General features: G+C 39.1%; 1 protein-coding gene and 1 long non-coding RNA gene across 5 annotated transcripts; both read right to left on the bottom strand.

Annotated features, from left to right (window-relative positions):
* Positions 1-4,435: 4,435 nt before the first annotated feature.
* Positions 4,436-7,378, bottom strand: LOC129349088 (uncharacterized). Of its 2 annotated transcripts, XR_008601940.1 has the most exons (3): positions 4,870-7,332; positions 4,649-4,765; positions 4,436-4,549 (listed from the first exon to the last, which is right to left on the bottom strand). It is a non-coding gene; the product is annotated as an uncharacterized LOC129349088 (long non-coding RNA). The 2 variants fall into 2 exon arrangements; XR_008601939.1 differs by lacking the exon at positions 4,436-4,549 and having other exon boundaries at positions 4,589-4,765; positions 4,870-7,378.
* Positions 7,379-25,134: 17,756 nt separating this feature from the next.
* Positions 25,135-128,761, bottom strand: LOC111581162 (EGF-like repeat and discoidin I-like domain-containing protein 3). Of its 3 annotated transcripts, none has more exons than XM_055011524.1 (10): positions 128,354-128,761; positions 99,970-99,996; positions 90,285-90,413; positions 72,565-72,678; positions 64,448-64,629; positions 56,782-56,937; positions 55,841-55,985; positions 55,425-55,609; positions 36,875-37,030; positions 25,135-28,347 (listed from the first exon to the last, which is right to left on the bottom strand). In XM_055011524.1, the coding sequence occupies exons 1-10, from the start codon at positions 128,415-128,417 to the stop codon at positions 28,198-28,200; spliced, it is 1,308 nt and encodes a 435-aa protein (XP_054867499.1). In that variant the 5' UTR covers positions 128,418-128,761; the 3' UTR covers positions 25,135-28,197. The 3 variants fall into 3 exon arrangements, with proteins under 3 accessions (XP_054867499.1, XP_054867498.1, XP_054867500.1); XM_055011523.1 differs by having other exon boundaries at positions 99,970-99,999; positions 128,354-128,758; XM_055011525.1 differs by lacking the exon at positions 99,970-99,996.
* Positions 128,762-144,179: the final 15,418 nt, after the last annotated feature.

Genomic DNA, 144,179 nt, shown 5'->3' with positions numbered 1-144,179 from the left:
TCCTGAGTAGTTCTCTGTTAGTTTGAACCTTCAGACAGTCTGAGGACTGAAATTTTAAAAGTTTCTCAGTACTTCTCTGTTAGTTTGAACTTTCTGGTTAACAGAAGCCTTAAAACTTGTGACCATGAGCCTTGATTTCACATTTAGACCATCCATCTGAGTTCTTCTCAGACCTTCACCTGTAGGTTCTTTAGAAATCCTGAACAAACTTTGATTCTCTACACTGAACAGTAAAGTTTGTGGAGATCAGAAGGTAACATTAGTTTGATCGATGCATTCAACTACTAGTAAACTTTATCTGGAAAGCAGTTTTCTGAAATGAGTTCTTAGTAAGTCTGTCCACAATCAAACCAAGAACATAGAAAGAGGAAATGTTTGAAGAAACAACGATGTTTTCATTTCAGACTAGAAAACACTTTAAGACCTTGATCTGTTTTTGCTCTTTTTTATTGTTTTATTGTCTCTTCTGTTTAATTTGATCTTCTAAAGTTTAACTGGTGTCTTTTCAAATGTTTTGTCTATAGTTTGATTCTTCTTAAATGTTTAGTTTTGCTCTTTTCTCACCTTTTATTCTTTTCTAATGTCTGATTTGATTTCCAAATGTTTTGTCTTTTTAATGTTTGTTGTTTTTTCAAATGTTTTATCGGCTTGTTTGAAAAATTTCCTTTTCTTTCCCAATGTTTAATTTTTCGATTAAATCTTTGTGAAGGTTTTCCTTTTTAAATGTTTTACCACCTTTTAATGTTTTTCTTTTTAAATGCTTCATTGTATTTTCTGTTCAATTCCTATTTAAAGTTTTATTGTCTAATTAAACATTTAATGTTTTAATTAAATGTTTTGTCTTTTTAAAGGTTTAATAATCTAATTAAATGTTTTGTATTTTTAAAAAAAATGTTTAATATTCGTCTTGTTTAATTGTATTTTTAAATGTTTAATTATCTAAAATATTTCATCTTTAATGTCTAATAGTTTTGTTTAAAATTTTTTGTTTAATTTCATAATTACATGTTTTGTATCTTCTGTTTAATTATCTAATTAAATATTTTGTCTGTTTAATATAATTGTATTTAATGTTTAATTTCCTTTTTAAAAGTTTTATTGTATTATTTTTTTTCCCTTTGATTTAATTGCTTTCTTAAATGTAGTTTATTTCTTTAATCTTTATTTCTGTCAAGATTTAAACCCAACCTTAAGAATAAAACAAACCCTTAAATCACAATGAAAATTCTTCTGTTGTCACAATCATGAGTTAGTCAATTATTCAGTTTATCAATTCAACTTTATTTGTTTAGCACCTTTCACACAGATGACAAAACTAAACAAGCAAAGAGAAAAAACTATGCTAAAACTATGATTAAAACTCAAAAATATTTAAAAAACAAACAAAAAAAAAATTAACATGGTAATAAAGTATGTTGTGTCCAGGGGATGGAGGAAGTTTATTGAAGTCTTCTTGGGCTCACATGGTAAATCATTTAAAATATAAAATTGATACTCAGTCTAAGGAAACTGGAAACTGCAGAGCAACAGAAGAACCAACAATATCTCCCGTTTTCTCCTTTAATGAGTTGACTCTTCTTGTGCTTTCAGACCAAAGAACTACAGACTCTTCACAACCTGCTCAAACTCTTGGTACAGGACCTCACCACACGGGTCAAGAAGGTTTCTGTCTCATTTCTACTCTGAAGCTCACCTTCTCCTGCTCAAACTGCTGACAAATGTTTCTGCTGCTCTAAAGTCTGGTCTCCGGAACTTTCTAAAAACTCTCAGTCTCTTCTGCTGCAGGTTGCTTTGTAGAACTGTTGCAGAAAACCTCACTAAACCACATGGAGGGGCCTCAAGATAGTTGTCCAAATGAAACCGTACAAAAACCAAACTAGCACAACCCAAACGCTAAAGTCTCCTGCAGCCTACCAGAGAACCTCTGAGAACAGAGAATCAGGACAGGAACTCTTACCTTCTGGACAACCAACGTTGGTTCTCAAACAAGAATACAGAATGTGTCTGACCAAAAACCTCTGAAGACTCACTACAGCCAAGATAAAGACACAACTCAGCTGCATCAAATCCACTAATCACTGCACACATTAGCACCATGTGCTAACTGTGGCTAAAGAACCACATTTACCAAGACAACTATCCAGTACAAAGCCCTAAAACACACCAAGAAACACGTTAAAGACGATTTTACTGCTGGAAGCTGCAAGCCAATGCCTAAAGAACAAACTAAAGCAACGAAGCCAAACCCGGTTCAGTGGTGAAGCGAAGCAGAGGAAATGTTTGACTGTAGCTAAATAAAGCAGGAAGATACTGAGCTGCTCAGGTGTTCCTGATAATACCAAGCAGCCACCTGGACAGCCAATAGGAACACAGCTTACTGGAAGTCCAGAGGGCTGGGTTAGTGAAGGAAATTTAGTTTAAAGTTGAGGCAGAAAGTTAACAAAGAAAGTTGAAAACCACCTTCTGCTACCTGAAATCTCTGAGTTTTCACACAAAGAACACCTGAACATGTCAAACTGGTTCCATAGTAGAACCCTCATTGTAAAAACGTCATAGTATGGTGTGTTACTCAAAAAACATTACGACCCGGCTGTCTCGGGTCGCTGAGGAGCAACACAAAAACAGGACAAACGCTGGTTTCCAGGGGGTTAGGAGGATATTTATTTGAAATAGTAAGTTTACAACAACACAACATGTGAGCAGAAAAATCACAAAGTCTGTCTTTAGTTCAGCTGAAAATATTAGTTTTTGTCTTTTTTATTGACCAAACTTTTCAGGAAGTAGATGAATAATTAAAGCTCTCATGTAGAAGTCCAACTTATTTTTGATCCTTGTGGAGAGTTTAATCTTAGAGTTTGTAAAGCTGTTGAGTTTTTAGAGTCACATGGATTGTTTTGACATTTAATAGCCGAGTCCTGAAATAAAATTACTGTTGTGGATTTCTGTCTTTTAGTCTCGACTAAACAAATAACAGCAGCATAAATCTCAAATGTCATTATGAGGAGTCTGGATTGAGGTTTCTCACTTAATAATGATCAAAACATGAAATTTAGGGTGGTTTAAAGGAATATTCCCCCTTAAATCTTTGAATGTTGACCTAAAAGGTTGGTTTCAGGAAGTATTCCACCTTCAAGGTCCTCATGCATCCACCTTAAAGGAACATTCCACCAAAAATCCTTGGACATGCACCTAAAATGTTGCTTTAACCGAGTATTCCATCCAGAATCCTCAAAGAGACCTGAGGGGCTAAAAGGAACACTCCACCTAAAACCTCAAATATAGACCCCAAAGGGTGGTTTAGAAAAAATCCTTCAATGTAAACCAAAAAAGTTAGTATGGAGGAATATTCCACCTGAAATGTAGACCTGAGAAGTTGGTTTGGAAGAGTATACCATCCTAAACATCCTTAAATGTAGACTAAAAGATGGTTTGGAAGAAAATTCCACCTAAAATCCTCCAATGTAGACCTAAAAGGTGAGTTTAATGGTATATTCCACCTAAAATTCACTACTGTAGACCTTGGAGGTTGGTCTGATGATATATTCCACCCAACATCCTGGAACATAAACTTAAAAAGTTCGTTCAAAGGAATATTCCACCTAAAATCCTTCAATGTAGACCAAAAAAATCTTGGTGTAAAGGAGTATTCCACCTTAAATGTAGACCTAAAGGATGGTTTGGAGTAATATTCTACTCTAAAATCTTCCAATGTAGACCTAAAAGGTTGATCTGATGGTATATTCTACCCAACATCCTGGAACATTTACCTAAAAGGTTGGTTTAATGGTATCCAAGGTTGTTTAAATCAATCCAACTGGACTTTAAGAAAGTTCCTTGAAGATGTTTCACCTCTCATCCAAGAGGCTTCTTCAGTTCTGGTGGTGGTTGATGTTGCCTCAGCTGCCTCAGCTAATGGTATATTCCCAGAAGAACCCTTGAACATTGGGCTTATTGGTATATTCCACCCAAAATACTTGTACATATACCAAGAAGTCAGTGTAAAGGAAATGTAGACCTAAAAGGATTGTTTAAAGGAATATTTAAATGATTATTTTCATTATTTAATAATCTGTTATCAGTCAGAACCCTGGCAAACTTATTTTCATCAGTTTTTTTAGTGGAATTAACAAATAAAGGAGCTCTTGGTTTTTCCCAGCATTACTGAGTCCAAAGCTGCTGTTTCAACACAGACATGTTCACATGCATCCACAAACCTCTCAGCACTCAAACACCCACAGACAGGCGGCCGGCTGGATCGAGGCTCGGCGGCATCCTCAGACCCACGAGTCGGGGAGTCGCTGAACTTGTTGGTCTGGCTTGAAGGCCTCCGTGTGGTCCAGTAGAAGTCCACGTAGTCGGTGTTGGCTTTGAACTGCAGCGACTGGCCACCATCAGGTGGACCGGCTCGTCCTCGTAGGGCTCCTCCTGTAGCCTTGAAGGGACCACAGGAACATTCAGTAGCTGTTGGAGTTCTTCCTGTCAGGCTCGTGGTAGAACGGCTCTGAAGAATCTTGTACTTCTCTTATCTGGAACAATCTAACAGCCTAAACTGTTAACAGTGGTGTAAAGAAGCAAACACAGGCATAGATTAGGACTCAAACTAGATTTATTTTAGAAAACAAATCAGCTTAGAGGCATTTGTTCACACATGTGGCTGAATAGGAGGCTGTCCAATCAGATTCAAGGTCTTCACTCTGTAGGTTGTTTGTTTGGTGAGACTCTTGGACCTCCATCAGCTGACGTGGATGTTTGATGGTCTTCTTCTCTAGTGCCAGATGATTCATCCATGAATTTAGCAGCTACAGACTGAAATGAAGCTCATGCTGCCATGATTGAATTCCTGTTCCAGATCAAATGTTCAGAGCTCACCTTGAATGCAGCCGTCTGCTGTCTGATAGTTTTTCTCATTGTAGTCTTCAATAAAGTCTTTTTCCTCATGTCAGGATGTGGTGAGACTCTTTCTCAGTCGCTGCAGACATCCCTCATTGTGTATCTCCAGAGAAGAAACAGAAAAACTGGTCACTGCTTCAGCATCACAAACGCTCTCCAGCATTGAGAGTGTTTTAGGAATTCATTCATTGTGTTGTGAACTTTGAAGGAGCAGAAACTTTACAGCTGCCAAAGATATGAGCTCCAATTCTGGATGTTTTAGGAAATGAAGTTCATCAAATGAACACTTGATTTTTGCTGATAACGCTCATTAAATTACTGAAGAAATCTAACATAAAAACCTGTAAACTCTCAGGCAGCTTTTGTTAAAGTTTGTCTATAATTCTATCATCATGTTCTGGAACCAGGACTCTGCAGAAGTTCCTTCAATCAGATACTTGTGTGTTTCTATTTAAGGCCTCAGGTTTGAACGTACAGCAGAGGATTAGAAAGGAGTGATTTTAATATTTAGATCAGTCCAGTAAATGTTTGGCGTGAAAATTAAAATTTTGATTTAGATAGATTTGTGTTAAATAATATTGTAGAGTCTCACTTAAATATATCCAAATGAGTTCAGTGTATTTACATTTTATAGAATATTTGATTTCTTAATCTCAATACTGTAGGGTCTGACCCTAAATATTATAATGATGTCAATTTAAATAATATTTTAGTGCAGTCATAAACTTTAATCAGCTAAACTTCCATAATAAGTATCACTGTACAATCTTAACCTGAACATTCATATTATTGAGGTAAATTTACATAAATGATGATATTCTAGAGTCTTAACTGGAATATTTCTAACAATCTTTTTGTATTGTTGATTGATTGTTGATTGATAAACAACAATAACCCGACTTTCAGATAATATTTGTTGTCTGTGATTGTGAGACTAAATTCCTCCACATTCTGGAACTGGACTGCATTTCCCAAAATGGAAACATGGACAGAATTTAACACTCATGTATCCATGGCAACGCTAACGTTTCTGCTTCTTACCAAAGTTCACAACACAAGTAAAGATTTTAATGTAAAACTTCAGGGATGACTGCTGACCATAAGTATTCTGATAAATACTTCATGATCAATATCAGGACAGATGTTACAATTCCAGCTGTTGCATTAGACTGCAGTTATTCACAGAGAAATTAAAACATCACATTCCTCATGAAAACTAGATGGGACTTTTATTAAATAAAGTGTTGGTGAATAAACAGTGTAAAAAGTGCAAAGCAGCTCCATTAAATCAGGAGATGTGAGACTTCCACAGCATAGATCACCATCTGCTGTGTTGATTCATAGCTGAATGTCAGAATGAACTGAGCTAGAAAAGCTGCTTTGAGCTGCAACATTACGGTCTGACAATCCAACACCATCACAGTTTTCATCTGGTTGTTTTGCTTCAACATGCTGTGAAGTTCAGTCTTTACCTGAATCAATACAGAGATTCTATTTCCAACTAAGACTGGAATAAAAATTAGAATGTTATGAGGTTATTAATGCAACTAAATCCTTTCAGATGGAAGGATTTACTTCTAAGTTCTAATTCAAGTTTCAGTTGTAGCACATTGCATTCACAAAGAAAAACAGTGATACCTTCATAGCAACATTTAATAAACCTAAAGCTTCCCTGTTGGCACATTGGTGGAGTTTGTTACTGAGCATCTGAACCTTAAATCCAGCGAGACGACCATCTTCAGTCGAGGCCAGTCAGAGAACTTCAAGACCTTCCATCGGCTGGACCAGATGTGGCATCATCTCCCTCTGAACATCTGGATGACAGGAGAAAAGACAGAAATCAAACACAGAAATACAATTTATTCACTTTCATCATTTTATAAAAGTAGCATGAACTTTATTAAAACTTGACAATATCACTAATGAAAGTAAATGTTTTTATCTCGTGTTGAAGCTAAATTTAAAGTCAATTTTAATGACAGTTTCTCCTGAGAGGAGTGAGAATGGAGCTTTTCTTTCCTTTTTAGAATATTCCCTCAAAATATTCTGTTTATTATTGGCTTTAGAAGCATTTTTCTTTACTTATTTATTTTTAGATACCTCAGACCGATGCACTTTGCTGGTTTGCAGATAATTTCATGCACAATCACAATAAAGATCTTCTATTATAACATATTTTGCTAAAACAAGAACTGCAAACCTTCTCAACCATCTCTCAGGCTGCAAAATTCCAACTGCGACCAAGAATTATCTGATGTAGTTATTATTATAATCTTTACTGAACCAGCCCTGGAATTAATAAAAATCTGTATATGGATATGATTTTCTCTGATGGGACCACTATGGAAGCCGTAGTAACAATTAACTATCCTTTGAAGGGAAAGATTAGGTCTTCTTCAGGTGGATTAAAAAAAATGCTCTCCCTTAAAAAAATGTATACAATAAAGTAAATCTCTTCTGCACTGCACACATACTACACTTTTGTATAACTCTGGATGTCAGAGTAAAGGCAGACAGATCCACCGATCACCCACAACATTCTGACCACTGACAGCTGAAGAGAACAACATCCATCATCTTGTTCTAATGCAACGTTCTGCTGGGAAATCTTGACGTTCATGTGGATGTTTGACATCCACAGCTGCTGCAGCAACTAACACAGGTGTTCAGCGGTAAGTTAGCCACCTGTGTTAATTAGCCCGCTAGCTAACTTAGCCGCTTAGCTAGCTAACGCGTCCGGACCAACTGCTCAAACACGACAAAACACAACTCTTCACAAGTCGCTGACTTAACGTACAACAAAACAACGCTACTGGTTAGAAGTATTTATCTTCTTACCGTGTTTTACTCCAAAAACAAGGTCAACAGCAGCCAGAGATGCTACCAGACGTGCCGACCACAGATATACATAGACTAGATACGGTAGCGCGCTGTCTACTATATTATCTATGGTCTGACCAATCACTGCTCTCTGGCTCCGCCCTCTGAGAATCTTGTCGTTTGGCTCAACACTTGCTGATGACCACTTCCGGTCTGAGAAAATGAGAAAACTGACCTTTTTTCGTTTCTGTCTCTTACTGATTTTACTTTCTTGTAATTCTAAATATAAAACGAAAATCAAAGCATTTTTTTAAAAAAAATCGTATATCGCTTTTTGATCATGAAAAGGAAAAAACGCCTTGTATTTCAATTTTAATTTTTGTATTTTAAAACGAAAATCAAATAACCACTCGTTTTTTGTTTTTCAATACCCCTTTCAGAACCTGAAAATCCAATTACCAGATCCGTACACGGACCGACCGTGATCCTTCGCACTATGACATTAAAATTTTTGTTTTGTTTAACTAAATGAATATAAATTCAACTTAATATACATTCATTCACCATACATTCACCCCCTTTAGGATAACACAGTACTTTGGTGATTCTGAGACTTTATCACTAATTGGCAAAAAAAAAAAAAAAAAAAAAATTATTTTTATTTTTATATATATATATATATATATATATATATATATAAATATATATATATATATATATATATATATATATATATATATATATATATATATATATATATAGTATGACTACATATGAGCAAAAGTAATGATCAATCAATCTCTGTGCTCATTCAATGAAAATTAGCAAATGTTGTACAAAAATGGAGGGGATAGTAATTATTGTGCTTTTAAAACACCAACATATTAACAATGTTGGTTTGAGCATGCTGTCATTAGTTTAGCTTTTACTGCATCCTCATGAGCAATTTGTCATTTCCAGGTTTGTCAACTCTGTAACTGGATTGTGTTTTAATGTTTTAATTAATGCAATTTCACTAACCACATGCAATAAAACAGCCATTAGATATATACAAATGTGTAAATGTTTGCTCACTTAAAGTGAGTTAGTGTAATTCATTATATTTAGCACAAAGTCAGATAAAATAATACCAAATCTCAAAGTTCACTCAAATTGACCCAGTGTTTCTTTCATATAAATCAAAGGGCACTCAGCACTCTGAGTGTTAGTGCTAAAACAATCATAAGGGGAAAATGAAAAACCACAAGGAACCACTTTACACCTCATACTCCAGCCAAAGAGTCCATTTTGCACTGGCACAGATATTGCAAATTGCAAAAGGGGAGTTGGAATTGAAAAAGGATATAATAAAGATATCAACAACAAAAAAATATTCTTAACATTATCACATGCAAGGTGGAAATCATCGCATTCGCATTTATTCAAGAGGAAATGACACATCTCAACAAATATTTCCGTTAACATACTGCTGTTCTTATTTGCAATGAGTGACTGTGATATAAAACTAATGAAGAGTGTCAATTTGAACTGTGAACCAGAGAGAATTTTGCTGGAGAACACAGGCAGTGTGATGGTGTGAAGTTGAATGAGGTGTGAAACCAAGTTTTGAAGTTCTGAAGAAGCAGAGATCATAAGAAATGAAAAGAAGATAACGATGGTTTACAAAGAGTTGACAATGAGGTTGTCACATACAAAAAAAAAAGATATCGGATGACAAGTATATCCTGTTGTGATACTTGCGAATGCTTTCCTTTTGATTGATATTAATGTAGTATGTTAACACCGTACCCTGCATTGTTTTCTTTTATATAACAAAGCGGTTGCAGAGATAGGCCAAGCCACAGCAACCATCCTAAAGGTTATTTTACTCTTCTTGTTATAACACAAAGGCAGAGAATCCAAATGGCTCAGTAATTAAAATGTCATTAATTTGTGGTCTCTTATCAGACCTCACAGACAGCTCTTAATGCAGGCCTGCGAGGAAGATAGAGCTCACATACTCCCGGACAGCACCACATGCTGCTACCATTCTAACATCAGCTATCTCAATAATGGGATGTATGTGGCTACAGCAGCCTGCATGACATTTTGACAATTAGCCAATTACATTTCTTGTGTGCAATAGTGGGATTGGTTTGCAGAAATAGTCGCCTCGCATAGATATCTCATTAAAGAAGCAAATTAGGTTTCATGATCACTAGCTTTGATGATTCATAGTCCTTTCATTTAACACCGTAGACACGCATGCTGACACTTCAACCTGCAGCTGGGCTTGTGAAAGCAAACATGTAGCTATTCACATGCACATATATCTCCTATCAGATGTATAGTCAGTGGGACAAACCAGCATGCTAATTTTCAGCGCGTCATTTTCATTTCCACATTGTAAATAAAAATGCAGCCTGATGTGGTAAGTTATTTTCTTTGAGTAATTGTATATGTATAATATAAAATTATATAAATCCACTGCTAATTAAGTTTTGTTAGGTTCTTGTTCTAAAGCACACAGTAAGACAGCTAGCATGCTCATATTTCTTGCCGCTTTTATCCATTTCAGCCCCTAGATGATGACATGTTCTCATTTTGTTCTCTGCCTTGTGTCAAATGAAAATATTTCTTTTGTTTGCAGCGTCGGTTTGCAGCCCATGACACTAGAAAAAAAACCAATAATATTTTTCATATTAACAATAACAGACCACACTCAAAAACTCCTTGTACTGTATTTTTTTTAGTCTATGACATTGGTAAACTCATGTTCCTAGCTACATACCGTATTACCATTAAACTCTGCTTAAACTGACAGATATGAGGTGTATTTTTATAAGCTGGGCTCTAAACATAATGTAGCAAACTGTGGACAGAAAAGTTTTTTTTTTTTTTGGAAAGCACCACTAAATGAAAAAACAACAGAATAGTCATTGTGAGTGTAATTTTAAAACAAATAGATAATATTATATATATCGCAACCCCAATCTGATATGGTGTATTACAAGAACAGGCAGTGAACCCAGGAGAACTCCAACTCTGAGGAAAACTATTAGATAATCAGTCTTGTTAAACAAATCAATTTAATCTAATGAATCTCTATGTTTGTTGCCATCTGTCTGACCCCTATAAAACTGCTGGTGCTTGAAGCAGGGCCTGTTGCTGAGCCGAGCTGGCCGAATGTGTTGTGTTAGACACGGGGCTCATGATGTAGATCAAACAGGTTGAGCGATGACTGGATGCAGTTCGCCTGTCCTGGTAGCTGAACAACTGGCATCATCATTCCTGGTGATGTTTGAGCCCAAAGCCAGCCAAAAGAGGTCACGATAGGTGGCCTGACCTGAGCATATGAGAACACAAGCGAGGCCAGCTGCTCTGGACAGATGCGACCATTTGGAGAGCGATAGCGAGTTTTAGCCATCCGTGTTATTAGGCCTGGGTTGTCAAGGCAGCGCTCTGAATGGATTCACTGCTCAGGCAGCTACCATAAACTGTTTTCAAGCTCAGACGATACAGACCCACTTGTTCTGCACAAACAGGCTGCTTTATTAAAGCAATATCTACTGTAGTTTCTGTGTGGAGGACAGAGACAAGTGTTGTACCGTTTTTGTGAGTATTCTTCCTCTTCTGGCACTTATTCAAGAGATGAGCTCTTTTCTGCAGATATCGATGCAAACAGATGCTGTGATCACACATGAGGGCATGTTATTGTCATCAGAGGTCTAGTTAGCTGTGTGTTCATCTGGCATGTTTCGTAATCAGGGTTGTTATTGGTTTAACAAAACTCCCTTTACATTCAAATTTAGTACCTACATGTTTTATGTGTATTGTGTTAGTAATATGACAAAGGCCAAACAAATTACAAAATTAAACATAATTTACAAGTCCAATATGTTTTTGATCTAAAAACTATCTGATTTGCAACTGAAATATTCGATTTTTTCTGCTTTGGGGGTGGCAGTCTCCTTTTCTGGATTCTTTTAATTAAAATTTAAACTTTGACCTTTTTTGTGAAAATGCAAATTTTACACTTTCTTCTTTCTGTTGGAACTCGCTAATTTTATACATATTAACTTTGGGTAACGAAGATAGTTAAGTTGGAAAAATTGGGAACCTTAAGCTGACTTTTCGTAAAATGAAGTTGCAGCAAAGCAGGTTGTTCATTTCAGAGGAATCAGATGATTTAAGTATATCTAATTTAAATTAACGTTGGCTCTTAAAATATTTGTGATAAACGTAATTCAGTTGTGTTCAGTTAAAGAAATTCATTTAAGGTAGTTAAAGGTCACAATTCTTTTTTCACTGTGCTGCAGTATCACAAAGTAGCAGATAGACTGAGAATATTATAAACTAGGTCTCTCCCATCAGAGAGAGAGAAATATCAGTGATATCGGTATATTATTATCACTTCTCCCGAGCTGTTTGACTTGTGCTTCCCTCTGATTCTGGTGTCACACCTATATGGGTACAATATTGTCTTTTTCTCAAATAACCCTTCAAATCAGAGTGACTGTGCAGCTCGCTGCGTTAGAGAGTCACATAGGCTGATTCCCCAAGTTGATTTAGCTGTCATAGCACATCTGCGTCAGCAGCAGTGCTGCTGAATCCTATTTTGAAACCCCTCATTAGTGTTTCAGTGCGCTCTGATTGCTGATTGACCAGATTGAGATTGCAGGCATCAAAGCTATTTCCTCTTCCCAGTCACATCCTGCCCATATTCCCTTCTTCATCCTCCCCTGTCTCTCAAGATTTAAGGGTTTCTTAGGGTTTGGTTAAGGTCAGTCCTGATTGCCCTTTATTCAGGTCTGCTTTCACGATCTCTCACTTGAAATTTGTTCTTTTTGTGAACTTGTTTCAAACAACAGTTAGAGATAACTGTGAAACTCGCAATAGCCCAACAGCTAAACTCTTCCTCAAACTAACTTAAGATCACATGAAAAGATAACCAAGAGACTTAGTAAATGACATAACAGACTGAAAATAAAAGAGGACTAAAACTGTACAGTAACACAGAATATTGACAATATAATTTTAAAAGATTAAAAATAGTATTTTGTCTTTTTTGTGGTCTGTGGCCTACAATGTTTTAAATGAATGCATTCTTTTTCCGATGTTGTCAGAATCATATTTACTACTATGATTATTATAGTGCATATGCTGTGTACAATCATTAATCCACAATCAGCTTTTTAGTCACAGGATGAGACTAATATTTCCTGCAAACATATTGTGGCTCCTTTTAGCTTCTCTGACTTCAGTTTCACCACTGAATATATTTCTGGCAATGAAACTTGTGTAACGGCAGACATGAGATCGGTGCCTTATTCCTTTTCATTTCCTCTTCATATCTTTTTTTCTCTTTCTTGATGTGGATTTCAAGTCACAATTTTTCACTCTTGATAAAACTACTGAGTCGCTTCCTATGTTTTGGCGTTAAGTTTTAATGACATGCAGCATTCAGTGGCAGAGATGAGAGGGCGGTTGGTTTGAAAGGCTCTCTGAAGTGTAACGCTGCATCCAAACGGCTCATTGGGCTTTCATGCCAATTTGGTATGATCTCTGCCATCTCAAAATGTAAATAAAAAAGCTTATGCAAATGGGAAGGGTTTTATATTTCTGCAAGGATTTAAATGTTTGTTTATGCATATGACTCCCTGGGAGAATATGTGTGTTTTTTATATGCTGCTGGAAAAACGTATGAATATGCAGATGGTCCTAACTTATTTTTTATTTTTTTGCATTTGATGACAGGTTTTAATGATTTTTTGGACATCACCAATGCAAATGAAACATTAAGTAAAACACTCAGATATAATTTAAGAAGAGGAAGGGATAGAAACGTGTCATGCAGATTTTAAGATATGCTGCAATCGTGACTAGGGATGAATCACTGAATAAAAGAAAAATTACAGGCAAAGAGAACACAATTCTAAACAGGTGAAAGTAACTTCAAAGGGAAAGTCTGCTTTCAAAAAGTCATTTCAGAAGTTTTGCATTATCACAGTCCCACTTTATTTGATTTCATGTGAAATCACAACATATTGCATTTTGCCTATCAGTTACATGTCACATTTTATCCTTTGTTGTTCGATTCTCAACATTTCACTGAGTTAGGTTGAACAAATTCACTTGCTCAGCTGTACAACTTTGTGTTATCAGCAAAGAAGCCAGTGCATCCATCACAGTGACCCGGGATTCAATCTGTTTCGAGTTAAAATGTCCTTGAGGGTCTGATCATGAATGAGATAGCATGTTTACTCTCTAGATAACAATACCACCCTTCAAATATCCTACAACACTCTGCTTCTCTCTGATGTTGGAGGACAGGCACAACATGGCACATTTACAAGAAAGGGCTTCACAATCAGATCACACCTCCTGCTGCTCTGACGGTGTGTTAACACACACACGCGCACACGCGCACACGCACACACACACACGCACACACACACGCACACACTTCTGCACTTGTGAATTTACATGGATGTAAATTTTTTTCTCTTAAAAAACGTTAACATCTGGCTGAATCTAGTCTGTTGAGAAAATGGGATAAAATGATGATGAGAACAATAAATAAACAAAATGGCCATTTATAAACAATAAACATGTGTAAAGATTGTATATTATTATTATTATTATTATGCTGTTGTTGTCATTGTTCATGTGATATGTAAAAAAAATATTCATATAGACTTTTTCCATAGTAAACTACGGGAAAATCACAGCAAAGGTTTGCACTTTTTCAAGAATAGCGTTAAAAAATAAAAGCATATACACATCCTTCATCCTTAGTCAAAATAAAGGTAGACACTTCTACTTCCTTGATTTGGACTATGCAACAGCTTTATATTAGCAAGTCAGTTAAATGAAGTTTGTATGAAATCAGCGCTAACACTGCATTGGCTTTTATCTTTCACTCTTTGACCACAGATGATATAAAATGTATTATAAAAAGGAGAATAAATTAAATCTGCACTTTTCAAAAAATGCAATAATTACTTAACATTACATGTTTGTACATACCTGTTATTTGGTTAGTGTCTGGGTGAAAGCTAAAAAAGAAAAAAAGGTTAACAACTTGTTAACAAGTCTTATGCATATATTTGTTTATACGTTTTATACTAAACTATAAATGCAAACATGTAAGTTGAAAAGAGGCATGTAAACAAATTGACAGCATTTTTCCTACAAAAAAGCCTGATTGTTAGATTGATACATCTTGTGGGTTGTGGTATGTTTCAAGGCCAATAAATGAATAAAAAATAAACAGGGGACACTCCCAAAACTAAAAGATCCAAGGCCAAAGTACAGTTGTAAAAGAAACTCAGCAGAATGCATTCAGAGCATCCCAGATCACTGCAGATACGAATATCTCAACCACTCTATCGCTGCCTTGAGAGAGTTTGTTTGTATTATTTGACTCTAATTGGGTCCGCAGAGGATTGAGAGAAGCATGCACATTTGAACCACCAGACGAAAAAAAGTTATTTAAACATGTTTCACAAGCCTAGAGGCGACAAAAGATAAGCAGCTTCATAAAATGTTCCAAAACTACTCACATTTATTCAGAAGTCCCAAACTGCAAAAGTCACTGATGGCAAAGTTATGGATCGCTGCATGTGGCCTTGAAAGTACTTCTCTTCTCAGAGCGACAAGTGATGAGGTGCAAAAAAATAATAACTAATTAGATTTTTAAGATGTTATATCAGAGTTTTTCTCAACATCACGCCCTTAATACCGCCTCTGATGAAAGTAACTTTTATAAAAGAAGAACCGGTGCGTATGAGAAAACTGACGTGGCTGTTTAAACGTTGTAGATTTATCAAAAAAAAACTTTTTGGCATAGAGGTGAAGAAGAGATGTTTTTCAGAATGATGCCATAAACAGTTATTATTTATCAGTTAGCAGGTAAGTTGTTATAAAACAGCTCTTCTGCGGCTTTTAGCTAGTTCAGCTGCTTCATGTCTGCAGCAATATGAATTAGTGGATAGAAATCTAAGCACCTAAAGGGCCCCCAAACCTTTGCTTGCCAGCTTTTCCCAGCACTGTACATACTTTGTGAAGAAATGCAGCAACCATTTTATGCCCACCCAGATGTTCAGTAACATCTCATATATCAAACGAGCTATTTAAATTAATGTTATGTAAGACAAAATGCAAATTCTGACCTTCAAGAGGCTATTGCAGTTGAATATTGTTGGAAATGGTGCAGTTTTGAAAAGCATTTTCAGGTTATTGCAATTTGTTGTCAAACCTCCACATCTTTTTGAAATTTGTATATGCATTTTGTTAGAAACGGGTTCAAAATGTGAAACATAAGTTGACAGAGCAGTGTGAAATACTTACCTAGATAAATGTCTAGGTCTCTAAGGACTATTTGACCTGATTCTAAAGCTTCACTGTGTTCTCAAATCTTTTGGCATTAGCTACAGTACAGAGTGTTTCAGAGCTTAGTCCTGTTCAGGCTTGTTGTTAAAGAGGCGACCTTCACAGCTCCTGGACCCTCACGTTCCTTTTGACATGGAGTGGAGGCTCGGTGGAGCTTTGCTCATGTATCTTTTACAGACTCTGCTGCCAAGTTCTTGTCACCTCTATCATCCAATCACACCATCACTGAGGGACAAGGAACTCATCTCCAGATGGAATGACTTTTGACTCTCCTCTCCCTCATCATTTTCTTCACAGGCTTTGATCAGCCATCACTGAGTCCCTTTACTACTTTGTTTACTACATTTTGTCATTAACCTGGGATAACGATCAGCCTAACCAATTAAATATTGCATTAAACCATAATAGAGCCATGCATGATAATTATATTGAAATTCAAAAGGCAATGCCAGTGGAATACAGCAACATCCCACACTGATGGTGTTTGTTATATAACAAAACCGAAAATTTGTCTGTCAGCGTGTGGACAGTTGTGTGATACTCATTAACTGACCTGTCATCAGTTCACAGTCCTACTAGAGGCTACATTTCTTTCTATTTAGGTATTTGTTTAGGATCTTAAAAATAATCTGACACTGTAACCACAACTACTGCAACAACAATAAACCTGATGCAGTGTAATTTTAGTATATGTTCTTCTATTAATGCATACTGTCGCCACAGAGCAAAGTTGGCATATATTTAATATTAAAAGTCTTGTTTTAGCTCTGCTTTGGTCTCCACCAACTACTAAAAGGGATTTTTAGCTCTAGCTGCTAAATGCTACACTGTGGTACTCATTTAGCTGCTAAATTTGTCTGCTTGCTGTTTGGGATATCCACATTTATCAGAACCAGAGATTAAATGGAGATTTGTCCGAAAGTGGAGCCCTTCTTCATTGAGGTTGGGGTTGTGTCTGTGGGTGGGATGGCTTCTATAAACCACACTGTAACAGTTTCTATATGGACTATTTTGTCAGTTAAAACAATTTCCAAGCAAAACTGCAGGCATTACATTCCGTGGATGCGGAATGCGGCACTGTTTCTGTAAAAAGATCATTCAGCTGAATTTCCAGAGTTTTATTAATGCTTAAAAATGCTTAAAACACAAAATATACTCCTATTTATCAAGCTGTAGTAAGATGCTGTTTCTTTCTACTGATTTTAATGTAGTTAAATGTTTACCATTTATTCATTTAATGGCAGTTTGGTAGAAGTTGTGCTTTAATTATATATGGGGGTGGGGGTGGTGGGGGTGGGGGTGGGGGGAACTAATATGAAGCAATGCGTCCCATAAAACAATGACACAACCACCCCAAATGTTTTCCAATGTCCAAATGCAGTGCAGATTACTATTTATTTATGTATCTATTTGTGTGTATGGAATTCATGGCACACAACACACTGAAGTTCCTTTCCATGTTTAATAATATACAGGCTTATTACAATAAATTGTGTTTTCAGTATGAGACCTGCAGTCTTTCATTTAACAGTGGCTCTCCTTCAAATATTGTTGTACTTAATGAGCTGAAAAATCAAAGGTATCTGTGACAATATACTTTAGGTAGCTGAAATGACTTTCATTCTCCAGAAGAAGTAATATTTGTCAAATATCTTTGAAAACAGAACACCACGTACAAACACCATGGATGACACTGGATGCATCTTGAGCACAGCAGTGATTCCCAGTAATGTCACTGTATGGCAGCTCACCTTTTTTCTTTTTAGAGAAACCTTTAGTTCATAAGGCTGACTTAATATCACAGATTTAATAAGGTAAAATAAAAAGAGAGCTACATTGTATATTTGTTTGGTCAGCATGAGACAATTTAAAGTCTTGAACAGAAAGTTTCAAACCCGAAGTGTACGACTTGGCAATGCTGTGATGCTGAATGAGACGGAGCGATTTAGATTTCAGGAAGATGAGCTCAGGTGGGCCCCGACCCAACTTAACCCCCGATGCCTGTAGAGAACAGCGAGATTGAAGCAAAACAAAGTTGTGGGCCATTAAACCAAAACAATTAGTTGAAAGGTGCTAAAACTCTCTGTAGAGCTGAGGGATGCTGCGATGGGATTATTTCCTGTCAGCTCGACACTACAAGTGACCCCTTTAAAATGACATATATTCATATTCATTTGATCCCTAATTATCATAAAAATATGCATTAATCCAAGTTTAACTGAAGAGAGCATGCAAAACACTTAATCACAAAATAGCACTTTATTCACAGACATATAGTGTGTTTTCAAACGTAGAAATACTATGCCTGATTTGTTAAACTGACAGTTTGAACAGCTTTGCTTATCATTATTTTAGCCTGTAAGAATGCATTTTCTGTGATCATATGTACATATTGCAACAATAATAAATCTAAATCTAGAGGACATCAGGGAACACACATAGTCTCAAGTTGCTTGTAGAAATGCACCACAAAGAAAAAGCAATATACAGTAAGTGTTGTGACATAGAGCACAGATCTTACCCACAATGCCTCCCAGATGTCCTTGTGATACCTTTAACATTTTGACTTTTGTTTTTGTTGGTGTGTTCTGTTCTCACATGGGCTAGAGTTGCTTTATCTGTCTCACTCCGCCTCGCTACATAGGGAGGCATTCAAGCTGACCTTCATAATGAAGTACAACATATTGTTCGATGCTTTGAGAAGCTTATTACGGGCAATTTTCTGTCGCTCTTGAATGTTCTACAGGTACAATAGCTGAACCAAAAATAGCATTTGAATCAGTTTCATTAGAGAAGTGAACAGTGCTCTCAAGACTGGCCCAGTTCTGCCAAAAACTCTCCAAAGACCACACAAACAAGATAACAAGAGAGATATCACAGGGCACTTGAAACTCATTTGCCCTCAATAGTCATCACAACAAACAGAGCGGCATGCAGATGAATTTAGTCCATATGATAAGAGACACTATATATAGCTCAAGCACCGGGTGTGCTGTGGTGATCCAGATATAAAAAGAGGTATTTACGAGTATTACCAGCTGGAACAGGAGCAATGAGCATGGTTTTGACTAGTAGAAAAACTATTTGATCCAAGTCTAACAAATCATTTGTTTTTCACAACTATACACTGACAATGGTCACTGTGGACGGACAGTTACACAAAACACTAGACTGTAAACAGTGGAGACCACTGTTTAAACTGAAAGTCAGCATTGTTTCTTTTGACCATTACTGTTCCATAACCTTGTGTTCGTTGATGAAACCATGACAGTGAAGGTCATCCAATGTTGACATAGCACTGATCTGAAGCAGAGTCATTACAAGAAGAGACTTAACACTGACTGTAGAGAAATTTAGGAGAGAATTATGTTCTGCCAACAACAGTTGTAAATGGTAAATGGTCTGCACTTACATACTTTTCCACTTTAGTGGCACTCGAAGCGCTTACCCATTCACACACACATTCACACACTGGCTTGCCTGCCATTGAGAGCAACTTCAGTTTCAGTGTCTTCCCAAGAACACTTGGACATGCGGAGGGGTGGGGGATTAAGCCGCCAATCTTGCAATCAGTGTACAACCTTGATCTTCCACCTGTTCCATCTGCTTTATAACAGCAAAACCGGTGAACATCTAGGCAACCACGTTGTTGCACTGATGGAGGCGTGGTATCGTTAAAATGTGCAAATCTACTGCAGAAGTTTAACCTGTGGGGAATATTGCTGTTTAAACCTTACTTTTGGACAAAGTCTTAATTTTGTTGAAGAGATTTTTTGAAAAAAAAATCAGATTTGACTGGTGATTTCATGCATGCAGTTTTTATGTCCCAGTGACCATTAGAGGAAATAATGACTGCCTGAGGATGCTACCCAGATGGTTGCCAAGTGGTGAGACTTACCTGTACAAACCCAAATTATGATCTTTCCCTAAACATAACCAAACCTTTTCCTTACCGCTTTGAACAGACCTCTGTGGTTGTGGGTGGCAGAATTGACCAGGTATTATGAAACAGGTGCTCTGTATGGCAAGCCAGTGAAGATGGTGTGGTACAGTCAAAGGCTATATAGAGTAAAGTGAACTTTGAGTTCAAATTCATTTCTTTTTGGTGTCTTGGTCAAAATTCTTTTAAAAATATGCATATTTTTAAAACAGTTTTGGGATCTGAGCATTTTCTTTGCTGTAGGGGGCTTCTCCCATTAAACATATTTATTCATTGGTTTCCTATTACAGCCCTCAGAAAAGCAGGACGGCATTTACTGTGACCCAAACCTTGTCATTTCCACACACTTGATAATGTAGCATTCCAGAGCACAGAGGTAGACATGCTCCTGATGGGAACAAGTCCTAATCTCTACTTTTCTACAAATAGCTTTTTGCATATTCTATACAGGCAGTCAGGTAGACTCCAGATGACACTGCACTCTCTCTGAACATTTTATCCCTCAGTTCTTTCAGTCTGGCCTTTTAAATATAGTCTTGCTAGATCATTATATGCTACACTTAATATCTCTAAGGCTATGCAACACCATGCTAAACCTTTGAAAAACTGAGAGGGAAAAGAAAGCGTGTGAAATGGATCCTGGCAAGATCGTGTACATATTTAACATCATTAAGTTTTATGATGCCACAGTGAGATATTTTAACACAGTTCTTTCTTTGGAGTTTGGTGTTCGTGGAGTATTTGAAGTGAAGTACCTGCTATTTAACAACATTACAAATAGATAATTCTGTGGCTCTCTCTGGTTAGTGTTTATTATTGTTATCACATATATAAGTATGTACCTATAGATATATTTTAGTGAAATAAACCCATTTTTTCATACTTTTGTAAAGGAGTGAGTCTCCTTCCAACTCAGGTTTACACGGTTTTGTGATGCTTTAATCCGTCTTCTTGTTTCATCACTTTTCAAAGCTGAATTTAATCAGTGCAACGATAGAATAAATATGGCGTCCTTTTTGATCACAGTAATAGAATCATGCTCCTTGATTGAGGAAGGATGAAAGAGATGAAATTGGAAATTGGAATAAAAGGTCAAGGAACAGAGACAAGTCCAAACAACTAAACAAATTACATTAAGATGGCAATGCTGCTATGTTATACTGAGAGCTCCTTCATATAAGGAACAAGCAGAAACTGCTAACACTGTAAAGGCTGGAAGAGAGCCAATAAGAAATTAGAAATATATAGAATGTTAAAAGAAAAAGTAACTAATTGGTAAAAGATACTACAAAATAATGTATTGGTCAATTAGGTGAGCTATACTTAGCATCTTAGCAGCAACAGGTGGCAAATTTTGTTCAGAAATTTACAAATATTGGTATAATACAATGAAGTATATTATTACCTGTGTCTTCACAGTAGGTGTTAGGGTGAAGATCTTCCTGCTTCTTGTGATATTTCATTTTCTGCTTGTTTTAGTGAACACAATGAAAACCTTTGCATCACTGTACTACTAATAAATTCACTGTTAAATTTCAACAGCTCAGAATGTAATATCCACTAGTAACAGTTCTGTCCAGCTCGCTGCACTAATGACTACAAAATCTAGCAACAACAATAAAAATATGTTTTCTAATTTACATAATTACCAATAGAAATACTCATTTTGGCAACTTAATGTCATCAGAAAAGTAGAACAAATGACTTGCTTTGACAAAGTTAGCAAGTCCTTCGCTAAACAGGAAATTTACACGGGAACTCAGTCAATGTGTTGGTATTGATTTGATGCAGATAGAATACAACATAGCAAACATCCATTTGTAATGGAACAATTGTTTTTAAAAAACACCAAAATGAAAGGACAACCCCGTTAAACTGATTCTTTTTTTTCTAACTAGCTTTTAATTGCTAAGTAGCTTCACCCATCTAAGTTCCAAGCCAGTGACCTGCCACTGCACACATACTTTAGTGGGGTTGGCGGGTTAACTTCAGAATATCATGCACAGACTGCATACAAAAGATGGATGGGTCTGAAAAGCGTAACCAGTGTGACGTAAAGCTGTGTTATTCCTAATGGCCAGCAGGAGTGTCTGCCAAAAGAAGTTATGTTGTATAGAAGTCTATGCAAAAGTTACCCTCATTGTTGCTTGATTTGTTACTTCAGTAAACATTTTCTCATTGAATTTATGGTCTCAATCACTGGTTGCTAGTCTCTTTCAGTACAGCATGGTGTTCATTCTTAAATTTATGGACCCACATAGAGTAAATAATGGGTAGGATTTAGTTTGTGGCTACCTTGTGATTGACAAGTCAAGACTCCAGGCTCTGGTCCACAAACCAGTGAGTGATTTTACGGTGGCTATGTCTATACTGTCTATGGAATTATATCAAAATCCACAAATAACTTGACCTGTGACCAATCAGATCACTGCAGCAGTCATCATTAGTACAGATAATAATAGTTTGTTCATCATTAAACAAAAAAACAACAAGTATTCACTAATATTAAAGACATATAGTAGCTTAGGCTATTTCCACATTTCTTGAGAATGAGCCTTATGCTTAATATCTGGAAATATTTTTTAGTTTCTTGTTATATTGCACTTATATGATTATTTTGTGTGCACTTCAGTTCACAGAATAGCTCTTGCTGTAATCAGTTCTTATGGTTACAATCACCACTTTATCTCATCTTAATACTTTGTTCATGGTTCTTACTACAGGGTCTGTAATGAAGCAGTGAACAAACCACCTCTTTGGCTCATAGCTGGAAAGCCTGGAGTTAACAGGTGACAACCAGCTTCATGATACCACTTATTCAGAATCACCACTGTTAGTTTTAGGAAAGAGAGAAAGTCAGACAGACCTCAGGACAACAGCAACCAATATGAAGGTGGCTGCTGGCCAAGTTCTGCAAACTTTTTGTGTCTCTCCCTGGACAGACTGGAATAATGAACTTTCATACACCATGGGATGTACTGCCAAGAGTTGTTTATTATGCTGCAGTTGTTTGGGTGATACAATGTCTTGGTGCTCATCTTGAACCTGCATCTTATCATGCTGCTTTCTGCTGGCTTCTTCTGCCTCTGCCTCCTTGTGCATGTACGTACACATGGGTTAATATGTGGAATGATCTCCTTCTCTTGTGGTACACCACTACGCTGCCTCAGGGTATGAATACACAGAATACTAATTAACAGAGCACAGTTTTATGAGTTTCAACCTTCACTGATTGATGTCGGTTCCTGGGAGGCTCGAATTTTCCTGTCCTATGGCAATTCTGTGCAGGTATTTGATCAATAAAAGTAAAAAACTACATTAAATCAATAAAAAAACATATCTGCAGAATTGCTTGTAAAGTGTTTAATACTTACGTTAAATATTTTGTCATACTGTTAGGGTGAACAAATCCCAACAAACCGAATAGGGGGCAAAGAGTAACTTTGAGTGGAAGAATGTGGGGCAAGTTATCAATCCTGAGAGGTCTAAAATTTTGTTAAAATGTCAAACCTAACATGTAAACACGAGGCACATGTTCTCCCTGCTGGGTGTAGTGTAGACAGCAAAGGGATGTTAACCTGCACTTACAGTTTGACTGACGTTAAACACAGTCCCACAATGACAGTCTTCCCTGTTTTCTTTACAGTCAATGGATTTAGAAGAGTATGTTCTAGTAGGACATGGGTCAGAGGATAGTAATGCTGTCTGTTCTGCATAAAGTCAAATACCTGGTCACCATGAATTCAGTTAATGTTGGCTGAGTTAAAAATATGCTAAATGTATCTGTTGCAACCTGTTATATGCTATAACTGGAGTGCAGAGTTTAAACATGGTGGACAATACATTTTGTTGGTACTTTCATCATCTGGTCCTCAGTTGGTAAACTCTACAAAGGATCAACATTACACATTTTGATGCACCTGTAGAAGTCATTTCCTCTGATGAAAATAAGATAAATTTGAAAATAAGAGGACACTGCTTTAATATATTCACCTCTCCACCTATAATTCTTTGAGAAAGTTTGTCCAGTAAATATGAAGCTTCCACCTGCAGCTGGGGATTAGCAACTTCCTTTGCTGGTTATCTGGAAAATAGTCTTTCCACTAAATTATCAAAGACATGATTCTCTGTCGAGTCATGGATTGTCATTTTGATATTAGATTATACAATATGTCCTCACTAGAGAACACCAGAGGTGCTGTAAGCAGACTTTGTCACCCTTAAACACCAGGCCAGCTGTTTCCAGCTTTAGTGGCAGCTAATTCCAGCCACACATTGGCCAAAAAGACAGGAATCAAATAATAATAAAAAAAAAGTTGAACTATTCCTTTATTGACTCACCTTCATCTACTCAAGAGTTAGTCTAAGCTAATATTTCATTTTAGCTGAAAAAGTATTGTCACTTTAGAGTCAAAATGCATTTTGTGAACTTTGTTTTTAGCACAACTTATTACTGAAAAACAGCCACTTGAGTGTTTTTGATGGGACACTGCAGAGAAACTGGTGTGTGCACAATTGGGTAAATCTTGAGACATATCATTCATCACTTTGATCAATTCACAAACCGTTCCACACATATCTTACAAACAAGCTTCCTAGTCTTTGTATCCTATTTTCCACATGGGCATTTTGTCCACAGCTAATTGCACAGTAAAAGCAAAACTAGCACTACAATGCAACTCTTTGTGTCTCTTTGTGTGTGAACATGAGCAAGCATAAATCTGCCACTACTGTGAAACTGGGTTGTTAGTCTTTTGGAGGTGCATAATGTGAGCAGAGCCAACAACACGGTTAGTTGTGTATACTGAGAGAAGCATATGATGGAATTCATGGCAACTACTGTTATTTGATAACATCAGTGGGGAAAAATAGGCTGAAGCAAAGGAACTATGATGCCAAACAAAAGAACAACTTTCAAAAACAAGGCAAAAAATTGTTCATTTTCTTCTTTCAGTGTTATCCTTTGCAATACTTGCAGGCTGGATACCTTAGCCTCAGACTAAGAATTAGAAAGGTAGGATACAGAACACATCCTGGACTAAGATATGGTTCATGATGAAAAAAAAAACCCCAATATAAATCATTTAAAGAAAACAAAGTACTATGCCATCTTCACAGATATGTTTTTATTTGTCAAACTGAAAGAACTTTTGTTTGAAGCAATGTCTTTACTGACTGTACACAGTTTCTCACTCTCCTCTGCAGGCTTGAACCTAACCAGCATTATAATAGGTACGTTTTCTAGATAGTGGTCGACACTCAGACTGAGGAGGTAAGAAATAATATGTGAACAGCTGACGTACAAATACAAAGACAGGATGAGGTTCCACTTTTCTCCCTTTTGGGCTTGTGAGATGAAGTTTTACAATGCACAAGACAACTGGTGGTGAGTACAAAGTAAAGGCTATTAGATCTTTATGATATGCAAGAACATGATGTGCCTGTGGACATCTTTGTTATATTGTACTGTTCAAACTCATACATCATGCAAACTTCCTCAAAGCTTTGTAGCCGGCCTGCTCCGTGATAAATGCTCACAGGAAGCTAACTACAAAGATCAATCAGAGCCGTTGCTGGCCAAGATACAGCTATTTGGCAACAAAGAATTACAGTTAAAATTTAAGAAGACGAAACAATCTGTGAGAGATAATCTATTTAATCTTATCCTGTGTCCATGAACCTACTGAGTGATAATCACTGATTCACACCAATAACAACTTTCACATATTGGTAATGTACAGCAAAGTCTTTCAGTGTAACTTACACAAGTAAACTTTTCCAAGACATCCCTATCTTAAGACACATCAGGGCCATTGTAGTACAATATATCATCTACTGTGCATCGCATTGCAATTTGCCAAACCAGAGCACTACTGGCTATGCTCACTTCCAGTTAACCAGGTAATCAAAAAACTGTTTTCTTGTGTTTGCAGATTTCATCTGATTATTTGTCAGCTACAACAACATTTATGATGGTGGCGTGACAGCATAAAATGTAGCAAGATGTTTTCTTGCTGTGCTTTTCACAATTTTGAATGTAGGATTAAGTCCAAGAATGTCTGATTCCAGCTTTTGTTTTTATTCATCAAATATAACGAGATGAAAATAATAGCGGCGCTCTTGTATGTCCAATCCTGTCAGGCAATCAAGACTATTGAGAGAGGCTGAAGCTTTAAATAAAACCATTTTCCTGTTAATGTTCTGCTCTTTCAGACTGTGCTGCAATCTTATGACAAATAAATTGTATTCCAAAAATGAAATGATTGGTTTGTTAAGGGACTGTAAGCTGACAAGTCTTAAGTGAAATCTGAAGCATAAAACGTGGCTCCTTTCAGGTCTTATTATAGCACTCGAGAGCTTTGGGATAACTAGTCAAGAGTGGAAACCACCAGAGTAATCCAGGCCTATTTCTAAGTCGTGTGGAATGGCCTGTAAGTTTCAACACTGCTGTGATACCTCAATCTTGATTACTTTCATTTATCTAACCAGCCAAGCATCACTGTTCATTTACCACAGAATGGAACCAACAGCAGTTACCCTACAGTGAAAACTGCATAAGCAAAATGTTTTTCTCAGATTGGCATGACAGCATCTTTATCTCCTGTAACCTTAATGATTCTAATTATTTTAAACATCCTGCAATTATTTCAACATGCACAGAGCCGCTGTCATGCCAAGTGGAAACACATTCCAGCATTTTAACAGTTAATTTCTATACTATTTTAATCCAGTATGATAATAACGACTGATTACTGTAAAATAAAGACATTTTCCATATTTAATTTAGAGTTCTGTACTGTTACCATGGCTCATCATCATCATCGTAGGTTTGAAATAATTAAATATATATATATATGAATATATTAGTAATATTGGACATTTGCTCTCTTCTGCAAATACAGGAATTATTTAAAGATTCTTAATAATCATATCAAAGAAATTAACGAAAAAATGCTTTCAGCAATTGAATTCTGTGTATTTTATGATTTAAATAATTGCTTTCACTCATGTTTTCTTTAAATAATAATACACAGAAATCTTCATAGGTGGCCTAAAATTAGACATTGTGGGTAATTATGACTGACATCTATCCTGAGCTTTTTAATTGATTCAACTGTGATCTCCAAGACAACACGAGGACATTAAACACAGATTTCATGTCTGACAGCTGAGACAAAAGAAACGAAACACTGAAATAAATACAAAAAAGAACAAACACAAACAATATTACCAAATATCTTAGAAAAAGTCTAGCAATAATCAAATTGTTACAAAAAAAAAGGAAACTCCTGATGAGAGCATTAAAACATTTCAACTAGATCGAGCCTATAAGCCTCAGTGTCAGTGCTGCAGTACCACTTTCAACTGCAGAGCTTGTTTATTGTCTCACATGTCAGTCATCTTTAATAAGCTTTTGCAGTGTGTTGTAATGTTTCAGAACTATTTAAAAATGCACATAAAAATAGGTCCCTAAATCAAAGCCATTTGCTCTCAGGGCTGGAGATTTTAAATGATTCGTCATAATATACATTTATAATTCACGCACCATGCAATTTCTTAGTCTTTTACATATAATACAAGAGCATTAATAGTGTTTTGATTGATGTAGTAATGCCAGTGTCCATTAGCGTAAAAGCATGGCTTGAGGAGGTGTAGTGATCAAAGTAAAAATATATTTGATAATGTGATAAAATGTCATCTCTACATGGCATTTTAGACAGTTTAGTTATGGTATGAAGTTGTTAATCATGTCCAATGAAGCACGACAGACAGATTTCACATCTTTGTTAAAAAGTGACACTGTACAATAGCTTCTATGGCAACAAGGTAAAACCACAGTGAGACCCCCTTTCTGACTCTGCTCCCCAGTCCCACCCCTCCAGTATATATTATAGAAGTTCATTCCAAACAGGATGGCAAATCTTGAGAAGGAATAAAAAGACAAGGATCACGCTTTAAATAGGAAACAAAAAGACAAAAGTGGAACAGGGGCAGGTTTTTAAATCATTGTACAAAAGAACAAACAGCAACCCACCACAACCAAACACTTATTCTTGAAAAATCCATTGGAAATTGATTTCTTTTTACAGGTTGCACAGTTTATTTCTGAAGCACTGACGCTCCAGTATGCCGAGGGACAGGGGATGATGGCGAGAAAGATGGAGGAAAGGACTTCACTCTTCCTCTGTGCATCCGAGTATTTCTACACGCAAAGTGATCCTGCCATACCATGACCAGGGAAGGATCCGGACGAGCCGGGCGTAGATGGGTGGGTCTATCACGTTCTTTCTGTGGGTGTCGTTGTCAAAGTTTCCCTGGAATACCTGCAAAAATGGCAACATGAAACAGTTCTTAGTTTTTAAGTGGACTGTTCTGTCACACAACGAGAACTGTATCTGGAGTTAGATTTTTGTGTTTGCCCTGGAATCTCTTAATCTAAAAACTTTTTTTCAATGCTGCAGCAACATTCAAAGGTTTCAGGACTTTTAGGAGCCTACATGTGCAAAAATTATTTTTAGTGAAAAACCCTAATAGACTAATCTGATTTTATCAAAGTTTTCATCGGGAGGGAGGTGCAGAGCATTCTTGGTGCATTTCTTACATGAATTCTCCAAACTTTTACCTTGAAGCCCTTCTGCCTGAATGAAGCGCAACCAATCAGAGCTTCAATTCAAACACTGCCAGACAGAGAACAATCCCTGAACTCTGTCCTATTTTTGGTATTTTTCTTTTTCATGCACCACACATGTGAGCACATCAACAGTTATCCTCTGGGGAAGATTGTGCATTGTTAAAGTGGCACAGCTGGAGGTAACACCTTCACAATTAATGAAAAACATCAGCTGCTGCTCCTCCTGCTCACTGAATGGTGTTAATAACACGCACCTCAGGTTCGCTGGTCTTGTTGTCTCTCAGTTTTGTTGAAAGAAAGAAGGGCTTCGGGGGACGCCAGAAATATTGCTGCAAAAGAAAATCTCTGTTTCTCCAGTACTGACTCCATAACACATATTGCGCCTCAGACTAATTCTGGACCAACACGCCCACCATCATCATATAGCTGCTATTATATTGTTTTTTTGAGAGGACTAACAATACAACTGTGAACACTATCTGCCAGACATCAGAGTTGTTGAGAGATTTCAGTTTAGGCACCGCTTTCATAGTGTACAATTCAGATAACAATTAAGACCCTTGAGATGAGTTCAAGGGCTGAACAACTACCACATGCAAACAAGCATAATTATCAAACTGGGCCGCATGTTGTATTAGTGATTATTGGGAACTTTACTGTGTGCTTTAAAGACAGTAGAAAGAATAAACTATAGTGGGAAGAAATGTATCTACAGGCAGTGCTCCTTTGAAGGATATTATCATTTCAATTAAACGGATATGATTATGCTCGTATAATTGGGATGTAATGGGATTCAGTGTTGTGCGGAATGGAAAAGCAGTGGGCTACATCCAAGCAGGTGCTGGAAACAAGGATTGATATTTTTTTGAGCACATTTTCAACAAATTCTCTTTGAAATGTTCACCCAAGCATGAAGAGTTTAGGAGAAAACTGTTTAGATTTCCGGTGGTTGGACAAGAATAGTCACATACTGCACAGTATGTCCAAAAATATAAGATCAGCTTCATTTAAATATCCTCTGAATGTCTAAATGTCCACAATGTTGCAGTCAGCTATGATTTATGAAAACATATTGCTTGCAATGCAAAGTACCTTCTCATTCACCAGTATCGTGACACTATGAGAAAATAACTGCCTAATCAAAGTAAAGCATGTAAATTACACATTCAGTACAAAAATGCTTGCAAGCTCCAGGCTCATTTAGAAGAGGCAATAAGGAACTGCCACGCTGACTGCATAAAAATCTAAGTGAGGACTTTTTTAAAGCAAATATGAAAGAACATTATATAACAGCAAAACTAAAGTTAAAGGAAAATCAACCTGACGCGCTGATCCTTCTATAAAAGCTCAACTAATCAATTAACTGTTCAGATTGAACTTAAATAGAGCCAATAGATTAATCAAACAGAAAAAAGTGACTGTTTTTCATTTAATGTGGTTTTTGTCACAGAAAGCCACATAATAATTCCGCTTTTTGTGATTATTTAGAAGTATGTAATAGCTTCAATAATAGCTCTGATGAGTATTTTTTTTATACTCCTACATGTTTTTAGGCTATTTAGCTTAATGTTAGTGCGCAGAAATACCTGAACATTAAAATGGGAAATTCCCACCCTGCTTTTTAAAAAATAGAATTCACTGCCATAAAATAAAGCGTAAAGTTGTAAAGGTCCCATTTAAGACACTGCATTGCTCAGATGCTAGTTTGCGAATGTTGGATACTCGCATGGAAATAACTGTCTCTGATCAATATGCAACAATGTGGCAAACAATCACACCTCTGCCCTCTTGTCCGTGTATGTTTGCGTGTTTCTAATAATATGGTTATTTGTGTAATTCTTTATTTGGCGTGGTTGAGCTTGTCGTTTTCTGTCATTTTCACAGTTTTTCTGAGTTCATCTTATTGAGAGCTAAAGCTAAAATCATGTGACAGGTGTAGTCTTTCATTAATGTCCTTATTTCACATGTGTAATACTGTCGCCTTTTCATCCTACATTCTTTTTTATCATTTTCCTTCTGCGGTGAAAACCATTCTCTCCCCTGTCCTTCTCATCTACAAAGAGCTCAGAGTGCAGCCAGACAACGTTTGAATCTGCAGACGAGCAAACAACATTACATCACATTCATCGCATTCTGTTCTCTATTATTTCTCTATAGTAGTCATGTGTTTTCCATCCATCTAGAATCTCAAAGAACTTAAGAGAAATAAACATACAACATATTCCAGGTTTCCTGTAGCTGTTTTTGGAGTCTGTACCTGAATAGAATCACTTTTCTGTTCTTGTATACATTGCAACATTATAACACACACTTATGAGTGAGCCCGAAAAATGGATAATGTTTGGTAAATATATTTTAGATAACCAACTGATGAGTTTGGGGATGATAATGTACCAAATGTTACAGAATAATGTCAACACATTTTCACACAACCTCTGGCATTTCAACAATACAAGGAGAGACATAACTGAATTTTAGAGAGCATTTCAAATTAACTTTCTCAACTCTCTGTTCCCATCCTGCCTATTTATGTCTCTTTTAATTACCAGGAACAAAAACATGATGTTGAACGAGTGTATAAATACAATAATTTTGATTTAGTATTCTGGCAAACACATGAATTATCATTACTTTTTTCATTATCATTACAAGGGTGTTTTAGGGCTGATGCTTAATGTTGAACCAGTAAATTGCAGTTCGACGCGGCAACAACATTTTGCTGGTCTGCAAACCAGGAACCACTTACGTCAGGGGCTGAGGGTAGAATCACTGTAAACTTTGTGGCTGCAGTTTTGAAAAACAGCTTCACCCGAAGAACAAAAAGAAAAACTAGAGCATCACTCTGGGCATGAAATGGAAGCAGCAGCACACGGAAAGTTGATGAGGTCATTATTCATCTCATTTTCTCTGCCGTTTGATGCTTTCAGATCAGCAGTTGTCGTTTATACACATCACTGCAAATGCCGGCGCACAGAGCAGCGTTCACAAACATGAAGTGCTGTTTGCAAAGGTGTATATAAATGCCAACCGCCGATATTAAAACATTGAATGGCAGGCAAAATGAGATGAATAATGACGTTATCAGCTTTCCAGCAGTAGTCTTGGACAGAAGTTCAGAATAAAATACAGGGATCTTCAATAATGAAACAGGTGTTCACACAGACGTACACAGCAAGTAATGATGTTTCTCTATGGTGGATCCACTCTGGAAGAGCAGCAGCAACAGCTCAGAGCTGAAGATTGGTTTGCAAGATGCAAAGGGGATATATATGGGCTGTTCATTAGCAACAGTCCAGCCCATTATCAGCACAAACAACAAGACACCGTGTGGTTTCCGACTATAAAGGTATTTTTGAGGTTACCTACCAATCCTCGCACCTTTTTTACTAGTTTTTGATAATATTTCCCAACTGCACATTGCTTAGATTGATAGAATTCAATGAATCATGAAAGAAAGTCATCACAGGCCATAACATTCTCTAAACCGTTCTGTTTTGATCCTTCTTTTCACCCCTTTAAAGTGTTTTGTAACTGCAACATTTGACAATGGGAAGAGAGAAATGTGTCAGTTGCTGGAGTCTTTTCATGACTGGAATGTGACAACCAGGGCACATAATAGCACAATATAAAAGGCAGGACAGGAAGGCCATAAAACCAGCAGGTGATCAAAATATGACAGGGATCTCTCCGAGACCGTCTGGGGATGTGCACGCTGTCAGTCAATGTTGCTAAAATAAACTCTCTGCAACAGGATATGTGAAGAATCACAGGAAAAGGACAAATAATGTGAGGCGAAAAAAAGAATAGCAGTAAACGAGGTGATGAAAGCATTCTCGACAACAACAACAACACACTGACAAACAACTTGCAGTGTAGAAAACAGTTTCAGAAGTGACTGGACATGAGAACAAAATATGTAATTTTTACTCATTTAGCATTACAATTGGATCCTATCTAAAGCTGAGATGGTCTAGTTTCTAGGCAGACACAATATCTTAAATAATCATATTTCTAAATAAAAAATGTGCAGTGGGGTGAACATCACTTTTTCTGAGCTTGTGGCTGGACGAACTGGGAAACGTGTTATTAATTTTTACATTTCTGTATTGCTAGATTGTATTTTTGCTCAGGTCCATTGTAAAAGCAACCAAACCCAAACACGTTCGAAATAAACAATATATTGGTCAGCTGACATTGGCCTACCACAGATTTATTGGCTTTGGCATACATATGATATATGTCTGTGTACAGCACATGCAGCAGAGTATGTACCGCAGTCGGTGGTACGGAGTCAAGTGGTGTCTTCTGTTGGAAAGTTACAACAATGACTTCATCATGTCAACCTTCTGAATAAATATTTTCCTATATATGTATGTCTAAATCTTTACTAATTAATAATGCCTTTGTTTTGTCTATTGAAGCTGCAATTCATGTAAACTGGTTATTCATATGTTTAATGACTGAGTTAGACAGAGCCAGTGACAGAGCCTACGATTACTGTAACTAAATGTATGTTCTATTAAGCTGAGCAAAAAACAGATTTACCTGTGTTCAACTGAGTATAAAAGAGGCAACTACTGCAGCTGAAGCCTGAGCTGCTGTGTTTGACCTGTGGTCAGCCTGTCCAACATCAGCCATGACAGGAAAACAGACGAAGAGCCATCTGCAACTGATAGGTGGAGCCACCTAATGTTTCTGATAGAGGTAACTGAAACACTTTTAACCTTAAACTGTTGCTGCCAAAGTCCCACTGCTGATAATCCCTATGAAAAGGTAATATCCAGTGAGGGGGAGTCGTGTATTACATGTTTTAGGATAAAAATGTAGTCAGATATGAGGGCACGAGTTATGTCTCACTCCACTGTGTGGAAGTAGATTATCTAACGGTCTTCCGACTGACCCAAGAGCCACAACTTTGCTCCTAACTATTGATTTTGCAGGCAGGTAGAGTCAGAAGGACATATTACTAGGTGAGGCCTTGAGTGCCTCTGGAGCTAAAACACTGACCATACTCCATTATTTAAACCTGCTGCACAGGTCAAGGGATCGGGTCGCTCAGATCTTTTTGCTCTCTGCCCTCATGCTGCCTGAGCCGACTGCGGTGCTACCAGGAAAACTCAGCTATGTCTTCACTGAAAGGTCAAGAGCAGCCTGCCAGCTGAGAAGAGGCAGTTGCACTCAATCAGACTGAAACGCACAACAAGACCACTTCTTCTAAGAGGGTGGAAATATTATGGTTATCTAGTGATGTGTTTTTCTAATCCTGAAGTGCGCCAAGCCACGCGGTTAATATATTCTAGGACTGTAGAAAAAGAAATATGAGCATTAGTGGTTAATCCTCAAAATGATTGTATTCACAGCTATCTAACAGTCAGTTACCCTCTGACCCGGAGGGAATTGAAGGCTCTAATGGCTAATTAACCCCATGTCACCTGAGTGAAACACTATTAAACATAAATCAATTACTTTTGTGCTTGATTGCCCCCATCAACAGCCTGTGTAAATATTGACACCCATGACAGAGTTGTAACACAGGACTAGGCAGCATAGCGACCCAGGTGTGGAAAGTGTGCCAGAATACACCTGAGCCAATATATATAATTATTATGGAATGTATCCTTGTTTAATTAGGTTGAAAAAACGGACGGCATTGTGACTTGTTTCAGCTACAAGCGCAGTACACAGGTATTTGGGATTTGCTTGAAAAGAAAAGGCAAAGAAAGCAGACTATAGGTTTTGTAGAGGGATACTGTTGTTTGTGTGCCGCTGTGCACTGCTTTGACAACATCTGTATTCTGACAGAGCCTCCTCTCTCAATCTAGATCTAACTGCCTGCAGCCTCTGCCACACAGGAGCTGGAGGGGGGAGCTGAGAAGAATACTTACAAGCCTCTGCCGCTGTGTTCGAACCAGACACACACACACACACACACACTTTCACAGTATATCCCTGCCAAGTCAAGCATTGTGGTGTGGCAGGAGGAGCCTCGGGAGTCCAACAGCCAAATGTGTCCTCTAGCATTAATGGCTGCTTCAGCTGACTGAAGGGGGAAAACACCTTGAAGAATGATACATCTGAACAGACACTCGTCTCCGTCTAGGGACAAACTGATTGACATTCTCAGAAGTCTTGCTAAACACGCCTGCCCTCTAATACAGAGCACACGTATTCAGATTGACAGCTTATCCTTGGTTGTTCTCTGAATTATACAGCAATAACAACACAGGGAGCAATATAGATGCTTATGGGCAGGCTTTGTATCTCGCATACAGAGATATTTTTGACAAAATGTGGAGCTTGAGAAAAATATGCTTTTTTTTTGAAAATGAGATTCAAAAATAAACATACTAGGTTACTGGGATGTCACTATTCTCTCCCCCCCCCTTCGCTATCTCAGATAATTCTTTCCAGGCCCTTTGAGGGCATCCACTGCTCAGCATTGAGACAGATAGAGTGAAAATCACGCTGAGCATGCATTGGCCTCTATCCAAAGATCGTCATAGGTGTTATACACTCCTCAAGCAATGGATTTGAACTGCAGAAATGGAAAAAAAATGAAAAAATATTTCTGAGCATCAACTCAGATAAAGGCATAAACCGAGGGCAACTATTTTCCTTAATAAAGTGCTGCTTTAGATCTATGCCACTAAGCCAAACAAAAGAAAAGTCCTATAAGAAAATCTCACTGTTAAATGGCAATTGGAGCTAGCACTTAATATACTGCTAAGAATCTGTTTTTATGAGAAAGCCAGAAAATCACAGCTAAGGCTTTTATGTGCACAGACTGGAGGGCATGGACTGCAGTTGAACTATGAAATCAAGAACGACGGCAAATTAGTAACTAAATGATTTGAGGCTCTCAAAAAAACAATCCACCAATGCTTTCAAGCTGAATTACTATTTTCAAATAGGTGGAAGAAATTTACATTAATAAAACCTTGTGTAAAAATATATGGACTGAAGCTGAATCTAACAAAATAAATGTATCTTTAACTAATAATCAAATAACATGAATCTAAGCTTTAACTTGCATTCTCACATGTAACTTTAGTGGTTACTTGATTTTTGTGCTTGTTTAACCTTGTATGAGAGGTTGCTGAGCCACAAAAAAACATTCCGCTCAAGCATGAAAACGTTCTCTCTGCATCTGAATATCTTATAAGCAGGGAGATTCGAATTATCTGTACTAACTTTTCCATTTGGTCACAACAAATTATTCACAACTACAAGTCTTTCAGTTAAGTGGGACACTATTTAGACAGTTAAACAGCTGGACCTTTTTTTATTTTAAAAAAAAACTTTGTCGGTTATTTATTCATGCAGATGCCTTCCACAAGTTTTAATAAGATAATTAGTGTATTAAATATGCTCAAACTGTGTTCAAGACATCGAGGCAAATTTAAATTCCACTTCAGATTAAAATAAATTACAGCAACAGTGTATGATACTGTAGATAATTCCTGATCTCAGTGCATTTGGATTCTTGACTTCCATAGCTGACACATCAGCATTACGTGAATTAAAAGAAGTAGCTTATCTTTAAATAACACAGCAAGAGGGGAAAAAGTAAACAGCTCCCCTGCCACCAGTATCTGAAAGACAAGAGGCTTCAGTTTTAGCTGTAACCCTGCGCCTGCAGCTCTTCAGATATCAGCACAGAGGCTGCTGCAGCTCTGCACTGTCTCTGTTGTCGTGGGCGACTGGGATGGACATGTGTACTCTGTTGAAGGCCCGTAAACAAGATTTTCAGCAGAGCACTGGCCGGGCCAGGTTGACAGAATGGTCTTATCTGATCCCATACCAAAGAGAGGCAATAGGACAGACCAGCCAGGCTCCCTTTGAGCCACAGATAAGAAGATGCTAAAGGGAAGTGGAGAGCACAAACAGACAGCTCCCAAAATGGACACTTTCACAGTTAATACCTGTCTTTTTGACACTTGCTGCTTTGTATTTTTGTCTGCTTCGGGTCTGTATCCTTCTTGTGCATTTTTTCTGTTGACGCTGTCTACCCAGAATACTCTTTCCTCAGTGGTGGGATAGAATTCCAACCTTCCATGCTCACAGTATCCGTAGGTATATGATTTCATTTCAGAATGCGCTTCTAGGTATAGATTCTTGTGATTCTTTAAGGTTTAGTTGTCTATATTATTATAGATATACACTTAAGTTTTTAAACTTGTGTTTTATCAAAGTCATTATGCAGTGTGAAAACAACTTACCTTATCCTTCCCCTGCTTCTCATCTTGATATACACTCCACCGCTCTCCATCATTACTGTAAGCGATTTTGTATGAGCCAACAAACTGGACATGACCAAAATCTTTAGCTCCCTGGGTGATGATCCCCGTGACCTTGGTTGGCACAAGCAAGTCCACCTGAGAGGGGCAAAGGCAACAGAGTAGAATGTTTTAATTGCTCAAGAAACTCAGCAGGTGAAAAAGTGTCACATATGGGGATCTTTAAAGTCTATTCAGCATCTTTTTCTTTGCTCCAATGTCATCAGAGGATTTACTGTTATAAAGACACTGGGTGCAAGTCAAGTCAGTTTCAATTATTCACAGAATATTGAACAACAAGGCTAAGTCCACAACCTCGCCTCAGCAAAACAGAAACTGCACGCTGCAGCAGCTTCTGAGACACACACTGCTCCATTTGGGTTAATTTTTAATAGGATCTCATTTGTTGCAAACAATTTACTGTGCAGGGGTTCTAGGCAGTAAATACACAAACTTTTACTTTTATTGACATTGTAGGGTTCAATTATGCTTCATTATTTTAAAAAGTGCCTGACACTAGTGAGATGAGACTAAAATAAAGTTAAGCTGAAACTCCAGAATGCATGAAAACAAGTTGACCTGACTCACTCTACATTAAGGAGAACATACTGTGCAATTACCTATGTCTAAAAGGGGTCAGGCTTCTTCCTCAGAAAAAAATCCTCCACCATGTTAATTATGTCAGATAAATAATGCATGAGAACAATCTAAAGTAGAAGTTAAGTGGACGACACTGTCTACCAACATTGGCAATATAGTGCAGTGCAAAAACATAACTCATACAGTAACGGAAGATCAAGGGCAGCTTTATAAAATAAATCCCTCGCGCTCATCTTTCAAAAGCATATCGCCGTGGATGTGTTGTATTTGAGCTTATATCACACAGAGAAAAATGTCCATCTCTGTAGTACATTAAAATGGAGTTCATTGTTATTTTTGTGCACAACAAGAAGCACTCAATACTTCTATATATCAAAAAAACATGAGAAATTAAAAGCAAGAAATTGCCATAACTGCTCAGTAATTCAGTGTTTCGAAGGAGCATCTCTTTTTATAATCAAGACAAACCATAAATAATTAATAGCATTGCCTGGTGATATTAATAGCCCAAATGTCACTGTAAAACTGTCTTGCTTATCACATAGATCAATGCAGCACCAATTTGACATCAATACAGGATGAAAAACGAGCTTACACTTGGTATTTTGCTGTGACACAGATAGAGGTAAAATTTAGAAGCACACAGAGAGCATGAGAGAAATGTAAGCACATAGATTTATTTCTGCTGCTGAATATGCTGTACACAGCGCTGAGACGGCTATACATCACACTAATTGGCCTGGTCACAGGCCAACATATACTGTGTCACACTGCACTGACAAAACAAAATAGAACCTCTGGTAGATTAAACAAATAAGCAAGTGAACTAATGCGTGTGCTATGGCTCAGTTTCATTTCATTTCTACTGACAGGCTGCAGAACACTGCAGTGCATCTTGACACACTGCACCGTACTTTTGTTGCCTGAAACAATTATTTTCTATTGAGTGGTGATGAGTTCACTCAAGAGTTTTCATCTCTCACAAGGTTTCAACGATGCTCAGGAGCTTTTCTTCTTTGCCAGCTACTTTAAGATTGAGGACGGCTCCCTGGATAGTATCGAGGCCTTTCCTAAATGCTGACATCCTGCTGTGTACATAAGCAGGCATAGATCTGCGTCCTGACACACATGTAGACAAAGCTTCGCTACAACAAAGCAAACTCTTCACTCTCTAAAAGGCAGCCAAGTGCCTCTCAGTTCTCCATTTGTGAGATGTTAAGCTAATGAAAGCAGGACAAAAGTTTGCGTGTAGACATCATTTCATCCTTAACGATGCTGTGGCTACAGGTATGCAATTATGCAGATGCTGCACACTATGTATGCATGCTTCATTTGTTGTGAATATACTATTCATGAAGTTTCACCTTTAAAGGACTTCTGCCTGTGCTTCCATTTTAGTGCACACTGCTGTTTCTGAATGCAGGTGTAGTAGCAGCAGCGTGGACTATTTTTCCTGTGATGTATATGAACACCTTTAAACAACAGCCTCGTTATAATGACAATAACGTCACAACAAACCCCCCCGGATAAAGGGGCCAGAGAGTAATGGCAGCAGGGGCTGCTTGGCTGATTCAGAGGGCCATGACACCTCGCATTGTGAGGCTTTGATTATGCTCCAGTGGCAGAACATTGAGGTAATCTCGTTCTACCAAAGCAGTCAAGTCTGCCACCAAAACAAAGGCATGCTTGAAGGGGAACCTGTAATTGCTGTCACAGGTAGCGGTCAAAAAATACGACCGCCCCTAGTGGCGCCAGCTCTCAACACTTTGATGGCCCAAACTGAATTAGGGAGCGAGATAAGCTTGTTAAAGCAAGGCCTCTCCTCGAGCCCCCACCGTCTGTTCTTTCTTCCATCACACACTCAACCCCGCTCCCTCCTCCGTGAGCTTTTAACCCAGACAAACGAGGAGCGTGTGAAGTCTTTGGAGCAATCTCTGAAAGCTCGTGGCAAAGATGTTCCGAAGAAATGAAACACAAGAATCAATTTCGGGATTTTGCTTGCTGTGTCTGAGATTACAAAATAAGATTCATATGGCTCTAATCTAAGCTCCTAGTTTTCCCCAAAATACACAAACACATCCAAAAGGGAGACAGGGTCAATTACTTATTTGTACTTTTCTTTGATGAGCTGCGACGTTTGTGCACTTGTGCCACAGAAACACTTATCACTGCTGCTCATTAAGACAGGAGTTGGTGTGTGAATCACATGTCCCTATTTGAAGTGGGTTCGCCACTGCAGGATAACGAGATTAATGCAGCGAGAGGCGGTATTATGAGCCCAATGACGCCCGATTTCCAATTTTATGAATACTGTGCATGGATATAGCAACCCGCCAACATTCTCCCCCCAGCTGTGCTGATTTAAGTGTACGTGATGAGGACTCATTTGATCTTCACAATCTGAGGGAAATGTGTGTGTGTGATGCATATTTTCTATATATTCACTCTGCAGAATTCTGAATTGAGTGCACACAACTCACGGAGCAATGAAAAAGACAGCACGATGGTCCATCAACCCCACAACAGGGTGGCTATCATTAAAGCTTAAAGCTGTAGTATGAGCCTGTAAACATTCTATTTCAGAGCTCTTCTCTCTGTAAGAAACCTTGATAAACTGATGGCAGGTCTGCTTACTTAATCATACATTGAAATCTTTAGAAATGCAAATTTCACGTGATCGTGCTTGACATGAATCGCTTGCCATATCAATAAAACACAGCACACTAAATCAGCACAAGGTCTGGTAAAGGCTTCTCAGAAGACCAGGAACACGTAGAGATAAAATTAGTTTAAGAGGTATTAAGCTCAGAAAGTGTTTACTCAGAGGAAATCAAATGTGTAACATAATTAAGAACGAATGAAGAACTCTATTCCACGTGTCAAGCAGACTGACAGCCAAACGTGCAGGTTTTCATGAACCGTACAAGCACGCAGGAGATATCAAAGTCACTGCCTGTAGACTGTCATTACTTTTAATTCATTATTTCTTTTTAACTCGTAGGGACTCGGGCTTTGGAGCACTTTCACAGGCTTTGGGGGACTGAGTGCTGCACGTTTTCTGTCTCTCTCAGAGGTTCGAGCTCCCTGTGACAAAGGTAGAGCCACAAAAATTGAACACAGAGAATGAGATATTGCTGTGAAGACCAGAATGCACACCAGAGAGTGTGCGTTTCTCTTCAGGTGTTCATGCTTTGTACTGTGCTGCTGTGTTCTACCACTGAAACTCTGCACAGTGTACAAACTACCTTTTTGTTCTGTGACCGACTGAAGTATTCCCGTACTTTGAAGCCTTGGGTCTTTGAAAACTTTCACACAAACCTAGTTAGACTTAGCTGCCACTGCCGTTGTCTCAAACTGTAAAATTTGCAGCTGACCAATGATTGGAGCCAAAATCTACCGTGGTCATGATGTAACAATTATACAGTGACACCAAAGAAAGAAACATATGTAATAATGAACCACTGATTATGTCAACTAGTCACGACAGCTCTAATGAACAGAATAGAAAAGACCTATTTAAAACCTGATCATCACGCTGTAGTGACTCATGTAGTCATTTACAACCTCTGTAAAGGGGCCGATACTTATCACTGCATATGTCACGTGCTTCTGCAGTGACACAATTTGAAAATAGCCATCTACTGTCAAAGTGTATTGCTGTGAGATTTATTTATATTATTACAGAGTAAACATAAGAGACACTGAATGTTTGTGCAATATGCCCCTTATTAGTTAATATGAAGAAAAATGAGGGAATCTGACCTGACTGGGACCCATCTGCATGAGCTTTTCCTTGTTGTATCAGAATCAGCTGCTATTTGAACATAGCATTACATACCAAATGTCGAACCACATTATTATCTGGTGCTGCAAACCTACATAAACTCCCTCCACAAATGCCCTCAAAACACACCTAAAATAACAACCCAAAAAACGACGGATGAGGCTGCAGGGAGACAATTTTCAGACAAATGGCTGACTGAGTGCAGCATTTCTTCTCTGAGTTCAAAGAAAAGCCTCTTTGTGTCATGATACCTTTTTCTGAGTTTAAAAATATGCCATCGCTCAGATGAACCAGAGGTCTGAGTCGCACTAAGTGTAAAAAATGTCCTGCGGCATGTTTTTGTGTGTGCAAAACCAAAAGGTCCCACTACCACGAAAGTGAAAATGAAACACACTCACGGCTGCAATCAGCAATCACAGCAGCCAAAATAAATTACGCTGAAACATGCATTCGTTAATTTTGTTTGTTTTGTCTATTACTGTAGCAAACAAACAACCAGAAGCTCTTTAGAAATTCTGCCTGTTGGACAAAGAACTCTAATGACTTATTAAAAAGTAAAATCTAGAGTGCTGATTATAAATATCTGCAGGTGATAATGAAAAGTTTAAAAAAAAGGAGAGGGAAGAAATGTGCAAACAGCTTGTTCACAGCCAAATCTAGACATGTTGAGAAAGCACACCTTTATCCTTTTAGGCAGCCTGCAGCATCATGCTTAACATGCTTGTTAACACCTAAGAAACCGATTAAAGATAAATGTTCCATCTGTTGTATAAAGACCATTGCTTCTTAAGAGTACACAGTGAAAAAAAAAAACATCTTATAGCGTCACAGCAGAAAATAGATGTATCAGATAACATCAGACTGGATCTGGCCTACCTCGGAATACAAGATACCTTTGGAAATGTTTACCTTAATTGTAAGTAATATTTGATTAAATATCACAATCACCTACTGTATTCATCTTCGATTGCCCAAATATCTGAATACAAACAGCATTTTTAATATGAATCACACAATCTTGGGAAATTTAATGTTAAACTTCTGCTAATGTTATCCAAGGAGGCCTCATCTTCCATCACTAAATTCTGACTCATTCTCTCTTGCTCTTTCTTGGGGATGCACACCCGCCCACACACAAACTCTAAATCAGCTTCATTTTTTTTCATTCTCTTTTTGTTCCTTCCTCTACAGTGTTGTGATGAATCACATTTTGTGTTCCTGTGTCTTCTCACTCAGAAATGTGCTATGTTGTATAGGATTTTAAATCAAAGTGTACACACACAGTCCAAGACCTGTGTATGAAATTAATATTAAGTCCCATTTTACATTTCAGCACGGCTCTTATGAAACACATACACTGCAGGCCCACACACACGCACGCACGCACGCACGCACGCACGCACGCACGCACGCACGCACGCACGCACGCACGCACGCACGCACGCACGCACGCACACACACACACACACACACAGAGAGAATCTCCTTTCTCACACCTTTTGTAACCAGCGTTTCCACCTGGGGTTGGTGGGATGTCAGAAGGTATAAATGCCTGCTGAGCTCTCACACAATGATGGGAAAGTGTGCAGGCAGCCTGAAGTTGCCCTGCAGTATTCAGCACAGAAAAAGGCAGTGTCACAGAGGGAAAGCATCATATGCTGGCCAGTGTGACATTGACCACATTCCAGCATGAACTTAAACATTTTCTCTCTCGTTTTTTTTTTTTTTTTTTTTTTTTTTTAAATTTGAGTTGTATGAAATGATTTTCAAAGTGCTAAATTTGGAGCGTGAATCAAATGCGACCTCCTGAAAAAGGAACATGTTCATGTGACATGAGCTGTCCTGACATGAGGATAGATGTCTTTGTCACAGATCAACATGACTTGCTTTGGCAGTACATTATGAGAGCCAGCTGGTTGGCTGGTCAAAGCACATCCTACAGCCAAAACGCTGGGGTTATAAATATGGGAAAAGCACTGCGCAGTGACTCACATCTAGTTGCAAAATGGTGGCAAACACACATTTGAAAGGCAAACAGTTATACATGGCATGAACATTGCTATGCATTAAACATTCTCCCTCTTGCTTCCTGCTCCTCTTCTCACTGCTCTTCATGCCAGCACACTTGCATAAAGCAATGTTGCATGGAGCTGAAATTAAATTCTGTCATTCTCTTTAAAAAATACATTGAATTTTTACATACATACACAGTGAGCCTAATGCACTTCAGCTAGATGACCTTGTTCACAGTTCAACCATTCTGAACCACAGCAGAAAGAAGAATGGATGTGAGGGTGACAGTGGCAGCTCTCAGAGGATGAATCCTATTGACTTGGGCAATTCCCTGTCTTCGAGTCTTGCACCACCAGCAAACTGTAATGTTCATTTACACAGTGGAATAACTCTCTGTTTACTAGATAGATAAGCCACAGTCTTACCAACATTCACGGTTCCCAGAGGATGTATCCCAATGACTTTGATAATCCCCTGAAGTTACACATCGTACCACAGTGATGATTATATTTGTAGTTTTGAATGACTTGTCTCATAAAACTATTTTATAGATTGTCATAAAATGTGGTATACACATTCATGTTCCCCTTAGGATGAACAATAATAACTTTATGATACTTGAGTTTCTCTGTCTAGTGTCACAATCAGATCAAACATTAAACTATCAAATACAAATTAAACACTTTGGTTCATAGCTGTCAAACCTATCAGCTTCAACTGTACTGTGGCACATGCTAGCATGCTAAAAAGATGGCCTGAGATGGTGACCATTGGTAAATACCACCAGCTAAATATCAGCATACTGCCATGTTAGAATGTTAATGTTAGCAGTCCTGCTAGGCTGTAAACTCCCGATCTTGTTTATCAGTAAAAAAAGAGATACTAAGACATACATTAGTTTTTAAAGACTACAAGTATTAGTGGAGTTAGTGAGGTATAAACGCTAACATTTTAATACAGCCTTGACTCAAAAGTTCTTCCTGTTAACAGCCTTGCAACACAAATACCTGCATGGTCAGCCCTTTGTTTTTCAGACCTGTTTTTCTTCATCTATAATTTAAAAGAATAACTCAAGTGCCCTAAAATAGAAAGTGCATATTCAGACCATTAAACTATTATTTAATTCCTATTCTTTGCCCAAAAAAGAAAAATATGCAGGTTTTCATCAAGGGCAGTACATTAAAGCACGAGTATTTTTGCCTGAATAGGCCTCTAATAGGCTACTCAGAGCACACAGCCATAAAACAGATGGAGCCTCACTTCAGCATGTCAAGTTAAGTCTAAATGGCTGCAGGAACTGATGAAGGGAATTGGCCATGGCAAAAAGGAACAGGAAAGAAATCAACCATGGTGGTCTGGATCATTTAGAGCTATTACAGCAAGGAGAACAGCATCTGTAGAATCAACCAGATGCTTGCAATGTCAGTATGAGTGAAGTGAGGGAGTCAGATCCATATGCGTAAAAAATGGCCTTGGCGGCGCACTAGTAAGGGACTTGGGGAATTTCACACTCTGTTTAATGCTCACCGTGATTCGACATCTGATGGACACTTACTCAGTGATACAATCTAAAGTAGTCTGTCTCCATGTGTAATCTTGACTAAAATCAAATCTGCAACTTTTGCTGGAGGAAAAAAAACTGCATTCTGTTGAAATAATTTAACAAGTGCAAAATGTGAAATGATTTAATGACCTGAAGTGTGGTTTCTTAATTCTGACAAAGATGTTGCAGGTCCTGCAGAAGAGATGGGAGTTAAAAATAAAAAGTGTTTACAACACTGGCTGCTGCACTAACAGCTCATCATACCTTACTCCTCTCTCAGCCCGCTGCTCTTTCTCACGTGGTACATAAAATATTCATATCAAATTATCACACGTATGCACACATAGAAACGCACGCACTCTGAGCAAAAAAAAAAAAAAAAGAAAAAAAAAAAAGAAATGCTTTATAGGCAATAAAAAGGCCTCTATGAAATTACAAAATAGATTTCATTCATGGGCATAAATGGTCCGCAATATAATCCTTAGCTTGACATGAATCAATGTTCAGTGTTCTACAGAGCTTCCCCTTAACTCTGGACTATTCTGAATTAATCATTTCACTGTAGCATGTAGCGGAGCTGCATAAGTGCAGCCAGTCCACTCTCCTGGGTGGATAACATAAAGATGTGTGATTTAAATGTATGGACGCGGGTGGGGGATAGCCTGCTTGTCAAGAGAGGGCTTAGAGACACTCTGAAACCACAAGATACACATGCATAACACACTGGACCCAATCTCTGCTGCACTGATTTAAGATCTGGTGCCTTCACGTCTGACAATTCCTGCAGATCCCAAGATTACAGCCGCCGATGCTGCAGACTCATGAATCAATCATCCCGAGATAAAACAGATAAATGCATCCAGTGTTAGCTCAGAGAGAGCGAGCGGGACAGAGGTAAAGCGAGAGAGAGATGAGGATCAGGATGTGGTGTTGAAGGATAAGATGGCTTCCTTGGATAATGGAAACAAAATAGTTACATTACACAGTTTTGAGACGTGTACATTTAAGGCTATAGTTGGAGGGAGGGAACACTAAAAACCACCCAACTGAATCAGAGAGGCAGATGGATTTACCATCCCTTCCGTAACTTAATTTGGAAGCTAATTGAATCAGCATAGTAGCTGCAGGGAAAGTGAATAAAAAACAGCTAAGAAAGAGCCACGTTGGACAGGATTAAATTGAGGCCCCGATGATAATGCCGTAATAAAATTTACATCAGGAATGTTTTCAAATTAGTGAGAATTTTTTTTGAAAATTCTTGCTGAATTCTTGGATAATGATCACAAGATGAATGAATAAGCAAACAGCTGCAGGGAAGAATTTTCAGTCACCATTTTTATTTCTGCCTATTCAAATGAAATGAAGGAGGCTCTAACTGTGAAGCCAGCAGTCACATGTATTGTATCAGATGACTCCCATCTGACATGCTTCTCCACAGAAGTCTGATAATGACCCACAACAATCCTCTGTAATATGGTCCCCCATATTCACAAAACATGCCAAGTCTTATAATCATGCCACAGTGTTCGTGGCTGCATGGTGCAAATTTAGTCTCGGCTTTTTGAAAACGAGCTGGCACATCTGTCGAAGCAAGCGCTGGCAGAGGGATTTGCAGTTATGGTCATCTGTTACCCTGGCTTTCAAGATTTGTATCAGCAGGCAGCGCCAAAGCTCAGATCTTGTCAACAAGTAGGGAACAAAACATAGCACCTCCCAACCCCAAGAAAAAAAAAACAAAACACAGTGCAATGCAGTTACACATACATATGCAGCTTAGTGACACAATGTTAGCTGAGTTGTAAATGTGAAAATCTTACTGACACTGTTAAATATTATTATTGTTATTATTGTCAGGTAAATAGAAGCTCTTGTAAGGGTTAAATTAAGGTCAAATCTATATGCAAAGCCTGACAGATCTAAGATGCTTAAAGCTTTTTTTTTTTTTTTTTAGTATTGCATCTGTGGCTAAATGCTTGTGTGCTTCTCACTGATTGCAACAGAAACCAATTGGAGACATTGGCCCTGTAGCATTGTGCATCTTTAATTAGTTCAGCAAGAAAACTCCAGTATGGGTGCTGTTCCTATTGATTCCGTTTTGTGTGTAATGTAGTAGGACAAATAATGATAAAAAGCTGCACAGCCAGTAAAATAAAGAATGTGATTAGAACTTTGAAAAGTCGGATCTGCTGGGATAAGTTCCTTCATCCATTTTCAAGCAGATCAATATAATATGGCAGCGATAAAAATGCAGGATTTGAGAGGATGCCCTGTGTATGTGGCCAAACAGTACTGTGTTTTCCATTGGGGTGGATCAAACTTGAAGGACGCATAAGACGGCCCACCTTTGAAATTCTCAGTGTCCATTTCTGCATGCAAGTAATTTCAACAAAGTACGCGTCCTTTGTTCCTGAAATAAAGACATGATCGTTGCTATTCCAGATAATCAGAATCCCTCGTAAATCCTTTCATGCTACAATGCCTTTACTCTCTCTGAGGCAGCTTTTCTGTCTTTAGAAAGGACACACTTCATCTTTGCTGCAGAGACACTCGACCAGACATGAAAGTTTCAATTGGACAAATTAAAGCCGTTCTCCTCTGCCGATGGATGAAATAAACAGGGAGCTAATTCTATTGATTAAAAGAAATAGAGTGTGGTGTCAACAGTGCTGTATTTGAAGTCCTGACTTGATTAGGAAGCTGTGCCCAGCAAAAACTGGTGAAATAATACCCGGTTTGATGACATGAAATGCATGCTCACAGACACTGAGCGAAGATCAATCTAGGATCACATCTGCTTGTTGTTCCTTCCAGCCTCTGAACCACATGGGTGTCAATATGTACTGATGGTAGAAGAACCGCTGAAAAAGGCCTGGTGTAATTCACCTTTGTAGTACATCATTTAATGCATTTTGATGTCACAGGGACATGTTGAATCATACTGTTAGAGGCTGATTAGTAGTTTTCTAGATGATTAAAACAGTTTACAAAGATATGAAGAATATAAATTGAAACACCAGAGACATGAGAATGACACAGACTTATTCACTGTTTTAACATTATCACAACTTTACTTTTATAACCTCAAACCTCCCACTATTATTTTCACTCATAATTATTCCAATACCTGCAATTTCCAAAAATTAATGCATGAATAAATGTTTGCAAGACCCTCCCTGGTACCCTCTACTACAAAAAAGTAACATTTATTTGACATAATCAATCATTGTTATGAATTTTAGGAAATGCAGTGCAGTAAAAGCTACATTTAAAAGCAAAATCCATTAATATTGCTCTTTGCAAAATGTATTTCATTCAAGGCTTGCTCTCTGCAACAAGATATTTGGCCAATTTCAGCTGTCCTGAGTGCATCCTCTTCTGTCTATGCTGCTGCTTCCTGTCACTCATTTACCCACAAGTGGTTATTTGTAGGACTGTTAGGTGTGCTTCTGTGTTTCTGTTATTCCTCGGGTTTGCCAAACTAAACAGCAGCCTGCTTCCAAGTGTTTGTGTACAGTGTTGTATTAACACATAACACACACACACACAAACATCTGCTTCAGTCCTTTAGGGCAAATCAACTACTTATAGGCTGCTATATGTAACTACTGATGGGGTTAATGAGACAGAAAGGTCTCACAAGACAAAGGAGAAGATGATCCAGTGCAGCTGCGCAATATAAGAATGATCATCCCAGTTAAATTGTTGGGTTTTATCCATCTGAAGTGCTGCTTGTATTGCGTTCAGCTTCGAACATGACATGACAGTGTTCTCACATTCACCCTGCTGGGAGTCTCCTATGCTGTGACCTCAGGCAGTAGACTTTGGATCCAAAGAATGCTTCATTTTTAGAATTTTGACTCATGAATTTAATATATCCACTTGATGTGGATGAACAGTGTTAAATGACTTTTACACTCCTTTCTTTGGGAGTTTTTGTTGTTTAAATGACATTACTAAATGGCTTAAGTGTGCTAAGATAGTATTTCCACTGTCTCCATGACCTTGAGGGATCTTTCAAATCTTTGTAGTGTTCCTTTGAGTATGCAAACCTTAAAAAGGTGTTCAACTTAGTGACAACTTATCTTTTCCATGATAAAGCATACCATTCTGGTGAGCCACTGATTGAGAACAGTGGTTGCCGAACATGGGTTTTTTTTTTCCACTGGCCAATGTTGAGGAGGGTCTTAATCTTACATTTACCAATATTTAATGTGCTATCTTAGGTCCAGTTAGCAACAGCCTCCCTCTGCGCCTCCTTCTCTCTCCTGCTAAATGTCACATGTTTAGCATATCTCTTGCCTCTTTCAACAATAATATTTGTAATACATGTCTGTTTGCAGTATTGGAGGCAAATACCCCTGAATGGGAAGCCACTGAAGATGACCCATTAGCTACGATAGCTAGTCAGTCCCCAGTAGTCGGTGCAGACTGATGTAGTGAGGTCAGTACTAGCTGTGTCAGCTAACATCAAACTGGTAATTGGCTGATTACTTCAAAATGGTATCCATTCTGTGTATCACAAACTGAGAAGGCTTCAGGTATACAGACTTCACCCAGTTACAGGGATTTAAACACTATAACCATTAACACCACCAACCACAATCCTCAAGAAGTCCACATGTTCACAAAGATATGATATATTACATTAATCATCTCATGATCATGTATAAGTGGAAAAAATCTAAGAAGACATACACAGTACTGTTTGATGCCATCTACTTCAAGATGTCTTCTCCTCCTGCTGTGTTCAACATACTTAACAATGTTCTCCTTGACATGTTCAAATGTCATGTCTTTTGGGTTTCTAGATGATGCAGCATCACAACCTGTGACTCCAATACTCTTTAATGGTGTTGCTCTTATACTCGTTATTATCTGCCTGGATTCCTGGAGCCAATATAGTCTGGTGTGGAGCTAAAGCCATGTGTCATTGTAGCAGCTACTATGTAGTCACGTAGCCTGACCATCATGGTCATTCAGTAATCAATAGTCAGATTCATTCTCCTCCTAATGACTGTCACACAGGAGGAGAAACTGTGATACAGGCCAGGCAGAAATGTATGATAAACTAGTGTTACATAGGTAATAAACCTAGCAGGAGCTTGTCAAGCCTTCTAGTGATATCACAGCTGTGTCTGCGACAGGTCACTTTACTTTAGCCTCTTCACTTTTTGTTCCCCTGTTCTTTGTTTATAGTCCCCCACCATGCTTTCTCCTAGGTCCTGTGTGCTCCAGTCGTGAGACTTTTTTTCTCAACCTGCATGCAGTGCCTTGCCTGCTAAGCTGTCACTATTTCCCTCATCAGCATCTGTCTATGCAAACCTCCACTATCACAGTACACACCACGTATGTGTGCTCAGCTCTGCATATGCTGGTCTAGATTTATTCAAATATGTAGGAACCTGTGAATTTATTGCTCTGCCTTATAAAACCATATGCATGCCACTGGTTTACCTTTCTATGATGACATTCCGGGCACATAAATGACTTGTCAGCAGAAACGGATGTCATGTCACAGCCCGTACCGTATTACTGCATTAGAAAAGGTGGGCACTGATTTGCAACAATGACTGTATGCTCGATTTAACATTAGCATCAATAAGCCATTTACATAGGAGCTACTGTAATTTTTTCAAAGTTTTCACATAAGCTTCAGCTCACTCTGGAACATCAGAGACAGAGGTGATTATCAGGGTGCCAGAGCCACACACCTCACATATTTATCACTGTAAGCAGATAATTGGGTGTGAAAACCTTGGAGACAGGGGATAACAAATGAACCTGTGGAAAGAAATTAGGTTCATATGTGGTTTTGTAACCTTTGCTGGTTACAAATAAATTTAACAAGTTGCAAATGAAGTGATGCATTTCACACGTTCAGTGTCTTAGGCGATACCTGCGCAACACCATGCATTAAGAGGGTACATGCTGGGACCTGAGCCCATAATTATATATTAGAAATAATGTGGAGGCCAATTATCAGACTGAAATATACTTCATGTGTTACTGTAGCTTCATCTACGTGGAAAAGACCTGACAAAGAATATTGATAAGAACATAAAGTATTTGGCAATGGTGGTATTCAATATGAATGGTTGGAACAAATACCAGCTCTGATACCGAGAGTTCAGTATCCAACAGTACTTTTTTTCTGTAATTTCTCTCTATAACAATAAAAACATAATTTCATTCCTAATAAATAAATCCAATCTTCTTAATTTCACCACTGTTTCTTACTTTCGTGTAGCATGCCAACATAATCTTAAACTAATGAAGTAGGTGAGTTTCTAACATGCTTCACTGCAAAAAAATTTTAAAAACCGAGCATTTTATGATTGTGTAACCTGTGTGTGATGTCAGTCAATGTGGTATCATAGCACACAGCCACTTAGAAGTACATGCTGACAGAGGTGATCAAATTACTGTAATCTGCCGCTAAGTGTCTAGACAGGCTCACATTTCAGTATAAGAGTTTTTTCAACGCTGTGTGCTGTGTTCGCTGCAACAGACAAAGAAATAAAAGTCCAGTTGATGCAATGTTTCAATGGTGTCTCTTTGCTTCTCCTCATTACTGCAGAGTTGGTCTGGGGAGTGAAGGTTATTCAACAGCTACAAGCCATACTAGAGTAAAGACATTTACCCTAAAACCTGAGGTTAGGAGCCGCAGATCTGAAAAGGCTGCCCCAAGACTCCTTGCATGCTACCTAATAATTTCATCGAAGAATTGGGTCTCTGAGATTGACAGCGCTGTGATAAGAACCAATAGACTAACTTACTAGAGTTAACTTGAAGGTTTTGGAAAAATTTGTGCAGAGGTGTTCATGATACTATCCATTTGTGAAGTCTGGATTAATTCCACAACAATCCTTCCTCCTGTGAATGCTTTGATTCCTAGTGAGCACAGAGAGGAAAGCTGTTCACAGCATAATCTTTCTCTCTAACACATTCTCTGCTCTCTGACCCAGATGTGCTCTCGCGTACCGAAATGGATCTTTATGGTGTAAAAACAACGGCAAAGTACATTGAATGTTAAGTGTTTCAGTGTTGAATCTCTTCTTTTAGAGCAGTTTTCATTCCTAAAACTTCTCAGCAGTCTCTTAAGCGTAAACAGTATGTCAATATCCACATTGTACAGACAATTGCACATCTTTGTGTCTTTTCTCTCCCCTGTAGCTGTGTTTTTTTGCTCTCTGTTCTCCTTTCAGCAGGTATCCCTGCCTCTGGAGCTGCCTGTTTCTGCTTTGTGGCTGCTGGCCTCATCCACCGGCCCAAAGTTCATTGCTTATCTTGTTTGTTGCCTGTGCTTCCTGTACTCATCTTTCATTTTTTCTGTTTTTCCCTCACCTCATCTTGTCGAGGCAGAAAGCTGCCCCCTTTCAGCCTGGTTCTGTTGAAACCTACTTCCTGTTAAAGGGAGTTTTTTGCTACCCAACTGTCACTGAGTGCCTGCTAATAAGAAACAGTTTTTCTCTAAAATACAGTAAGATCTTGACCTTTCTACTGTATGTAATGTGCCCTCAGATGCTGTGAATTGCTGGGATTGAAACACAAGTGAAGTGAACAGTTGTTGGATGCCTTTTTTCATGGACATTATAAAATATTCAAATGATAACCTGACGTTCTCAAACTTGACACCAGAGCATTGTCAGCATGTCTTTGCAAAGTAGCACACTGTAGACACAAGTATAATAAGCACTTACTGGATGAAATCACCATTTTTTCAGATATTTAAATAAATATTGTCTCATGATTTAGTGTAACAGCCAGCCTTGTCAGCAGAGCAGATCTCTAAATCCATGCACAGCAAAAGGGAGGACAAGAAAGAGAAAACATGAGGAGTTCAGGTGTGTCTAGATAGAGCATTTGTTAGCCATGATTTAGGAGACAACACAAAATAGATTTGAAGTTTTCCTCATCTTAATTTCCTATCAGTGGAGATACCTACCACAGAGAGCTTGTTCAGTGCTGCCAACAACGCAATATGCAATTCAGAATTTAACATCATGACTCAGTAAATTGTATCCTTGCCAAGTAAATTGTCGACTGCAACATAATTAAGAGATATGAGAGGAACAGACACAATTGTTCCATTCCCACCATGTTTAGTTGTTTGTCTGAGGTATGTTTATCATAATCACCCACAAAAACTCTCCACAGTCCTGATCAGTACTTGTCAGTAAATTTGCAGTGAATATGTTGCATGGACAAGAACACTGTGAAACTGAAAAGTAGCGACTGTCTCTCTAGCAATTTCTCTTTGCTATGTGGACATGTTAATGTGCATAATTAACTAATCAGCTTATGCCAGCTGGAACATTTGGCAGCTCAGTCTGACAGCTTCAGCTCCTCTCTTGAAAACATCTTGAAAGATTCTGGTTCAGTCTCCCTCTGTGTAATTTTATCTCCTGCCACGGCAGAATAACATTAGTGTAGACGATACCCGACAGGTCCAGCTTTCTGTGCTTTTGTTTTGAAAATGAATCTAAAATAAAATAAAAAAATTAAATTCTGGACTATTTACTCCACCGAAAACTATATTTTTCTAGCATATTACTTTAAAAAATGATCAAATATTTGAGACGTTTAGAATGGACATAAACACTTAGAAGAGCAATTGCTTTATTATTCTTGATTTAAAAAAAAAAAACTCAAAACACAAACACAAATATATATATATATATATATATATATATATATATATATATATATATAATGTCTTGTTTTATCAGACAGATGAGCTTGATACTGGTTTAAAATGCCATGAAAACATGGATAAAATATTATTTAATCAACCACCAAAAAACACATATTCGGACAAATAATTAAAACAACAAAAAACATGAACAAAAATCTGAACTCCAAAAATTTAAATCCTACTTGACAGAAGCGTTCAGTGTTAAAAGACGCAATCTAGGTATGACCTGATGTCTCCACTGTTTACTACTCAAAGAAGATCTTATCAAGTCCTTTGTGTCAAGAAATCCATATTATATTATATGGTGTCTGCAACGAGTTTCCCACAGTTCCCACTCCACAACAGAGCGGCTGTCTTGATTAATAGGAATACTTATTTTATCATTAAGATTGATTAATTCCATTAGTCTGTAAGGTTTTAAGTCATTCAGTAATGGCACGAAAATCAATCATTTGCCATGGTAACCGGTAGAAAGAACGCACTGATTGTGGGACTTTAACAAATGCATATTAGATGATCACTAAATATACAAAATAGTCAGCTCCAACAACTGTACCAGTGTAAATGGGAAACAACGCTCTACGATACGTCTACTTTTTAGAAGGCAGGTATTGTATTTGTCTGTGTGCACAGAAATGATCCTTGGCAGTGGAAGCCATTGATTTTCTCACCGCATCAGTATGGCATCTCCCCTTTCCTGCTGGCACAGCATGTAATATGAGACCACAAGTTTTCCTTTACCCACAGCAATCAATTTTGCTTAGCCGAGCTCACCTGGCATGGATGGAGCCGGCCTAAGTACCTGTCTCCTCCGACACCCAGCCCTGCATGCCATCACCGTCAGAAAAAGGCTTTCAGTGTAATAAAAAACATGTCTGAATCAAGACCCCACCAATCTAGGAACAACCAGACAAGGCAGTATGACTATAGAGCGCTAACTGTGTCACTGCCAGGGCAGCGGTGTGTGTGTCTGTGTGTGTGTGTGTGTGTGTGTGTGTGTGTGTGTGTGTGTGTGTGGAGCAAGTGCACAAAAAAGAGAAAGGGCCAAGAAATCAAAGAAATCATTCTGCTCTTCAGTTCCCGGAGAAGATGATCCACATTACAATTCCTTCAATACTATCAGTTTTAAAGCTTGAAGATGTGGTTTTTCTGCTCTAAAAGCAAAGAGCATTTACTGCCTTTTATCTTAAAAGAATAAAAAAAGTTTCAAAATACGAGGCCATATGTGAGGGCGCAGCTGGCATGATTAAGCCTGATTGATATATATCTTAAAGTCGCTCGACCCCTGACAGTCTCACATATTGTTAAACCGAAAGACTGGGAGGTAAAGGTTAATTTAGAGATGTGTCTTGTCCCTTTCAGGAGACATGTTTAGCCATCAGTTACTGAAATGGAAACAAATAGATTGGCTGGTTTCATAGAGATAGAAAGTCTGGACTGCTGCCAAAGATAACAGGGCTAAACTGTTCCAACAGAGGCAGCGTGGGCGTTGGATTCAAAAAGACTGGCGTGGAAATATACAGAGATGACTACCTATCACTGACTGTTTCTCGAAATGATACCGAGAGATAACTAACAGAAGTAGGATTTCAAGATACTGTATAATTTCACTCGCATCTGACACTGTGGCCATCACTGAAGTCCTTCCCTATGAAACATAATTGAATCCATTGGCATGCATTACCATATACACACCATAAATTATTATGCCAGGGAGGTAAGAGCTAATCCTTCAGCAGAGTGAAAGCCAGCTATCTGCAAGAAGCTGGCTGTCTGTTGTTCATTTCCCTGCTAATTTAGTGATTTATCTCTACAGGAGTTACAACAGATAACAGATTAAGCTCAGATTACATCTTACCTGTAGCCACTGTGACTGGTCACTATGCCCAGCTGTCCAAGCATTGACCTTGCCCTGCTTGTCCAAACGGGCCTTCCCAGGCTCCCAAGTGAACATGTCCATGTTGAGTGTCCTGAAGATGCTCGAGGCTGTCACCTGATAGTCCTGGACGTGGCCTGATTTCATTCCCAGTGGTTCAGAACAGCCTGGTAGCAAAAAAATAAAATAAAATAAAATGATTTGTAACAATCTTTTCAAAGGTACAACCCTCACGCCCAAAAATGATAGGTTTCAGGGCAGATACTAAGTTAAAAAAAAGAGAAAAACAGTATTAAACAGCTATGTAGAAGGCATACTGGAGTGAGTTGTCCAACCATTTATCATTTATTTATGATTAATGATGATGATCAGTGTATTCAGTTGGATGTAAAACTCACCTGTGAGCTCACAGCCGAGCAGCTCCATGCGTAAGGTACAGTGCCTCCTGCAGACTTGGGGGTAAATACGCACATACTGGGCTTCAATGGGAGGGGTGAAGGAGTTGGCTGACGGAGCGTTGTTATCGACATTTCCTCTGAAAATCTGTTGCACGGGATGAAATAACACCAGGCAGGGGAGGGGGAGAATGGCGAAGCTGATCAGTTTGCAATAATGTGACAGTCTATCTGCCGCTGTCTCTGGTGTCTACTCCACACTCAACAAATTGCTGTCATTCAAGGTCAATGAGCTAGAATTACAGGGAAAAATAGACAATTTCTTGCACCATTTGAGCCACTAATTCATAAGAACAGTGGTGTATTTGAAATTAGCGCTCCGATTATATTACTATGCCTTCTGGAGTTTTCCAGCCGAATGACCTCAGATAGTCTGAGAGAAACTCTCAGAATGAAGTAAAAGCGCACACAGTCATAGATGCTTTTGCTTCCCGTATGTCCAGTTTTGACTGACAACACTAAATAAAGAAGAAGTTGAGATCACACATTATTCAAGTCCAGACTTACACCGTTGCGTGTAATAAATTTGACAAGAAGTTTGGAGGTCTGGGTCTTTCGGAGCTCGGCCAAACAGAGGACAGCCGTGGTTTGCTGTCAGGGATGATAGAATGCTGTGTGGCCTATTTGGTGGCTGTTCATCCCCAAATAGTATAAAAATTCAATCTAGAAGTCATAAAAGTGGAGGGGGGTAAGGGGCAGCAGGATGGGCCCGGTGTGTGCTAGCTAATTAAAAAGCCATCTCATCATGTCCTCCACCCTGCCCTTGACTGAGTGCACAGTCTCTAGTCACTGTGTGTGCACGAGTGTGTATCTTTGTATGTGTATTATACAGCAAGTAGCGACAATATGAGGTGTGTGTCTGCGTGCCCATGTGTGTGTCTCACCATATCCTCATCTTTGCCCTTGACTTTGTATGTTCTCCAGGTCTTCCCGTCATCACTGTAAGCCACTTTGTAAGACTTGACGTACTCTGGGCTGCCGATACGCTTTGCACCCTGGGTAATTAGGCCCGTGACCCTCATTCTCCTCTGCAGGTTTATCTGTGGAGCCCAAAAAAAAAGGGCAAACATTTTAGAGATTATAACTTCATTTTCAGACACTATAAATGTGTGCGTCTGTGTCTGTCTGTGTGCAGGAGCAGTGGGAGAATGCATGTCAAGGGGAATCAGTTCACCCCCTTGTATCTTTTCTGTCAGGGCCATCCATCTTATTCAGAAAGTCGGTGATCAAATGGAACATTTAATCAATCCTCATGCTCCACATCCAGTCTGTCCACCCTGTGCAAACTGTCAATATGGTGCCAATGTAAAGCTGCTTGGCGAGTCGAGAGGAAAAGAGGGAGCTAAGAAAGAGGAAAATGATGAATGGTTTTCCTCGATCCTGCTCAGTGCACACAAAGTAGGGTCATTATATACACACCAGTTTAAGGCCTTCCATTGACAGGTCATTTTGATAGAGTACATGTCTGCAAATTTGCATAGATTTCTCACCTATTTTGCTCTAAGAAGCTACTACTAGCATGTTGGATGTCTCTAAAATTAATGTTTACATGAAAGCATCCTATATCACTACCTGTCCATTATGCTGAATTTACTGTTGTCAGATGGGTAATTAAATTATTTGAGTCTGAAAGATGTTTTCTTTTTCATTTACTCTGTAAAGTAAAGCACCACTGTATTTGTTATCATCAAAACTGACCCTAATCTTCCAATACATGGTGGTGCCTAAAGGGTGCTTCCATCAAGGGCCAGCATCTCTCCCACAAGACATTAAATTGCAGAAGACATGATGGTCTCCATAAGTAGTTTCATGTCTTCTACTGTTAAAAAACAGAGTCAGTGGTTCAAAACTGCTACATCTCTAAGCCGTCTTGATCGCCTCAATCTCAGGGTGGTTGGTGCTTCTTCAGTTCCACCCAAGCACCCACAAAATGTAAATATGCTGCCTCCAAATTACAAGATTGCAGTGCAGTACAGATACCTATGAGTGACATTACATGTCACATCTATGTCTTCTAACAGACTTTGCCTTCAATCTGTCAATGCTGGTTGAAAGAAAAAAACAAAAAACGTGCAACTCGCCCTGTAATTCTAGTGTGCTTGTATAAAAAATGAGACAGCTATTGACAGTTGATGACAGCTCACTTCATTGTGACAAAACGAGGAAGCCTGTGGTGATTAAGGAGTGGTGCTGTGCTGGATTGCTCAAGCACTGTACTCACAGACACACTGTCTATTTATTAGAATAAATTTTAAGACTGATTAAAAGAAAAAAAGAGTAGGACAGGAAAACACAGGGCAATTCCACTCTGACAATACTGTAACCACTTCATCTGTGACAGACAAGATAAAGCAAATAAACTGCAACCACGATTATTCATTAACCATATTGGCACAACATTCATATCAAGCTGCTTCATTTCAGGGAAAAAAAAAACAAACAAACATTCCAGCTAATCTAGCTCACCTTTGACAAAATATAAAAACACACCTGAGTTGTCTTTCATAGCTGCAGAACAGACGGGCAGCAGTAATACAGTTCTGAGTAAGTATTAAGCAAAGCACCATTAATCTGGGATGGCAAAACCAATAAAAAGAAATTGCACACTAAAAGAGATTTTCCATTACTCCAATGAATTGGACTAATTCTGTATGACTCAACGCTGCGGTTACTGTTGCCGTTTCATATTTTAGATCATGTATTCCAGACAACAAAACCCACAACTAATGCGATATTGCCAACAAACAAGTCCGCATTTCAGTTTATGTTTGTGCAGCTGAAGGCTATTTCTATTTAAGAACATGAACCATTTTAAAGCCAATCCAAGAAATGGAAGTCTAATGTCACTGACAGTGTGACCACATTCAGGATGGTATTCCAGGGGCTTGAGCTCATTTTCTGGTGCAGAAATGACAGCGTTACTATGAAATAAGGCAATTTCTAAGTAAAATATTTGAGAGCAAAAGCTCAAACTGTTGGCTGAGCCCACTAAGTTATGCTCTCCTTTTCATTTAATGAAAAAAAAAATTCTAAGCTATGTCTCCTGAGGACATTAGAGATTAGAGTATTGGCTCTTACGGATCCAGCACAAGAATAGAACTGTTTATTTTTCACCAACCTTGTCTGAACTGTCAGAAACTAATAGAGTAACGTGTAATAATTCTCTCAGTGTTGATTCCAATTCTAATTTCCATTTGTAGAGACAAGACTCAATTACACAGATTTTTTTCTGCATTCTTAAACCAACGCATCATGTTAATTACGCATAAGGACCCCTCTTGGAGCCTCCGAGCAGCAGTGACCCACTCTTTCTCTTTCCAGCATATTTTGCACTCCTCAGTTTTCTCCATAGAGATAGAAACTTCTTGCACTAATTAGAAGCCCTGTCACTAAAAGGGCACTGCCGGGGTAATTGGGGTGATCCCTCACATTTTTAATGACCACTCAGAAACGCACCTCCGTTACTTCACTGCTAATAGTGATGCATTTCTTTGGGTGAGTGAGGCATTGTGTGAAACATCCTCCTTTTGCAGACCTTTTGTTTACAGACTTATGTGTGTCGTTTTGAAGAAAAGTGCCAATTAAACTACATTGCTTGGAATGCACACAGGGGTGCACAAAAAAAATCACAATGAGAAGCACAGGAAACACCACAACAAGTTTAGTACTTAACACTTTTGTATGGCCTCGAAGACGCTGACAGCTGTTCTTGAGATACTGATTTTCCTGTAGCCATAAGTAGTTTTACACAAATTGCCATAATTCTTGAATCCATCATGAAGTTGAGCCCAAATTTAGACACATGCATAAATAAGCAAACGGCATTTGATGGTAATTCTTTTATATGTGCTCTGTATTGCATACTTGCCCTACAGCACAGTCCATCCTCACACCAAGGTGTTTGTTGTCTATTGTTTTATTGACTGCTGTGAATATACAAAGTATGTTTTCACAGAGGTCTTTCTTTACCACAGTGAAGTTAAAAACACACACACACACACACACACACACACACACACACACACACACACACACAGAAAAAACAGTCAAATAAATAGAAGCTGTGCCCTTGTATATTCCCTAGGTTCAGTTTTGACACAAAGACAGCTAGAAGTAACGCTGCAGAAGACAAAGTTGAGAATGAACTCTTAACCCTTCACCATTTCACCCTTTCCTTCTTCAAAGCAGACAGTATCATGCATATGAAATGCTCTGTGTAAAATGATCCTCTGTAGAAAAGAAGTTCTACATCAAATCATTTCTGATTCCAAACTTTATTTGCAACACGAAAAAAGAAAAAATCTTGTGTTTGCATGATGTGATTCAACTGTTTTCACTCTTCGCTGCCAGGAAATGTTCAGCCTGGAACCATTTAAAACATCCTGGAACCAAATATATCCTCTAAGAACATGATTATGAATCATCCAGTATGATACGTTTGGATCAGGTTTCTACTAATGCTAGTTTTGACCAAAGTGATTAACAAACATGTCTTTGATTTCTCATTGGCCTTTGAGGTCACATGTGTAGTTCCACTACTAGCAGGAAAACATCACATATTTATCAAGTTTGCAACGAGGTAGACCCATAATTGCAGTTAATGAAAACACACTAATGTGCACAGCATTCTGCTTTTAACACTGTTTGCTTTTATGTTTTCTTCTAGATTTACAACCCAGTCCCATAAAAAATACATGTCAGAGGGAAATTTATATAAATAGGTTCCTAGTGAATAGGGCTGAAACAATTAGTCAATGAAAGCCAGCCTGGCTCGGGGGAATTAGAGTGGCCATTTTTCATTGTTTCTTGACATTTCACAGACAGAGCAGATAATTGATTAATTGAGAAAATTATCAAGGGTATAATCAATAATGAAACGAATGGTTATGATGAAAACTATAATTCTTATTGTCCCGTATTTCTGCTGTAATGACTGCCTTACGTCAAATAACAGTATATCACAACCTAAAAGCCTCCTGCTAAACATTAAAGGACAACATGAAATAACTTTTTAAATTTTAATATATTTTTCCCATGCAGTGCTCTCCAGAGCTCATTTAGTCTGTTTAAACTAAACAGGCAAAATACATTTACTTACAGCCACAGCCATCTAGTAAAAATGGCAACGACTACACAGTGGCTAGCTTCCATTCATTTATACTGTTAAGACCTCTAATTACTACCACATATAATCAGACCAATAAGCAAGACCTCACACAAACTCACACACGCAGACGCACAAAGGTCAAGAGCGTATAAAGCGTAAAATGCCCTGCGTTGATTATATGCTGAGATCAAAAGTGTAGAGGGAATTGCAACAGCATTGTAACAATTAGATTGTCCTTGAAAGTAGCTAAGAGCCCTGTGGCGCTGTTGTGTAAAAGATGCACAAACCCACACTTAAACACATCTCCACATTTAAAAAAGCCTCATCTCTCTCATGGTCATTACAAATTCAAATTAAAACAGGTTTATTTTTTTCACTCTTTCTGTCATATTTCTTCTCACCCATTGTTACACAAGCATGTCATCATTTTATTTACCCTTAGGGACATTGATAAAGTGTAAATGATTTTAAATGGCATGGAAGAAACCCCAGGTCTAAACACCACTGACATGCTGTAGCAGGAACAGAAATAGTTAAGTACCACTGTCAGTGATTTGATGCAGTTTTAACTGGAAATAAAACTGCTGTTACGAATGAAATACTCCTAGTAGACATGTAGACATCAAGATATTGTTCTCAGTGCTGAAGGTGCAGCACTAAGTTTCGGGCCTCAAATCTGGACTCATTTATGTATAAGAATATGTTTTGGTAGGAAATTTCCAATGGGGCTGTGCAAAAATGCAGAACATGCATGCGCATATGTACAAAGGCTTTATTCAGTTGGTGCCACACAATCATGCTTTATAAAATAAACTGTGCTTGAAACGTCTTTTTCAGGGTCACATTTCAACCACAACGTACTGTAGAAATGTTTTAATAACATATGGTTACACTGGAAGGAAAAGGGAAAAGTTCCCCAGACAGTAACAGAATTTGATAAATATCAGCAGATGCCAAAAAATGTGACCAGACTGGCGGACATCTGCATCTGAATTTTCTGTCATTAACTGCTTAACTCCCACTAAAATACGTATAGGCCCTCTTAGCCTTCACAAGTGATTTGTACTGTTTCATTCTTTCAACACAGCCAGCTGAAGCTATATTTTGCTGATATTGGTGAGACCGGCAGCATATTTCCCTTGAGTGTTCAAACGCAATTTTATGTGTGAGCTAGACGTGGTGAGGCTGTGGAAAACTAGTATTCTCACAGAACATAGATGTGTGAACAGCTCGCACACGCACACACAAATGAAAAGAGCATGAACCTAGATAAACACAAGCACAGACTCAGTGTCTGCATGCTTTGTGTGAAACGCTATGATGTATTATTCAAATTATGCTGCTCTATGTTTGTTTATGATTGATTCATTTGTTGAGGTTTAGGAGGAGGAAGGAGCTGAAACTGGCTGACATCCAAAGACACAGTATATACACATACTGCACCGGGAAATACCTGACAATAGCCAGAGAAATCTGAACCCTACCTTGATGAGGTTGTCATCTGCCAGTATAACCTGCTTCACATGACAGACATGCAGACAGTCGCGCCGCATCACTCCACATAACAAAAGCACACCACTGACTCCTTAGCATAATCCCAAAACACTGACATGACTGTACACCTCTGTACTCACGTCCCAATTATCCAGGCCCTTTGTAGAAACACACAATGCCTACAGCATCCTGTGCAGCATCCCACGTGGCATCATTAAAGTCAAACAAACCGCCTGAATGTTTTATGTCTCGTTCTCCTCACCCTCTCCATGTGCCAGGTTCCTTTTCTCTCACTCATGCTGGCTGCTTTTTCACTCTCTCTCTCTCTCTTTCCTTCTTCTTTTGTTTTTTTGTTTTTTTTTTTACAAATCCATTTTTGCCCGGTGTTACTATTCTCTTGTTGTTACATACAGCTTCACTTTCTCCATCATGCTGTCACAGTGTAGTATGTTTTTCTATTATACTTTGTTCACGGTTCACTGTGTATCATGTGTCTGACAACGACGTGTTTCAGAGTTGACTGTCTACCATCACAGTGGTGACTCCAGAGTAAAAGAAATGTAACCAAGCTGAAAAAAAGGTACAATAGTTGATTAACTAGCTCTATAATTATTTCTTTACCATCCATGATTGGATAGTTCTTGTATCTGGAATACTGAGCTGTGCTGATATGAAACTGTCAACTAGACTGAGCCTTGGAAGAGAAGAGTAGTTAAGGGCAAATGTATATATCATAGTTACACATCGTCTGACAGTTGGTTTATATGGTACAGCTGTTTCCGCTCGAGGTCTTGATGTGTGACTGTTTGCTCTACATAAATCCAGAAAATAACTTCTACATAGATCCATATGCCCTGCAGACAAAGAAAGTGCAGAAGATTCAATATTATTACCTCTAACTAACTATGCCCCATTGCTAATTCTTTATACAGTGAAACTACACAGGCTTTTTAAGGTTACAGTTATGCAATATTACTAATTAAAAGCAGTGGGATCCAGACTGGACAGGACTGATGAGGACAAAGCAACAGGGGTGTGATGTGCAAAAATAATTCAGGAGCAGCAGGTAATCCATCATATTGATCTGCCTATGTAGCTCTTTGACAATAAACACTGACTAATGGCTCAGCATGAAGGCTGACTTTAACAAAGCAAGCGAGTGCAAAGAGAGTTTCATGTATCATTGCTTTGCCGCCATCAACATGGAATTTCTTTTCATTTCACAATTACATGGTTGTTACAGATGAAGGCCCTCTAGGTGGTTATAGAAACACTCCTGGGTACAAAAAGGACAAAAAAAAGCACTGGATTGTTGAGCTGAATTCAATTAATTAAACAGCAAAATTACTGTTAAACATCAAAATCTCTCTCCAGTCGTTTGCAGATCAGAATTTTCAAAACACACACAAAAAAGAAATCATTAATTCACTGAATAATTGCAATACCCTGCACCATAGTTGTGTTGCTAGGGAACCTTTCCAAATTATGACAAAAAATGCAGTGCCAGTGTTGTAACGATTTTGAGTATTTCACAAGTAAATGTCAAAACAAGACATGGCACAATCAGTAAAAGCTAAAAACTCATCACCACAAAGAGACACACATTAGATGAACACAGTTTGCCCTTTTTATACTACTGCTCCTCCTGCATCTGTTCTGGCCCCTTGCTTACACTTTTTATGGCTCTTTATTAGCAGTAAGATAGCCATCAATTTTACAGTAACTGTAATTAACTCAAAACTGCTGCGTTTTTACATAGTCAGCTATTTGTACCAACCATCGACAGCAGCCAAATGATGCTATACAGTAGACAGCTTATAAATAAGTCAAGCCAAGCCATTCAAATTACACACACAACAAAACAGTGTCTGTATTGAAGATTTTGTCTGAATTCCTTCCTGTGGCCCTGAACCGCCTTTGCGTGCCGACTGAGTGTGACTGTGCTTTACCTGGATCCACGGCCATCTGTCGTTTTCGGCAGCAGTCCAAGCATTGACCAGGCCCTTCTTGTTGAGGCGTGCAAAGTACGGGTACCACTTCTGCAGGCCGAACAGAGCACGGTGGGTGGAAGAGGCTGTTATCTGTTGGTTGGAGATTATACCACCCTCCATGCCCAGTGGTCCAGAGCATTCTGAGGGGAGAAAAGGGAGAAAAGGAGATAGGATGAGTCAAAAAAAAAAAAAAAATGTGTGCAACTCATTGTTTGGAATGCTCATAGATTTTCAAAAATACCACAAAGACTGCATCGTGTAAGGTCAGTGATTTTGTCCTTCACATTTTGTTTTGTTTCTCCCTTTAACAATACTTGTTTATCTGAGTCTCTCTCTACTTGTACTACATCAGATATTAAAACTGCAACTCTGTCTAAATTCTTTCTGTCTAACCCTTCCTGTTAAGACCCTGTCTTTGGGGTTATTATTTATGTTCTCTCTTACTATAAATATTGCTGTGATCCATAACAGGAGTTCTCCTAATGTTGCCAGTGTGGTGAAATCCTTTTAAGTCACAGCTGCCAACAAGGGGACTCCTTTTTGCCTTCATGCTGCCCACATTTGATGGACAAACAGGTTGTTCCTTCATCTCCTCCATTATATGGAACTGAGCCCTCAGGCTTCCTCCCAAGAAGCTGCAGCCACTTCTGGACAGCATTATCCCCAAAGTCAACAAGCTTTGTAACAGCTTTGAATATCTTAGCAGCTGCAGCATTAAAGTACGGAGCTATGACAGCAATATCTTCACACAGAAGCAGCGCCCTTTCTTTAAGCGGTTTGTATTCCCTCTTAATCCTAATTGGTATGTCCAGGCACATCAAATGCATTTTAATGAACATACCTGTTGTAAAAAGGATTCTGGCAATACCCATCTAATAAACAATTACTGTTCTGCAAAACAAGCACTACTTTGTGTTTCCATGAAAACAAAAGGAAAAAAGTGCACTGGGAATTCTCATAATAATAGAAAACACATGAAACACGATGTCGAGGTAAATGGAATCGGGCATGTATCCATTCTGAGAGTAAATATAACATGCACTGCAGTATTCACAGTTCTTTAACCTGTATAAAATGTGTTAGTGAGTCACACAACTGCACTGAAATTGTCCCCACATCTCCTCATCATGCAAACTTCACCTGTAATATGCAACTTATTCACACAAAATTGGTCAGAAATTGGTTCCGCATACTTTGTAAACTGAAGGAAAACAAAGCAGAGGTGACACAGAGTTGATCTGAAACCAGTCAAACAGTCAGAATGCAAAGACCCCTGCATCTTTACACTTCTTCTGGCCCACAACACAACTAACATAAACAGCATCGCAGCTGTCCTGAAGATGAGCTGAATTAGTTGTGACAGATGCTGGAATTTTAATTAGTCTTTACATAAGCCATAGAGCTGATGTAAATGCAAAGAAATATAGCAGAGGATTTTTGGTTTTTAAAAATCTAATTGAACATCCTTGAACAAAATACCTTATAATTCAGCTTCTACCTTCTGGTCCTATTTTCTCTGGATACAGAAAAGTATTTCAGCTATTTGTGTTCTAAAAGATGAACATTCACTGCAACATATGTTGAAGATACTTCACAGTTTAGAAAGTCTGAGGGAAATTATTAGGTGTTTTCAGATGGCAGGAAGATGTGCATTGGAAATCAGTGTAATTTAATTCCCTATCAGATCTAAAAGTCATGAGATTGAAAATAAACCTCAAACAGATAGATATTTTATTAATCCCGAGGGAAATTTAAGCATCTCCTAAAATGTAATTTATTCCCCACAGCCTTTGTTATTGCATAACCTCAGTAAACAAACATGTGACAGCCAGAGGAAGGAGTTTATGCAAGCTTCATGTTTATTTGGCTGCATTCTTTCTGCACAGACTGATGATTGAATATTACCAAAGATTATTACTGATGATGCTTTCAATCTCATTGATACACAACTGCATCCAGTTCATAAGGGAAATGATGTGGGCGGGAGTTCTCCTCCTCTGTTCTTGCTTGCTGCTTATTTCTAATGACAGCACGGGTACAAGTGATTAGAGTAACAAACAGAGGACAAGCAAAATTTATTACACTCCTTTTTGAGAACAGTGGTGTGTCTTACTCAAATTTAATCAACTCATTTCATTTCTCGCATTTGCATGTTTCTTGTCACAGATGATTAAATAGCCACGTATAAAAAGCCTAAAAAACACAAGGCAGGAAAATGTAAAGGGACTCTGAAGTGTCCAAAATAAAATAAAAGACACGTCAAGTGCAGACTTCAGCCAGAGCCACAGCTTGCTCATGCTGGCTGAACTGTAAGTGTGTGTATAAAGCAGCCTTCAGGGGAAGCCTGCAGCAATGGTCACCTGAAAGCTGTTCTGCTGCCTTCACCATTTAAACAAAACATCTGAGCATTTCAAACCGAGCACTGACATACGGACGGAAAAAAGGCGCACACACACACGTACAAGCAAGCAGATAATGAAACTGGCAGTGCTGAGAGCTGTGAGAAGATTTTCACCACACAAGAAAGCCAAGAGTCAGAAAAGAATGGAACAATGAAAACAACCCTAGCACGACTTCTCCAGCTGCTAAAGCAATGGGGCTCTGGTCAGCAGGGAACCAGGAAGACAGTGAGTAATGTCTGAGGACAGTCCAGGGGGATCGAGTGGAGGCTGGAAGAGAGCAAAGAGTGTATCTGTGTGTGTGTGTGTGTACTAACAGAGATGTGTTTATATATTCCAGTATGGTAAATCACTCTCGCTTCACTAGTTCTTCCTTGTATGTGAGTCACCGCTTCCAGTCTGATTAGAGGGTGGTGTAGGTGGATGCAGTAGCCTACTGCTAGAAGCTCAGAGAAGCTCCTGAATTTCTGAAATCTGGTGGATGAACTTAATTTGGACCTTTCGAAAAGTCTTACTGAGGATAAACAGCTTTTTATTTTTAGATGTGCTATAGCAATTTAAACTGAAGGCTTTTTCTTACCAGAATGGAGGCTGTGATCTTCCAAACCACCACTGCGTTAAATAAACACCTAGAGTAATCCAGCTTCTACTCTGATTTCAATTTTAGGACCTATACTTTTCTGTTAATTAATTTGTTCCAATTCATAGCTGAAAAGTACTTTTTCCTGCCTCATCAAAAGAGATTATGTGGTTATGCTTCAAACTGTTTTTCTCTCTGTTAAGTCCATCAGGAATCCATCCTAATGCTCAAACTGTTTGAACAGATGTTCTGCAAACCCAGACACACACTCATCAGGTCAGAGAGCAAGTGATTAAATTTCATCATTTTTCCCAGTGAAAATATTTATTCTTATTCTGTAGCTTCAATTATGAAACTAAATATTTCTAAGGGCACACAAATTAATTTCACTAGCACCTCAAGTTATAGGAACACATGGCGACGCATGACAACGTTTGAAAGGAGTGTACATCAGAAATGACGCTTTATGTTGAATCTGTTTGTAGTCTTAGGAAAACCAAAACACGGAGTCTGCAGCGTTTTGAACAGGCTTGTGAGGATGTGTTAGGTGAAGAGAAGGTTTAGATTGAATGCCAATTTACCCATTTAACATCATGTTAAACAGGTGCAAGTATCCCTTATCTTATAGCTCTTCTGGTGCCACAGCACACAACACTGTTTTTCACTCTACAGCTCTGCGTAAACAATCAAAGTTTGCTCCCATACAACCAAAAAACAAAATGTAAAACTGTGTTCTCTCCTTACAGCTCTTCCACATCAATCGAGAAAATAGGACACTGCTGTCTTGCAGCTCTTCATGTGTAATAACATCATGTGTAACACATCTTTTCCCCCATGCTATACCTGTATATATGTAAATTCATCCAGTCATATCTGCACATATCCTTATGTAAACTCACTATGTCATAAGTACACATATCCACATGTATACATATTCATCATGCCTTGTGTATTGTCTCTATAAGATCTTTATTATTTTGCATTTATTTTTTAGCCTTCTTGTACTTTTGCAATTCTTGCCCTGCTTCTTTCTGCCTTATCTGAATCCAGTTGTTGTAACATGTAAATTTCCCCAGTGAGGATCAATAAATTTTGTCTTATCTTATCTTGTCTAACAGCGTTCAAACACAGATACATTTATATTTTCATAATACTATCATATTTCTTCCATGTAGATATTAAAATGAACAGAATGAGCTTTTTTTGGCATGGTAAAGTGATGTTCTCTGAGTTAAGCATCATACCTCCTGATCAATACAATGTTCAGGCTGAATTCTGACTTTCAGTTTGTTAGGATTCCACGTTTCTCTGCCACAAGCACCAGATGGCATATCACCAAAATATATCTTCAGAAAATGAGATGGAATGTTTTTTCCTTGTTAGGGCTCATTATGGATGGCGGTGCGATGTTGCATCAACACAATACCATATTTGTCTAGATGTTGCACCTCTTGGGCAGTTCTCTTGTATCATATTCTATGCGGATGTTGTGACAAGACACTGCTGCAAAGTTGCGGTCCTCCTCACCTTGTGGCAATGATGGGCCGCTCTTAACGAGCTGCCTGCCAGTCGTCCGTCAGAGCAGCAGAGGCATTCAGCCCCCGGGCCTTGCCCTGCTGGCCCCTGAGCATACATCAGCCCTCAGACAGCACACATCACTAACACCAGCACCACCGTGATGTGACAGCTGAATCCATCTCCCACAAGCCCTACCTACAGCCTAAACAAATTAGTGCCCCACTGAAATTAATGCCAGCACACCAATACTAATGAGCATGCAGCAGAACCAGGGGATGAGGAAAAGAATAATAAACACTCAAAACGGACGGCAGCCGTACAACGGAGGTTCTGCAGGTGACAAATGAGACTGAAGGAAACGCACCTGTATGCACACGCTCCTTGTTATTTTAATAAAAAAATAACTCAACTGTAATTAAAGAGGAAAGAACAAACAAAAGTCCACACAAACATGTTTTTATATACATAATAGATTGACCAGTGCAGGAGTTTTTTAAGGTCAGTCACGGTATTGATATTTTAGGGTTTGTTTATTTAATCCAAAAATGATGCATCTGCCAATATAAACTTTATTCACAGCACGTGACATAAATAAACATTTTTGACAAGTTTCCATCAAATTAGTTGAAAAAGAAGCTTGTACATACTCTGTGGAGGACGGGTTAGGGCTAAAAAAAAGATGCTTCTGTGATCTGGCGTCCTGAATCCAGCCATCACCTTCCCTCAGTTCCGGATCTGAACCGATGAATTAACCCATATTAATGTCTGAAAGTGTTAATGCTTCTGGGCAATTACAGCAATAACCATCACAAATTTGTTTCAGCAGAAAGGCTCAGGCAGTTTGTGCCAAGAGTTATCTCACTTAATTTTATATTTTACAAGGATTTATTCTGGCAAGTAATAGATATGATTCTTCTTCTTGCTTCCCATTGGATTGTGGAAATCAATACTGAAGGCTCTGTAATCACTGAACCGACAAGCAATAGCCCAAACCCTTCTACTGGCTCCACGTAATATTCTCATGCTGATCTGTGGTGTGGTATGGAACATCCAGGAAATGTACAGCTGCTTAATCTGTAACAGCCGATGTGTGCAGGACTTGCCCACACACAACGTGGGCTGAAGGAAGAAGTCAGAGGAGATGACGAGTTCTGGTATTCCAGGCATTCTACCTTTTTCTGTGCACACTATATTTGTTGGAAGGCAAAACACAGTACAAATGATGAATTCAGACATGCAAAATCCAAATTTCGAGACATTTAAGAACTCATCACAAGAAGTACATTTCACCTTGTAAAAATAATCATGAGACTCCACTGATTTTGACCTTGACCAATATTGTTTTTGTCACTCATGAATCTCACTCACAAACGTTATAGCTCTGCGAATCAGTGGACTATTCCATTAAGGCTCAACGCCGGTTGTTCTTGTAAAGCCATGCTGAAACTAGCGACAGAAATCTGTTACATAAACCAAATAATATCCTGCTGGTTGTTATTAATATCTTTTGTCCACTTGGCTTTGAAAATTTGATGGTCACTGATATTAGCTGTCACTTGTCATATTGGTACTCCTTCTCAGTAATGTCTTCATTCATATTGCGGATTTTGTGATATTACAAACCTGTTTCTGTTCTGGAAATCCAACCTTTCATTTCAGAAAACGCACAGTTCAGTCTGAAAGTATTAGGACTGTATGTTTGGCAATATTTCAGCACACTGAATTTCACATGAAACTAAAATAAAACAAGGTTATAGCCCTGACTTCTAGCTTTAGGGGTGTTTGGAGCTCTTGACATATATATTAGATGAGCGGTGTCGGATTTATGGTCCTTTTTACCCTCAGGGGATATGTATAAATGGCATATGATTTCTATACAGTTCATCTGCTGCAGGTGTAAACACCGTCAATTTAAAGCAGGGGTCAGAACCTTCACCTTGTGGTCATTGTTTCATGTAAAAAGTGTTTACAGCTGAGAGAAAGCATCTTAATACTTAAACTGCACAACAACTTTGACAACAACAAGCTATATTAATGGTTGTATAGACAGTACACATTGAATGTATATGAAGGAGTTAAAATGAATATCATTAAACAATCGACTGAGCTTTGCATATGTTCAATCAGCAAGACTACTTCAGTTCTTTTCACTCACGAATCCAATCTGATTTTTCAGGCTGTGCCTCTTGACTCCTTTCCATCTGCTTTTTGCCATTCAGTTCACAAAAGCAAATCTTACTCCTAAACCTTTCAAAAACGTCTCCTTTCCACTGCCAGCTTGTCCAGAAATTCTCACTGCAGTACTTGTCTGTTACTGAACAACTGTGATGTGCCTAAGATTGAAAATCTGATGAATTAATTTGTGAACAGCAGTTCAGGGTGGGTTGGCTTACGGCTCCAACTCCACAGATAAAGTAATCCTAATATGTTCCTAGACTGCAGACGAAATCCCTCCAATAGCATAATAAACACACGAAGCCCCTTTGAGCTTTTGGACTTCTTGCAAAAAAAGGAAAAAAAAGGAGGTATTTTTGAAAAGACTCCCTCTTTCCATACAACCGTTGGAAAGAAAAAGAAACGAGGGCTTGCTAATACAAAGTGTGACTCATCCGCATTTAAACGTTTCCATTCTTTTAACATTATGTTTGAGGTTTAATTGCGTTGGTCTGGAAATGTGGAACTTCATCATTGTTTGTTGTTATTTCTGATAGATAAAATAAGAAAAGGGAATTAACTTGTATGTTGTCTGTGGAATCTAAATAAATAGGTTGTACATATTTGCATAGATCTCACATCCACGCAGTGAATCAGTGTTTTTATCTGCTAACTTACCTTCAGTAATAGATTTTAGAAATTAATCATGATGCCTTTAACTTCAGAAATTCAGGTTGGAAAGAAATATACATATAAACATGTTAGATATATACACAGGAATTCAGCTTTTGCGTTTACTTTTCCTTGAAGTCATCCTGTTCAGTGTAAGAGAAGCTCATACTTTATGATGATGTACTTTCAAGTATAATAACGGGAGAATTATTAACAAAGACGCTAGCTTTCTTCTTAATAATTAGGGAGGGAAAGTGAGACAGAGTATGGATTAATTGCACTGAAGCATTTGATTCATATGTGCAATGGTGCACACTGAGCACCTACAATTATCAGTCCTCTTGACCTGACAGCTCATCGTTCCACCCAACTGACTCCGAGAGCAATAATAAACCAGGATGCAGCCACCAATTTTCTGTTGACCTTACAGCATCTAAATATTGTTTCAGGTCTACAAAAATAAAATAAAAAAAAATAGATAGCACAAAAAACATCTCAAGACTCTTAAATATTCTCAAGCCTTAATAAAGTTGCAGAAGAACTTTTAATCAAAGGTCATTGCTCTATTTACTGAACAAAAGATAGATGTTCCTTATGAGACGCACCATCAAACTGTCTCTGATCGATCAGTTTGCTCGGGTAATACTACCAACTGTGCAATTACCTGCAGCATCAGGTGTGCAGCTAAAATCAATGGAAAGTTGTAAGAGACTTCAAAGACAAATATCACAAAAAGAAACACGAGCACTTACTGTATTGACAGTTCCTGCCCATGTACTCCCCGGGGCAATCGCAGGAATAGTTGGCGACCAGATCTGTGCAAACGCCCCCGTTCTTACATGGATCCCTTTCACATTCGTTAATATCTGAAAGAGTCGGGAAAGAAAAAAAGGGTGCATTCATTTATTTGAAGCAGGCATGTAGGCAATTAGAAAGAGTTCATCCTCATTAAAATGCATTGGTAGGGAGCATATATTGAATTTTCTGTGTGTGTTACTTCATTCTGCCCAGACATAGAAGCTCTCACAAAGATGCTATTTTTTTTTAAACTAATAAATCAAATTCTCCGTAGAGTGTTCATACTACAGCATAGTCCAAGTTTTCAAAGAACAATCGACATAGTGTGCTTTTCAATAATGATCATACTTTATTCCAGAATTTGTAATAGTGTGGAATAGCATTTGGCTGGTAAGCAAACGGCTACATGGGTTTTGCGCCAGTAAGGAGAGAAAAAGCAGCAATGCTAAGACATTGCAGAAAGTCAATTAAAAACTTGTCAAGTTGGCCTGTTTGACTCTGTGTACACCAATAATCTAGCCAAAGCAGCACAACTAACAAAAGTCATGCATTATTCATAACTAAGAGACGCCTTTGGATGGAGAGTTTTTAGTGCAGAAACTATTCTATCTAACTAGTATTTCCTCTTATACAGAGTTTTGTCTTGTGGGAAAACTGGTTCTGTTCAATAATATGCCATGTTTAGATATTCTCTTAGGGGGCCATTGCTTTCCAGAAACGAGTAACTCTTACACCATCTGATTTATTTCACTTAACAATTTTATGCCATTTTTTTCAGTCAAGTCCTATGAACTGCAGATGGACTCATTCACATATTTAGTGTTAGTAAATACCTACGACAGGAAAAACAGCAGTGACACAAAATTTTGCACAGATGGCTGTAATTTTGCAGTAGGCCTGCTAAATATCCTCCACCTCTTCATTCAAGCATCACAGAAACAGAACAGAGCAGAATATGATGAATTATCTCAGAACGATCCTCTACCGTACAGTCACCTTTGTTCTGTAATTGCTCTCTGGAACAGCTTTCCTGCGACTGATTCATCTAGCCAATTACAGAAGGTGACAGAGCTCCAACCCCACCCATCGCACCCATTTGCTCGCTGTTCTGTTCCAGTTAACAGAGAGAAATTACTGGGACAGTTTAGAATGGTGAGGAAAAAGTAAAAAGGGGAAACTTTTGAACAATTCCGCGGAAATTTCTAATGATTTCCAAACTGGCCCATGGCAGCTACAAGACGTTTTAATCCTCCAAAACATACCCCGAGCGCTCTGTGACTCATAGGTACATTTTGACTTCATGAATATGTAACCAGGCCTGAGATTTAGAAAGCTTAAGAAAGTGAAACATGATTAAAGTGAGTCTGTTACGGCGCTCCATCTCTCTCTGAGATGCTATCTGCAACATGTATAATAGTCACTTAGGCACATTTGTAATATCTCAAAATATATCTTTTTTCCGGGGACGTCTCTTGCTCAGGAGAAATACAGTCATGGTCTTCAGGCATAATGGTCACTGAGGTATTGTGACTAGAAGCATCTTTAATCTGCAGCAGAGCAGAAGACTAAAATAAAAATATATATATAAATAACTACAGCAAACTAAAAGAGAGGGGAGCGGCACAGAGGCAGAGAGAAATGAGAAATGTTTTGTGATTCACCCAAAAATCCATTGGAGACCCACGAGACAACTATATTTGGGTGAAAAGATGTTGGATGAAATTGAGCTGTAAAATGTTCCCCAAAAGACAGCATAGAAAAAAATATCCCACAGGTTGAACTTGAAACACGCACCAATTCTGTTCTCCTTTATCTGATTGACATGAGGAGAATTTGTACCTCGGACACACAAGCACACGTGGAATTCTACAATATCACACTGTGTTTTTAGTTTTTTTAAATTTCTGTTTATTGTTAAAACGCAGCCAGAACCTTTCAAAGCAAAGCCCTGCTCTGTCCTGTCGTGTGGCGCCTCCCTCCTACTTCTGACACAGCTGATGTTAGTGAAGCCCTGCTGTTTGTCACTTTGTCAACAAAATATCAATCCTTAGAATGCAATGTGACTCAACTCGCTGATTTAAGTGAATCAATCTCAGGAAGACTGAAGTCAGTAGTTTCACTCGCCAGCAGGTTGTCTTGTGCTTTAGAGAGCACAACAAAAGAGCTAATTTCCGCAGCTGGCGCTAAAAGCAACACTCTTGAAAGACAGACTGCATGCAGCTGTTACGTTTTGTAAACACCGAATTTATTGCGGGGTCATATTTGTTGCATTTCTTCAAAACAGAGGTAATTTATGATTGTCTGTCCATGTCTGTGCACGGCTGTTTTTCACCTTTTGTTTCCCAAGACATTGTTGGATCCATTTAATACAAAGCCATTAAACCACCAGCCTCCATCTCTCCAAAATTACATCAGGGTTACATCTGTTTCATTGTCCACTGGGTCCGTGTAGGTCATGGTTTGCATTATGATGACTTAACTGTGAAATGACTGGAGCGATGCTAAAAAGGGATTACAGCTTAAAAGTGACTGTTTTAACTCAACAACACTTTCATAATTACAAAAAAAATTAACATTAAAAGGAGGGAAGACATTAAAATGAAATGAGCAACGAAATACGTCAGATTTTTGGGATATTTCTGATTTGGATGAAATCCGCTCAAGGTCAGGTAGCTGTCATGATTTAAATTCTCCCCAACTGGTGCAGCAAGAGACGTAATCAGTCAAAGTTAGGGATTTTAGTTATTCAAGGTCTGTCGTGAATGCATTTCTGAGTGTGACTCAACCTCCCAATTTCTTGTGACACTCAGATACCATCTATACTAGAGTGAGACTTATGTAGGAAAAACTACGGCCAAATCTCATTAAAGAATCTGGCTTTTCATTTATTTTAATGACTTTAATCCTCAAGAAGTACTAATTGCTAACATTTATGACAACAGTAAAAAAAAATAAAAATGCAAACAGTTATTAACCAATGCCCATGTGAGTTTGCCCTTGTGAAACAACAGTCACGCATTTCACATCACAATCATTTACACAGGGAATATTTGGTCTCTACTAATTGCCTTAGAGAAACACTAAAATGGAAAAGTAACTTTATAGCCCCTTGAGAACAATGAAACACAACAGAGTCACAAAATTAACTGTACGTAGATCCTTCTGTGAGTAAATACTGCCGCAGTATGTGAAAGCCTCAACATAAATTACACAAACTTTGCTGTACACTTTCCTTGAGCAGCTCACAAGCTCTTGAGTACAGTATGTGGAAAATAAACAGTACGCCTCCTCTGCACACTGGTATTTCACTACTGCAATCACGCCACTTAGATATGTGATGCTGCTGCCACTTTTTAAGTTCATACCCTGCCTTGTTGCCACCGGTAAGTTCAAATACAGACGTAAGGCAAATGGCCAGGCCAGCCTGGAGCACAACAAAACACACAGAGAGGAAAACACAGCTAGGCCGTCTTGTGATTTGCTTTCCTTTTATGAGAGACCATTAGCCCCTGGGAGACCGGCAAGGGGAAAGAGAGACTTGCCAGTAAATCAGGTGAGAGAAAAGGGATTACTTTGGAGACTGCAGTTAATCCACCTGGTAAAAAGTGGAGAAGAGGGGAGAAGATAAGCATGGAGAGGATGGTAGAGCTGGAACCTATGAAAGAAAGAGACTAGAGGGGGATAGAAACATACAAAGAGAAAGAAAGATGTGCTAGCCCAATGGTCGGGTAAATAAACTCGGTTTACACAACTTCTTTGACACAGTTACAGGCGCGTATCCAAGGAGCTTCCCTCGCTGATATTAGTCCAAGTCTACCATCCTGTATTTAAATATGCCATTAAAGCCTTAAACTTGGTAAAACAACACTTTGCAGCTTCGGTTTAATGAGGACTGTGCTATGTTGGTTGTAACAATTTAACAAGCCAGTTTGAGTAAAGATTTCTACAGTGGATGGAGACAATAAAAGTATCAGACAATTAAATGCAATCCAGCCCACTGTCTGTGCAGCAATGCCAGCAAAGCTTATAATGTTTTCCTTGAATCTGTGCCAGAACATGGCCAATTCAACTGAGACTGTATTTAGTGGCATTACACAGGGTTGTAACACCCTGCAAGGTGACCATGTCATGTTGTCCATTTACTGGACAGACAAAGGTGGGCAAAATGCCACTTAATACAAAAGACTACAGTTTAAAACCCAGAAAGATTAAGAAATATGGATTTGTTATAATCATTGCTGTCATCGATTCTTACCCATGTGCAAAGTCTCTGAAAAATAAGGCTCTCGACCTCAAAATAAATTTCTTTTAGACTCTCATCACGCTCTCATCAATCCAGTGATATGCCTTGCTCCCTGGCATTACTTCTCTCCTCTGCTGCTCTCTACAAAGTGTCTCAGGCAGACAATAATGAGAGCAATGAATAGTGCTGTGTGTCAGGACCTAACGCTGGCTGTGAGTGCTAAATTGGCTATGGTGTGTCCAGGGAGCAGGAAAAGGCCGGCAAAGGGAGGGGTCACCTGTGCTCTGGACTGCACTGACCTCTATAGTGTCTGCACCTGCTACAGCCACATGAACACACAGACCAATGAATCTGCTCTCCAGTTCATTCAGCTGTACAAGTACTGTGTCAAGTCTTGCAAAGGATGACCACTGAAGGTCACTGTAATTTGCTATATGGCCATTGTCCATCCATGTTGATGTTTTCTTAAATAGAAGATTTGAATTACAAAGCTGAATTATATTAAAATAAGATGTGATTTTCATTTGGACGTGTACATATGTCAGTAAAATAGCATCAGAAAGTCTAAACAGCCCCAAACAACAACGTAAATCGCACAAATGATTGAAATAAATGCCTGCTAATAGCTTGTAATCCTCTCACACTTGTAAAGCCCCCAAACGTAATTAGCTGAATGAAAGGTAATGTCCCAGCAGTATTGCCCCCACATCTCACCCACTTCCTTCATTAAATTACAGTCAGATGTTGGGCGAAACTGGAAAAAAGCCTTCTTCTTCCTCTGCCAAGACACTGTAAGCCACACGACTGCAGGGTAGTCTTTGTTTTCAGGTGGAGACGTCTCATTGTGTTACATCTGGACGCAGTTTGGCTCACATGCACAAGTTCCCCTGGGCAAGTTTCATCTGATCTGTTTTTGTGTTGCAGACCAAGCTGATGCGCAAATGTTTGGTGAGCGATTTGAACCTCCCGACCCCGCTATCTAGGAGAAGAGCAGATATTTGACCTCCGCAGTCAGTGATCGACAAGGATGAAGTGGACAACCGATTGTTTATGCCTGCCACATAATTAACCTCTGACCTTGAACACTCGTACTTCCTTGGAAGTAATCATCCTGTTTTTTACAGTGGTTAAGGGCTTCCCCTGGGATAGACTGCTGCCGCTGACATCTTGTGATTCGTACTAGTCCTGCAGATGTTTGAATTTGATACTGAAAAAAAAGCAATCCATGGGCACATACAATGAATTCATCGTGGACAAAAGAAAAACATGGCCAATGATTTACATTAGTGAGAGGGAAGGATATATATCATTAGATTCTAGGCTCTGTGACACAAACATTTATTAGGAAAGTTAGGAGAACAAGAATGTCGTGTCTCATGATAGAGATCAGTTGCTATATTTATATGGGGAACTCCTCAAGGACATAATTTACAACACCAGTTCACAGCTAATATATGCTGCACTTACTCAATGTTATCATTCAGAGACAACCCAGGTTATGGTATTAAAACTTTCTATATGACTGACCAAATGTTTTTCATGCCAAAAAATAATATGCAAACAGCACAGCACAGCATATTCTGCTACACAGATCATGTTAGACACATAACAATACACCATGGGAACAATATAAACACATGTTCAGCCAATGATGGAGGTGTAGTTTTGATAACAACAGCATATCTCATGGTGTCCTGGCCTCTATTCCCTCACTCATGTATTTATTTTGTTTGCAAACATTACTCATCCCCCACTCATTTTTGGTTGTTTTGATGAAACATATCTGCTCATATCTCGGTTGAAAAGGCAAGATAACTCAGTGGTTTGTAGCGTATGTACAAAGTTAAGGTTTTATTTCCAGTGCAAGTCAAAATAAATGCAATGTTTCTCCACCTGCATTTTATCACATCATATCTCATGTGCACGTGATTCTCTTTCAGTTCTTCATGACTGAATGTGCACACAAGCCTTTCTCATTCATGCACACATGCTGTATATACAGGATCTATGCTGAATAAATGATTTCTTGCTCATTTGAAAGTTAGTATGGACAGCTCTATAATGCCACTGTACTTCTGGAAGTGCTGACATGTCCTCAGAGTTGCATCCCTGTATATGTTGTGCTTGACAGGCCCTGGTGCAGTGAAATGTGTCTAGTACACACTACACAAGACCAAGACAAGCCCTGTCTCTCCATGTTGAGTCAGAGATAGAAGATAGAACAAGGAAGTGCCTGTCTTCACTGTCAATCGATGCTGTCAGTTTATCCTTGCCTTACCCATGCCACTGAAGTGACTATCACCACTTAAGGCAGAATTCTTATCCAGGACTCTGATGAAGTCACATAACCAGTTGAAAGGGAGATTTAGCATCACCCACTGCATCCCTAAAATGTGTTTTCACAGTGATATATTTGAGCTTTCGTCATATGCATCTAGGCTTAGCAGGAGTATTGATTTTATTGATCTCCTTTGCAAAAATTCTCATCGTATATGCAGGTTCGTTTTCACAGTGGTACACGCTGTATGTTTCAGGGGAGGAGATGATGCATGGAGCTGTGAATGCAGGATTAAGAATAGTGTAATCCAAGGACATGCTTTTTGAAGTGGGATTAGCCCACTGAGAAGTTATTCAGAGCAGCACTCCAGAAACCCTTGAAAAGGTATCTTAGGATGCATTGCAGAGAGGTTTGAGTATCTGAGAAGCAGAACACTCATCATTTTGAAGACATGCAGATTGGGGGGGCCTCCGCCAAAGCTGGGATGTGCAGAATGTGAAGAGCCTTCAGGTCTGTGGTAGGATGACACTCGGAGGAAAGCCTTAAGTGTCATTTTAAGCGTACAGATGGAGCCTCCACAGCAGGTGTGTGAGGGGAATACTGAGCTAACTCAGAAAAAGTCTTATCCACAAGCTCCTTAACATCACCAAGGTACACTTATTTGAACGTGTAAATGGCATGCAGATAAAGAAATAGAAGGAGATGACGAGCAGAGAGCAAGCACAGGGCTGATATAGGGGGGAAATAAAAACAACAAGAGACGTCAGCTCTCATGAAGCTATAATATTCTGTTCTTACATCACCTTACCTGTTTAATTATATAATGAGTTATAACACACAACATATGCTATTTGCTGTTTTTATAACGTTACTGGGAACATTAGTCCCAACTAAGTAACAAATGTCAATAGGGCTGTAGAAACGTTTAAATCAGACACCATTATTCTGTCTGAGTGGAGTTATCAAGATATTTCAACAAAATCAAAAATGTCAACTTATGGTGGCAGGTTCTGCAAAGTCATATGGTAACTACCAATTTTGTGCAAATCCAAGGCAGACGGTTACTGAATAGGTAAAAAAAAAATTAAAAAGGCAATCATTAAAGCCAGTAGAATTTATCCTTTAGGGACCTTGGATAAGAGACTGCCTGGAGAATGAAAATTAGTTTGGCAGGTATGAAAGATTGGACAAATTTTGATAAAAGGTACTAGATAAAAGGTTGTGGGAACATCGAAATAGGCTGACATAAAGGATTCATTAAGTTTAGGTTAAAACAGAACACCTGAAAAAAAAGTTGCATCATTCCCAAAGCAAAATTGTATCTATCAAAAGTTAAAGGTTTTTGGTCAGATTCTGAATTACTTACATAAAGTTTTATACTGATAGCACTGAGAAATTTAGATGCATCGATGGTTTCAACAGAGAGTAATTTCACAGTAATTTTATTAATTAATTTCCTTGCTGACCCTTTCTTTGAACTACCTTTGTCTGTCTCTATTGCATACAAAAGGAGCTCTGATGAGTACTTCCATTAAAAAAAGCCCTATCATACCCATGATGACTACTCATGCATCCATGTAATTTCTTCCATGCTGAGTCATATTTATGACTAGGCCACAGAGAAAGAATAACAATATAAGATTTGCCTGCCATGGACCAGAACAAAATTCCATGTTGCGGTTTACAAACTGCACATTTCCATGACCGTCAACCTCAGCGTCTATTATCCATCACACTGAATTCTTCTCTGCAAAACAACAGTGACGCTAATTTGATCCACACACTGACCATCCTGAATTAATGCAGCTCTGTGTAGTCAAGCTGAACATTCTAAGTGTTCTGTTTTGGCTTCCACTGGCAGCCAAAAGCCCTGGGCAGGACCGAGTCTGACTCTTTTCCGCCATCTGGGATTTGGAATTGCATCTCTATTTATGCTTTGGCCATCAGCCAACAGGTCCATCCTTACTGCAGAGGCCAGAAGGCGACAGTGCAGCTCAAGTGACCGAAGGAGCCTTACACAATTAGGCCCTGGTAACAGCTCATTCCCTGCAACTCCTCCCAAAGAGAGAGAAACCAGGTGAGTGGGTGCTCAAGGGCTGGCAACAAGCAAAGGGAAAAAAAGCACTACCTTAAACAAATACGCCCAGGCACCTTTTTGGCATTTCCCATCTCATTCCTCTACAGCTGTTTCTTCACATAATCCAAGTACACATTTCCAAGGATTTCCTTTCTCGTCATTTTCTCTTTTAATCTAAAAAAAACAGTAACTGGTGATCATCCAGGCTCTAACAAAACCTCTCCTAAAACACTACACATTCACTTCCCTTCAAAAGTGCTGGCCTTTTACTAAAAGCTTTGCTAACAAGCCTGTAAGTCACCGGTTTGATGACTTTATATAGCTTCAACTTCCTCAGGACATTCTGTGACATTATCTTTTGTTTGAACCTCTACAGCCACTAAAAGCTGCTGAAGTGTAATGTCAAAATGACCATCATTGGGCACTGGGGGATGGATAAATTTAGAAATGTTGAGTCTTCACACTTATCAGTAGGCCAAAGTGAAATGTGAAAAACTCCAGACAAATTTGACAGTTTTCATTTTAAATGAGAGGGTAAATAGCAGCCTTGTAATAAGGGTCAGTAAACACTGATGTTATTGAACCTGCTCAAAAAATTCTCAACTGTGACTCCACCAAATCTGATGCAATAGAAAAGAAGCACAACAAATGTTGCATGCATTCCCGTCATAGTAGCGCTCATGTTGTGAAAAATGGCACCAGTTGTGTTTTTCTAACAGATACAGCCATGTGGTAGTGACACAGGGATCTCTAGGGTGGAGGGGTTTAACAGCAATGTTGCAAAAAAAAAAAGTCTCTCTTATAATTTTGCAAGCAAAGCAACACCTTGCTAACAAGGGGAGGTCATTTTACTCAAGGTGTGTTTCTACAGCAGTTTGCATTTGCCAGCATTTGCAGAAGTGCTAACTGGAGGCATAAGGAGAAGATGACATATTACTGCTATATATTATCAACGATGGGCCAGGGCACTGACAAATGGGGGTGTGAGAACATGCATAAGACTAACACCGACAAGATCAAGGCCAAGCACACACATCCTGATAAATAGCGTCTGGTGCCATTCTTTGTATTCAGTAAACTTTAGGAAAAAAACACTTGTCAGTTTTCATCTGTCAAGCAGAAGGTTCCATTTAAAAGACTAAATAAAATAGCGGTGTCAGTTTCACAGATGCCCTGTAAAGACCTTGATGCTAGCTTGTTTCCCCAGCTTGTTATCCAAACTGCCCTCTGACAGAGGCCAGTGAAATGGAGAAATGGACAGCAGGATACCTGAGAAAATACACAGCTGAAGTACAACACTGATCTTCAACCTGGTTTCCTTCTTTGTGGAAGCATGTAGAGACACAGACACACTGCAATGTATTATAGGTGGGCCATTTTCTAAGTAGATCTATTGGTCGAACGACTGCCTTTATTCTCTTGTATTCTTACAGAAGTGTCTTAACGATCTCTACCTTTAACTGGAACCAAATACAAACACATAAAAAGAAAAAAAAGTCCAAAAAAATAAACACACTTTTGAAAGCCTTGCCATGTTTCTTTGCACCTCGTCTGGAAGATGACCACAGGAGTCGCGTTACTTTTGATTTCTTGGTACACAGTAAAGAAATCTATTTGCCCAGTTTCTGAGAATCAATGGTGTATTTTACGAAGACCATCGTTCTACCCACCTACATATTCCATATGAGAGACACTGCAGGATGCCATGAACGGTTAACCTTTGACAAGGCAGCGTGATGAAATGTAACACCAGTCTGCAGAGTTGGCATTGATGTACGTCTCAGTGACAGACAACAAAATGGCTTAAAAACGTAACATCCTTTGCAGTAGCATCCATGTAGTTCTGCTGTATAACATCCAGATTCTAAGTCAGAAATTAGGGTTTTTGACCATAAAGGCTTTGTGTTTGCTGGACATGACCCTTTAAGAGGGCAACACAGCTTCACTGTGTTTTCTGGACAGTGTGGAGAGCTTACCCAACTCTGACTTGGACTGAAACCTCCTTACAGGCAGAATACAATCCCTTTTGCAGAGCAATATGTCAAGTATACTTTCACTACCTCAACAATGGAAATAATTAAGTATCTGTCAAGTAAGCCAGTTCTGTTTACATTATGCAAACAGCAGACATCTGCTGCTTCTATACCATTTTTTTTGCAGAAGCCCCAAGAGGAGCCAATCCACTGTGACACTGAGAAGCTACTGTAGCACTCGGAGAGAGCTACAGTCAGCTCCACACGGAGAGACACACACAGTTGTGTTTCCATCACTTCAGGATATTACACTGACCTACAGCCATTTCCTGGAGAGTTCCACTAACCCTAAAAATAACCGCATCCCAGCCTTAAACCAAGTCTTTACACTAACATTCATTGATTTACATCATGAAGACTTGCTTTATTGCCCCAAAAGTGTGTCCCTCTGTGTGTAAATGGATCTATGTCCCTATACACTAAATTGTGGAAAAGTGTTTGTGATGTGCAAGCATTTACATAATTCAGAATTTGTTTGTTTCCCTCTCTCAAATACATCAAAAATCACTGTACAGAGTAAAGATGCATTCTGATGTTTTGTTTTTGAACATCACATACTGCACAGTTCTAGATGCTAATCTCCATTTCTGCACACAAATGGAAAAACATGACAGCAATCGCAACGTTGGATTTACTGACGGAAACGATTGAACCACTGCACAAAGAGGAGCTCTGCTGTTTTCAGTGGCACAACTGGGCAGTGCTTTTGCAGAATGAAAGACCAAATGTGCAGTAAGCTAAAACAACATGACTGCTGGCCAACAAGCATACCCATCTTTCCATTTGGATCTGCAGACACTGCGTCTCCCCCAGCTGTTGATCATCAGTGTCTGTCAGTTTGGCCGTGTGCTTATGGTCACTTCTTTGGATGTTTGGAGGACTATGGACCCTTCCCCCAGGATCCGCTACACTCATCTCTTCCTGTAAATGCAGCTTTCTAGCCACAGACTGCGAACAGTGGGTGGGCTGTGGGATTGTCAATGTAATGTTGAGATGGTGGAAATGGCTGTGTTCTCCACACAGCACTACATCACAGCAATCTAGTGGTGGAGAGAGCCTCACGGCTGCCAGTGTTCACAATAGTTCTGAGACACATTTTAAAATCTGTGATACAAAGATGACCTTGAGAAGTATTTTACAACATCTGACAGTGTCAAATATAACACATTGAAGGCTCTTCAGTGAATAACCCAAAAACAATGAAATGGCACTGTGTTGACATACGACTCACTGTAAGTTAGACTTAAAGCATCACCAGTGTGTGCTATGTGCATTAAAATTCTTAACCGGTGTCAGGTACACTTTATTCTGAGATAACTGGTTCTCAAAGTTATTCACCCTTATTTATGCATATTTAAAAGATGTGTGGAGATAAATCTGATTTCACGTAAAATTCTCAACTCTTGTAACCCAGAGGCTGTTATGATGAGACAGATTCATACCTGCAAGTACAGACCTCTGGCAGTTTGACGCTGTTTATTTTGAAAACAGATTAACTTTCTATGGACAAAGTCCTCCTTCTCCCTGTTTACAAAGTTTTCTTTTAACAAACTTTTACACTAACTTAAGTCGCACTTAAATCTATCTTAATCCATTTAGCTAAGCCTGCCCCGAAAACGTAATTTTGAAAACTTGAAGTGAAAATCTGCCCTGAAACAAAATGATGCCATACTGTTTATATGATCTAAGACAGTTAGTGGATTTCTGTACATGGACAACTTTCGCCTGAAGCTATAAACAAAGTAGCAGGCTGATTCTGTGGACACAGTGACAATTTGCAACATAATTTACTGGAAATATAAGTCTGTTTACTGGTTTAGAGCTGCTATCATTTTACAAAATAACATTCAGTGGGGACAGCAGGAGCAAACAAACGTATTTAGTTTATGTGCTTGTCATTCTGTGAAGTGTCAAAAGAGGAGCTCTGTGAGAAAACTACTGGCAACAATATCGTGCTTTTTACAGAGACATGCATATATGCTTTAAACAAGAGTAAATTGGTTCAAACAGATCATTAAAAGGCATATCTATCTATCTATCTATCTATCTATCTATCTATCTATCTATCTATCTATCTATCTATCTATCTATCTATCTATCTATCTATCTATCTATCTATCTATCTATCTATCTATCTATCTATCTATCTATCCTTCTTTGTTTGTTAGAAAATTTATTTCTGTTACTAACTGAAAGCTCATATATTTGGGAATTTTAAGGCCCAGTGAAATTCCATTAACATTTAAAAGCAGCTACAAAAGGTGAAGAAAGTCTTCGTGCTTCATCATTTCTTTTTTTATTTCTTTTTTTCTTTTTGCTGGAGTGACTTTAACAGTGCCGCCTCACAGTCAGAAGCAGATAACAACTGCCTCAATCACGGTGAGAGGGAGCAGAAAACCACAAGCCCACCAATTTCTCTGTACCTCACCTACTGTACTCTCCCAGTGGTCTCTATGGGAGGAGTAGAAGATATTCCGCTTCACGAAAGCTTCCACCCTTCTTCCCTCTGCCATCGCAAAATACTGTAGATCTGCCGTTACAAAGTCACCTCCTGTGATGTGCAGTGGCAGTTTTGAGAAAGTAACCACTCAGAGTGCTAGTAAAGTGAAACAGTAGGTGTTCACAGGGGTGGAAGGGTTGCTGGGAGAGACTGTCAGAACTCTTCATTGTGCCTGGCAAGCTTAGAGTCTATTGTTGGAGTCAAATTTTTAGAGGTTAAGATGAAAATAACCACAGCAGTTTTAATACTTATTCATACTGCCTCAGGTCGTAGTGCTATTGTCTATGATACCTTCTGTTAAGCAGCAAATTAAGCGCAAGAAATCTCAATTCTCTTGCTCATTAATACATGAAAACCCATGTGAAGTCAACGAGTTTGAGGGCAGAAACAACAAAATATAAAAGAGAAAGTGGAATGAAATTTGGGTACCGCCTTGCCAGCTGCAACATGCACTAAACAGGTTACTGATGCAGTGCAAAATGGGGTACCAAAGAGTAAGCACAAAGCGAGTCTTCATGGAGTTTCTTTCTTTCTCTTGTGCTAATGAAAGTGAGTCTGTGATCTGCCCCAGGTGCACTGACTAACAGTAATGGTTCCTCGTGGCTTTAGATCAGGCCACAGCCATGAACACTGGCTGATAATCCCATGGCAAGAAGGTGCGGAGGCAGCAGGGATAATATAACATGACAGCAACTGTCAATACATGATTAAATACAGAGTATGCTTTTAAAAAAAACATTTCGCACATCCTGCATTTAGCCTCAATCAATCCTGCCCTGCTGCTGTGTTTCAGAAAGAAAGGCAAAGACAGATATTGATCAAAGCGCAAGACAGAATCTACTCAAAGGACTTGCAGGGCTATGAAAGGTTGGAGAAAAATCAAGTTAGAGAGTGAAAATCAGTCATCCGAGTAATAATTTAGCCAAATTAACTTGCTAATTTATTTTTTTATTTCCTTTTAGAGGTTCATGCAGTCAGTACATTTCTGCATAAGTACCCACCAGCCTGAACACACTGGCTAATTCCATCTTGAAACAGTTTCTCTATTGGCTTTAACTTTCACTGGGATTCGCAGCTTACTCTACCTGCAGCATCACAGAGTGAAAGCTTAAAGGAATTGGACAAAGCCAACATCTTTGAAACAGAGCAAAAAAAGGAAGGATAAGTAGAAAGTTGTGATCAAACTCCACTCCTCTGAGAGAAAAAAAAAGGCAACATATTTTCATCTGCTCTGCCAACTTTCCACGACAGGATTTAGTATTACTAGCATCACATCAAATTCTGTTGTTCATCTCAATCTGAACACAAGGTGGGCCTGTTACAAAAGACCGTCTATGCTGAGACATTGCGGCAAAAATTTAGTGCAGAAAAATCTAACTCCAACAGTTTATTCTACATTCGTCCTTGATAGACTCAGAATGTGTGCACTAAAAATGATCTGCAACCTCATGACGTCTGAGGCAATCAGTCCCAATCTTCACACTGTGACAGTTCATTACAGCGTTTGGCTGCTTGCCCAATAACGTCGCACTTGTTCTCTTGTCACCACAGGGACATGATGCCACGCTATTTGAAAGATGAATGACTTTGTGATAATAATGGCCCTAATAATAAAAGCAGTGACACTAGCCAGAAGTTAACCCTGGTTTTCTCAAGCGTGGTTAAGACTTAGACTTAAAAATGGTACAAGACAGCATCAGACTATTTTGGAAAACCTTAAAATCTATGCAGTTTGCAAAGCACATTATTGATGCAGTGCAAAGAATGCCATTTAACATTATGTGATCTTTTATATGCTAGAAACTGTGAAATTTAGCCGCACGTGAAGTGAGTCAGTAAAGTCAAACTTATGAAACTTTCTCTCAAATGAACACTTGCTGTGCCAGCACACTGCCATCACCTCGAGCTGAGATTGTTTGACATTTGCCCTGAATATGGAAAGCTTAATGCCTCAAGATGACTCATTGATGGCTGCCTTCTTTAAACGAAGACGAAAGTCAACAATATTAAGTATATATTCAATTTCTGCCCATCAAAGAAGTCTGAAGAAAGCCTTTGCTTCTCTTAGTTGTCCATGTGCGACTCCGTTCCTTGCTGTGCTTCATAAAACTGGTCTAACAAGCAGAATATGTAGTGCATGTATTTAGGATAACGTTCAAAGGTGTGAAATTGGATTTGGCTCTGACAGAGCAAGGAGATATTAAGAGCAACACTAAAAAGCACAGCCTGGCCTACACATATTTTATTTTGCGTGTGTATGGTGCACAGTATTCTAAGCTAAACCTCATTCTGGACCATTAATAATTTAAAAGTAGGACCATATATCACATGAGAATCAAAGATAATCCTAAAATATGCTACAACCCTGAATTTAGGTTATGTGAACCTAACATCCCGAATCCAAATTATGTGCAAAAAAAATATGCAAGTTAAAAAGTTTGTTCCTCTAAGAATCTAGTTTAACTTTTTACAGTAACCACAAGTGATTCAGAGCAGCAGGCATCTAATCTGTTACAAGAAATATGAGCTTATTAAAGACAAAGCTGACAAATGCATTGATGAATTCATCATTAAACTGGTATGAAATTAACACATGTACTAAAACACAGATTGCTTACCAGGTCGAATAAGCCCCTTGGTTTTTCCAGCCAATATATTTCTCACCTTTATCCTTTTCATTAAGCTTGTCATTCATTAAAAGCCGGCACAATACCAAAACAAAGCCGGCTAAGCTGTCATCCTAAATGAACAATTATTAATGTGCCTTTATGATTTAATTGCAGGATTTATCCAGATGCAGATGCGATTATTAATGTCTTCAGATATAGAAAGCCCTTCTCACTCTCTCTTTTCTCTCTCTCTCACCCACTCTCTTCCATTCAACTATAATGACCGTGAGGAAAATTGGCAGACATTAATGTATATTCAGCCCATATCGAATCAGTTTCTCACCACCCTAGGGGCTTAATAGGAAACAATAACTGAATTATTACATGAATGCTGGCCAATTGCTCACAATTCTGGCTGGAGACAAACACAATGACATAGCGTTGATATAGTGACTCGCTCCATTTCCTTTTATGTTTTGTTCCTTTTAATAAAATAGCGGAGATAACAAATCCCATTTATTTTGTCAGTTAGCCATTACATTGTTGTCTTGTTTAACCTTGGTGCAAGTTTGGCAGTACTGTGTTACGTATGTGAATGTTTTCTGTTAAGTATTGGTTAATATCTCTCTGTCACGCTCTCTCTGCCGATCTCAGTTTCCCTTTACAACCAATAAGGATCCCTCTTACTACACACTTTGCACCATGATGCATTAAATCCATTACTTACAAGCACACCTGCGATGAAGGACAACTGCGTTACGCGGGCTAATGCAATGCTCAGCCAACCATACACACAGGCAGGGAAGCCACAGGACTTGGCCTATATATCATACTGCAGGATTTAGCAAGACGTTGCACTTACAGACAAAGCAACTTGCCATTTCCAAATCCTGGGATCTTGGGAAAAATACAAGATATGAGTGTGTAGGTTTGACGTGTGTATTTGTACTGCAGCCAGTTGATTCCATCTGTTCCAAGACTTCCCTTTATTTTCAAATAAATGTCAAATCTCCTAACTTTTACATTCTGACTGTAAGTAACATATCTATTTTTGACAAGTGGTGCTGGAAGTAATATTGACACAAGCAATTCTTGAAACCATCTAATATTTGCTGTGAAACTGACTTTGAATCTGCCAAGAACACGAACAACTGAGGATACTAAAAAGAGAAAGAGGCTGCTTCAGAGAAAAAAAAATAGCAACTTCACTTTTTTGAAATGTCAAAACAGCAACACCATTAACAAATCTAGACAAAGGCTGCGGAAAGTTTTGCAACAATAATCAATACAGGCTTTTGTTGTTAAATGTAATATTGATGATTTCCTATTACATTGCTCCTTTGCAAAATCCTTAAAAGGTCACAACTGCAGCCACATAGATGCAATGACAATTTTGTCACCAATAGTAGTTGGTGTCGGTCACACTAAATGCACTTGTACCCTACATTTGCATTAGAGATTATGCTTAATGCCCAGATTCAGGGCACTAGGTTTAAGGGGTCAGGGAGTCCGTTTAAAGACAGCATATATTGTAGCAGAGGTGAGAACAATGCTCCTCCTAACGTAAAATATTATCTCATAGGCAGCAAAAACCTTCTGACACTAACCTTTATTTAAAGCATGCTCAACAAAAGAACGCAAGTTCAGCTTTTCATTTCTTTACCAAACGCACTATCCTTTTGCTGAACCTGTCCTTTTCAACTGGAATTTACTTTTTGCCAGCTGCTCAACATTTATTCAAGGTTCAAGGTCATTATTTGTACTGCAAAATCTTTCTGACTGAACAGACACATCACATCTCATGATAGTGTGTCAAAGGACACTAAGGATTTTTTTGTAGCCTTGCACACCTGCTGATTTTCTATTCTATCATTCTAATAATGTAAGTATTCAATGTTCTTGAGAGAAACAGGGAAGAGAGTGGTCCAACTTACTGTGTTGGCAGTGGACTCCACTAAAGCCTGGTGGACACTTGCACACATATCCAATGAAGGTGTCGCCCCTGTAGGTCTCACTGATCTCACATGTTCCTCTGTTGTGGCAAGGGTTTGGATGGCATGGGCCTGTCAGAGGGGAAAAGAGGAAAACAGATGGTGATAATGGGCTGGATGTGCTCATTTACTGGGTCTACAAGAACACAATGTACCATGGAAGGTAATGCATTCAGTCTGGTGTGGCACACTGTTCTTCACTGTGTGCATGAATTAATGATCATTGCCATGTCAACAGTGGAAAAAAAACATACTTAGACAACTTTTTTTTTCAGTCACTGATATCTAAAACCAAACAAATCAGAAGTCTAAATTGGCTTTTGAACATATTTACAGTGTAAAAGTTTGGATGTGAGAGACTTTGTGAGATGGCGTGTAAGTAAAACAGTTTGACAGGCAAAAGTGAAGATGACAGGAAAGCGGGGAGAGTCTGGCTTTCAGAGACTGATGCCGGTCTCTGTGGTCTAGAGGGCGGCCCAAGGCACCGTCTAGAAATCATTGAATATGTCCCCTCCAGGAAGGCAACACTTCAGTCTCACAGAGCTAAGCGGAGGAGCATAGACTAGCTGGAAGGTAAAGTAGAGCATCATCATCTAGGTGCACCAGCGAGTACTCACCTTTTGCAAAACGCATGCACGCACATCGACATGCTTACACATACGCATGAAAACGGAGGGTGGAGAGGGAGTTTTCTCAGTTCAATTTTAGCTGGCTGAATACAGAAACATGATGATAAAATGTCAAATCACAAAACAGCCAATTAGTAGGTTATTTGTTATAAGAGACACAAGCTTTTTCTTTGGAAAATAATGAGAAGTGGCTCTTGTTATGCACAATTCACCACTTAAATTGGCCAAATTGCTTAGTTTTGGCTTTCCATCCCCAATTTAGAAGGCCAATTATTAATAACGTACTTCATTTATATATTCCGCTGTCCAAAACATTCATCTCTGGAACACTGATTGCTTAAGTGATTGCATTTGCGAGACTTTTGCTGCTCCACTGGATGGGAGGCACAGGCTTGCTGGATAATTAATAACTGACCTTCTGACACGGATGCTTTGATGCTTTTAATAACACTAGGTGCTGTTTACAGTAGTGGCCAGTATTGCAAATTGCAGACCTCACAGAAAGCGTCGATCTTTGATCTTCTTTGCTGGTAAATTGTAAAAAAAAAAAAGTGTAAATTATATATATATATATATATATATATATATATATATATATATACATATATATATATATATATATATATATATATATATATATATATATATATATATATACATATATATATACATATATATATATATATATATATATTTATATATATATATATATATATATATATATATATATATATATCCACAAATACATATAAGTGGTGTATACAGTAGATGGACTTTACATTATACAGAAAAAAGTGTAAGATCAAGAAATACACAGTACATGTTCAACACAACTATTCATGCAAACTACTTTTCCGCTATAAAAGAAGAGCTTGTTGGCTTCCCGCAGTGCTCTTTTTGCACAAAAATCATTACCAGGGGACACTAACATCTCATTACAATGTCTGAATATTACAGTTAATTTGCTTTACTACAAGAACTTCAAATACTACTACTTCAAATAGATATGGATCACACAACTGGCTTTCAGTCATATGTGAACGTATCATTTTCTGCATGTTTTGTATCAATGAATATTGTTTTTCATGGCTTGCTTTGTTGTGCTATGACTTCATTGTATTTCAGACCTCCAATCACTGTGAATACCAGCCCACTTTGTAGAAGTTTTCACATGTTGCAAACAGATTACAACAGTTCAGCATTCCCACTGAAAATCAAAGGGTGCTTATGTCCAAGGGTCAGTACACAAAAGGCTTTTATGAGCCAAACACTAATTTGCAAGGGAATTCATATTCATAGTCACTAAGCACCTGTATTCATGCTGTGTACACTGCACCCCATTCATCATTACCATTGTTTTCTTTTCAGTGTTTCGTGTGGTGAACACTATGAAGCTTTTCCACTTGTGAATTTATGCTTTGGGGATTTACACAAACAAAAGAAAGAATTGCAACCACAAAAAAGAAACACCCTGGTGTTAGATTGGTAATCATTAATTACTCTGTTGGAGAACTTTTCTTTCTGTATGTTTTTACTTTTCCAATTATTTCTCCTCATAATGTTATCTCTTTGGGACCAATGATGATAACCAAAGTTTTGCTTCAAAGTGATTACGACCAAACATAGTATGTGACACAGTAATATATTACTTCATTGGCAGTGCCCACAACATCGTGTCGTCTTTCTCGGACTAACCTACAGTGTGGGGCCAAATGTAAATGATGAGGCCTTGATGCAGGGATATTGGTTTCATAACTCAAAGACCTGCCAATAGCTGTCTCATGTTTTATACATTGAGTTGTACAACTGCACCTAGGCTGTCAAAACTTTGTGGATTGAGGTTGGATGGGAAAACTTTAGAAGTCTCTCACTGGATGTTGGTTAGGGATATGTTGAACATGTAAATGAACATGTAAATGAACATGTAAAGTCTAATGTGAAATGAAAATCTAGTGGTTTATATGTTAATTTATGTCCAGTTCTCAGTTTGTTAAAGCCTGTTGACAAAATAACCAGAAGAAGCAAAACACATTTGCTCCCATGTCCTTTCATGAGCTCCCTATCTTTTGATACAATTTTCTATTCTGGTCTTTTTACAGTCCTATCTTACTGTTGACAGGTAAAATGTGCTTTGACAGGTCTCTTATTTCATTTTAAGTGATAAGCAACAAGAAGAAGTCTCAAGGGTGAGAATATCATGCCCTGTTAAGTCAGTTTGACAAATTAACAGCCATGAGCACAACATCTGACAATGTCAAGTAAACGGGTGCAGCCTTGAATTGTATACTACATCATCTGGCCAACCATTTAAGACCAGCCCCGACCCAGGAAAATATATGGGCTGAAAATGAACTCGGCAAGGAAAATAAATAAGTAAGCATCTCCACCGAGCATCTTATTGTTCTCTCTTTGGAATTAGTAGGCCTCTGGATATGAATTACAAATGAGGTAATCCTATCGAAGTCATGCAATTTCAAAGCCAGAACCTGTATCAGTAATAATGAGAGCGGTGGCTAATCAGTTGAACAGGGGTACAAATAATAGCTTTCACACAGGCCCTGCTCGCTGAGGGAAGGAGGGATGACAGGTTTTCAGGGCTGTTTTGATGTGACGATCTATAGTCGCACCATGCTGTACTGACAGGCTCCCTAATGGAGAGTGCATGAAGCAGAAAAAAGCAGCGAGGAAAAGGAGGTGGAAGGAGGACAGAGAAAGGAGACGAAGGAAAAACAGAGTCAACGTGAGAGCGAGATACAGAGAGTGACAGCTACATTTGAGTCCAAAATCTTTGGTATAAAAAGCCTCATAACCTTATAAGAAAAATATTTCAAAGAGATTGATTTAGTGTGATGTATAGAGCTGGGTGTCAATTCGAAGCCAAAAATACTTCAAGGAGCTGGAAATACTGCATATTTTTATTTGATGAAAAAAACCTGATGGGCTGCAAAACTGCTGTGAGTCATGATCAGATGCACACTCACAAAAAAAAAACATAACTCAGACATCCTCTCGGCATATTATACCAAAAACTACTCCGCAGAAAGAATACAAACAAGCCACATCAATGGGAAAATGATGTAGGTAAGTGCTATTGCTACTGTCATGTCCTGAGTGGGTTGAGATCAATACAATTCTTCTAAAAAACTATCCAAAAACTTACTTATTTTCTGGGAAGTTGACAATTTACAAACACGGACACAATCTTTACATCCTCTGACTGAATCCAACAAGTGACCTTTTTCCCCTAAAGCATCAATACATAAAAGCACTGACAGCGGGAAGGAAGTAACGGTACACAACCAGGAGAAAACAAGCATCTTTTCCAGAGAAGGCATTGAAGTGAACACTGTGTGTCATCATTGAATGCTCCCTTCACTCTGTAAGCTGTGTGATGCATGTCAGGAGGAAACATTGGCAGCTTTCTTGTGTGAATGTCAGCTGCTGCTCTGCTGTACAAGCCAATGCTCTCTCGGTGATTGATGTGAGCCTGTGTTGTGTCCGGCACAGGCACCGTGATTTCTTTTCTGGCTGCGTAGAGAGCCCAATCAATCAGCTGTGAAAACCTAACCAATGGTTAAACACAGGAAAGCATCCGTTGTTTCCTCGCAGATCAATCACAAAGACTTAGGGCTACATATGCATTTCTACATCTTAGCTGACGGCTGTCACAAACATTAGTGTCCTACAAATGTACAAGGAATGCTGATTTCATTATGGAGAAGGATAATATAGTGGGGGCTCTGCACTTTATAAATGATATCGCTTACAACATTAAATCGTACAATGCGCCATTGAAGGTGAGCAGCTTAAGGTATTATTGCTCATTTGACTTTATAAGAAGGATAAATTAAAGCACAGCCTCTTGTTCACTGTTTTTTCTATAGCAGAGACTCAAAAACACATCTCTCTATAAAAAGTACGTGAACAAGTAAATGCAGACAAAAAAGGCATCTTTCTACTGTTATCCTTGTGTTCACTTAATCTCAATAGTCTTGACACTGCTGTGTGAGGTCAGGAGGAGGTTGGACAAAGCATTACTGACTGTTCCTTGTTACAGATTTCTGCTGATCCCAGTGAAATGGGTCAGGCTGCGAGGTCAGCTGAGCATTTACTGTACAGCAACAGTGGGGGAAGTGCTTTTAATCTGATACATTTAGTAACCACAAACACATCTTGATCTTCATGACAACTATACTGAGCAACACTTCCACCAATACGGCCACGACTTTTATTAAACAACCTTCATTTCAAGGAGATTTCAGTAGATACGTGGATGACAGAGCTGAAATGAATGCCAATGGAAATCGCCCCTGAAAATTAAACTGTCAGCTCTGAATTTCAATTCCCATTTCTCCATCTTGCATAGCACCGAGTTAACGGCAACAAGCCAGCCCATCAGCCACCTTGTTAACCTTTCATAAAAAAAACAAAACAAAACACATTTTATCTGCCTCAAGGGTGCAAAATTTACATTCAAGCTCCTCAGCTCTGCATGTGCACCCATCCACATCACAGAGGAAATCTGACATGGCCTAATTGTGTCAAATCTATTTTAACCCAGCCTCCTTTTCTATGATGGCTTCACTGGTTCCTGGGCTCATGGTCATTGCACCCATCCTGCACCTCGACTGATGAAAGTTGGCACCGAACCGCCAACATTACATCTAGCCTCTCAGCATGAACCACTATACGGCCAGGCTTTTAGTGAGTCCTTGGCCTCTTCTTCTGTGCCCTTGCCACTCTGCCATTTCAGTCCATCAGCATCTGACAACATCAGACAAATGCACTTAGAGGAGAATGTAGTAAGAATCGCACAGAAACAAAATGGTCTGGAATATGTCAAACACATATCCAAAAGGAAAGGTCGCAGTGAAGATGAGCATCATTCCAGGAAGATCCAGAGAAATGAGGAAATGGAGGCTGTCTTGTCAGTGACTAAATGCTGTGAAAATGTCAGAGCTGTACCTCGTCTCCCAAGAGTCGCCAAAAAAAAATGCTCTGATTCTAATATTTGTGAGCAATAGCAACTTGTCCGTGATAAAAGAAATTCCCAGTAACCCAATAAGATTTCTGGAAATCAGACAGAGGCTCGCCTCAGTCAGTTCTCTGAAGGACCACTGTTGTCTGTTCTATTTGCAGATCGTTAGTTATCCACTTAATCTTGAGGCTCAGATATCTCTCCAACGATCTCAGTGGCATCCGTGGTATTTTGACTCTACGTGCCGCAACCGCTAGGATTGTGCATTTATAATATTCGTATGGGCACTTACAGTGGCACGATAAATTCAATTTAAAAGAAACTTTTTTTTTTTTTTCCCCCAGGTTACATGTAGGTTGTGCAGCCCCCACAATCCCTCACAGAGCCTCCTCCTCCTCCTCCTCCTCCTCCTTCTCTGAAAAACATCACCCTTCATACCACAGAGGCCACTGCAGGCATGAAATGAGTTTTGCTTTATCAATACCAGGAACAAAGAGGATGTAGAGGACTAATGTTAGGCCAGACATCTGGCAAAAAGTAAGACTCCTCCAACTTTGAAAAACATAAAGCCACAACAGAAAGACTGAATTCCACTTGATAAACAATTAATCACTGAGATTCTTGTTTTCTCTGACATTCAATGTAAAGTTAGAATGTGGCTTTTGATATTATAGCACATATTGTATCTAATATATAGTAATAAGTAACATGTGTGCTGGAGTATACATCAGCACAGAGGAAGTCGATGTAAATGTTGTAAGCTAGTAGACAACAGCAAAATTACAGTTGCACCTTTTGCTTCTAATTGTTGTTGTACTTTGATATTCAATATGGAGGAATAAATGTTGCGCACAATGAGCTCATCTATGGTGCCGAACGCCAATAAATTGTTTTGAGCATGCAACAATCTGAGAGAACGGATGTTGTCAAACTCCATTAGGAAAATGGTAATGATCATTTAACATACTAACATTCTCATGGAACAGCTTCTCATGCTCACAAGGACTGTGAATGGCTTAGTAAAGGTGTGATTTAGGAATCGATCCAAATCAAAAGGTAACAATAATGAAACGAAGGAGCAAAGACAATTTAGTTAAGTGCAAGAAAAAAAGTCCTCCTACATCTTCTGTTTGCTGAGTACATTTTCGATTATTATTCGCCGTCACACTCAGCCCAGCCATTACTATTTCTCCATGCAATTTTTGCAGCAAAATGGCAAAGGTAGGGCAAGGTAAGATTGCTTATATAATTTGTATTTTTACTCTAATCAAATATTTCTGAAAATATGAATAGACCTGGACGTACAGAAAAAAAAAATCACACCTTATGTAGATAAAATGTGGCCAATCAATTTCCTCATTGTATTATTCCATTATTCCTCTGTGAAAGCTATTATACGTTCCATTTAGCACACTAAGCAGGTTGTCCTTCTCAAGCTCAAACTTTCAGTTTTAATAGTAGCTTCAGATGGCATGTAGATATTTGGCCAGTCTTCACAGACTACATGACAGCACAATAAAATATACATGGACATGCACACAGGACCAGATGAAACATGCTGAAGGAACCCTCCCTCCTCTATTTATAAAAGCGCAGACAATGCATGTGAATATGTAGATTAAAGATACGAAGGTTGCTAAAGCGTAGCTGATACACTAAATTCTTCAAACCTGTCACAAGTAATTTGGCCGTCCACATCGCCCTGTCCTATTTTCTCTCTCAGTCCAGTTCCAGGTCAGTGGTCACAAGTCACACCTAATTCAGGTCATTTTCAAATCCGATAATTATTTCTTGTGCTGTTTGCCACATTCTCTCTGTTCTGATCTGAAATGTGTACAACACATAGGAGAAAATAAAAGCTTTGGAAAGACTGAGACAACAAGATTTATTGCAGTTATTTGTTCCAGAAGCCAGACAGAGAACACTGATGCTAACAATCTGTATCCAAAAGATTTCATTTTAATTTAGACTGAAATATCATACTTAGTAATAACTGCAAAACCTTTCTAATGTAAGTGAGCAGAGGCATTATTTTAGAAAAGAAAAAGAGAAGAAATGGCAAATTTAATATGTTGTTAAAGTAGTCACTGAACTTTTTATAAATATGCTGCCTTGAGAATTTCAGCTTCGCTGCCATGTGACATTTGTTCCACTGGACAATTAAATGGAAGCTGCAATTTCTGACTTTGAACTTCACTGAAAAAGTTAGAACACTGACATTCAATTTGCATTTAAATTGTTGTTTATTGTGTGAAATTAAACTTTTCAATATCCACTTTAAGTGTAATTGAAAAAGTTGCTGTCGTAACAAATATATAGTATATTCAGAAAATATATAAATGTGTGTGTGTGTGCGCGCGCGCGTGTGTGAATATGTTTATCTATGTCTCTATTTTTTTGATTTGCTTTCATTATAAATGATTAGACATTACACAAATCTTCACAATGTAATAACAAATTACTCGGATTCCTGGGGTATTATGTTTAATCTAAATAAATCATTCTTGTTTTAACCTACTTGATCTCAAATAAACCAGCAGGGATTAATATTAATGAAAGAAACAGACAAAGACAATTAGATGCTGAGGATGCACTTAGAACTAGGAAGTTTGTATTCAGTTGCAGTACTTCTCCAGGATGTGAAGTGACATTTTAATTACATCACTGATGAAGATAAATCAGGTTCTTGTTTACTGTTGTTCTCTGTGGTCTTGCTTTTGTAATAAAACCCTCGTTACATTAGTCCTTTGAATAATCAGACGCAGTACTTCTGAATACCAAATATGCATTCTGAGGAAGGTCTGTATGATATTTTACGACCTGTACTTCACTACCTGTTAAATGCAAACAAAAGCAGCACAAAATACACTCAATGCACTCCTTGGGGAGCGGGTACACAGTACATTCAGATTGATGCTAATGATATGCATTTATGGATGCAATGCATTTAACTCTAAGATAAAGTTAGTGAAATTGCTGTAGATTGATGCCGCTCTTGAGTTAATGGATTATAAAAATCGGCCCTGACACACGGGGCGATTTTCATAACCAGCCCTGGAAATAATACTAAATACTCAGGTATTCAGAATATTTCACTTGTAGTGAAAAACAATGGCGCAAAAGTACTGTGTACACAGTACACAGTAGTACTGTGTTGGCAGCAGCATTGCTACAAGTAGTGGTGCTATGCTTAGCTGCTTATCAGCACGGTGGTGGTAACATTACTGTTTCCTGAATCAAATAGATTTTTTGCAGCGAAGGTCTTTTAAGGGTCAAGTTAAGGTTAAGGATACCGAATCGTGTGACCTAAATATGCGGCGGCGGGAATTGATGGGCCTTGAAAAACACCCTTACAATTTAATCGATTGGTCCTTGTATAATTTCGGACACATAAGTCCCAATCATGTGATCGTAACCAGGCAGCTGACGTAGTGTTCACTTGTAGTCATAGTTAAGTGACGCCATGCCACCGTCTCGCAATGACAAAGAAATCTTTAACAAATCCGTGGATCCAGATAATAGGCCACATCACTGCCAAAATCTAATCAATTGGTCCTTGTGTCATTTCTGACCTTCCCTGAAAATTTCATATCAAATCCGTGAGTCCCTTTTTGAGTAATGTTGCTAACAGACAGACAAACAGACGGACAGACAAACCAATGATGATTGTCACATAACTATGGCGCATTCCTTGGCGGAGTAATAAAATAGTAGCCTCTGACATTGTAAACTACTTTGTCGGAAAAGATGCCTGTTTTGTCGGTGAAACTTGGCTTACTATATTTCTCTGGAGGTAATTTCTGTGCAGTGAGGCTTCATCTAATGTAGAGTTACTGGTAGCTCATCACACTACACTTTCCAAGTTGCTTACCCAATACTGATAGTAATGAAAATAGGGGCTTGGCCAAGATTTAAAAACTGAACCAGCTCTCTCCCTCCCTTTCCCTATCTCCAGCTCTTCACACAAACACAGAAACACAAATAAAAGGAAATCACGTTACCAAGCATAAAAATTTCCCACCTGCTGAAGTTGGTTCCTCACCATCTGCTGCTGTTGAGACACAAAGGAGGAAAAAAAGGGAGGAGGGGAAGAGAGAAAAAAAAATATATATTAGCTTTATCACAACTATGTCACAGTAGTTAGTGCTGCAGCTGTATGTAACAGTGCTGATTTAACTATATTATTAACCGCACTGTGCGCTTCCATATGTGCAGTAACATTTGACATGTAATTCATTGGAGCATACAGTATGCAAAGCCTGAGACACCTGCTACCTGTAGGGTACAACATCCTGCCAACAAAAATACTCCACACTGCTGCCATGACACATAACCTGGCACTGTGTCTGAGCCCATCTACCATTTATACACTATGTCCTGTCAGTTGCCTTTGACTAATATGTGTTCATCATTGTGGACCGCTGTATTAGCCCCTGTGGCATACATACATACATATATACTTGCTTGCTGCATCGCTAGCTCCCAGTCCAGCTCCCTGGCTGAGATTTCGTCTGTCTACCATCATTACCGTGGCCCTCTATCTCCATCATTACTTGTGAATTTGCTCCAAAAAATGTGCCTGAAAGCTGGACACATCGACGGAGAGAGCAGACCAAGGGCATTAGGGATGACAAATGAGATTGCCATTATTGTTGTGGACTGATCAGAAATGTGTTTCACCTCATGGATGGATGGATGGATGGATGGATGGATGGACAAACACAGTCAGGAAGCATTAGGATTTGCAGCTTTCCAGAACACATTAAATATGCATGTTTATTTCTCAATAGCTAATGATACTGCTTACCAGTGCTTGCTTAATTAAAGTATGATTCAATGTCATGCACAGGTTTTCATCTACAACACTGAATACTAATAAGGTATTAGCATATGGAGAGTGTTAGGCCACATAGATCACAAAGCAGACCGGCAGACAGTTATGGAATGCCTGGATTTCATGCAGCTGCCAATGCATCCAAATCCATCTTGGAAAACTAATCAAGTCTCATTTCTAATCATAACACAGGGAAACATGCACAGCGAAGATACTTTCTCCTCTTTGCAAACCACACATCAGCGCTTTGTCAGCTTGTGTTCCCTGTGGTGTTTTTGGATGTGAAAATCAAATCACTTCACAGAGTGCTCTCAGAGGGTTTTAAAGTATTTTTTACTGTATATTGCCTATCTAATTTAATACTAGCCTTATTTCTGGGGAGGATGTCTGTAGTCAGTGCATCTGGTAACTGTCCAGAGATTTAGCAGATACACTGAATATGAACTTTTGTTTTGAGAAACTTTGGACAAGCCTGGGACGTGATTTCAATCCAGAAAGCAACATCTGTAAAGCTGAAGAGGAAAATAATAAACTTAGACACAATTGTGATAAACAGACAGAATTACAGAGTGAACCGCAGCCTCTGACACTGCTTTAAATGTGAGAGAAAACTTCAACTGAAGTCACACAGAGCCAAAACCGAGCACTTTCTCAACCTCTCATCTGTCTGGCAGCAGAAGCTCCCTTCGCTGTTTTCCCATGCACATGGGCCAATGTAATCCCCAAACCAAGCACATTCCACGCTTCACTTGGTGCGGTTTTCTTTGTTCCATTTCCTTTCCTCTCTTACCATAAGGTCAAGACGAACACTTGCAAGACCTCTGGCACATGCATTGTACGCGCGCGCGCGCGCGCACGCACGCACGCACACACACACACACAATTGCAAACTCTCAGAAGAAAAAGAAGAAAAAAACCCCAAGAAACATATGCCTCACAGTGCAGACAACTATTCACACCCACACATAAACAGACATGCTGAGAAGACAGAGATACATTAAAGGAAGGCTTTTTTGTTTATCCAAGTGCTGAAGTGGTGAATCATAAGAGTGCATAAAAAAATACTGAGCATACAATACACTGGGTTGACAAAATGTATGTCTTCATTTGCTGGCGTTTCCTATAGAGGAGTCAAAACACCCAATGTGAGTTGCATCATATGGCTTATTTCACATGGACATGAACATCAATAATCTACTGTCTAACAAGACACAAATGCATTCCCACTTTAAATAAATAATAAATACATAGATTATAAGATGAGCGATATATGTGGCTCTGCTAAAACAGCAAATTAATGAACCATATTACCAGAGCTGGATAAACACCAACTCTGTAGTTGCAGACAAAGCTGGCTGAATCTCACAGGTAATTATTTTATTGTGTGGTAATAAGTGTGTCAGAGGTGATGGCAACAACAGCTTTGGTTGTTTGGTCATACACGTGAATGACACCTAAAGGTCTGGAAAAAATACATTCAGCAGTGAGTATTGTAATATTACCATCTTTGGAACAGTCATACGCGCTATACAAGTTTAATTTAAACGTGAGGATTTCAGAGGTGCTTTGCTTTCATGTTGCAACACCCTGTTATTATTCTATTTAGAGAAGCAATTATTATCATACAAAGTCTTGCATGGAAATATTATTTACTCAATATTATTCAGTCAGTCATTCAAGAAATGACTTAACAGACTGATTTGAACAATTACTTGTCAGTCTCAGCCAGCAGGTAAAGCCGCTGCCGCGAATATTCCACAATAAGCAGATTTAATATTGTGCTGCAAAGAAAAAAAAATATGAAATAAATCAACATGCTTACAAGGACAGTAGAAAAGCAGGACAATGTTCGCGCATGTACTGTTTGCAATGACAAAAAACTAAAACAACTTTGTCATAGTCATATCCTGCCAACACGAATGAATAAAATTGTTCTTTGAGCATCAAACTGTTTCTGTTCATAAAATCCTACAAATCTAACAATCTTCTGAGTCTCACCATAAAAGTTATCATCAAAGCCAAACCAGTGTATTTCCTTCAACGGCAGAGCTATAAAGAGATCTATAAAGATTCTTGAAACAATCGTGATTTACCACCTCTGTGTCACTGCTTCATTTTTAAAAAATCCAGTGATATAAGCACTTACACTGCAGTCGGTTCTGTTTAATGTCTTTTTTTTAATGTAAGATATATACACAATGTAATTCTCATGGTTATGGTTTTAATGTCATTAATGTACAGAAAGTAAATGACTGTACAATTGACCCCAACCATGAAGGAATCTGAAGGCTCTGTTGTGCTGTGGGGAACATTTTGTTGGCATGGTTTGGGTCCACATGTTCCCTTTAGAGGGATGAGAAGCTGCAAGTCAATACAAAGTAGTTCTAAGCGATCATCTATGTCTCTTGACATTTCTCCTCTAACGGGTGTGCTTTCTTGCAGGATGATAATGCCCCATCCACAGGGCACTAGGGATGAGTGGTTTGAACAGAATGAAAATGATGTCAATCATATGCTCTTTCCTTCTCAGCAGGGGTACAGATTTTGAACAGTTTTCTTAATCAATTATTGGGAACCACTTTGTTGAATAGTTGATCAATCACCAACACCAAATAAACTCAGCTGACATCATTCCATGTCTTAATGCAACTGTAATGTGACATATGCAGCTCCAGCGACCTGTGAGCTACTCTAATGACGTATACAATCAGCCACTGGACCTTAGTGACACTGTTTTAGTGTCCTTGAACTTGCATACAAGACGAAAATCTGGCCAGAAGGTATTAAGCATCTCAACAGACTTTTTCATGGTGGTATTCCTACAATACTCTCTGTGAGCCAACGCAGACCTGCCATGACTCCAAATGACGAACTTTGTGGGCCGCTACAGTGTTAAACAGGGACTACAATAAATCTACAAAACATTTTCTGACATCTCCCTTGTCTCCCTCGTTTTTTGCCCTGTTGGTTAACACATTTTCAATCTGTTAAAAATAATTATTTAACAATTAATCATCAACATCCCTACTTTACAGCCACCAGATCTCAAGCCTATTGAACACCTATGGGAAATTCTGGTCCGATGTATTGGCAAGCGCTCTCCACCAACCTCATTATCAAAACCAAACACCAAAAGAGGGAATATCTTTTGGTTGAATGCTGTTCATCGCTCCAGTAGATTTCCAGACACTTTGTAGAATCAATGCCAAGGCACACTGAGGACTTTCTGGCAGCACGTGGTGCCTAACAAGGGCACTTCATGCTGGTTTTTGCTTTAATTTGTTACCCATCTACATGCAGTAGATAGAGAGACAGGCTGACAGACAAGGACAAGGCCTAACATCCTGCTCCATTTTGTACAATAAACACCTGATGCATTGATGCATCTTGAGACTGCACTAATAAATTTGTAAAACATGGAAGGTTCTGGAGATGACTTATTTAAATGGCCCCTCCTCCATCCCAGGAGACAGTCCTCTCTGTAGCATGATAAGCCTCCACCCTGGGACATATTGGTTTAATCTGACTGACAGCCAGGAGGCAGTAATAACCATCCATAATCTAAATAGGAACCAGCCAGCCTGTCCAGCGCAGCACTGATATGACCTCAAGGTGTTCAGTGAAGATAGAGGACTCAGTGCACAGGACGAACAAGTATAAAAACCATACAAAAAAAGCACAGCTACAGTACATAGATACTCAAATACGGGTAAGAATACGCATGCATATAGTAAAACATTAAGGTACAATGACAGGAAAATGCTGAAATATAGACGGTCCTTTTATTCTGTAGAAGCGGGTTTGTTTCAGTAACTTTGCTTAGAGAAATAACTGAAAACAAGGACTCAACAACAAAAATCAGAGTTTTTGTTTATTCATGTGCTAATTTATGAAATCCATCTGCTATATTTTAGAACAAAATCTATCTAGAATTTCAGTAAAATGAGACAATAGAGTCCTGGCCTTGGGACGGACACGATGACTGCCATATGCTGCCTTTTAACAGAACATTTTAAGACAAAATGAATGGCAAGAATTTTGGTTTTCATCTCAACTGTTTGAAGGTGTACAGAGCAGAAGGTAGGTGTGACTTGTATGAAGTGTCAACAGGAAGATGGTTCACTTGAAGTGAATGAAAGTGTGAAATGCACTGGATCACCTCAGTTTCGGAAGCTGACAAATTCCTAGAAATGGAATCAGAAAAAGTGAAAGGGAGTAAGAGGGGGCTGTACGTGGCACATTGGCCACTTTGGGACTTCCAATGGTACCAGTGCCTGTGATCCCCAAGAGTCTGGGATCACCACTGCCTATTTGCTCACCTGTGCTTGTCTTTTGACTACAGATACTACTTGGTAAGTTCTGCTGTTTAGTTTAATATGCAGTGTGTTGTGAATTGATAGAGACTTTGTGATTTATTCAAGTGAGAAGCAGAAATGTAAAAATGGGTGAAGTGTGATTTGTCTTCATATCATTATTACTTCAGTACTGCATGTACAAATATCTGGCAAGTGTTATTACAAAGCCCCGGCTGTGCTCTTTCATGGGATATGGCTTCCATATCTATGCAATGTCGACTTAATGAGTCATTCAAACAACAGTGATGGTACAGAGATGGATGCAGAGCTGTATGCAGATTGAAACTACTGCATTTGATATATTTCTAAATGATTTTTCTCGTCACAACTTTGTCACACAGTCAAGCAACTGGCATCACTGGAAAGGTCAACTCATTTAGTTTCATTACATTTTTGCTACACCTCACTGTAGAAATACTTTGACAGCAATTCACCTTAAAAGACAGGGTGTGAATTTGGATGCAGAGTGTGTTCATCAGGTTCTAAGGGTTAAAGAGAAAAATATGTATAATTTTAGGAAAAGATTTGTCCATTAGGTTTATTGTTTTTAGTTGGACTAAGTTGCATGAAATATTTCATGTACTTTCCCAGTGTTGTTTCAGTAGCATTAGCATTAACCCTACAACCCCATAAAGCTTTCATAATAAAGAAAACATTACTGATTTCATGTACCTACTTTTGTGTGGGTTAGCGGTCAACAGAATGATTGCAATAACTGTAATTATGATAGCGGTGCATTACACAGCCGCAGAGACAGCATCAGTTTCATAATGCTGCGTTTGACAGCACTGACCTGATGGATGTTTTGTATCCTGGAAAGGTTGTAGATGAACTTCATTGTAATTGCAGTTAAAAGGAGGCAGTTAAAAGGAGGGTCTATATGACAACATTTACAAGAGTGGAGTTTCTGACATCTAGCGAGTGCTTTATATTGTAGCAGTTGCTGCCCTTCACATTTACATGACAATTCTTCCTTTGTTTAGGAGATGACAAACTAAAGGAAGAAAATGCTCCAAAATAGCAGGTTGTGTTGTAACTTGAACCACTGAGCTCAGCAACTGTATGTGCTGATTGCAATAATTTTCTTTACATTGATTTCATTGCAAAACTTTAGTCTAATTTAGTTGGAGTTTAGCACCTGAAATCCCAACAAGTAAAACTGACTTTCACCAGACATCAGGGCTCTGTAAAGCTTATCACTCTTGCCTTCATGGCCAGTCGACCCATGACAAAGTCAGAAACAATCTGGGTAACGGATTGTATTCCCATTTAGCAGTGTAGCATCAAGAATGACAGTCGGCTGTCACTGCTAATGCTGGCAGCCCAGACACCACTCGCTGAGGCTGACAAATCCTGTTTGTGTCTGTCAAGTGTCTCTAGTTATGAATCTCAAGCAGTAAAAAAACTTTTGTTGGAGTTTTCATGCTTCCTTCCCAACATTTGGCAGTGAGTAGGAGACACAAGCTGTTTTAATCAGGATATAGTCGCTTAAAAGTCCATAAAATCATCACACAAACCAGTTTAATTTGCCGCAGACCTGCATTTAATTAGTGCGTGACTCAAGTCGCAGTTTAAAATGTTCCATGTGTTTTCATCCATAAATGAGCAGTATTAATTATCACAATCAACTTGCCAGGCAGCTGCAGAGTAAGAATGTCACAAATTGTTACACACTAGTTGAAACGGTAATTCTAGGTAAGAGTTCTCATTTATATAAGTGACACAATTCAGCCAAAAAGCATTTCCACTCACTAAGTTTTAATGTCACTCAAATTACATGGTTAGGATATTTGGAAAAGTACTGTAGACTGGTGAAAGTGCATAGACACTTGGGGCTTTTTGTTGATTTGCTCTAAAGACAATTACAGGACTCAGCCCAGCTGGCAATACAGTAAACCCTGTCAGATTTCATTTCTGAATTTATGTATCATTTCACTCTTTCTTACGGGCAATAAAGGAAAATAATGTCCAAAGTGTGTGGTTGCAAATGAGGATTTAGTTAGCTGCACAGTGGCACATATGGCTGCCTGTGTACATGAGCTACATTAGCACTACAGATATCACCTTTCCTTGTACGCCCTACCCACACACACCAACACACACACACAGACACACACACTCTCACTTTCTAACCACCAGCAGATGCTCATTGCACATCTATCTCCCACATAACATCACCCTTAAAAGTGTTTGTTCCATCACAGCAGTGCTTATTAACATTATATCATCTTGCTATGGAGTGGGTGGCTAACTGTGAAATGACTCACAGACACAATACCAACAATAATTAGGGAGGCATTGTTGAGGCACTTCCTTATCATTAGTTGTCTTCCAACTAATGACAAGGAAGTGCAGTAGCATACCCCCTTATATCAAGTGGAGTGGTAAACACCATCTCTCCGTAAGTAAATAACCCATCCATCCTCATTTTACTTTTTTGTCAGTGGAGCAGGAGTGCAGGGTAAAGTCCTCCATTAACGAGTGGCTCTTTGACATGTGGTTTAGAAAGAGAGGGGGAAAAAAGTTCTATCCATAATGAGATCAGGGATGTTACTCCTTATATCTGGCTTCTAGAGATGCTTTACACACCATTTCAACCTCTTTTAAGCAAGTAATAAGACATAAAAGTAAGAATACTGAGAATAAACAGGGCTACAAATATGAAAAAAAAAACCAACAACACTGTATTGCAAGGTTTCTGGCAAATGCTACAACTGCAGTATGGCCAACAGTGCATAATATTTTTGCTTTATAGCTGTATTTCATAATGTGAAAGCGGTGCCAAAACATTGCATTATGGGAATCTATAATAAAGCAAAGATGGCAGCTCTGTTTCACAATTCTAATGAGTTTATAAAAATTCAAAACGGGCTACAGTAGAGTCAACAAAATAAAGCAGACTCTGCAGAAGAAAATGTTAAATCAAACTGCAAAGCTGCAAACAGTAAATGCAGCTTTACTCTTCTTTAGGCTCAATGTGCTAAATAAAATACATATGTAAGAAATTATGTACTGAAATATAATACAACAACGTATCTCTGTTGTGTTTTTACATGTTAGTTTCACTCAGAAGAGACTGAAGAGACTCAGTTAATATGTATTACTATCAGTGCTTGCAAGCACCTAAAACAAATGAAAACATATTCAGAATATTCAAAAAGGTTTGCAGTGTACATATTGTGTTCTTGCTTGAATTCAAAACATTTTCTGAGCTAAAATGAAGCCTGAGAGTCATCTTCCTTTTTACAAGTGTGTCTGACTGGAATGAAAAAAAGACAAAACAAAACGTAAAACTGTTAAAAATCCATAATAGCTCAGACTGTAGTGTATATTGTGTGTGATTGTTTGCGGAAGGGATGTTCAGTCAAATAGAGCATCAAATTGCTATTCTAAGCAAAAGCCCATTGGATCAGACAATCTACAGGAAAGTGTTTTTGTAATGTAGTCAATACAGAGCGCAGACATATCCAAGGTCTGATTCATACTGGGTTTTCGACACGGAATCAATATGTTTTTCAAAGTCTGCTCTTAAGTATCAGTGTGAAAAACCAAGTGTCAGCAAATAATGTATGTTCTCAATAGTGCTTTGGTCAGTATTGATTGTCTATATCACATAGGAGGCAATCTCAAGAATATAGAAGCAGACAAAATTGACAGTTATACTGTTTTGATGCTGGAAACCGAAGTTGCGTACAAATTCTGAGATTTTGTAAGATTCCACAGTTAGCAAACTGAAACATATGGGGTACCATCCAGAGCGATAGCAAAACCATTCGTTTACAAATTATTACTGTTACTCCTACAAAAATAATTCTGAACTAAATGGCAGTTGCAGCTCTGTTTTAATGAGACACCTTCACAGAGAAACAGATAATCGTGGCGGTGCAGCAGTGGACTTTTGACAGGGAGATGATGTTTCTCAAGCATTTCCACACTTCACTTTTACGTACAACTAATATGCACCAATAAATACAATTCCAAGGAAATGGCATCATGACCGTAATGCTGTCAGCATTATGAGGAAATGATGTTAATGAAGGGCTGCACAGTGGCGTAGTGGTTAGCACTTTCGCCTTGCAGCTAGAAGGTCCCTGGTTCGCGTCCCGGCTTTCCCGGGATCTTTCTGCATGGAGTTTGCATGTTCTTCCTGTGCATGCGTGGGTTCTCTCCGGGTACTCCGGCTTCCTCCCACAGTCCAAAAATATGCTGAGGTTAATTGATTATTCTAAATTGCCCGTAGGTGTGAATGTGAGAGTGCTTGTTTGTCTTTGTATGTAGCCCTGCGACAGACTGGTGACCTGTCTAGGGTGTCCCCTGCCTTCGCCCGAGTCAGCTGGGATAGACTCCAGCCCCCCCCGCGACCCTAGTAAGGATTAAGCGGTGTATAGATAATGGATGGATGGATGATGTTAATGAAGATATTTTGCATGTCAGAGCATGCTGACACTGAATGTGTGAACAAAAATCTTCTAAATGCAATTGTCATCAGCATATCCTATCTAGTAGTACAATAGCCAAAGACACATTTTTCTCTCTATTTTAACCAAAATGTATATGTTGCCTGAACCTAATGCAACCCAGTTTGCAACCCAGTCAGATGGCATAATCCAGCAACCTACACATTACTGAGAAAAGATTTATATGTAGTAATGTAAAATACAAAAATTCAATTTATTTTTGTTTCTTTCCATGCTGCAGAAATGGTCTTATATCTAAATATGTCTATCATTTAAGAAAAATGCCATAAAAGTGTCTTAAACCAGACATTTTACTGATTAGGGTCCAAATTACAGATCATCCCACAAGTGTTTGGGGGAAATAAAGAATTTCCGACAAATACCTGCACTGATTGTTTTGTTTTCATGTGTTTTGAAAAAAAAGAACTGCAAAGAAAAAATTACTGAAGCATTGCAATAAAACCTAGAAAACTGCTTTAATATGCAAAGGCCACATCACTGCATATTACTTTGACCGGTGTATTCAAATCAGTACTGGAAAAATAGATTTAGAATGCAACAGTGTCAAGAAGAAGAAAACTGAAGGGATGAGGTCAAGAAGGCTAAATGTGAAGGTGAGGAAACAACAGCAGTAACAGCAAGACAGACCGCCACCATCTTAGAACAGGTCAGGCCGAAATGTAAATGCTGTCTTCAACCTCATGTATGCAAGTTGAATTCTGCCAAAGTGTGTACAACCAATAAACAAAAGCAAATAAGCTCCCTGAGTGCTAGAGCACACGGACCCCATTATGCAGCTCAAGCTGTTTCCACAAATTTTATGGTAATTTTCCACTCCCTTTGTATCACAAACCACTGTTTACTTCAATTATCGGAGATGGAGCTCTAAAGGTTAACTTCTATTGTCTATTCCTTTTTCTTTCATTTTTTTTTAAAAAGCTCCATTTGGGTTTTAACATACCGAGGATTTTCTCTCTGTTTTAAATCTTCGGTTCAGTTGTAAAACAGGCATATTTGATCACTTGTGAACTCATATAATACACCAAACTGTTAGTCAAACATGCTCCAGCTTTACATACCTATGGTGAAGAAACAACCCCCCACCACCAGGTATGTGAAGAAGTGGTCTGACGAGGCCACTGAGGCGCTGCAGGACTGCTTTGAGACCACAGACTGGGATGTGCTGTGTGGTCCACACGGGGAGGACATTGATTCACTGACGGACACTATTACGGACTACATTAACTTCTGTGCAGAGAACATCGTACCGACCAGGAAAGTACGGTGTTTCTCTAACAGCAAACCCTGGGTGTCCCTGGAACTGAAGACCCTGCTGAAGGAGAAGAGGGGGGTTTTTGGATCTGGGGACAAAGAGGAGCTGAGGAGGGTGCAGAAGGAGATAAAGAAGAAGATCAAGGCGGACAAGGCCAGCTACAGGACCAAGATGGAATCTCACCTGCAGGACAATAACACAAGGGAGGTCTGGAGAGACCTGAGATCCATCTCTGGTTACAGCAGAGGCCATGAGAGGGGAGCTGCAGCAGGAGGCCAGGAGTGGGCCAATGAGCTGAATCTGTTCTTTAACAGATTCGACTCTGCTCCCACTCCTCCCCCCTCTCATCAAAGCACCAACCAGCCAGCTCCTTCTTCACACCTCAGCTCTCTACCACCAACACCACCAACAGCACCCCTCCTCCCATCCCCGTCTTCTACCACCTCCGGACTCTGCATACAGCCCCATCACCCCTCCTCGTCTCACCCCCCACCACCACCATCACCCCTCCCCCTGCCACCCTCCCCCTGCCTCTCCATAACAGCTGATCAGGTGAGAAGTGAGCTTAAAAAGATCAAGACCAGGAAAGCTGCAGGTCCTGATGGAATCAGCTCCAGACTCCTTAGAGACTGTGCAGACCAGCTCTGTCAGGTGCTGCTGCACATCTTTAACCTGAGCCTGATTCTGGAGAGGGTTCCTCTGTTATGGAAGACTTCCTGCCTGGTTCCTGTCTCTAAGACCAGGAACCCCAGGGAGCCTAACCACTTCAGACCTGTGGCCCTCACTTCTCACCTGATGAAGACCATGGAGAGGATCGTCCTCAAGAACCTCCGTCCCCAGGTGAGCCAGTATCTGGATCCACTGCAGTTCGCCTACCAACCGAACATTGGAGTGGATGATGCAGTGATCTACCTGCTGCACAGATCACTGACTCATCTGGAGAAACCCAGCAGCACTGTGAGGGTAATGTTCTTTGACTTCTCCAGTGCTTTCAACACCATCCAGCCTTCTCTGCTTAGGGTGAAGCTTGAAGGAGCGGGAGTAGACTGTCACCTGGCTGCTTGGACCATCGACTACCTCACCAACAGACCACAGTACGTGAGGCTTCAGGATTGTGTGTCTGATGTGGTAGTCAGCAGCATGGGGGCCCCACAGGGGACAGTGCTCTCCCCCTTTCTCTTTACCCTGTACACATCGGACTTCCACTACAACTCTGGGAGCTGTCACCTCCAGAAGTTCTCCGATGATACAGCCATTGTTGGGTGTGTATCTGAGGGGGACGAGCGGGAGTACAGGACGGTCATCTCTGACTTTGTGGACTGGTGTGAGCGAAACCATCTGCAGCTCAACGCCAGTAAGACGAAGGAGATGATCGTGGACTTCAGCAGGAGGAGGACACCCCGGACTGCACCGGTGAACATCCAGGGTTTGGACATTGACATGGTGGACACATACAAATACCTGGGTGTTCACCTCAACAATAAACTGGACTGGACACACAATACAGAGGTTCTGTACAAGAAGGGCCAAAGTCGTCTCCACCTGCTGAGGAGACTGAGGTCCTTTGGAGTGTGCAGGACTCTGCTCAGGACATTTTATGACTCTGTGGTAGCGTCTGCTATTTTCTATGCAGTGGTCTGCTGGGGAGCAGGGAGCACTGAAAGGGACAGAAAGAGACTAAACAGACTGGTCAGGAGGGCCGGTTCTGTCCTGGACTGTTCCCTGGACTCCATAGAGGAGGTGGGTGAGAGGAGGATGTTGGCAAAGCTCACATCCATCATGGACAATCCCTCTCACCCACTGCATGACACTGTGGGGTCTTTAAGCAGCTCCTTCAGCAGCAGACTAAGACATCCACCCTGCAAGAAAGAGCGCTATCGCAGGTCCTTCATTCCATCTGCTATAAGACTTTACAACATCAGCATCACTGGCTGATGTTAACATAAACTGGACTATATCATTACCACCCCAAACCATAAAATTTGCACTGACATTCTTGCACTGCACATCTCTGCACTTTTAAACTTTATTTTTATTTTTTCTGTTAAGCCACTTTACCCTCATCTGTCACCCTTGTATATATTGTAAATATTATTACTATTGTTCTATTATTCTTTTATTCTTATCACTATGTCTACTGTTACATAAGCTGCTGTAACAATGTAAATTTCCCCTGGAGTGGGGAGAAATAAAGAACTTTATCTTATCTTATCTTATCTTATCTTTATCATTTGTGGCACAGGAAGCTGCTGTCATGGGCTTTGGATACACTTAATGCAAACACCTACCAGAGCTGCCATCTGTTTTAAAGGATTTAGTTCTCACACCTACAGTACGATGCACAATACTGGGGATAAAATGCTCAACCAAAACTGTGTTCCTATTCAGTTTCTTTCATCAAGCTGTGTGTTTGGATCACACTGTTTTTTGAGTATCTCTTTAGATACCTTCCTGTAGATGGTTTTGTAGGGGAACAAAACCACATGATGTTAACTTAAAATGTTTTGAAGACCATGGATTTTTGCAAAAGAACAAGGAGTTTAAAGGTCATCACAACAATTCTTCCCATATGCAGTGCTGCTTTACATTCAACTGATGGGCCTCTAAAGGTAGAGGAATTGCTGTTGCGGAGATTTGGCTCATGCATGACCTGCAGAAAGAAGAAAAACCATGGGAAACCACATCTCTGTAAGTCTGTATAACTGATATGAATACTATCAGAACAGCTTAAACTGTTCACGGAAACACAGAGAAAAGCATGTGCTCAGAGCTTTGGGCTCATGATCACAAACATGACATGATCACAGTTCGCGACCACTTATACTTATATCACTATATATACACATATATTTAAACTATTGTTATTCAAATGCAAGCTTAAGTGAGTATTTCTTAAGCTGGAGGAGAAACGTTGAAATAAAAGACGGAATCTATCCACACCAAATGGTCTCTTCTTCCAATGTGTGTCTTTTTGTTCACCAAATGACAAAGAATCCAAAGTTGAAAGAGTGAACTGGATCTCTGTTTCCTTGCCAAGCGTGTATCTGAAGTGTAATTTGTTCACATCAAAGAAGAGAAGAGAAAGCCCTGACTCATTCCACTGTATTCAACATTGTTAGTGTAGAAAGGAAGGAGGGGTGAAACTCTCACTCCTCCTAATTGGATGTAATAGCTAGAGGGAATAAACTTGCTTTGGCCTCTGGGAGAGGAAAGCGAGAAGATAGAGGAGATGTTTAGAGAGGGCTGAAAACACTAAATATCCATGGAAGACTAGGAAGACAGACAGTGTGGTCTTCGAAAAGCCAAATGCATACAAAGCCTACTGTTCAGAAAAAGCTCTATAAAAAAATAAAGGCCCAAAGAGGAGAAAATGAACACACAGGAATGTGGACTGGAATTAAAAGGCGCCAGAGAGGAGAGAGACAGAAGAGAGAGAGATCTGAAAAGCAGCACAACAAATAGACGACATGAGTATTGACAACAGAGAGCATGATGGACACCAAGACTGTGAAAGCTTTTGGGAGGAACTTGTCCACAGAGAGGAGATCTTGGCCTTCGTTGTTGGGATATGTGAAGATCAGAGGAACCTTAGGAGCTTCTATGAAGACAGTTTATTGCTGAGGGCAGTCCTTTAAATGTCCTAACTCAATGAGTTAAACAGTGTTTAGCAGCTAGTGGAATTGAGGAGAAATGGGCCAGTTTTTACAAAAATCCAACATGTTATTCCTCTTTTATAATGAGTTGATCTCGGGACTCAGACAGACCAGCATTTATAACAAACATAGGTCATTTTATTCCACTGGAATTCCAGCTTTCTCAGTCAGTCTGTGTTGAAGTTTACAGAGAATTCTATTTCATTCCCTCTTCCCTTCACTCTTACCCATAAATGCTGACCAAATGCAGACTGTCTTGGCAGGAGGGACCAATGATCACAGTTCAAAATGCAAAGAAATTCTAATATTAACAGAGTAACATTGATGTTATAAGTACTGAAACGTCTGAAAAAACAGTGCCAAAAATTGAGACATATGGCTTGTTCTCCTAAAGTACTGTAGGGACATGAAGAACCACTGATGCAATAGGGACTGGATGTACTGGACAACAGAAACCATCAGGTATTAGCCAGCAGTCAACTAGCTTAGCATACATATTTGCTTTATAAACATGGCAGTAATGGTGATCTTCCCATGTAACTTTCTATAAGAAAGAATTAAGCATATTTTGCAAAGTGCTTTCTTCGACAGAAGAAATAGTTTGTTTTATGATTGCATGTAGGTGTATTGTCTTTCAGGTTCCAGTAGCACCTATTTTTTCTGGACACTAAAATAAACGTTGCCTATTTCTGATCTCATCAGACTCTCAGTAGGGAATATATATGCAGAGGTACTGCAGTGCTCTTTTCTTTATCTCAGTCATCAGCTTTTTGGGTATGAAACATTGTTTGTTTCAACTCCGTTGCCACTCTCACCACTATACAATATGATTAAAGCTCTGGGTGAATCTCTTGAAAACCTCGAGCATTCACAGCCCAAAGTCAGCACCCATAATCAGCGTGGTGTGGCTGAGCTCTGGCCACTGTGAGGTTTCACCAAACGGCATCGTCACCTCAAAGGCCTGCACACACAAAGCTCCCTCTTTGGAGTTCTTGTCATAAAAACAACTTCTGTGGCCACAAAAGCCTTCAACCACGGAGCTCAAAGGACTGGGGATCTGTCTTCCCAGCCAGAGGTATCCTACCCTCTTCAGTTCGGGTAAGCTGCAACCACTTTCTCTGAGAAATGCTTTTAATCGTTTAAGGCCACCTCCACTGCTCTTCTGACTTCATAGTGGGAGCAAACCAAATTTAGTTTTCAGACAGTCTGTCCTGAGATATATTCCCACTCGAGCCCTAAATTCCAGATAAGACCATCAAGGCTATAGTGCATGGTGTGGTTAAGACCTAAACTGTGCTCAGAGAAAGAAAGAACAGAGTGGCTTGAGGAAGAGGGTTAAAAAATGCCCAGCTTGCTTCTTTCTTTTCTTTAGTGTAAAGGTCTCCATCCTTGTTAGGAATAAGCTGGTCCCCCTATTCTGTTCTCTACTGCTCTCATTACTGTACATCCTGCCTCAGCCAACTCTAAGCCCTGCAGAGGTGCACAGAGGGCTTTCATCGGAGGATAAGATCGATACCTCTCCTCATCATGGGCCAGGAGCAGCGATAATGCACTCAGCCCAGGGCCTAGAGGGTTCACAGAATTTTCCAACAACTTGGGATTTTGGCTTTCCTGAGGTGAAAGCATATCCCATGTACAGTATGAACCATGAAGTCACGAGAATAAAAATGTGTAACGGCTCCAGAACTAGTGACATTTTGGATGTGAGGATTTCATGTATCTACTATTGTGTTAACTCTCAAGAGGCGATTAAAACGGATATTAAACCAAGCTGCTGCTGGGAATCACTGTTAGATAGCATCAGATGCAGAAGCACCACCTAACGTAACAGGGATAACTATTCACTGCTTCCATTGCATCATGCACCTGTCATGAATGCCTACAGTGAAAAAATTGGATTTGGCAACTTTCAAGATTGAACGTCCTTGGGGCAAAGTTCAGGTGGTCCAGCTTGCAGATCCAATATAAAACCCTCTACCTGAGCAATTCTTTCATGTGCAGCATCTTCACTGACACTCCAGGTTCAATGAAATATACACCCACATCGAGATCTATGACCGCAACACTAATTTCAGTCATTAGTTACGTTAGGTACATCGATTTATTTTATACAATGTCCGTGACAAGAAACCGTTCAGTGAAAAGTTAACTGCAGGGGCTGCATTTTCTTGTACTTTACACTCTGTTGTTTGTCATTGGCACATTTGACTCCTCCACAATCAAATGAGTCAGGATGATGAGCGAAGTAATAAGAACTATAATTAAAAGTATAGACTTAACTTTAAAACATAAACATGCTTTTAAAATCTCACTTGTTTACTTCTCTTTCACTAATTAAGTTATCAGTCAACAGTGGAAGTGCGCATGTATGCGCCTGGATAAACAAAAATAAAAAGCTAACACAAACAAACGGCCTCTGCCACAGACTGGCAGAGAAATATAACATCAAGGCCCTTTGATGGATTTTGCTAATTAATATAATTCATAAGCATCCTATTTAAGGTTCTCACTAATTAAGAGCCAGCAAAGCTCATTTGCCTTCGTAAATATTTTACTGGATTCAGATTATTAGTTTGAAAATTGCCATCGCATGTCACTTTGGCAATGCGACAGCATCAGATTGTACGTGCAACTGTTTATTGTATTATTATTGTTGTTTGCATGTAAGTAATTAGCAGAATAACACAGGACAATATTGTAATGTCATTACATGCAAAGACATGCCAGTGCAAAAATGTGTTGAACAAATAATAGATTGTGAATGGTTTCTATTCAAAATAATGGGCACTTACTCAGCCTTCTGTTTACAGTGTTTGTGCTTTCCCCTGCTGACAAGCACTGCCGGCTGTTGCACCATCCATCTGAAATCCTTGTGAAACTATATCTACCCTGTGATGAAAAAAAAAATCTATCTAGTTGAGTTTCTGGGAAAAGGTCTGAGGGGAGTGATAATTAACACATTTGTTCAGTCTCTCCTGTTGAGTAGGAGCTATGACTGACACCTTCTTCCTCCTAAAATCCACTGGACAGCTGATGTTACAGCTTGTGGCTCACTGCAAGTTTGCCACATGCCTCAGTGTCTTCTCTCTGCATGCTCATTACAGATGCCCTAGTTAGCTCGTGAGCCAGGAGAGCCTTGCTAGCCTCATTACAAATTTGGACACCTCCCATCTTTTGTACCTTTTTTCCAGACAAGATCTCCCACATTTATGCTTGTATCCCAGAAGCGGCATAAAAAAGATTCATCAAACATGTATCAAGAAGTGGAGCTCATATCTTGTCTGAATCTTCACAGTAACCGCTGAAGAGGAAGGTGTCTCTGATGGAAAGTGCCACTGCAGATTAACAGGCGAGGAAAGGGAAAAAAAAAATAGGCAAAGGGAACAGGCATTTTAGTTGAAAAGTGTGTCACTAAATTCAGAGGATTAATGCATATTCAACAGCACATGGAGGCATTCCTTTGACCCTGTTCGTTAAATGTTTACCTCATTAGCTCTCTTGTTGTCATGATGTTTTCCATGTGGCGTTTTGGATGAAAGGGAAATTATGCCACACAAATGCACTCTGTGACTGAGCAACACTCTCATTCAAAATTCACAAAGGATGCACTAGTATAGCAAATTCAGATGTTTAGTCTTTTTGTCATGTTTTCACGAGTGCTTGTGAGAGACGGGGAGACGCGGATAGCTTCAAAGAACTAATCACAAGCTGGAGAAATACAACAAAAGATTTCCATACTTTTCATTTCTTAAGTTATGTAAGAATACTACTCCCCTATGTGTCCATCGGTTCCTGCGGCCAGCTTGCTTAGAATAAAGACAAGAAATACAGGAAGCCGACTGTCCGAATAACAATATTCTACCTTAAAGCACCTCTAAAGCTCACTAATTATCATCTTCTATCTTGTTTGTTAAATCCAAACAGAAACTGAGGTGAAAATATGGCAATTTCCATTGTATGGGAGATTATGTCCTAGACTATTTCTTGGCTAAGAGCCTATCTGCAACCTCAGCTGCTTTCTTGGCACACTCACAGTGAAAACAAGGTTTCCTCCAATATTCGTCCACATAACACCCGTTTGAAAATGTAAACTGATTTTAAGTTTTGATTGATGCACAAAGTAATCAAATGAGACATAAGATAAGCAGCTACAGATTGGAGAATGGTACCAATATTTTGGCTCAGATACTCAATTACAAAGCAAGTCAGCATATTTCCCCAAAATGACAAACTATTCTTTTAAAGTTTCTTCAGAAATAGGACAGATTACTTGCCAAACTCAGCCCCTTAAGATATATTGTTTTGAATTGAAACATATGGATCATATTATCACCCAGCTAACAAACACTACACCACGTTTCAGTGTCTCACTGCATAGCAGGTCTTTCTCATGGTGAAATTGCTTATTTGGTTAAGATCATCCAGGCAATTTAAACTGTGAAAAATGATACAGTGAAGCTGTGTGTGATGTTGCTCTACAACACGAAATGCATGTTAGAAGAACATGAAGAAGCAGTTGCAAAATATCTTCTGATACGTGTTCCCCTTACGCTTCACACCCGCTGGCCTAAGCTGCACATTGTGTGTACTGAAAAGGGCAGGCCTTGACAAATTGAATTTTTTCATCCTGCTTACCACTTGGTCAGTGAATTTCATGTAGCAGGCGCTACTTACTCAAAGGGCCTCAGTGTTGAGAAGCGAGAAAAGGCTCAGTGTACAGTAGCCTCACGAATGATGATGCGCAATCAAGACTGATTACTGAGCATCGCACGCATCTTTGAAATGAACAACTGCAGAACCGAACAACATCAGACACAAACAGCCAAGCATGCACCTGTAAAATAAGCAGATGCTCTACAGTTAAACGCACCGGTCCAATACACAGAGCAGGTAAAACCGATCCAATGGATTTATTCATAATATCAAACCGAATCTCCGCCCAGCTGCAGCAGCCACCTAAGAAACCAGGTTTGATGTGTTATAATTATAACTTCTAGAGTTTGTGTGTGTGAGTGAGCAGGAGACAGCAGGAGAGAGGGTGAGAGAACCCACAAAGATTCCACTTCAATGCACTGAACCTGGTTAAAAATACACTCCATGATTTAAACTTTTGAACTTCTTCAGCTGCTAATTTGACTTGTCAGGCTCTTCACAGTTTTAACAATAGATACAGAACAAGATTTACAAGCAAAATGTGCTGGCTACATCTGCAATAGAGCGCACCTAGCGAAGACAACTGAGGCAGGTTAGAAAGATCACACTTATAAATATTTCATGTACCTCAAACAGTGGTGAATAATACAGAGACCAAACTGCTGAAAGACCTGGTTTAGAAGCAAAACAGAAGAAGTAAGACAATGTTCAGCTCCGTGAAGGATGTCAGTGGAATTAGGTTGACTGTGTAACATGGCAACACAACTAAATGTGGGGAAGAGCTTGAGCTTTTCAAATAAGAGGTCAATAAGATGTCCAAAGCTTGAAGATAAAGCTCAGGCTGTCCTTTTCAAGTGTATATTTCTCTACATTCCTCTCATTGTTTCCCTTGTAATAGTGAGAGTGACAGAACCAGCGGTGGGCCTCTATATTGGACAGTGAAGGATACATACTCTACACTCCAGGTATTTATACAACATCCTGCATTATAACATATTTAAAAAGTGACACATAGTAACTGTGATAATCAGAATTAATTGTGGGATCATTTGTAGTTGCGAATGGCTCCAGGCTCCCATGATTCTGAAGCAGACAGGCGGTTTTGGAACTGGTGGATACCAAATGTTAGGATTAGTGGCAAGATGTGATGACTTTATGAACACAGACAAAGACTGGTGTATACTCAGTTCAATTCAAAGTGTCTGTCACACACCCAGAGTGGCTGTATCTCATCACCATTGTGTTTGCATTTCCTTGTGGGCTCTGCTGTCCACAGAGAAGCCTATCAGGAAGTACACAAACCAATCTCTTTGTAGCAGTGTTAAATTGCTGATAAATGTGTGCCAAGAGACATTATTATCTTTGAATATAGTAATATTATATAATCTCACTTTGGGATAAACCCTGTTTCTGTGGGGTGGGGGGTGGGGGGTTGTCACACAGTGGCAAAGTCTGCACAAGGAGCTACAGCAACAATCAGCTTGTCCTTGGTTTATTACTGAGTTATAGCCAAAAGAGGCTTTATTGAAGAAAAATGAAAACTGAATACTGCCCATTGGTTAACTGCACAGCTTCCCACTGGCAACATTCTGAATTCAATTTCTTCCCTCACTACTTCTTGTTCTTTGTTACTCCCTGTCTTTCAGTGCGTGATTTAGTGACTAAGGCCTGCCTGACCGCATATTGTTGAAAAACTTTATTGTACACATTTCAATCTATTAAAGCTTCAGTTGGCCTGTATTCCCCCCTCACCCCTAAAGAAAGGGGGGAAAAAGCATTCTAATCATGGGATTCTTACCTATACCTGACAATGACCAAAATGGCGCAACTTGTTGCAGCCCTTGCCCTTTCTGTAAACGACAATGGGCTGTGATTACACAGCAGGGAAAATCACTCTTTTTCAGTTTTCTAATGGGCCTTACTTTGAAGTTTGAAGGTGAGTGGTTTCTGATCATTGAACTTCACATTAAAGGGGATTTTCATCCTGGCTCTTGACTCTCTCTCTTTCTTTTTCTCTCTCTCTCCCTCTGCCTGGTACTACATACCCCAAGGGTAATCTAAAACATCTGGACTGAAGATATTCCACTTTTTGAAAAAATTGCACTTCACTTCACAATGGACTGCACAAAGTTTATGTCATTGCTTCAAACACCCCTTCTGAAAAGTACTTGGAAACAGTCCAGGGAAGTTTATTCATATTTGAGTTGAAGCACAGACTTACAGTTGAAATTTGGCACATGTAGACTGATACTATCAAAGAAAAATCAAGAACATGTTTTACCTTTTATTCTAACATATAGCCTCTCTTGCTCTCAATCAATCACTCACCAAACACACCCTTGTTGGCATTCAGCACAATTTAGTGTAAACGTCGGCTGGCTGACATGATAAATAAAGGGATGTTGTTTTGTATTTTGGCAAATGAGTGAAGTATGGATGCACATCCACATTGTGCAAAAGAGCCAGAATTGCTGCCTAGACTTTGTGTGATGACATTTCTGGGTTACCTCTCTGAGCTTCAAGCACTGAAACCCACACATCTCTGCACAGACACACACACACACACACACACACACACTGAGAGACACACAGCATACCATGTACAGGTACTAATACACTCATGAATAAGTTAAAATACAGTCAAGTCCAGAGCATGTGTGTGTGGGTATAAGATGAAGCACAGGCACACTTTCAAATAAAGCTCTTTATATTGAAGAATGATGGAGAATAGCAAAAAATTGGACTACAAGCACATGGCATTTTAGATTAGAGCATTAGTTGGTTAACAGTGATAGTATTTCAGTTCATTTACATGAACGTGAATCTCTTTTTTACATTTCTGTAGTGCATTAACTGCACATTCATGCAAGAAAGGAATGCGTTACTGATTCAAGTCACCTTTCTAACCTTGGTGTATAGACAGTTAGATAGTGACTCATGATTTAACTACGTCTTTGAAGAGGAATGAGTAGCCCACATCTGCTTAGGGCTTGCTGGAAGTAAGAACTTAAGCCACCTGCACCCATCTGCTCTTAAATAAGTAGATTGAGCTTATTGAAAATGCAGTGGTGTTTCAGAACCCAATGGAGGGACTTTAACAGACCAAAGCAAAGCTCATTGCTTTAACTCCTCAATCTTATTTTGACTAAGGCGGGCTTAACTTCAGTCTGCAAAAGCTAAAGCACCCTTGTCCAATAAATGCAAGCATAAATGTTGCAGGCTTTGGATTTATTTAAAAAATGACTCATGAACTTGCCTCCCATTACAAATGTAATTGAAAGCTGGATGCCCTGCACTCACCTGACAACACTATAAAACTGATGGCATTGTTGGGGAAAAAGTCTTCAAGAGATGGAAGAAAAAAAAAATATGAGCACACAGTCAAGCACTAAAAGACTTTATATTCTCACAGAGAGCAGAGAGATATCACATCACAAAAATGTGTCAGGAGCTGCCTTTTTGTGTTAACATCAAACATTCAAATGTCTGTGCATCATTCATCCAGCCATGTTCAAGCTTTACACTCGGGCAAATTACATTTCAGTTCTAACCTCACTGTCTTAAAGCTTTGGCCTTCCAGTAAAACTTAAACAAGCTGAAAGTGCTCACACCTCCTCAGACTCGCAGGCTGCTGCAGTTCTGCACTTAATCCAAATAATTTATTCTTCTTATTGATCGGCAGTGGAGAGGTGGACTCTTTCACTCATGGCCAACACTGATAATGAATGGCTGATGCTGGTGTGACACCCCACTGACAAATCAGGTGGGTCCATGGCGCTCAGAAGCCACGCCCTCTACAGTATAGAAATGGTGCTTGGCTCGCATGAGGAATGCACACTGATGGTTGTCAGTGAGCTTTGCATTCCCACTTCTCACCTCCCTTCCAACGCACAAACATGTGCAAGATGTCTGGCGATATCATGATGGGCTCACCGTGCAGCTGCAGAGGCAAGTGTTTAAAAAAAAAAAAAAAGACAGGCATGAAGACAGATAGAGAGACAGATAGAAATATTTTGAAGATAAACAGGAAAATACTTCAAGTGAAGCAGCACACAGTTTCCCCTCTCTTTACTCTCTATTGCCATCAAACTGCAGTGTTTTACTGATTCCCAAAAGGAGTATCTGGGCTTCTGCTAAGTAATTACACTGCTGAAGTCAACAGAAAATGATGAAATTTGTGCTTCTACATTTCATGTGCAAGCAAAGGAAGCAGAGAGCCCTAGGAATGAGACCAATGCAAAACTCTTTCTTTTTTAAAAAAAAAAAAAAAAAATCATTTTTAATATTTCTTAATTCTAAGATTAAGAGGTCTAATCTTACATTGGCTGTGATTTAAAGAATGCCCACTATGATTGATGATGCCAGGCTACTGTGTGGTACGGTCTACAGAAATGTTTTCTAATGGAATCAGAAAAATCAACCATGGACGCATCAAATGTTATTTTTAAAATATTACAAGAACATACAATGTAACCTAAAATTATTATTTCAGTGAGCATTGTGGAGGTATTGCACTGTTGACACTTTAACTGAACATACCCCCATGTCTGTGTTTGTTTGTGAACTCTTTGAGTCTAATGAGTATTTACTCTAGCCTCTGCATTAAGCTCTTATCACACACAGTGAGAAATGTACATAATTACTTAACGAAATGAAAAAAGTATAATTTGAGGATCACTTCAGTTATATTCCCCAGGTGCTGACAGAAGCACACAGAGCAACAGTAAATAAAAATGTGTTGTTAGTCTTCTGCACAGCGCATACTGCCATCAGTTGCGAAACGGCATCATGATTAACTTTGACTTTCTGGTAACAGGATGAATTCCAAAGAATGTGGTTCAGTGCCAACAGATAGACTGATTAAAACTTGATTTCAACACCACATTAAAGTCAGTTTAGCCGGTGATTTAACACCTTTCGAAAGTCTTGATAAAATTTACATTTAAACAGCTCTTCTGTGTCTGCTATACATAGAGAAAATGATGAATAACTTGTCTTGGTCTGTGAAAAAAATAAAAATCCTTCATCCGAGGAGTAAAATGCTGATTATGGATAAATATAAACAACACACAAATGTAACTTTATATAGAGTCTTATGCATGTTTTCTGATGCTGTGTTCCACCCACTATCTACTGCCAGTAAGGTTAGTTACAGTGGCAATTTTGCAATATATGTTGTACTCTTCTGGATATCAATGATATTGCATCAGATGTACCTGCTGCATATTACACATTAAAATAAATCGTTCAAACAACAATTTGAGATCAAATCTACTATAAAAATACACCATCGACTTCAGGCTAAATATAATATATGAACCTCAGCCAACAGTTTCAAACAAACCTGTCCAGTGGTTACAGTACATGCATTTCAAAGCACCATATAACTGTATAATGTGCTATTTTTGCCACGTACACACTCATTGTGGGCCTCCTCGTGCCTCCAATAGTTGAGTCATTTATCGTGACCCAGTGGGATTACTTAAAACCAGCATGTGGTCTTCTGAATACTCAAAATATGAAAGGACAGGCTGCTGCATGTTCTTAGCAGGAAAAACTGACATAGTCTCAACATGAACTGCTACTACAAATGAAACATCCACATAATCTTTTGACTGTTTTAAGGGGGCTCTTTCTGCCTCTTTTTCCTTCCTGGCACAGTCACAGGTCGAATTTTGACAGTGGCATTAATAGGATGCTAAGAAAGTCGGTGCTTAAGCCAGCTGTCATAATGTAACACGCTGCTCTTTGCAAACGACAGACCTTTAACATGTCTGGGAAAATACAGAATCAATGTTTCCAGAGTTTTGTGAATAGAAACAGCAGACATTGATTTGAGGATTAGAGGAAAGACAGGCAGTGTCTTATGTGAAAAGAGGCTATTTTTTACTGATGATCAGTCCCTTTGTTTGTCTTTTGTTTTCCTTTTCACTCTGATATACAAATGCAAAGCTGATCATTTTGATGTCACCTTGAGAATCCCAAACTTAGCCTAAAATGTGGTAAAGCACCGCCTCCTTTGGCGTTTTATTTGAGTGAGACATTTACGACCAGTCACATGATGACTCAATTACAAGGGAGGAAATCGGGTACAAAGACACAGCAAAACAACAGTGACACACTCATTTTGTTTCTGCCTGAAAGTCTACAAGAGCTCATGTAGGCTCAAACAACTTATTTTACCATTGCACCGCCGTCCTCATCTCTGGGCTTTATTAAAGTTCTTTGGTAAGTGCCTCCTCTGCTTGTGTCCTCGCAACCTCTATAACTGTCCCTCTAGTGCCCTCCCAATAAGTCAAGCATGAAATGTAGGCAGGACGACAGAGGCCCGACTACAGCAGAGACAAATAGTACTGTATCCATTGACTCGTCAGCATAAGAGACATATGAATTCTCCTTCACAAATTAAAAGGGATTAAGGCACATCTGCACCGACAATGCAATTAAGTTCCACAAATACAACAAAAAGACAGCGTCCAACGCTATGACTTCACTGATTCTTATGCTCTAATATCCTATAGTGCATTTCTTTATGCATGGGTTGTCGCCCAATGAGTTGCCTTTGGTTATCATGGCTGCCGATCTGACAGAGGTCTGACCTCTCCCCACTGATTGAAGACTGTGCCATTTAAAACCAGAGTGAAGGGCACTGTAGAGGTAGGTCACAAGTCATTGTTATTAAAAGTCACCCGTACATCAACCACAACCTTCAGTGGCGAGCAAATGCAAAGAGCTTTCAGATGAATCACTATCATCTACATGCATCTTCCATTAACATCCATTCAACTGTTACCAACCAAAGCGCTATTTGGAGAAGTTCACTTTGAATAACTTAAAGTAAATTAAGGACATTCAGTTGATTTACTCAATCCTGTATTTTGTCTCCAAAAGAAAGAAAGTGAATAACAAATGGTAGTATTAACTAACATAAAACTACTATTTCCATCTATCTTATGTCCATATCATTAATCCAAATGTAGCAGACATCATTCCTACTAGCAAGGTCACTTTCTCCCCTTAAGTTTGAACCCCAAAAATGAGACAGTGAGGAAAATATCAAGCCAATCTAGATGCACAAACACTCCAGAAATCAGTTGATTGTGTTTGACAAAGTTCCTCAACTGTGTCACACAAGTGAAATTGCTGAGCAAAATGAATAGCAAACCAAAATATTAGCACTAATCATGAGTCGCCAATAGCAGACAATCGCACTGCCACTCCAGATGGCTGTCCATTTGCCTAAAAGGCTCTAATTGTGCAGCCATTATAACAAGACCGAGGCTGAAATTAAGATGCATAAAATTCATTAAAACTGACTCTCTAAACAAGCACAAAAGCATCTTACATTTCCATCCAGAGGGCCCATGGGTGCAGTCATGTGCTTTGTCCAGGCGGACAGGCAGGATCCCAAACAATGTGTGAGAGTCAGCACCAGTAACCAAAGATAGGAAGTGATGTATTGCACACTGACTTGGAACAATGCAGTCTGTTTTACCTGAAGGTGAATGTTTCTAGCTCATCAATTTGTTTCAGTTGACGGAGGCACCCTGTGACACCCTCAATAGTGTTTGATAGCAGCTGTCTCTGAAGACACGAGCCGTCTTTGAGTATTGACAACAGTGAAGTAGAATACAAAAATCTGAAATCACATTATAATACTTCAATCGCTTTATTTGCGAAAGCGAGAACGACTGCTTTAAAGCCCTGTCAGTCTGACTTTAGAATGTTTTTGACCACGGTGGCTACAAGGGTGTTAAAATGCAGAGCAAACACCCTCCATCCACTTCCATCTCCTCTTTAAGCCACCTCCTTACTGTGGATGAACTTACAGCTGTTCTCTTTTTAGAAAAACAGATGGACAAAAATCCCCTCACCATATCACAAATTTAACTGGGATATGATTAATTGCAGGACTAGTTTGTGGTGTATTTTTAACTCGCTGAGCCTCGAAACAAGTCGACCCACGGCACCACATCTCCCTGCCTTTCCTCTGCATTAATTACACCAGCCTACCAGGGAGTATTATGTCTTATAACGGCTGACTCAGAGTTGACACTATGAGGCTTAGGGAGCCTTAGAAACTCTGCTTGAGGCACAGTCCTGGTGCAGAGACTGAGGTCTGTCTGACATGTGTGACTCCTGAGGCAAGCATGTTGCTAAATGAACAGAGACAGGGAGGATGGCATGACCCACTTCCATAGGGGCTACACCGTTTTCTTGAAGAAAAATCCCACAGGTACTGTTCTCCGCTGCTTATGGAAAATATGTGGCAGACAAAAGCTTAAACATTCCTATCAGCAGAGAACTGGCAGGGACAAGGAGGGGAGGATGTGAAATGATGTGAATGCTGATCCAGGAGTCAGGTTAATCTATAAGATTTCAGCCATCTCTTCTCCACATTAGGCAGTTTTTTTGCCCGTCAGACTATAGATCAGACTTGAAAACCAAATTGACCTTCTTGTGATGTCATCCAAGTCAATAATGGCACCACAACTAACACAGGAGGCTCTCTATCTCTTCTAAATGATAACATCTTGGTCTGTCTGTAAGCCATGTGAAAGGAAATCTTCCTATTTCTCCTTATTTTTATCCTAATTTAGTTTGTCAAAGAACGGAAAAGTGACATCCGTTCTACATCAGTCGAAGAGGGCTATATGACCCTCAGCTTGTGTTATCCTGTGGAGGAATCACAGAGAAGCGAAGCAGGCAGCTGAAGATGATCACCGTGAGGGAAAAAAATTACTGGAGCTGTGCACATTTTTACCTTAATTGTGCGCGCCTCATGCGCGGCCAGATTTGGCCCAGTATCAAAGTGAAATTACGCACGGATAAAAAAACATTTCATAATCTGTTTTGATCGACTCAAACAAGTGTCCTTTGTACACAAGTAAACCAATTAGCTAACGAGTCGTGCACACACTGCAAGCGGTTGTTCTCTGCTGGCAAAACGTGCTGACAGACTGCTCGCATTCCGCAAACAATACAGACTCACCACAGACGCGCATTACATTTTGTTGCACAATTCGTTTGGGATTCCCCCCTTTTGGAAAAATCTTTCTATTCGATGTGTAAAGACCCCAGATCACTGTTGGTGGTTCTGTGGTACTCCCACGCTAAGGTGATGATCGTGTTAAAAATGTTATGACAACCATACTGACAGACTGTCACTTTTCCACTCACCTTTCGCGTGCTGTGGGACAGCGGCGCTCAGACACAGCGCGATGGAAAGGAGCAGCGGTCCCATCCTCTCACAATAATCAGGTCTGACTTCCAAGGTTACGGAGATGTGCTTAAAAAAATCACTCGGCTAAAATAGCCAAAAGTTCTCCGGGTTTCGCTCTCGCCGGGCTGCAGGAAGAATTGCCCTGGGAGCTGTTGCTGCGTCCTCTCAGGTAAAGTCCTCCTCTGCGATGAAGTGGGCAGAGAGACACACAGTCGCCACCTGGATTTTGTCGTGCAGGAAACAAGTGAAGTGAGCCTGCCGGGTCCTCCTCTGCTGCTGCGTTCCCGCTGCTACCGCAGTGGTGCGATGTAGTGGAGAGAGCGACGTGTGCGCTCAATGCGCCCGGACAACTGCTGTCAAGCTCCCCACAGTCACTGCAATCACCACTTCCGATGCTCGCTTACAAAAGCACCGTCTGGTTTGACTTTTTATTCAAAATATGTTGTAAATGATGCCTAGTGGTGCCAAAATAATGAATATGTGAACTGTTTGTTTTTATTTTCGGATATTATTTTACACTATATGGACTGTAGCGCTTTCAAAAGGTATGAAGGTTTGCGCAAAACGGTGCTTTCCTCACTAGTCAAAGCTTTTCTTCTGTATTTAGTGATATTTCTAACGCTACATTACATGTCTTTATCCACATCTTATATTTTTCAGAGGGGAAAAAAAAAACAAATATAACGTGTTTGCTTTGAAGGTACAGTCACATAACTTCCCTGGTTACGCAGCGCAACTTTACGCAGCCTGCGGGCCAGTCCGTTTGGCTGGTCGGAGGATGTGCGCTTCACGGTCGGTCACAGCAAACCGACTGGGGCGCTGTCTCGTTGGTGGAGACAACTCTTCTTCCTCCTCCCCTCCTCTTCCTCCACCTCTTCCCCCTCCCTCCTCCCTCTTCCTCAGCAGCTCTTTCAAAACGCCTGCCGGGTGGGGACTTTAAATTGTGTATAATCAGTCTCTTCAGCATTTCCCCAACCTCTTCTTTCACTCCCACTGGCTCCATTTTCAAGCCTCAGGAAGTTGGAGGCTCATTGATGAGTTTTGCTGTTTCGAGTAGCTGTTCTCTGGAAAGCCTCGTTGAGTTTTAAAGTGCAGATCTGGCACAAGCATCCCCTCTCAACGGATTAAATTGGGGAATTATGTGCTGTCAATAGGAAATTAACTAATTGTAATGGGTTGCTTGACAATAAACAGGAATCATAAATATATTTATTTGAGTTTTCCCCATTTTATGAGCATCCTAAATGCAGACTCTCTAACAATAATTAGTCTTTGTGTTTTTATTGTGGTATTGTCTTTTTCCTAGGATGAGGCAGATGCAATGTAATGGCCAGTGATTGTGTTAAGGTGACCAAAAGGAAAGTGCGTACGTATATTTCAACATACTTATTTGACAGTAGCATCCAGATAATTTTATGGCCTAGGAATGTTTTCAGGTGAAACTGAAATATGATCATCTTAATGACACAGCAACCTCAATGGTCAACTTGGGATTTCATTTATATTCATCCCTTCAGATATGGGGCCAAAACAGTGTTTAGTTTGGCAAAACTAATTTTGGCACCGAAAACAAAAACCGACCTGGAAAAGGAAGCACTGGAATTGAAATGTTTGCATCGGAGAAAAGTTGTATTAGTTTTGGAAAAAGATGTCTGCCACTGCAAAAGTTACAGTAACAAATAAAATGCATATATTATAAATAATAATAATAATAATAATAATAATAATAATAATAATAATAATAATAATAATAATAATTATTATTATTATTATTATTATTATTATTATTATTATTATTATTATTATTAATACTTTTTGTATTTTGATGTCCCTTTCAGTGGCAATTTTCAAATTTTTTGTCTCATCTGTGATTTTACAGAGATTTTTTTGTGATGTCAGCAGTTTTCAGTGTCACTGTTTTCAACTTCAGTTTTGAGTCACTGTTTTGGTGTTGGGGGAAGGAGTTTTGGGGGAGGGGCAATAGGCATGTGATTTACATATAATTTGCATACTAATGAGCTAGTGTCCTCCTTCCAAACCTTCTGGTCGGAGCCTGACATGAGCGACATCTGCTTTATTTCACAAACTCCAGAATTATGCACCACTATGCTATTCTATTTTCCACTGTGGAAAGATGTCTGCCCCCACAAAAAGTGCAACCCAGACAACTTCACCATGTATTGCTGCTAGGGAGCTGGAATGTGAGACTACGAGCATAGTTTTAGCATAACATTACAAGTACACTATTGTCAATACTGTAGATTTGATGAAATACAATTACTCTAAGGCTTATAGTAATACAGGGCTCCAGACAGCAACTAAAATGGTCGTGCATGCAACCATCTTTGAGAGTTCAAGTTTCATGTAATCACATTTGTGCGAGTGCATGAAGATCATCAGGCTGATCTGGATCCCCTCCGATCACCACACTTATCTACTGTGTTGGCTGTTGTAGTTGGAAATAGTACATTTTCTTCTTCACTGATTCCAGATGTATGAAACAATCCATTTTGCTGTTACTATGTTCAAATGATGAAACAATCAATAGCTGATTATTTCCAAAAATCTAAATGAGCAACAAAAGGGGGAGGCTGGTAGAAGATGGAGATGGTCCGTTACTTCTTATGATGAAGAGTGAAGATGGAGGCAGAGAGATTTCATCGGAGCCAGGGGCAAAGGTAAAGTAGTCTACTACATTCACTTCTGATGGTTAACACAGTTTGAGGGATGCTAATCAAATACATATGAACAGCAATCACAATTTTAGCTTCCCACAATTAAATGAAACTGATCAACTGTGCTTGAAACACACATAATTCTCTAGTTTGTGAAAGAAATAAAAAGTCACACATCTGGGAGGACTAGGTCCTTAGTATACAAATTATATGTAAATAACTTACTCTTCACACCTCCTCTCAAACCCCTCCCTACACAACTATGTGTCACCAAAACGGTGACACATAGTTGAAACTGAAACCAGTTTCACCTAAAAAAAAAATCACTGTAAAATGACAAACATGAAGAAAAACATCTAAATATTTTATATTTTCAGTTTCAGCTATGTGTCTGTCATTGAAAAGTGCATCAAATTACAATAAATAAATAAAAATTAATACAAGTCATGTGTAAGATCTGAGTTTGATTTGTCAGTGGAACTTTTTTCAGTGCCAAATATTTTTTTCAGTTCCGAAACCCCTTGTTCAAATCAAATGTTTCAATTCCAGTGTCTACTTTCTCTGTCAGGTTTTGTTTTCAATGCCAAATTATCATTTTTAATGCCAAACTATACTGTCATGTTTTGGCTCCATATTCAGATACCAGTGGATCAGTATAACTGATGTAGGTTTATCACCCAGATGTGGCATTTTTGAAAGAAAGTCAAGTTTGTTTGCTTTTTTTTGTACAGTGATGGTGAATCAATAAATGTCTGAATTGGTTTTGAGTATAGTTTGTGTGACGTGTGATACTTCAGCCATCTCCAATAGGATTTTGATGAATTTGATTTGTATCAAATTAATCTCACAATTGTACTTTTGCAATTTCAAACTTATACCTATTAATCTAACTTGGCAACTATCATTATGGGCCTAATCAAATTTATTTTAATATATTTTGCATATTTATTGTACTTTGTGAATGATTAAATATCACTTGATGGTGAAAACAAGAGAGAAAAGATTTTCCCCTTGGATTAAAATGTTAAAATGTTAAAGAAATATTCTCCACTTGCAAGGACACGCATACAATTTATAATCATTCTGTGACATTCAGTGTCGGTCAATAATGGATCGCTTAGAAACGCACTGCTTATCAAGGACACAAGGCGTCTTGTTGAATTTCATACTTGTAAACACTTATCTCTACACTTATAGTAAGAATATTCCACAAGTGAAGGAAGAAAGGGGCAAGATTCAGACTTTAAGCTGATGTCATCGTTCAACATCCCATAATTATCAGTCTGACCTTGAGGTGTTTCTGAGCTCCTCATCATGAATCATAGAAGATATCAAGTGTCTTATGGTTTAATGTAGATAGAGACCTATAACTGTATGCACTTGGTCAAGACTAATAAATCATCCACAGTGGCCACAGTAAAGTCTGCTATCATGTTAATGAGATGCTGCCCTCTGTTCCTACCATCACAACACCTCCCATTGTTTCAGCTTTCCAGATCCTGTCTGCATAGGACATGATTCTTAGTGGAATCCGCAATCTGTTAAATAAAAGTATCATCCCCAAAGACGATTATTCAGAAAGAAATTGTGCACTGAATTGTCTTAAACAACACAACTTATGAGCCAACTGATGATAACTTATGCTAATCCTGCATATAACGACATCAATAAAACAGTGTTCCTTTCCTGGCATTGCTTTTTGTTTGTAGTTGGATTAAAAAAGACTATTTAAAGATTATACTTTTTTTTTATGATCTGACTGACAAATGTGTTTTGCAATCATAAAACTGACACAAAATACCTCATTAGTTTCATATATACCAGAGGGAGAGAGGCGAACAACTGAGCAACAGAGGAGCTGATCAGAGAGGATTGGCTACTGGCACCGAGGCTTGCTGGTAAATCTGTACACTAAGTACAGGCCCCCTGACCTCCTCCCAGTCTCTGCTGCCAGCCTACACACTCAACACAGCAGCTACAGCTGTATTCTGTAAATCCTCCGCGTCGCTACATCTGAAACCTCGCCAGAGCAAGTCCTTCTTCAAACTCTTCTCTCGCCTCTTTTGCCCTTGTCTTTCCTCCGGCTTGTCAAGAGGCTGAGCTCAGACCAGTGAATCCTCTTCAGCTTCACATCCATCCTCATTTAGACCACGGGGACCCATTTAGGATGAGCAACGGGCTGGAAAACACAGTGACCTTCTCATATTTGACTCATTTATTGCTGTTTTTATTTCAGCCGCTAAAAACTAGCGCCATGTTATTATTGTTTTGTTTTTTCCTTTTTGCAATAGTTAAGGAGTTGGGCAGGTATGTCCACTATTTCTTTTTTCTATAATCCAATAATCCATAATCGGTTAGGCACAAAGATTTTATCTTTTCTTATCCAGGTGGACAGGGGGAAATAGCACCTTTAGGATGCAGAAATAATCTCAAATTGAAATTTAATAGGTGAAGAATCTATGATTCCAGACTGAGCATGTACTATTGGCATGAGAATTTATTATCTTTCAAGCCCTCAGCATTTTCATAGCCACAATTTTAATGAGGTTAACCTCTTTAAAACACTGGATAAGGGGATAACCACTTTTTTCTTCCTTGCCTTCCTGTGTTTCTATCAGTATGTTCCCTCTCCTTTCCTATTCCCTCTGTCTCTCATATCCACTCGCTCCCTCTCTCATCCTCTATGTCTCCAGGTTCTCGTGCTCTCCTTCCCAATTAGACTGCTTGAGTCGTGTTCAAGGCCTCTCTCATTCTCTCTGCACTCGCCACAAAGACATTCTAACAGAAGCCTAAGGCAGAGAATGAGAGACAGTAAAGGGAGAGAGGTGGTGGTGGTGGTTGGGGAGCAGAGGGGGTGGCACAGAGTGGGATGGAAACAGCGAGATAGTAAAGGAGACGGATGAAGAAAGTGGGTGAGACGGAGAGCGAAGGGTAGATTGAGACAGTAAGGAAGGCAAGCAACACTAAATTAGATGCTCTTGGAGAAGAGACAGTGAATTAATTCCAAAGAGAATATTGCATTGTATCTTCTTTTCCTTTCCTCTCTTAGCGCTGGGACACAGAGTGGAGTTATGTTCCCCCAGCAGGCTTCTCTGTTTCTCTCTTCTCTTTTCTCTCAGTCCCAGGCCGCTGATACCACTGGCATCAGCTCGTGCTTTTCCTCTCTTTGTCTTTCTGCTTATTATTATACTTTTTTCGCCCCTCTGCAGCACGTACACCGCGTACTAACGTGACAAATGCACTGAAAATGAGATTCCGATTGAGCTATTGTGATGGAGCTATGATTGTGATGTTCAATATGAAACTGTGATGAGCATTTAGGCATTTTGTCACTGAAAATCAGACAAATGGCACAACTTCTATAATAGCGGCGCATATTTCAACTCTAAAGAAAAACAAGAGTAAGAAAATACAGTCTACATGATGCATTCACATCACAAGTTTTCCTACTTTTTCTACTTTCACAAAGTCACTCATTAATTTCTTTTTAGCCTTTGAGAGTGAATGAACCATGATGCATTGCCTTACAAGGAACATTTTCCATAACTTGCCCCCACTGTGTGACCATAATAGCAACAGTCTGCCACTGTGCACCCTATCCCATCTGTTTCCACGAAGAATATGTCCAAGGCAACAATCTGGTGGTTGCCTGAAAGACTGGCCTGAGTCCCCTTGTCCAAACCTGCATTTCTTATTTACACTACGGATGGAAATCATAATATTTGGCTGGATTTGCTGAGTAGTCAGCTATGTTTCGCTGACGGTTCCACTCTACAGTGCTTTTGTCAGTTTGTGCTGAATGTATAATAGTGATATATTTCAGTTTCCACTGAATGAATGACATGACCTTTCACACTATTCTAAAGTTTGCTTTTTACAGCCTATTATCATTGTTTAAGTAGCCAGAAATTTAATCTGAAGTCAGTTTTGAACATCTAAAATTTAACAGAACCAACTTGATTAGTGTGCAAGTAACCCAATACATAATTCTGCTTCACTGATAGACCTTCTGATATCTTCCCACTTCAGGACAAACACTCCTGTCTGAAAGTAATTTCATTTCAGACAAACATCACTGCAATGAATACTGTTCAAAATGCTGCTAAAAATAGCAATAATTACCAAATTTAAGATGAAGAGAATTAAATGGTGTAAATTAGTTGGACTCCATGCAGCTTTTAATTACTGACAGCTTAGTTCATTCACATTTTTAGGATTTGGTTTTGAGTATAGTTTCTTTAAAGGTAGTCTAGACATATTTCAGCTTCTTTTTTTGGCACTGCTGAGATCAAGGATAGCTCTTTGCCGGGCTTCAAGTCAAAGAATTTCAGTCTATTTTACTCTGGGATTGAGCAAATGTTTTCCTCACTAGCTGACTCCTGGTCTACACCAAAGGCATAACATGAGCAGCACGATAACAGTGTGGCAGCAGCAGCACCAGGGCTGTGTGTGTGTCTGCACAGGAGGTGGTCGGGCACAGTACTGAGTTGTGGGTCACCTGCATGCGGAGCCCAATCATAGTAGTTAAGTGTGTAAAGCCTGGGAAAAGAGGCACTGCCAAAAAATATGCTTCGGATTGCATTTATGAGCATAGTGTCAGTAAATAGGAGCTGCTATGGAAAGACAGCTAAACTGATTAGAATAGAAGCAAATCAGTCCTGCCAGATGTACATGAGGAAAACTATTGAATAATACAGCCGAAACAGTGTGTACACCCAATTTCATGAAAACTTCATAGAGACAGTTCTTTACCGAAGACTACACCTTCAAAGCTAGCAGAAGAAGTCACTGTAATAACGATATTCACAGCTGCAATGACTGTACAAAACAGTCAACAGTGAAAACGTGAACGCACCCATTGTCAGTTAATGAGTGTAATCATCTCCTTGAAGATCTCTGCAGCTCATTTTACACACGACAATCCACATATCAACAAAAGCAAACAGCCTTGAAGGGCTATTATTCTTGGGCAAAAATCAATGTGCTGTTCACCTGCATGAGAGCAGGATTTATAATGTAACAATGTGAGCTATGTCCAAATCCTCCCACCTCACTCCTCCAGCACCATGACAATTAAAGAGTGAACACATGACACCCACCACCACCCCAAAATCCACACCCAGACTTTCCTCCTGTCGCCCGTCTGTGGTAAAAATTACACCCAGAACCAGCAAAAATGCCCACCAAAGTGTGTTATGCAGGCCAAGGCAAGCCTGCTGATTAAAAGTGTAAACTTGCTTTGCAGGGATCTTGAGTGAATTTAGTTAATTACAACTTGTTTGGTTTGATTAGATTAGCCTTTCAGTCAATCAACTCTCTGTTGCTGGCAGGTTGATCACATCGACAGCCATGGTATACAGAGGTATGTGGCTTTGTTTTGTTTTGCATCTTTTCAGCTGTGGATGGGTATAAATGCAGGTAATTGGTGCTAGATGAAGTGACAGTGAATAGTGGGGATGTGTTTATTTGATGTAAATGCACCTTTCAGTGAGTTGGGAAATAACATTATTGTATGTTGTGTTATGAAACAGGAAGATAAATTTACCTGTTCCTGATGAGTGCCCTATTTGACAAGAATGATTAAAGGCCACATTTTTCAGTGTCAACAGTGATGCTAAATCTTCTTTGAAGTTTGCTTCTCGGCAATAAAACTGGCCCTTGTTTGCCATCTGCACTAACCCCAGTCTAGACAAACTCCTTAAAATCTATTCAGCTGAAACCAAATATAACTGGAGAAAACATGACTCACAAAGAAATTGGACTTTAATTTATGTTTTCCGAATGTAAGAGTTCCTAAAGGACATAGACACATGGATGACTCACTGTCTTCGAAGAATGAGAGCAGATTTTAAGCCTAAGCAGAACAACCAATTGAGGGATTCATTGATCTGTGCCGAAATTGGCTGAAAGTAAATTGTATCAGTGGTAATATGTGAGGGATACAGGTCAGAGGGTTCAGGTAAGGAGACAACATGCTTCAGTGAACTGCTTATAAAACCATTTACCAAGGCTACTTACGGCTTCTGTTTTAGTGGAACCAGAGAAAGTATTTCCAGATGCCCAGCTGCACACCAAAGACATTTGGAAATTGTAAGAATTAGCATTTGTGTGTTTATTGCTTGTTGCATAAGTGTCTGGAATAAAAAGGCCACATAGACAACAAGCATTATGTGTCATGGCAATCATTTTGGAGTACTAGAATAAAAACAAGGATGAGCCATGCTTTCTTCTGAGGATAAGAAAGGATTTCTGATGTACACATTTCAACTATATTAACAAATGTCATCTCATCATTTCCTGTATACACCTAATCTGAGATTTATTTTTTTTTATAGACAAAGCTGCGATATCTGCATTTTTACACTTTGGTGCTGATAGACTGATTCTACTTTTGGGCAGTGTTAGGTGGTTGCAGGTAATGATGATCTTCTGATTTAACTCATACACAGACATTGCTCAAAATGTAGAAATATTCTTTGATTCACTTCACACCATAGTGACATGTCTACAAGAAAAGACATTCATTTGTATGTCTTTTGATCATTTTTTGGGCCACATTTCTAGCAACTGCAGCTTTAAGTTGTCTCATGATTTCCTGAACACATCATCTGAGGTTTTGACACAATTTAAAGCTGCTGTAGGCAAATAAATACATACATAAATAAAAACAAATCCCAGCTTTAAGATTGAAGTACCAGTGTGGTGTTTAATGAGTCAAATAATAGCTATACATTTTGAGCAATGGTTTCTTCGCTCTCTTAGCACGAGTTAAACCAGAACATTATTAATTTTTGTTAGCTAAATATGAATCCATTGCTTGCAGCCAGCTAACTCTGCTTAACACAGAGGTTGGATTCAGAAGGGAATAGCTCTGTTCAAGAGTAAAATCTGCCTATCAGCACCAAAGTGTAAAAATTCTTGGCAATAAAGCACATTTCCTAAGATGTCTAGCTATTCCTTTGCCACTTAACACAATTTTGTACTTTGTTGTGCCAACATTATTTCATTGCATAAAACCAAACATCAATCTTAGTTTTATATTTTTTAATTATTTTCCTGAGCAATAATTTTTTTTTGCTCATTCCCTGTTACTGAAAGAGCTTTTTCATGTTTTTCCTCAAAGGTTTCTTGAAGATGTCAAAGCCAACAACACTGAAAAACACACGGCAATGTGAAGAAATAAACCATCTCTCCTGTAGCTCTTTTAAAGACGACGTCTGTGTTTGGATTGTGTGAAAGTCATTCATTTCAAATGATACATTAAACTGTTGACTGCACGTATGAGTAAATGTTTCTGTCGTCAGAGCAGTCAGAAAGTTGTATTTTCTTCTAGAATTCAAGACACAGTGATACATCTTGAACTAAAGCACATGCAGTCAGTCTGTGGGTGGAGGAGGAGATGAAAGAGGAAAACAGGAGGTGACACATTACATCAAGCCTCCATTTATAGAGAGTAAACAACAATATCACGGTGTTTACTCCTTGCATGTGTGAAAACTTTTGTTTTTTTTACTATTAGCTGAATTACTGAATAGCTTGAGGAAAGTGTTGGAAAAGTAATGACAGCAAATGCCAAAGATTGCTGAATGTCAGATCTGCCATTAGTTTAATTGTGTTGTTCAGTTATTTGTAGGAAGAAGTTTACTTCACATGAAGTATCTGAAATAAAATATATACATGGAAATAAGTGTATTTTAAAAAGAAAGTAAGTCAGTAACTTACAAAAAAAAAAGCTGTGATGGGAAATGTCTTGAAAAATGTAACAGATAGGACTTGTAAAAAGAAAGGAGCACAGAGGGTTATTTTCTCTTTTGTTATGCATGCCAACTGAAGGACCTCCTTTATGATGGAAACAAGCATCTGCGTATGTTCAGCAATCCAATGCCCTTGCATTAGTAAGCTACAGTGACTTTCCTTTAACCGGTATTGATAGAGAACAGCGCCCTGGAGACCAGAATCCTTGAAACGCTGCCTTTTCATGGTAACTAACCAACCAGAAGAGAAGTGATTTTTTCCCCCCGTATTTATTTTTCAACTTTAAAACTTTTTTTTTTTTTGGTTGAAACCAATCAAAAATGCAATAACCCGACATTATGCTCTCTGCAGGTATTTTCATAGAGACAGCAGGGAGGTACATGTTAGAAATTAATCCCTGCATCACCATCGACCGCCTCGGCACAAAAACTATTAAATGATCAATAAGTTAAGCAGCGCTAGGATGGCCACTGACATGACAGCGATATTGGTCCCTGGGCTTCAATCAGTATTTTCGATTTTGCTTGCAGATACTTTGCCCCCTGTTCTTCCATATGGACTCTTCCACCATCATATAGTCTGAGGCTGAACATTTTAATATGATAGCTGTCAGGGGATGTTTGTGTCCATTCTCACCCAGCAAGGCTTATAACAGTTGTGTTTATGCGCCCTTACCGCAGTATGTAAATAATTCAGAGGGTATGCAAGGGATTGTCCTGACTGCGCCTGTGTCAGGCAGTGACAAACTCTCTGTTTGGCACGAAGGATTTTCAATTGTCTCATCCCAGTCTTTAGAAAGCATTACACTTGACATTTTTCCATTCCAATTCAAGAGCCATCTTTGAGCAGCAAGCCTTCCAAAATTTGTTTCTTTTTCCCTCAGAGATCTGGAAAACAGCTGTGGGAGCCGAGGACGCTGCAGGGTAATTAGCACACTGTTGGTGGAAGTGAAACTGGCAATGCAACATCCGCTTTTCCACACTGATAAGGAGATTTTAGTCTTTCATGAGATTTCTGAAAATGCCAAGTCGCAATACAAGGACTATTATTTCTAATGAATTGGGATACAGTCTCCAGCTCTGCACTGTAGGAAAATGTAAAGAAATGGAGACTAATTGTGCTTGTGACTATACAGTGTTCATGGCCAAAGCTTCAACGTACCAGGAACAACTACTTTATTTATGTAAGGGCTTTGTCAAAATGTAAATTACACATTCTCATCCACATAACTGCCAGTGGCTCAAGCTTGGGTAAGTAAAGAGAAAAAAAAGTCTAGCATAGTTTATGTTATTTGCACAAATACAGTTTTACTTTGATGCATGAAAAAAAAAATCTTAAGAACTTGACCATATGCTACATTTTCCGTTTTTGATCTATTTTGCATGGACTGAGTTGACTGAAGTTTCAATAGAACCTGCACTCAGACGTGTTCTGAAAAAATATTAGTACAGTCGTTGGATTTAACATGAGACATTTAAATTGTTATCCACATGTAGGATATAAACTTTTCAAGGCCACGTACGTTAAATAATGTGTTTCAGTGCTGGACAATCAGCATAGCAGAACCTGAGCGGGGAAAAGGTCTCTCCTGAGTCCCCACTACCACCACCCACATAGGTCTCCATGGAAACCATGAATCTCAGGGGGCGTGTATGAAATAAACAGACAAACAATTGCATAGCCATAGTTTTGTTCTGCATCTTTGCCACAGTAAATTGCACACGTGGTTTACACAACTTCTCCATATGGTTGTTATTTACACTCATTTCCATATCTTGTCTGAAGAACTGTCATCGGTTATGTGGTGCAAACACAGACACACATGCTCATGCAAACGCACACACACACACATACAAACATATGCTACATACACGCAGTGATTCATTTCAAATATCAGTTCTAGGTCAAATAATTATCAGAAGTCTTTGATCTGAATGGGATGTCGGCAGTCTGGCGGGGGAACGTCTTTCAACACACAGCCTCGACTGGATTTTTGATTTTTTTCTGCTGGGTTTTTGCTTTCTGTATTTGATGTACATACTGAAACTCGTGTAAAAAAAAAAAAGTTAATGTCATTAATCATAAGTTCAGTACAAATACAAGTGTGTGGACAGTTACTTTAAAAAATGGCAACGAGAGGCACGAATGTATGTAGAGGCTCTGTAGAGACACCACCATGATGAGAACCACTGATCTGAGACAAACTATGCTTTGCATGCAACAAAATTATACAGGGCTCCGTATGTCTGGACCTTTGGCTTGTGCTTTTTTTCCCCATGAAGTGCTGGCAGTGCTAACGAACACAAGACTTTGGAGAGTTATACTTTCCCAAATGGTCTTTGCATTTATGTGCAATCAGAGGAATTTCAGCTGTTTTCCATTCAAGAGTGAGTCTGTTTCTTACAGGATTTTCCGTTTTGCTGTCATGGTGGTATTTGGTTGTGTTTGTGAGTGCATGTATTTAAGTGCATAATGACACACTGATGATTATTTGCTGAAAGTAAATGTGAGCTTTTATAATTGGAATAAAAAACTTGAGAAGAAAAACGTTAAAAATGACAGTTCGCTAACAGTAATGTTCATAACAGCGCTTTCAGACTAAGAGATGAGGCTGTAGCAGCCCAAGTCCCCAAAGCTTATTGTTAGTAAATGAATTGACTGTTGAACACACACAGCGTTTTCACTGTCATCCCAACTTCTGAGTAACCATTCTTCTTACTTGTCTCCTCAGAACCACTCCTTTGAATGCTCAGTGTTTTATCAGAAACAAGACGCATTTTAATAAGTCTGACTCTTGTTCATGGAATCCTATCTTCTCTTTAGTTCGTTTCACAAACACAGTATACACACATACATGCACTTGTAGTACTGAAGACAGTTGTCATTTCTCGTTTCTGTCAGTATGTTTGCCATGGTCTGTCTTTTAGATGTTTTTTTTTTTTGTCACCCAGGAGAGATCCTGTGCATATTGTAGGTCAAACTGAACATAAGCACGTACCTCATGCTCAAAAGATTTTTTTCTGTCAGATATCACCCACCTACCAGACGACGGGGTTACACGGGGATTCTATAATCTGAGAGACTCCACAAAGTTTAAAGTTCATCCGAGGTGTAAATGAACGTGTGCTTTGAAGGAGAGTGTCCTCAGTTCGCTCTCTCTTTTGTTTGACTGATGTTTTCCCTATGGCATAAAACAGAAAGGATGAATAATGAAAGGGTCTCACTGCAGTTTAGGTTATTCCCACTTGGAGTATCGCACTTTTCAAGAGTTGTCAAAATAATTACAGTGATGAAAAATGAACCCAAAAGTCATTATATGATTCATGTAGATGAGAGACTCATATCAGGTAGAGATGAGTGTCACTGAGTGTTGTTACTGCAAATTGCATTTGTATAATACACTTTGTTGTAATGTAAACATTTTCTCTTGCGATAGTTGGAGGCTGTCATTATCAGATGTGCAGTTCAGAAGAAGTTATGTACAGGGGTACAAACACCTTTTGGCGAATCACACAAATATAGATAATTTGTGGGATTTTTATTTTCATGGAGTAACATTAGCTGGCATTATTGTTGTCCCAATTATCACCTGGATAATGCCACTGATGTTAGAGCAACTCTAGAGTTCAGCCAAAGTAACTTTTAACCCTAATGGCTTAATTTGCTAAAATAACATCAGTGTCACAACCATAAAGTAATTAAACCAATTGCTTCTTTTTAAAAACATGAGACCAATTCATATGACAACAATGCAGATTTGTGGCTAAAGCAAACCTACGTTATTTATGATGTTAAAACAAAAAAAAACTGAACGACGTCACACTGTACGTTGGCCTAGACCATTATACTACAGGGGTAGAATTGCATGATCTGTTCAACTGAAGATGTAGGCGATTTTACCAGAGGTGGGCAGCATTATGAGGAGATGATTTAGGCAAAAAAAAAAAAAAAAACACATTTTTGTCAAAAAATGATATAAGCCATTATTTTAAGAAGGTGACGATATAGGAATGCAATACTAAATTGATGATTTAAAAGTTTTCTTAAACAATTTGTAAACAATACATTAAACACTACATATACTGGCTATTATATTCATTTCCAACGGATAAGTTCCGATAAGTCCGCAGCAGTGGATTTGTAGTAGGATCACAATCATGTGATTGTCAGCAGGCATCTGACGTAGCGTTCACTTGTTGTCATAGTTACAGTGACGCTATCTCGCAATGACACAGAAATCTTTAACAAATCCCTGAATCCAGATTATAAGCCACATCACTGCCAAAATCTAATGTGTTGGTCCTTGTGTCATTCCTGACTTTCATCCAAATCTATCAGTCCGTTGTTGAGTAATGTTGCGCACAGACAGACAAACATATGCCGATCGTCACATAACTCCACCATGTTCCTTGGCGGAGTAAATATAAAAAATTTATTTTATGTGGCGATCGGTACTTGTGATATTCAGCTCAGCTAGGCAGAACGCAAGAAAGATACTAACAAACATATATAAAGAATGGTGTAGGCTCCATGTGAGCAGCTTTCATTAGAATGAATGAGCAGCCATGTTTAAACATCTCATTCATTGCATAATGCCTCCATGTATCTGCTTGATACATAAACCCACCACTGGATCTGGCAGCCAAGTCTGCATATCGCTTCAAGAAGGCTCATGAAGGGAATGAAGTGGTGCTTGTGACTGAGTGCCACTTCAAAACCTGGAAACTGGTGTTTTCCTGCCCACTTCATCTTCAGTACGGGTGGTTCATTTCCAAGCGGTCCGCATGCATAATATCACATCAGCACCGAGGATGCTGGAACATTCAGCCCCCATTTCCTGTCTCTGACACAGATTGATAAGTCACTGGCTCCGGTCTCATTTGCATAGGTGCCTCGTGGTTCAGTTGTTACTTCAGCTGAGGACAAGCTATTGATGGAGGCTGACACCAGACCTTCAAATTGTCAGACAAATTTGAAGTGGCCAGGTGATGCGGGGGCTCAGCACCTCTTATGCTTATCAACATTTGGTTCTGTACAGTTAATGCACTGTGCAAAAAGTTGTTTTAATTGCATTTTTATCTAGCCAAGTGACAGTAATGCCTTTTGGGGCTTTGTGGCTACAGCAGTAGATACATTACATGGACTCTCTCGGCCTGAATTGAGAGTCAGACTGAACTCGGCCTCATGCTGTGAGCTTCTTGGGGGAACCAGACAGTATGAAAGGAGGTGGTGTCATCGAGGCTTAACTCGGGGCACACAGTTCCCTGTGGCAGCACATGATGTGAGTGTAACAGACAGACTGGCTACCAAAGTCAAGTTTGAACAAATTCAAAGCAGCAGTGAAATTAACTCA

This window comes from Amphiprion ocellaris, chromosome 6, assembly GCF_022539595.1.
Source record: "Amphiprion ocellaris isolate individual 3 ecotype Okinawa chromosome 6, ASM2253959v1, whole genome shotgun sequence".
Classification (NCBI taxonomy): domain Eukaryota; kingdom Metazoa; phylum Chordata; class Actinopteri; family Pomacentridae; genus Amphiprion; species Amphiprion ocellaris.
This window is presented reverse-complemented; position numbering and strand designations above follow the sequence as displayed.

Coding starts and splice junctions, on each gene's coding strand:
- LOC111581162 (XM_055011523.1), bottom strand. CDS start 128,417: ATGGGACCGCTGCTCCTTTCCATCGCGCTGTGTCTGAGCGCCGCTGTC. Junction 100,000..128,353: donor TGTCCCACAGCACGCGAAAG/GTGAGTGGAAAA, acceptor GTGTCTCAACAG/CAGCAGATGGTGAGGAACCA. Junction 37,031..55,424: donor ACCAGTCACAGTGGCTACAG/GTAAGATGTAAT, acceptor TGCCCCTCTCAG/GTGGACTTGCTTGTGCCAAC.